This window comes from Caretta caretta, chromosome 10, assembly GCF_965140235.1.
Source record: "Caretta caretta isolate rCarCar2 chromosome 10, rCarCar1.hap1, whole genome shotgun sequence".
Classification (NCBI taxonomy): Eukaryota; Metazoa; Chordata; order Testudines; family Cheloniidae; genus Caretta; species Caretta caretta.
The window spans coordinates 37,791,556-37,903,796 of NC_134215.1; the positions used below are offsets into that span (position 1 = coordinate 37,791,556).

At 49.2% G+C, this 112,241-nt stretch overlaps 4 protein-coding genes and 1 long non-coding RNA gene across 14 annotated transcripts in view; 3 read left to right on the top strand and 2 right to left on the bottom strand.

The window, feature by feature from the left end:
• ATP6V0C (ATPase H+ transporting V0 subunit c) overlaps positions 1–7,117 on the top strand; it is a 21,280-nt gene extending 14,163 nt beyond the window's left edge. The window contains exons 2-3 of the mRNA XM_048868061.2: positions 4,390–4,573; positions 6,282–7,117. Coding sequence (XP_048724018.1) covers positions 4,390–4,573; positions 6,282–6,486 — 389 coding nt within the window. The 3' untranslated portion in view covers positions 6,487–7,117. The remainder of the gene's footprint in view (positions 1–4,389; positions 4,574–6,281) is intronic.
• A 17,262-nt stretch (positions 7,118–24,379) lies between these two features.
• On the bottom strand, positions 24,380–30,484 carry LOC125644311 (uncharacterized). Its single transcript, XR_007358957.2, has 2 exons — positions 30,331–30,484; positions 24,380–29,103 (listed from the first exon to the last, which is right to left on the bottom strand). It is a non-coding gene; the product is annotated as an uncharacterized LOC125644311 (long non-coding RNA).
• Positions 30,476–54,262, top strand: AMDHD2 (amidohydrolase domain containing 2). 4 transcript variants are annotated; one of them, XM_048868043.2, is made up of 13 exons: positions 30,476–30,566; positions 31,344–31,462; positions 33,663–33,767; positions 34,444–34,580; positions 37,985–38,124; positions 38,769–38,823; positions 39,712–39,924; positions 44,053–44,141; positions 44,832–44,976; positions 46,065–46,172; positions 46,911–46,979; positions 51,342–51,443; positions 52,074–54,262. In XM_048868043.2, exons 3-13 carry the CDS (start codon positions 33,685–33,687, stop codon positions 52,160–52,162), a joined length of 1,230 nt encoding a protein of 409 aa, XP_048724000.1. In that variant the 5' UTR covers positions 30,476–30,566; positions 31,344–31,462; positions 33,663–33,684; the 3' UTR covers positions 52,163–54,262. The 4 variants fall into 4 exon arrangements, with proteins under 4 accessions (XP_048724000.1, XP_048724005.1, XP_048724001.1 ...); XM_048868044.2 differs by having other exon boundaries at positions 30,548–30,571; XM_048868045.2 differs by lacking the exon at positions 30,476–30,566 and adding an exon at positions 30,579–31,046.
• An 11,555-nt stretch (positions 54,263–65,817) lies between these two features.
• C10H8orf33 (chromosome 10 C8orf33 homolog) lies at positions 65,818–110,630 on the top strand. 7 transcript variants are annotated; one of them, XM_075132895.1, is made up of 9 exons: positions 66,114–66,291; positions 68,075–68,142; positions 69,694–69,784; positions 71,296–71,433; positions 88,918–89,633; positions 96,177–96,267; positions 96,389–96,535; positions 96,703–96,851; positions 98,015–107,115. In XM_075132895.1, the coding sequence occupies exons 2-9, from the start codon at positions 68,134–68,136 to the stop codon at positions 98,015–98,017; spliced, it is 1,344 nt and encodes a 447-aa protein (XP_074988996.1). In that variant the 5' UTR covers positions 66,114–66,291; positions 68,075–68,133; the 3' UTR covers positions 98,018–107,115. The 7 variants fall into 7 exon arrangements, with proteins under 7 accessions (XP_048723995.2, XP_074988996.1, XP_048723993.2 ...); XM_048868038.2 differs by lacking the exon at positions 66,114–66,291 and adding an exon at positions 65,818–66,095 and having other exon boundaries at positions 96,703–107,115; XM_048868036.2 differs by having other exon boundaries at positions 96,703–107,115.
• On the bottom strand, positions 78,189–80,720 carry LOC142073349 (uncharacterized). The gene is made up of 2 exons (XM_075132894.1): positions 79,324–80,720; positions 78,189–78,763 (listed from the first exon to the last, which is right to left on the bottom strand). Exons 1-2 carry the CDS (start codon positions 80,645–80,647, stop codon positions 78,339–78,341), a joined length of 1,749 nt encoding a protein of 582 aa, XP_074988995.1. The 5' UTR covers positions 80,648–80,720; the 3' UTR covers positions 78,189–78,338.
• Positions 110,631–112,241: the final 1,611 nt, after the last annotated feature.

Here is a 112,241-nt window from a genome sequence, read left to right on the forward strand (position 1 = left end):
CCCCATCAAACATTCTTAAGCAAAGTAAGCTGTCATGGAATAAGAAGTAAGGGCTCATAGCTCAGTAACTGGTTAAGAGACAGGAAACAAAGGGTAGGAATAAATGCTCCATTTTCACAATGGAGAGCAAAAGAGGGTTGTCCAAGGAGCTGTACTGGGACCTGTACTTTTCAAGTATTCATAGATCTGGATAAGATTAAACAGTGATCTTAAGGGGGTAAACAAAGCTTGCAGGTGATACGTCTGCTCAATGTGTTAGCTTTGACAGCTACTACAATCCTAGGAACCACTAGGAAAGGGATAGATAAGACAATCATTATGCTACTATATAAATCCACAGTATACCCACACTGAATAGGGCAACCAGAATGGCATGCTCGAATCTCAAGATATATTAGAATCGCAAAAGGTGCAGAGAAGAGCAACAAATGATTAGGGGTATAGAAGTCTTTTGTACAAGGAGGGATTAAAAAGACTAGAACTGTTCCCCTTAGAAAATTGATTAAGGGGGGAATGATATCTATAATCTCAAATGGTGTGTGGGAAAACAAATCAGGGAAACATTTACCCTTTCACATGATACAAAAATCAGGTCACCCATTGAGGTTAATAAACAGGAGGCTTAAAACAAATGTAAGGAAGTACTTCAACCAATGCAGTCAACTTGTGGAGCTCATTGCCAGGGGATGTTGTGAAGGCAAAAAATGTAACTAGATTTTTTTTATAATCCTAAGTCTATGGAGGATGTGTCAGTGGCTATTAGCCAAGATGCTCAGGGACACAATCCTACGCTCTACATGTCTCAACCTCTGGTGTCCAGAAGCTAAGACTAGGGAATGGATCACTTGATAACTGCCTTGTTCTGTTCACTCTCTGAAGCACCTGGCACTGGCCACTGTCCAGATACTGGGGCTAGCTGAACTATTGATCTGACCCAATATCATTGTTCTTATGTTCTCAGTCTCAGCAGAAAGTTGTACCATCTCCTGAGGCTTGCCAAAATCAGAATCCAGTTTTGAATACACTAAACTAAATACTTGTAGCTTACTACATCCTACCAGTGTAGAATTTTCCTACTACCAACTAAGGGCTGACTAAATCTAAACCCTTTATCTCCACCTAATAACTACAGGAGCAAGAAACTGACTAGTTCATGTCCGTATAACTAAAACATGCTTTCCAAAAGCACAACTTCAAACAATAGCATGCTTAAATAATCACATGAGAGGATTCTTTAGTGCTTCTGTGATTACAAGATTATGGCATGTGAGAAACTGATCTTGTTAGCAGGTTGAAACTACAGAAACCTTTGACTCCCTGTCAGTGCTTCTCTTCCTTCTGTTTTCCTGCAAAATAGCTAGGCCAAAGTATTTTCATTGCGGGCAGAATGTATCCTAAAATCATAACACAGCATGGTTCTAGAAATGCCTTCATTTTTAAGGCTCTCAGATTGTATCCTAAGCCAACTAGAAATCTAGTGGTGTAACTATGGTTTGAAGTCTGAAGCAAAAACCTATTACAACTATGCCTCAGTGGAGGAAGGTCAGAATTTACATGTCTGTGATAAGTGAAATGGTTACAATATTGCTGACTTCTTAACATTTGTATTTTATGCAAGAAGTGGAAGCTGTCTGGGTCTGTCAGGGACCAACAATCATAGATTCAAAGGCCAGTTAGACTTATAGGATAGGGGTGGGCAAATTTCTTGGCTCAAGGGTCAAATTGGGGTGAAACTGTATGGAGGGCCAGGTAGGGAAGGCTGTGCCTCCCCAAACAGCCTGGTCCCCACTCGCTATCCCCTGACTGGGACCCCACCCCTAGCCAATCCCCCTTACCATGCCACTCAGAGCAGCATGTCTGGGAGCCACGCCAGAGCCAGACGTGCTGCCCTGCATGAGCGCACAGCCCTGCTGCCCAGAGTGCTCCCTGCGCAGTGGTGTGGCTGCAGGGGAGGGGCCAGGGGCTAGCCTCCTGAGCCAGGAGCTCAGGGGCTGAGCAGGACAGTCCTGTGGGCCAGATGTGCCCCACAGGCCATAGTTTGCCCACTTCTGCTACAGGATCATAATGGTCCCAAGCTTTATAATGCAGGCCATGGAACTTCCCCAAAATTCCTAGAGCATATATTTTTTTTTTTTTAGGACAGTATATAAATCTTGGACTCAATGCCCAGCAAGACTCAAAGTTCATCTTATAGCCTGCCCAGAACAGCTATCTAGAGGTAGCACTTCTAGGAGTATAGATGCTTGCTAAACAGGAACATCAAATGCAGTGATGGGGAATTTGGAAGCAAAAGCTGAACAAGTTCGTAATATCTAGTTGCTTGGTGTTTTCCTAACCAGCCTTCAGCTTGGTATCCAGCCCTTATGGACTATAGTATCTTCCTGAGTTTGCTGGTAGAAGGCACAAACTTAGACTGTTGGGCCAGTTCCTTTTGGATGTTACATAATTAAACTTGGCATTGTTTAAAGTTATAGGTTATGCCTTACAGACTGTAAAAGTTGGTATGAACCAAATTACTGTAGACTACATGGACTCTTCCAAACTAGTTCTTTAACAAGACCACTCCTTTGTCAACATGTATACCTCAACTTACCATGATAAATTCAGCCCAAGGCTTCGGTTGACCTTTCTGTAACTTGTGAGAAATTATATTATAAAAAATAAAGTAGAACTTGCTTCTAATGACAAAGATGTAACAAGTCATTGGCCTTCTGGAAGTATTGAACCACTCTCTAAAGCATAGCTGTTGCCTAAACCTGCCTCTACACTGAAGCCTGAAGAATTTCACTAAAGTACCAGCTCTCTAAAAGTAGAAAAGTGCTTTGAAGTCCTTTATTCAGAAGCTCTGTAGTACTGAGATCACAATGTCCTGAGAAGCTCCTAGGTTGGTTTGTCAGAGTCAACAAAAGAAGCCATTGAAAGGTGGCTGGCGTGTGGGGAGGCCTAACCCAGAATCATGGACTTACCAAGGCACTAAGTGAATACCAGGATGATGTCCCACATTTGCATCTTATTACCCTGTGAGTTATCTTTTTGAATAACTATTCGCACTTAACAGAACAGCAGTAAAAGAACCAACAGCTGTCAGCACCTGACAAGGAAGAGATGTAAGGCAACCTGAGTCAGGGAATTTAAATAGTGAACAGTTACTAGACAGCAACTGGTTCTTCTGATTTGTAAACAGCATGGGATTCCTACAAGCCTCTGTACAAATAACCTCCTCTTGCAGACATTTGCTCTATAACAGTTCTGTACTTCAAGAGGAAACCATAAAAATCCTTACTTCTAAGCAGAACTGTGCTTCAGTTGGCCCAGCCTGTGTAAACACTTGTAGTGGCGTCTGAACACGTCTATGGGGCAATGCAGATAATACCCTGACCTGCAGTAGGCTTCCCCTTAGAGCCAGATCATCATACTTGGGCAAGTTTTAAAATGGAGTGCAATAGTCTAATGTGAATTAGCTAAGTTAACTTTCCTGCAGCTAGATTCAGTGCGAGTTGGATTCTTCAGTTGTATGCACTGTGGAAACACCTGAAGGTTATTTCTCTGTAAAGGAGAAATATGATCTGGCAGTCCAAAATCCTGAAGAGGAAGGGTGTCTACAAAGTTTTCAAGCTGTAAAGCTACACCAGATACTTATTTTGTATGCCTCTGGCATTAATCTTAAATGCCTTCCTAGACACACTTAAGTAATTATAATAGATGTGTACCACCCTGTAACTGCTTCCTAATGCCCTTCTACTGAAACCTCATCCAAACCTGTTTAACCATCAGGTTTCAATGACCATACTGTGCTATGGTTACAGTGACCATACTGCTGCTTGGTAATTCAACATCGGCTCAATTGTAGTTGCTGGGAGACTTACTTCACTGTCATTGCTTGGGGTGAAAGCTGGTAGCCTGACTAAATGCATTGTGGAGGAGACATTCAGATTCAAACCTGGGCATGGTGATGTCCTAATTCTAGAGGTGCTAGATTAAACCGTAAATCAAAGGGAACAGAACACTGATGATGCCCATGTTTGTGCCAGTGCCCTGTAACTAGACTATCTTAAATGTAGGAAATAGCAGTTTCCAGATAACATAGGACATTCTTGGGACATCAGGCTAACTAGCCTCCTAGCCTAGCTACAGTGTGTGATGGGCGGAACAGGCTCAACTTGGAAGAAGTTTAATCTTAATGTTACCTTGGGCAAGTCATTCCTACTTCAGCATTCCCCCACCAAATGAGAGATGAGGGAAATATTTGCTGAAGCTGGTGCCAGTTTACCTACCTACTAGCAAAGCCCTATGCTAACTTAATAGGGTACAATAGCCTAGAAAACTATGCTCTCATAAGTGTATATGGTATTGTAGGGATACCATTAACATTGTTTTCCTCTTTTCCAGCCTTGGGAGCTGCTTATGGAACAGCAAAGAGTGGCACAGGTATTGCAGCCATGTCTGTCATGAGGCCTGAACTGATCATGAAGTCAATCATCCCTGTTGTCATGGCTGGTATTATAGCTATCTATGGCCTGGTAGTGGCAGTCCTTATTGCCAACTCCCTTGCACCTGGCATCACACTATTCAAGTAAGTTTTTGCTACACCTGTCAATAGCAATGTTTGGGAGCATTAACCTGAAACTCTTGACCCTTGTCAAATGACTAGATATCACTTAAACACTACTGCAGAGAAGCCTCTTATTATGGAGTACTTGGAATCTGTGGTGATAAGGGCACTAAAGTACTTCGCGCATTTTATAGCTATAGAATAGCTTGTAATCCTGTAACAATCTGGTCCAAAGTTCCGATCCACTTTCCACTGTCCTATAGGAACTCAGTACATCATGCAAAATGGAGAGCTTCAGTACATGGTTGTCTAACCTTGCCATTCTGTTTCCCTTCATATATTACTGTAAACTGGCATTTAAAGTTGTCCCACTATGGCCCATAAGCAGTTCAAAAAGGGGTCATCAGCCAGTGAGAAGAACTTTACAAACAGTCCCTGTTTATGGTACAGCTCCTGATTAAACAAAGACTATTTAAAATCCATACCCCTTACAAGGTGTGCTAACTTAATTAGGCTGGTCAAATACACAATTTGTGAACTTTGGTATGCACCAGAGTTACCAGGGAGGTGTTTGTGAATAATTCAACTTACTGCTTATTTCAGAGCATGCCAGCATGTTGATAAATTAATCCTTTAGCTATGCTAATGTCTCAACAGTTGCCTTTTTGCACCTGGAGCAGTCTGAAATCCAATCCCTTCCATGCTTCCTGAGACAAGCTGAAACTACCCTAATAAGGCAGTAACACCTGTAATTCTGTAACTTTCTAAAGTCTGTCCTATTAAGGACCACTAAAATCTGCCTTAATCCTAACTGGGTAACAAAAGCAGAAGGATCTTCAGATACTGAAATTAAGGCAGTCCTTATTGCCAACTCCCTTTCAAGTGGCAACTCTTCTGCCCTAACAGATTTGGAATTTTTTTCCAAAACGAAGAGTGCTTAAACAATCTCTATGCAAGTTAATGAGGGACTGGCACTCCTCAACTGTCCAGTGTGATACTGTTAAACCCCTTGATTCTAGAAATAGGACTACATCACAATGCAGGAGTTACTATGCAATGCTGTCCATCAGCAGTAGAAAGTGAAATTATGCTCTACCTTTATTCTTGGGAGGAAGCTGGCACTCCAGGTGTCCTGACAAATGGAATTAAAACAACTTGGAGCAAAAGTTGTAGCTGTGCAGCACAGTATGGCAAACACTTCTATTGGAATAGAACTTAATACCAGAATGACTCCTTACTGTACACATTAATGATTAACTGCCTAGAAAACCTATGCAAAGCTATAGTTGCCAGAGTCTTGAATGTTTAATGAACCGTTTGATTCTTACATAGCTTCATGTGCTGCCAGTGTTTGGAATTGCTTCCTACTAAATTACTAATGCTCTTTCAGAAGCATGCTTCCAGATAGTATATGGGCTTGATGTCGATGTCCTGTCAGGTGTCTGCATTTGCTGACCCTGAGAACATGAGATTCCCAACTCTGTTCAACATCAGTCTTCTTCCAAGACTACACCACATGTGTAGTGGGAGATAAAGCTAGGTGTACAGTTGGGAAGTTCCCTGCTGAGATTGTGAGGGAATATCTGTCCCTTTAGGAGGATGTGGTTCCCCCTTCAAAAGTGGTGATGGAAGTGCTGTTTCTACAGAAAAATGGCAGTTACCTTTTTGACCCAGCCCTTGAACTTGAGATCTATCATTCACCACTAATTGTCTCATCCTTGATCTGCAGGAGCTTCCTTCAACTGGGTGCTGGCTTGAGTGTGGGCCTCAGTGGTCTGGCTGCTGGCTTTGCCATTGGCATTGTGGGTGATGCAGGCGTACGGGGGACAGCACAGCAGCCCAGGTTATTCGTGGGAATGATCCTGATCTTGATCTTCGCTGAAGTCTTGGGTCTCTATGGCCTCATTGTTGCCCTGATCCTTTCCACAAAGTAAACACCACAGAGTATGATGTAAAGAATTAAACAAACAAAATCACATTTAAAACACAAGCTCCAGAATGAAAATGGTCTCAACAATGTGTACAGTTGTCTTAATTTGGTAGTGGATCTCTTGTAAATGCGCGATGTATGTTAGTGACTTGTCTGTCCTGTGTGTAACTCAATATTAAACTGGATGGGCTGTCCCAAGCCTGCTGCAGGGCTTGGCATGACCCATGTTCAACTTTCCACCCATTTGCCATTAGAGTATGTATAAATAGGAACTAGAAATGTAATTTTTTTCTCTTCACTGGATGTTTATTTATAAAAGACTTGACATGTTCATGCATTATGGAGCAAGAATTTTCAATTTCCCATGCTATATATATTAATCATATATAGGTAGATTATTACACTGTGGGGTTAATTGTAAGTGCAGAGAATTTCTTGGATGTAACTTGATGCTAAAGATTGCTGTCGTGTCCTGGTATTGGAGTGTGAGAATTGTTTGTTTTTACTTATACAGCAAATGTCCAACACTCCCATGTTTCCAGTAGTAAAATTTATGCTCCAGCATCAGTCGTGCACCCAGTGTTGGGTTTTGCAGTTATACAATGTTTCCAAATAAAACTTCCTCCACTACCCTACTGTAGCAGATCTTGTGGTTTATTTTAAATCATATGAAACAGTGGCTAATAAGTGGTATCGCACTCCACCTCCTAGACACCCCCAACCCACACATACATACTCTGTCTGAATCATGGGAGCAGGCAGGATTCCAATACAGTTGAGCATATAGTAATGGAAGAGTTCATACTGCAGTGCATCAAATGTAGCCTGTACATGAAAGAAGCAGTATGTCCCCTTACCAAGGATAATGAGCTCTTACCTAAGCCAGAGACCTACTTTACACTGGCTGGGCACTCTGAAAGCACTGGGCTAGAGCAATGCTTCATGCACTCAGTCCTTCCAGCCTGTTGCATATTAAGTCAGAGTTAACAGGATGTTAAGTGTGCTGAAGACCCAGTTATCACAGTGCTACTGTTAGCTTCATTGGTACTTGGTGCAACTGCAATGGAAAGGGTGCAGGACTAGCAATACTTAACAATTGATGCATCATCCCTCTACTTTCCCAGTGTGCAAGCTACTTAAATGTAGCTTCTTTGCTGTAAACCTGAACATAAAAATGGATAATAAAACACAGTACATGCCAAGAGAACAAAATTGTCTGTGGTTGAGTGCTCTCAAAACACATTTAAAGAGGGAGACAATATCCCTTAAACAGACTATCCATGGTTCACTCCCTGCTATGTAGAAATATCGCCAGGTAGCTTACTGATCAGGCTAATGCTGCATGTACACTTCAGAGTTTTTAATACTGCTTCTGTGGGGGTGGCAGGAATGGCTTGCCCATCTGTGCTGCTGATTGCCTGTTCTGTTCATTCCCTCTGGGGCACCAGGCATTGACCACTGTCTGAAGATTGTGTACTGGGCTACATGGACCTTTTGGTCTGAGCTAGTATGGTTACACTTATATTCTTACGCTGTGGAAGCATTTCTCAAAGAGCATAGACCTGAGACGTCTTCAGACTGAGCCAAAGTCTTCAGCTACTTCCTTATTGTGACTTGCCCTAAGGACAAGCTCTTGTAATTGTTTCTGCTGGTGAAGAATGTAGATCAGTGATGGTCAGACTGAGGCTCATGAGCTCTTATTGTGTCTCTTTGCAGCATATTAGTTAAATCAAGTGTGTTAATATAACCAGTTGTAAGTGATATAATACTTAATCAGTTATTTTGCTGTGAGAATATATATAAAAAGCTAAATATGTCCCTGTCCTGCTTTTTTGAATGAGTCTATAGCACTACAGGTTTCAGAGTAGCAGCCATGTTAGTCTGTATTCGCAAAAAGAAAAGGAGGACTTGTGGCACCTTAGAGACTAACCAGTTTATTTGAGTATAAGCTTTCGTGAGCTACAGCTCACTTCATTGGATGATTCAGTGGAAAATACAGTGGGGAGATCCATATATATATAAAGAACATGAAACAATGTGTGTTACCATACACACTGTAACCAGAGTGATCACTTAAGGTGAGCTATTACCAGCAGGAGAGCGGGGGGGTTGGGGGGCACCTTTTGTAGTGATCAAGGTGGGCCATTTCCAGCAGTTGACAAGAACATCTGAGGAACAGTTGGGGGGGGGGGGGGAGAATAGTTTTACTTTGTGTAATGACCATCCACTCCCAGTCTCTATTCAAGCCTAAGTTAATTGTATCCAGTTTGCAAATTAATTCCAATTCATCACTCTCTCCTTGGAGTCTGTTTTTGAAGTTATTTTTTTTTTATTGAAGAATTGCAACTTTTAGGTCTGTAATCAAGTGACCAAAGAGATTGAAGTGTTCTCCAACTGGTTTTTGAATGTTATAATTCTTGACGTCTGATTTGTGTCCATCTTATTCTTTTACGTAGAGACTGTCCAGTTTGACTCATGTACATTGCAGAGGGGCATTGCTGGCACATTGGTAGATGTGCAGGTGAACAAGCCTCTAATAGTGTGGCTGATGTGATTAGGCCCTATGATGGTGTCCCCTGAATAGATATGTGGGCACTGTTTGGCAATGGGCTTTGTTGCAAGGATAGGTTCCTGGGTTAGTGGTTCTGTTGTGTGGTTGCTGGTGAGTATTTGCTTCAGGTTGGGGGGCTGTCTGTAGGCAAGGACTGGCCTGTCTCCCAAGATCTGTGAGTGATGGGTCGTCCTTCAGGATAGGTTGTAGATCCTTGATGCGTTGGAGAGGTTTTATTTGGGGGGTGATGGCTAGTGGCGTTCTGTTATTTTCTTTGTTGGGCCTGTCCTGTAGTAGATGACTTCCGGGTACTCTTCTGGCTCTGTCAGTCTGTTTCTTCACTTCAGCAGGAGGGTATTGTAGTTGTAAGAATGCTTGATAGAGATCTTGTAGGTGTTTGTCTTTGTCTTTGAGGGGTTGGAGCAAATGCGGTTGTATCATAGAGCTTGGCTGTAGACAATGGATCATGTGGTGTGGTCTGGATGAAAGCTGGAGGCATGTAGGTAGGAATAGCGGTCAGTAGGTTTCTGGTATAGGGTGGTGGTTATGTCCATCGCTTATTAGCACCGTAGTGTCCAGGAAGTGGATCTCCACCATCAACCTCAGCCTGGATCAGTCCACACGAGATCCACTTCCTGGACACTACGATGCTAATAAGTGGTATCGCCTCCATTTTTACCTTAGCTGTGAAGTGGATCTCTGAGCTAGCCTGGCAGAATCTCTGCCACTTGAGGGCTTGTCTGTAGTGGGTGTTGTGCACCCATGGTGGGTGTTGTGCACCAGTACAAACCAGATTAAGTTGTACTGGTTCAAACCCTGATTTTATATGCATGCAGCTACTGTGTCAAACAATTCCCCACATGGACCATCCCTGAGGGTCTGTACATTGAGTCCAATGTACATAATACTTTAAGGATGGCTGCAGCTTCCCAGCTGGCTTACTCAAGAAGCAGCAGCTATCTGAGGTATTTATCTGGACCCATCACTATAGTAGCTGAACACTGCACAGTCAATGTAGTTATCCTCACAACACACCTGTGAGGTGAGGTAAGGCAAGGCAGTGCTGCTATCCACATTGTGGAGAAAGAATTGAGGCACAGAGGCGAAGACATTTGCACAAGGTCACATGGAAATCTGTGGTAGAGCAGGGAATTGAACCCCAGTTTCCCAAGTTAGAGTCCTAACCACTGGCCCTGCCTTCAGCAAAAATGTAGAAACTTTTACTGCATTTAAAATTTGACTCCTTGTACTGAAGGTGACTGGATTACAAGGAGTAATTGCCATCCTAACTAGAGGACTTTTAAAAACCAAGCTCTAATTCATCTAAAGAATAACAGCCTCATCACAAAGGCATGTTTGAGTTTGTTACAAACTGCTCCTGACTTGGAATCAAGTGTGTGTGGATTAAGTTACCAGTTATTTAAATCAGTTCTTTGCTAAAAGCTGACTTGTGTCTGCATTCATTGAACTGACCAGATATCCTATAAGTACAGCTCTAGGGGTGACTCCCTTCCAGTTGCTTTCATTTCAGTGTCTTTGTTGATTTTAAGACATGGAATGGACAAGTTTTCCACTACAGGCACATGCTTTGTAGCTGTGCAGCTTTCTTGGGGTGAAGTGTGTGCTTTGGATACATCTACACTGCACCCAGAAGAGTAATGTGCAGTGTGTGTAGGTATACTTGCACTAGCTGTAAGAGAGCTAGCTTGCTAAAAATGGCAATGAGGACACAGTGTCATGGGCTCAAGCTCTAGTGAGCAATGAGTGTTATGAATTCGGGGGGCTGGATGAAGTCCTTGCTGCCATATCCTCACTGTTACTTTCCGAAAGGTAGCAAGATAGTATCTAGCATAGGTGCATCTACACAAACTGCAAATTACACCTCTGGTTGCAGTGTACATTTAGGCCAGATCTATACTAGGACCACTTTGCCAGTGTAGCAATACTGATATTATACCAGCAAAGCACCCCTAGTGTGGATGCAGCACTGTTGCTAACATAGTTTGTTCCAGCCCCATGCCCCTTGTAAGTTATATGGGCACAAGCAGAGTTTGGCTAATGTAACTGTCTACACTAGGGGCTTTTGCTGACACAGCTGTGTTGGTCAGAGATCAAATTTCACACCCTGACCAATGTAGTTGTGCTGGCAAAACTCTGTAGTGTAGACCTGGATATAGGTTGTAGGGGCAAAGAAAAATGTGGAAAATGCCACAATTCTACTAGGAGCACCAGATTGCATGAAGAAAAATTCTTTCTGACATTTCTGAAGCCTGAACAGACCAAGTGAGAACACAGAGACAGAGTCCTAATCTTCAAACTGCTGCTGGACCAATGATCTTCAGAAAGTTGCACAGGACCTATATTATACATTTCCAGCAGCACAACTGCATCATCTCTTCTCACCCTTCTGCACAGAACATCAGATGAATTTTTTAAAATTTCTCATTTCAAGCTGCTTAAATTTTATCTTCCAAATATTAAAATCCTGCAGCCATCCTAGAGATTTATACAGCTCATAGGGCAGAGTTAGAGGAGGGCCTAAAAGTAGTTAGGGATATGCATGCAAGATCCTTCACATTTATGCTCTTCAGGGAATACACACAGTCAGGATCGTATTTGGACAATTGGAAAGCATATTAGCAAATTGCACATGAAATAGCAATAGTAAATGCTGGAAGTAACTTTAATCTGTAATGGCTGCATATGAAACAAGCCCCCGAGCAAACTGAAGGCACTGGTCTAAAGAAGTCCTAAAACTTAACTGCTTCTGACTCAGTTGTATCTTCTTATAAGAGCTTGTAAAGGTTACAAGGACCAGGTATAATAATTCTATAGTATGACTCCTGTGTAACTAAACATAGCTGTGATCCTCAAATGGGTTAGAAAGCCAGGCATCTCCCATGGTATGTAATTGATATTGAAGTATGTATGCATCAATACGACTAGAGAGCAGAGGATACCAGGTGAGGGTAATTTATTTTGTGTACCTACAAATTGTTAAATAGCAGTAGGAAAAACCGGTTCAGAGGCATGCCTCTGAATTTATATTTTGGCCAGGGCAGTTCCTCTAACTGCCTGGCTGTGGTGATTGTCACTGACCACTCCCAGGCAGGAATAAGCTTGTTCAAGTCCTTCATGTGTTGCATCTGCAGATGGCTCTAGTGATTCAGACCATTGAGAACTATAGGATTGTTCAGTCTCTCACTTTCCTTTACCCCCAACAGGCTCCAGCAATCTACCCCATCAGCATGCTGACCTACCTACCTGCCAGGGATAAGCCTTGTAGACTCAGGGTTTGGATGAGGTGTTTAAGTTTAGTTAGATTCATAGATTCCCAGGCTAGAAGAGACCATTGTGGTCATCTAGGCTGACCTCCTGCCTAACACAGGCCAGAGACTGCCCCAGAATAATTCCTAGAGCAGAGCTTTTAGCAAAGCATCCATCTTGATTGAACAATTGTCTGATAGAGACTCCACCCCGACCCTTGGAAAAGAATACACAGGCTCTGGAGTGCCCAATTTTAAAGGGGGATATAAATAGTTCCTTCTACCACAGCAGGTTACCTGCCTGTGAACCTATACTTCAGCCATTCTCTGAGTACAGCAGCATAAGTCACCCCTGCAGAGATAGGAGAGAGAATAGAACAGATGGATCTGAGGTGATAAACATCCATTAACAGTCAGCCCAGGCTCTGGCTAGGCCAGGTTGAGAGATGGTGGGTGTCAGATACTGCTTACATACACCATGTTCTTGTTTAGCTGACTATCCCTCCTCTCTCGAACTCTTTCCAGGTGTCTGACTTCTCTAGAGATCCAGGAGGAAAGGGCAAATGAAAATGAAATAAATTATTCATGGGTCTCACTGGAGACTAGCTTAATAGAAGTTTGGTCAGTGACTGACCAGGTCCTGTGCTTTTTCCAGGATCCCTTTGTTGGGCTAAAAAGGCTCTTAGAATGAGCTGCAAGGAAATAAAACTCCCATTCAGACAAATGGCCATTAATTTTATCATGGTACAGAGGTGTTCCTGTGGCTGATGCTTTACCACAGATGGGGAATGGGGGCAGTGGGACTTCTGTTTTCCAGTGCTGCTGGGTGTGATGGGTTCCCCCCAGAGTGCTGCCTGGAACTGGGGTACCACTGAGCCTCCCTGACCCACCAGCCTCTCTCACTGAATTGCTGTGACAAGTTGCTAAATTCTCCAATCTTGCTCTTTCAATCAGTATACACACAGGGACACAACTTGCTGTTGTAAAGGCAGTCAGGCTTTCTGACCAGCCCCTACATGGGAAGGCTTATACAGCTAGGGCACTTACCAGCTTCTCAGGCACACACCCCCTCTAGAGGGTAAACCCAACATTATACCATCTTGTGCTTCACAGAGAACTACAGCGTAAGCTCATTAAATTTGCCCTCTCCCTCAGTGTGGAGAGAGATATGCAACAGCTTCTGCCCCAAGTTATAATGTCCACACACTGGTTTTAGAAAAAATGAAAACAAGTTTATTAAATACAAAAGAGATTTTAAGTGATTATAAGGGATAGCAAACAGATCAAAGCAGATTACCTAGCAAATAAACAAAATGAAAGAACTAAATAAATAAACTAAAGAAATTGGATATGAGTAGCAAATTCTTACCCTAAATGATGGTTTAAGCAGTTTTTGGTGATTCTTGGGGCCAGCTGCCCTTGCTTGCAGCTTGAAACCCCAGGTATTTGTTTCACAGGCTAAAATTTTGGGGTTTTTTGGCGCAGAATTTTTAATTCTTTGGTGCAGAATGCCCTCAGGAGTAAAGAGCCTGGTTTGAAAGACTAAGAAATGCATAGGACTAACTGCTATCTAATTTACCTAATATAAATAATTGTGCATTGCAGGGTCCTGTAATCTTCCTTGATACATTTATCCCAAGTTTAGGAAATTTTCAGACAAGAAATCATTAAGATGAAAGTCAGAAAATTTACTTAAGGAAAAAATCATTAGAACATTCTAATTTGTAAAAATCAATGTCTGCACACAATATTTTAAAATTCTGCAAATTTTATTTGTGAAATAAATGTGGAGGCTCCATCATGGCATTGGAGAGCACAGGCCACTGGCTGCACAGAGATGGGAGATCACTGTGCAGCCCCGCTGGGACACAGACTCAGCGGTGAGGCTGCACACAACTGTGACACAATGAAAGAACCAGGCCTGCCCCAGAAACACCCCAGGGCCCTGCCCCTCCTTGCCAGGTGCACTAGGTGTGGGCAGGCAGGCTCAGCAAGGCAAGATCCAAGTGTGGAGGGGCTTAGTGTGGGGGGAGCCAGCTGTGGGTTGAGAGGGTGCTGTGTGGGGCAATCTGGGTGCAGACGGCTCAGTGGAGTATCCAGGTTTGGTGGGGATCTGGGTGCACAGGGCCTTGTTGGGGGGTTCTGGATGCAACGGTAATGGGACTTTGCAGGTGAAGGTGGTCCAGGTCAAGGTAGCTGGGGCTCACTGCGGGAGGTCTGGATGTGGGGGGGGATAGAGCTTGGCAGGGGGGTCTGAGTGTGGGGGTCTCAGTGGGGTGGGGATCCAGGTGCAGCTGGTTGGGGCTCGGTGAGGTGGGAATCCGGGTGGCTCTTTGGGGTGGTCCAGGTGTAGGGGAAGTGAGACTCATCATGGGGGGTTCTGAATGCAGGGGGGTGAGGCTCGATGGGAGGGTCTGGGGATGAGGGTGTCTGGATGCATGGGGGTTGGGTGGATGGGGGAGCAGCTCCCTGTACAGGGATCCCTCCCCCTGCAGCTGAGGAGTGATGGTTGCAGGAAACATGGAGGAAAGGGGGGAGTTTCTAGAGCTTCCTGCAGCTGGGAGAGAAACCTGGGGGTGGGTCCGACCCCGCCACCGATTCTGGATAGGGGAAGAGGAAATCCCGTCCTCCCCAGCCCAGCTGGGACTAGCAGCTGAGCCTGGCGCAGGGTAGAAGCCACCAGCTAGGTCTTCCGCAGTCCCGCTCCCTATCCCACAATGATTTACCTCTCTGCCAGCTGCCCCTGGCATCCGAAACATACTGCTGGGGAGGGTTGCATGACCATTCTTGTGGCTTCCCCATCAGAAAGTCATTTTTCTATAGGGAAGCAAAGAAATCTGCGGAGGACATAAATTCTGCATATGTGCAGTGGCACAGAATTCCCCCAGGAGTAGTGCGTCTTTGGCTAAAGACATTAAGTCCTTAAAATTTTTGAATGAGTCTAGTTTCTAGGTCAAGCTGGTTTTGGTATTGATGTTCCAAATCCAAGATTGTCAGCTCTTTGGAGCAGGGACTGGCTTTTCTGTGTTTTCACAGCACCTATCACAACAGGTTTCTGGTCCATGACTGAGGTTCCTAGGCGGTATGATAATAGAAATAATAAATGACAAATAACATTAATAAAAGCATTAGAAAACCCTGAGAAAGCTTTATAATGCAACACCTTGCATCTAGTATGTACAGCTATTCTTATAGGTCCCAATCCTGGAGTCCAAAATGCCTTCTGCAAAATGCTGAGCATCTGCAACTCTCATTGACTTCGAAGGATCAGGCTCTTGGTTAAGAGTCGGCTAAGTCCAATCTTTTCTAGAGGTAACCAGGTGCACGTAGCTTAGGCTGAAATCCTCCCTCTCATTCTCACTTGCCGAGCAGCTATGCTGACTGGTTCTTTGTCAGCACGTCAGGCTGCCATGTTTATGCCATTCCCTCCATAGGGGCTGCCAATTTGACTGTCAGCCTCTGTTCCTTTTGTGGAGACAAGGGGTGACCCCAAGTGGCTAAAAATTATAATTACTGCCTAAAAAAACCTCTTTTCCCCTTTGGGTCATGCATACTGAGATGAAACCCCATGAAAGCATGAGTCCCAGACTGATGTATTCCCCGGGTCATCCATGAAATCAGTTTCAGACGAGATATTAAGGATTAAGACTATTCTTTTAGATACCTGAGTGAGTGTACATGAGAGATCAGAAGCTGAGATCCCTTTGGCATGTTGGTTTGGAATTGTTGAGCAATCCAGAGCGTACAAATTGCAAACTGTTTAGAATTCAGGTCGCAGCTTTATCAGTACCTTTTGGAGATGAGCCCCCCCATGCTTTTGACCCATTCTCACGCTAGCATCCTTCTCTCTCATTGGCATCCTCTGATAAATTAATCTTGGGTCTTTCAGAAACTTCCAATAATAGTTGGCAGTTCTGATCCTCTCAAATAAAGTCAATGTGGCATTGAAAATAAAAAATTGATACTGATAAAAATTAAGCAGAATCAAATATTCTAGAAACTGGGCAAAGGTAGGTTGAATCCTGTAGTTACAACTTAGTGGTTAGGCAGGATTCAAAGTCTTACATCTAAGCACAGACTGCTTTGCTCTTTCCAGCAGCATGGAGGAAGTTTCAAGCTATTATGCATGCACCCTTCAGCAGGTTCAGTGACTCACCCTCTTCTTAGAACTCATGTCATGCAGGTGTCAAAAAAAGCCTTATTAACATGCCAGATCAAGTCAGAACATCCTTAATCAATGGATATTAAACAGAATCCTAAAATGTAGGGCTGGAAGGGATTACAGCTAGTCTGTCCCCCTGCGCCAAGGCACGATTCAGTATATCTAGACCATTCCTGACAGCAGTTTAAACATCTTTAAACAATGAATATTTACGTTTTAAATAAATTTCTCTTCCATAATCTGGGAAGTTCTCCCCAAATTGGCTTTGGAGGTAGAACAAGCCTATTCACACTTATTTGCGTATACCAAGGTTTCCTTTTGATCTCATAGTAGAGTATGAACCCACACTCACCTTTTTATGCATACGCACAATTTTGCACCTTCAGAAGGCGCTCTCCCTCCTGAGCAAACAGCCTGGCATTGGAATGTATTTGTGGATGGCATTTTCTCTCTTCCAAATGGCTGCGCTGTTTCTTCAGCTTATGACCATGCTGTGAAAATGAACCATTACTGACAACAGCTGGGCTCAGTAATGGGTTAAACCACAGTAAAAGTCCCGAAGGGTCAGTGATGGGTGCCGCTGAACATGGTTTAACTACCTATTAGGGCAGGAACAACCTGTATCACACACACACTCAGAAACTGTGTTCCAAACCTGCTCTGAGCAATTCTTAACTAAGGATTTCCAGCATGCTGCTGAGCATGGCTTTTCCTTGGCTGAACTTGTAGCTGCCCTGCTGCTGTCACCCATTGGCAGCAAGGGGTAGTTTCCATAGTGTAGATGAGGACATTATTGTCAGCTATTATGGTGCTGAGCGCAGTATAAAACTTTACCTAAATTAGATTGCTTGCCAGCCTGAGATGTTACACACACAAAATTCAGTTCCTTATCATTTATCTGTGTGCAATGTGATTCATTAAACAGCAGATTGCATCAGTGCCCCGTCCAAATACAAAACTTGTTAAGGAACTTGTCTTTCTATGCAGTGTTGTTGGAGTGTGAACCGTCAGGCAAATGGACAAGCAAAAATTACATATTAAAAAATTCTTGAGAAGAAAGGAACCATCTCATGCAGGAAGCCATCAATTAAGGGGCAAGAAGAACATAAACGAAACGAACGATTTAGCAGGTGGACTATTTGGGACATTTGCTTAAACTGAAGGGAAATATGGATGATGTTCCCAAGTGTCCCCAGCTTGTAATTTATCTGTTTGAAATATTTGGGGCCTGATCCAACTCCCACTGAAGTCAATGGAAAGACTGAAAACATTATAAAAGTGAGCCCTTTTGCTGTTATCATCATAATCACTGGAGAGAAAAGAGCAGGTAACTAGAAGTTAGAATTGAGAGTCAGAACGCCTGGATTCTATTCTAGACTATCACTGACTCACTGTGTGACCTCAGGTAAAGTCACTATTAAAGGGACATGGTCAGGTTAAAAATAATATTGAAAAATAACTTGCCTTGCTCAAGTTCCAGACACCACATGTGGACATGATTTTCAAAGGTGTAATATTTTTCCAATAAGATCTAAAATTCTTGGAGAAATGAAGTTAGAGGTTCCGGAATCATATATTTACCTCTGCTCCATTGTAGCGGGGTGGCTACCCTACTCCTAAAATAGAAGGGTTTTTTTTGTTTGTTTGTTTGTTTGTTTTTTAGCAGAAAAGAATTTTATTTGTGTAACACTTACAAAGAATCACCAAAGAGGGTAAAGCAAACTATGCAACAAAACAAAAGCAAACAGAAAGTATAACACAGCAGCCTTCAGGAGGGAGAAGTGTTCAGGCTAGCCTGGGCCCTGAGCAGGGGGGCTTCCTCGACACTCGTGGTCTTCCACCGTCCTGAGTTACCTGGTGGCCTAGAGCTGGGGGGCTTCCTCGACACTCGTGGTCTTCCACCCCCTCGAGTTACCTAGTGCCACGCCCAGTGTCACCGATTATTCCTCTCCTGAGAGTGCCCGACAAGATGGGCACGGCTGCAGGGTGGGCGGTTTGAGGGTGGGGGGGATTACACCCACGTGTTATAGGACCCCTCCTAGGCGACAGTGATGATGGTATCCACAGCGGCAACGGCTGGGGCTGGGGTCTCTCACTCTTCCCCTCAATCAAAGGGTCAGACGGAGGGAACCGGATGGGGTCACCGAGCAGAGAACCTCGGACAGCGCCCACCGCTCCTCGAAGGCGTCAAGGGAGTCGATGGACGCTGCCCAGAGGAACTCCGCCTGGATAAGTGAATGTACTGAAGATTGGAAAACGGCCCTACAATCGCAGGACGCTTCATTAGCCAACCTCCCCTCTCTGGTTTTATAAAATAGAAGGGGTTAAAAGCAGCCCTGGAGAGGGCTGTGGCTGGCTGATTGGGGAAGCAGCTGCAGCTGGGCCACACCCCAGTCAGGCCTCAGCTGGCCTGTATAAAAAGGCTGTGAGCCAGAGTCCTAAGGAGTCTCTCTCCAGGCTGGGAGAGAGCAGGGCCTGTCTGACAGGGCACTGAGGGTGGTGCAGTGCTGGGGAAGGAGCAGGCTGAGCAGGGGTGCTCCAGGCTGGCAACTCTCTAGGCTGTAGGGCCTGGTCCAAGGCCCATAGAGGTACTGAGAGGAAGGCAGCAGGTCTGAACCCCCTTGCCTACGATGAGTGGCCTTTACACGGCAGTCTGCCCCAGGGAGTGGGGCTTGGTGATGACTAGCAGTAGCCTGGACTGAGGCAAGGTGGGGATAGTGGGTTGGGGGTTCCCCAGGAAGGGGAGACCCAGAGACAGAGTGTACAGGTACTGACAGGGGGCAGATCCCCTGAGAAAGGGGCACTGGGGTCTGTGAGGGATACGAGGGCCAGAGCTCTGCGGATCGCCAGCCTGCAGAGGGTGCTCCAGGCTGGAAAAGAGCTAGTTCCCAACGACCAGCAGGAGGTGCCGCAGGGGTGAGTCCGCTCCTTTACAAGTGGTGGAGAATGCAGGCACTAGCAGTCTGCCCCGCTACAAGGGGCAGGGCATGGACTGTGGGACAGAACAGAGAAAGGAGAAAATGGTGGAGAAGTTGGACTTTTATTGGGGGGCCCAGCTTGCCAAGCAGCAGAGAGGGTTGCTCTGGCTATTGCAGGGGTGGGCACCCAGGCCCTATAAGAGACCAGGAACCAAGAGCGGGAGGCTAGGGCCTGGGCTCAAGCACTGTTTCACCTGTGGGCAACTGGGACGCTTCAGGAGGGAGTATCCCCACTGGGAGGGGGCAGAGAGCCCCACCCAGACAAGGTGCCCCCTGTGAGGGCAAGAAGGGGGCCTTCAGCTTGTTGGGTCTGTGGGGAGACTTCAAGAGGGAGTGCCCCTGCAGGGCTCCCAAGGCCTGGGCTAGCCCAGAGGGAAGGGCTAGGGCCCAAACAGGCTGTGGTAGGGCCGTGGCCAAGGGAAGACACAAGTGGTGGTTTCACTGCCACAGAGGGCCACTTAAAGGGACGCTGCTCCCTAAGGCAGGAAGGGGGAAGTGTCCGAGACAAGGGCTTGGTCTGAGACCAGCCCCAGGGAAGGGGTGGTGAAGACTGGGGCCACGAGGGAGAAAGAGATTGGGGCAGAGAGGCCCCGCCTAAACCAAGAAACCTACACTGGGGCCAGGAGGGTTACAGTGAGGACCCAAATGGAGAGGGGAACCCCCGTAGAACCAGGGTGGTCTACGGTGGGAACCCAGACCCTAGAAGAGGGAAGCAGGTGGCTCCAGAGTGTGGAGGGCCTGCGAGAGGAGAGGGATGCCCTGCGGGCCCAGCTGCAAGGGAAGCTGGGGTGATAGGGATCCCCTGTCCCCGTGAGAATAGTCTTAAGGGGGGAGGTGTGTGGTGGGGCAGTGCCCCACCCCCATGCTAGATTGGGCTACAACAGACCAGAGCAGCTGCGCAGGGCAGCAGCCAATCAGGGCCAGTATTACAGCCAGCCAATTAGGGCTAGGCTAGGCCCTATATAAAGACTGCCCAGGAAGGGAGCAGGCAGTCTCTCCCAGGCCTTCAGAGGGTGAAGGACAGTCTCCTGCGTGAGGAGACTAGCCCTATTGGGATCTGGGAAGTCGGTGGGCGAGGGGAGCAGAAGGGGACTCCCGCCCAGTACCTGCCGGGGCTGAAGGGGAAACGGCCCAGGGAGAGAGACGGACAAAGGGAGAGAAGGAGGGCAGGCAGGAAGGCTGCTGCCAAAGGGTCCCTGGGCCAGGACCCAGAGTAGAGGGCGGGCCTGGGTCCCCCCCCCTTGCACTTCCACCTGGCTGTTTGGAGTGGTCATCACGGACTGCACCAGACCCCTGCCAAAAAGGTTAGACTTTGGGGTGTGGTTAGCCATTGTGGCTGGGGCAAAGAGAAGGACTGCTCATAACACCAAACCCCTGGAAGGGGGTGAGACCGGAGCAGTGGGCACTGCTGGAGGGCAGTGTCCTGAAGAGGACACCACAGTCTGGGAGCAACGTGGGTCGAGACGCCAATCTAGGGCAAGAGATGGACGGGACACCACTTGCAGAGGGTGCTCTGCATGAACTGAGCTAATTCCCCGAGTGAACAGCAGGAGGCGCTGTGGTGGTGAGTCCCAACTCCGTCACATCCATAAACAAAGAAAGGGCTAACATTTCACTGAATTATTTCTGTTTATTAGTGGGCATAGCGAGCCAGCTCTCTAAGCATTTACATGATCTAAAACACACAGCTTTTTGTTCTGTAGTTGTATAGTGCCTAGCACAACGGAGTATGCCTGGGGCTCTATAGCAGCACTAACACAATACTGATGACAACTGGCCAAATGAAACAAGGTCCTATGCTCAAGCCAATGGCATTTCTCTATTTGTCTGGGTGTAACATGATAACTTTTGAAACCATATCTGATCAATCCAAAATGTTCAGTGGATGTTCTAGGCACCAGTGGGCAGAACTTCTCCTGATTCTGGTAAAAATCAGGAACACCGATGTGATGGGTTGCCCCCCTTCAAGGTACCACCTGATGTACTGAGATACCACTGAGCCTGCCTGTTCTGCCGGCCTGAGTCCCCTTTAACCTGTCTTGCTGAGCCAGGTTCTTAAGCCTCCTCTGCCACACACACAGAAAGGGCGACACCCAGCTGCAGAAAGACAGACACTGAGCCCTGGTCTACACTACGAGGTTAGGCCGGATTTAGCCACGTTAGGTCTATATTATAAGCAATGCGTCTACACAACCAACCCCGTTCCATCGACCTAAAGGGCTCTTAAAATCGACTGCTGTTCTCCTCCCCGGCAAGGGGAGTAGCGCTAAAATTGACCGTGCTGGGTCGAATTTGGGGTAGTGCAGATGCAATTCAACGGTATTGGCCTCCAGGAGCTATCCTAGAGTGCTCCAATATGACTGCTCTGGACAGCACTTTGAACTCCGATGCACTAGCCAGGTACACAGGAAAAGCCTGGAGAAATTCTGAATTTCATTTCCTGTTTGGTCAGCATGGCGAGCTCAGCAGCACAGGTGACCATGCAGTCCCAGAATCGCAAACGAGTTCCAGCATGAAGCAAATGGGAGACACTTGATCTTATTGCTGCATGGGAAGAAGACTCTGTGCAGGCCGAACTCTGATTTTAAAAAAAATGCTATCTATATATGCCAAAATCACACAGGGCATAATGGACAGAGAATACAACAGGGACACACAGCAGTACTGTGTGAAAGTTAAGGAACTCAGGCAAGCCTACCAAAAGACAAAGGAGGCAAACGGTCACTCCAGGTCAGAGCCCCAGACATGCCGCTTCTATGATCAGCTGCATGCCATTCTGGGGAGGACTCTACCACTACCCCGCCACTGTCTGTAGACACCTGCAAGGGGGGAGTCTCACACAACAGGGAGGAGGATTTTGTGGAGAAGGAGAATGCACAGCAGACAAGTGGAGAATCTGTTCTCCCAGGCAGCCAGGACCTTTTCCTCACCCTGGAGCCAATACCCTCCCAAGGCAGGTTCCTGGACCCTGAAGCTGGAGAATTACCTCCTGTGAGTGCACATTTGTAACTACAGTACAGGGTTTAAAAGCAATTGTGTTTAATGTTTGATTTGCCCTGAAGAATTGGGATGCATTCATGGCCAGTACAGCTACTAGAAACGTCTGTTAACGTGTCCAGGGATGGAGCAGGAATCCTCCAGGGACATCTCCATGAAGCTCTCCTGGAGGTTCTCATAGAATATCAGGGTTGGAAGGGACCTCAGGAGGTCATCTAGTCCAACCCCCCCCTGCTCAAAACAGGACCAATCCCCAACTAAATCATCCTAGCCAGGGCTTTGTCAAGCCTGACTGTCGTGAGGGCATTGCGCATGGCAGCAGAGTTACTTGCAAAGTTACCGACAGAGGATGAATCGCAGGCACCCGAGTGTGATATAGACACTGACTCATATCCAGCTTCTCGTCCACTGTAACCCCAGGTCCTTTTCTGCAAAACTGCTGTCTAGCCATTCGGTCCCTAGTCTGTAGTGGTGCATGGGATTCTTCCATCCTAAGTGCAGGACTCTGCACTTGTCCTTGTTGAACCTCATCAGATTTCTTTTGGCCCAATCCTCTAATTTGTCTAGGTCCCTCTGTATCCTATCCCTACCCTTCAGCATGTCTACCTCCTCCCAGTTTAGTGTCATCTGCAAACTTGCTGAGGGTGCAATCCACACCATCCTCAATATTTTCATAAATGATCTGGAACAAAACTGGCCCAAGGACCGACCCTTGGGGCACTCCACTTGATACCAGCTGCCAACTACACATGGAGCCATTGATCACTACCCATTGAGGCCGACAATCTAGCCAACTTTCTATCCACCTTATAGTCCATTCATCCAGCCCATACTTCTTTAACTTGCTGGCAAGAATACTGTGGAAGACCGTGTCAAAAGCTTTGCTAAAGTCAAGGAACAACACGTCCACCGCTTTCCCCTCATCCGCAGAGCCAGTTATCTCGTCAAGAAGGCAATTAGATTAGTCAGACGTGACTTGCCCTTGGTGAATCCATGCTGACTGTTCCTGATCACTTTCCTCTCCTCTAAATGCTTCAGAATTGATTCCTTGAGGACCTGCTCCATGATTTTTCCAGGGACTGAGGTGAGGCTGACTGGTCTGTAGTTCCTAGGATCCTCCTCCTTCCATTTTTTTAAAGATGGGCACTATATTAGCCCTTTTTCCAGTGTCCAAAAGACTCTGAAAGCCTTTGCAGAAGTTTTCTGAGGAGGGCTGCCTTATGTCGTCCCCCATGGTAGGACACTTTACTATGCCAAGCCAGTAGCAAGTAGTGTGGAATCGTTGTAGCACAAAGTATGGCAGCGAATGATCCTGGGTTTTGGTCGCATTCAAGCAACATTCGGTCTTTATCTTTCTGTGTCAGCATCAGGAGAGTGATATCATTCATGGTCACCTGGTTGAAATAAGGGAATTTTTGTAAGGGAACAGTAAAAGGACCCCGTTCACGCTGAACTGTTTGCGCTTGGCTAAAAGGGATCATCCCAGAGAATAGCCACATGGTGGGGTGTGGAGAGGAGTGTGCTGCACATCCAACTGAAAACCGCAGCCCCTCCTTTTAAATGGCAAACTCAACCAGCATTGCTTGCTATGGGAAAGGAGGGCGCTGTGGTTTGAAACTGTCAAGGTTCCTTCCCCACTCTGAACTCTAGGGTAGAGATGTGGGGACCTGCATGAAAGACCCCCCAAGCTTATTCTTACCAGCTTAGGTTAAAACTTCAACGTGCAAACTTTGCCTTGTCCTTGAACCGTATGCTGCCACCACCAAGCGTGTTAAACAAAGAACAGGGAAAGAGCCCACTTGGAGAAGTCTTCCCCCAAAATATCCCCCCAAGCCCTACACCCCCCTTTCCTGGGGAAGGCTTGATAAAAATCCTCACCAATTTGTACAAGTGAACACAGACCCAAACCCTTGGATCTTAAGAACAATGAAAAAACAACTAGGTTCTTAAAAGAGTTTTAATTAAAGAAAAGGTAAAAGAATCACCTCTGTAAAATCAGGATGGTAAATACCTTACAGGGTAATCAGATTCCAAACATAGAGAATCCCTCTAGGCAAAACCTTAAGTTACAAAAAGACACAAACAGGAATATACATTCCATTCAGCACAGCCTATTTTACCAGCCATTAAACAAAAGGAAATCTAATGCATTTCTAGCCAGATTATTTACTAACTTTTTACAGGAGTTCTGAGCTGCATTCCTTTCTGTTCCTGGCAAAAGCATCACACAGACCCTTTGTTCCCCCCACTCAAGCTTTGAAAGGAACATGTCTTCTCATTGGTCATTTTGGTCAGGTGCCAGCGAGGTTCTTACCTCCTTAACCCTTTACAGGTGAAAGGGTTTTTCCTCTAGCGAGAAGGGGTTTTATAGTTCTGTATACAGAAAGGTGGTTACCCTTCCCTTTATATTTAGGACAGAAGCCATTCCCATATGTTATGAAGGCAGAAGAAGCCAACCCCACATAGCCTTTGGCTTACCAGGGCTGCCTGGAAACAGAATTCTGTTGCCCAGCTGTGTATAATGTGTCACCATACGGGCAGGCACTCAATATAAAAGGCACAGTGCGACCTTGTACTTAAAGCACACGTGCTGTCTGCTGTTAATTGCCTGATTTACTGTGAAAGTCTCCCTTTTGTTCTCAGAAATGTATCCTCAAATTTTACTCTCCCTTTTTATCTCCCCTGCAGGTGCAAATGTTTCTATGCTCCCCCATCATCTTCCTCCGTGAGGTTATCACAGATTAGAAGGTGAAAAAAACACTCGCAATGACATGTTTTCTGAGCTTGTGCAGTCCTCCTGCACTGAGGCATTCAGTGTCAGAGGCCAGGAAAGCATTAGGTGAGCACGATGAGAAGAGGCAGGAAGCGATGCTGAGGCTAATGGGAGAGCAAACAGACATGCTCAGGCATCTGATGGAGCTGCAGGAAAGGCAACAAGAGCACAGACTGCCGCTGCATCCACTGTATAACCCCTTGTCCTCCTCCCCAGGTTCCATATCCTCCTCACCCAGATGCCCAAGAACGCAGGGTGGGAGGCTCCGGGCACCCAGCCACTCCACTCCACAGGATGGCCCAAGCAACAGAGGGCTGTCATTCAACTAGCTTTGATTTTGTAGTGTGGCTTCAATAAGCAATGTGGCCTTATCCTTTCCTCCCCTACCCCCACTGGGTTACCTTGTAAGTTATCTCACTTTTTTTTAATTAATAAAGAATCAGAGTTTGAAGGGACCACAGGCGGTCATCAAGTCCAACCCCCTGCTCAAAACAAGACCAATCCCCAATTTTTGCCCTAGATCCCTAAATGGCCCCCTCAAGGATTGAACTCACAACTCTAGGTTTAGCAGGCCAATGCTCAAACCACTGAGCTGTCCCTCCCCCTGGTTTCAAAACAATAGTGACTTTATTTCCTTTGCCAGCTGTGATCAAAGTGGGGAGGGTGGATGGCTTACAGGGAATTAAAAATCAACAAAGGGGGTGGGTTTGCATCAAGGAGAAACACACACAACTGTCACACCTTAGCCTGGCCAGTCATGAAACTGGTTTTCAAAGCCTCTCTGATGTGTAGCACACTTAGCTGTGCTCTTCTAATTGCCCTGGTGTCTGGCTGCTCAAAATTGGCCATCAGGTGATTTGTCTCAACCTCCCACCCCACCATAAATGTCTTCCCCCTTACTCTCACAGATATTATAGAGCACACAGCAAGCAGCAATAACAATGGGAATAATGGCTGCACTGAGGTCTAACCTAGTCAGCAAACTGCGCCAGCGAGCTTTTAAATGTCCAAAGGCACATTCTACCACCATTCTGCACTTGCTCAGCCTGAGGTTGAACAGCTCCTTACTACTGTCCAGGCTGCCAGTGTACAGCTTCATGAGCCATGGGAGCAAGGGGTAGGCTGGGTCCCCAAGGATAACTATTGGCATTTCAACATCCCCAACGTTAATTTTTCTGGTCTGGGAAGCAAGTCCCTTCTTGCAGCTGTTGGAATAGCCCAGAGTTCCTAAAGATGCAAGTATCATGCACCTTTCCTGGCCATCCCCTGTTGATATTGGTGAAACATTCCTTGTGATCCACCAGTGCTTGCAGCACCATTGAGAAATACCCCTTGTGGTTTATGTACTGGTTGGCAAGGTGGTCCAGTGCCAAGATAGGGATATGCATTCCATCTATTACCCCACCACAGTTAGAGAACCCCATTGCAGCAAAGCCATCCACTATGACCTGCACATTTCCCAGAGTCACTACCCTTGATAGCAGCAGCTTAGTGATTGCATTGGCTACTTGGATCACAGCAGCCCCCACAGTAGATTTGCCCACTCCAAATTGATTCCTGACTCACTGGTAGTAGTCAGGCATTCCAAGCTTCCACCAGGCTACCACCACTCACTTCTCAACTGTCAGGGCAGCTCTCATCTTGGTATTCCTGCATGTCAGGGTGTGGGAAAGCAACTCACAAAGTTCCAGGAAAGTGGCCTTACATATGAGAAAGTTTCGCAGCCACTGGGAATCATCCCATACCTGGAACACTATGCATTCCCACCAGTCTGTGCTTGTTTGCCGGGCCCAGAATCAGCATTCCACTGTATCAACCTGCCCCAATGCTGCCATGATGTCCCAATTGCCACATCCCATGCTTTCAGGAATGTCTGTGTCCATGTCCTCCTCACAATCATCCTTGTGCTGGTGTGTCCTAGGCAGGTTCTGCACATATGGCAGGATAATGTGCGAGGTGTTTACAATGCTCACAACAGCAGCAGTGAGCTGAGCGGGCTCCATGCTTGCAGTGCTATGATGTTTGCATGGGCAACCCAGGAAAAAAGGTGTGAAACGATTGTCTGCCATTGCTTTCATGGAAGGAGGGAGGGGAGACTGACGACATATACCCAAAACCACCCGTGACAATGTTTTTGCCCCATCAGGCATTGGGAGCTTAATCCAAAATTCCAATGGGCAGCAGAGACTGCGGGGACTGTGGGATAGCTACCCACAGTGCACCGCTCCATGAGTCAATGCTAGCCACAGTATTGAGGATGCACTCCGCCGACTTAATGTGCTTAGTGGGGACATAATAATCAACTGTATAAAATCGCTTTCTAAAGATCGACTTCTATAAGATTGACCTAATTTCATAGTGTAGACATACCCTGAGATTAGCTCTGAGAAGATTCATCTTAAGGGACTTGCCCCAGCACTCAGGTGCCCACCTCCCTTGGAGTGCAGACCCTAAGGTATATTGTCTTGTGCAATATGTCTTATGTACAGGGCAAGCTCATAAAAGTTCGCCCTCTCCCTTAATGTGAAGAGAGATATGCACAACTTCTTGCCCCCCTCCCCGCCCTGTTAGAAATTGCACAATCTGGGTTTAATAATAAACAAAACAAATGTATTAACTATAAACAGATTTTACGGGATAGCAGATTTTTTACGTGATTATAAGGGATAGCAAACAAAACAAAGCAGATTACTAAGCAAATAAAACAAAACACATAAACTAAGCTTGATTCACTAAAGAAATTAGCTACAAATAGTAATTTCTCATCCTCTGTAGCATGGGGCACGGGTCACTTGCTGGAGGATTCTCTGCTACTTGAAGTCTTTAAATCACAATTTGAAGACTTCATTAGCTCAGACATAGGTGAGAGGTTTTTCGCAGGAGTGGGTGGGTGAAATTCTGTGGCCTGCATTGTGCAGGAGGTCAGACTAGATGATCATAATGGTCCCTTCTGACCTTAGTATCTATGAAACTATGAAACTTATCCTAAATGTTGTTTCAGGCAGATTGCAAAGGTTCTTGGAAGCCAGCTGCACTGGCATGCAGCGTGAAACTTCAGGTATTCTTACTCACAGACTAGACACCCTTCCAGCCTGGGCTCTACTCTTTTCCCCCAAGTTCAGTTCTTATTTTCAGGTGTTTCCCAGCATCTTTTTGGGTGGGGAGGCAGAGGACAACCACGATGATGTCACTCCCCTGCCTTATATAGCTTTTTGTGTATGACAGGAACCCTTTGTCTTCCAGTGAAAAAACACTGGCATTCCAAGGTGGGGTCCAGTACCAGGTGACTCAGTCACATGTCTCTACAGGGTCATAGCAGCCATTACTCACAAGCTGTCTGGAGCGTCCACATGAAGACTAAGCTCTTTCACAGTCCATTGTCTATGCTGATGGCCCATCAGCCCTGTCTGACTTTTTCATTGTTGTACCTGAAGGGCTAGTTATGGGTGTTACCCAGAGTAGCACATTTGAAATACTGATACATGTTAAATATTCCTAGCTTCAGATACAAAAATGATACATGCATACAAATTGGATAAACACATTCAGTAGATCATAACCTTTTAAATGATACCTCACATGACCCCTCTTGCATAAAACATATCTTAGTCATGCCATATTCATATCAGAACAATATTTCTATGAAGAATTTGGGGTGTGGTGTAATGTCATAACTGGAAAAGCTGTTTTCAATTAAAAAGTTGCTCTTGGCTCTGCCTGTGGAGAGCTAGCTAAGAACTGGATGCTCAGCCGTCACGGGAGCCAGAGGGAGAGAGATGTAAAGGAGCCTTCATTCCTTCCTCCATCCAAGCGTGCTGCCTCCCCCCAAGCCTGCTCTGTAGTGGGGGAGGCAAAGAGAAAGAGAGATGGCACCATCTGCCCGTCCCTTCCGATCTGCAGGGGAAGAAAGGTATGAAAGAGACACACACCCCGGCACATGGGGTGGGGGTGGAGAATGGGGGACCCCTGTATGGGGAGAGGAAGGACTGGGGAACATACCGAGCCCCGGCATAGTAAGGAGCGGGGGAGTCAAAGACAATGGTATGGGGGAAGGGGGTCACAGAGAGCCCCTTGCATGGGAGAGGGGGTGGAGGTGGTTCCCTGAAATAGAGGAGGCTGGTGGGGTGGGATGGAGGAATGCAATGTGCTCAGCCTACAGAAGTAATGAAGTGTGCAATACCCTAGTAATCCCCTATCAAAAAAGCTTTTAAAAAGAAATTCCTCCGAACAGCCCATGCAACCTCAGGCGAAATCCCCTCCTGATAGCCACCCCACATAGCCCCGGCTCCCTGGAAATACAAAATTACCAAACAAATTCAATGCTCCCCGTATCCATGGCCTGATCGCCACAGGAGCTGAGCAGCCATAGACGGGTTGTTAGAGGAGAATTTTCACAGAACTGACTGCAGCCACTCCAAATAATGTATTTACATTTGTGAACTGACTGGCGCTGTAGCACCGATCTCTGAGGAGGTACAAAATTAAAGCCTACTGACTTGTTGTGTGACTTTTGGCCAATCATTATATTGATGGAACAAAAATACCTATCTCACCAGGGACTACTTGCAAAGCACTTTGAGATGAGGGCAGGGGACCATTCCAGATCCTGGTAACATGCATTTGTAAAGGCAAAGGTAGCTTGTCCCTATTCTAGTCTACTAAGATGAGAAAAGTGAATAAAGATGTTTTTAAAAGTGGAGCATTGCATTACAACATGCTGGCAGCTTGATTTCAGTTATGTGACTTTGATACCCTGCTTCACATTGCATTATTGTAACTGGCAACACAACCTCCTCTCATGGCAGCAGAGCTCACCCCAGCTCACAAACTCAGAAAAGGGTCAAATGGATCCAAGTTCCCTCCCCCACATCTCCCGTAACCTCAAAACCCTCTGGGTCTAGCCACCCTCAGGATCTCTGGCTCCGCCTGGCAGAATCCTACCGGCAGCCCATCACAAATCACCCCCAGTGATATGCTTACAACTCACCCGCTAAGCTGCCCTCCAAACCTGCCCCTAGCTACCCATCCTGCAAGCTACCCCCCCCCACTGACCCGCCCCCAAACCTGCCTCGCTACCCACCCGCCCCACTCGTCCCCCAAACATCCCCCCCAGCAACTCACCCGCCAAACCTGCTCCCAGGGTCGAGCTCCCTATCTGAGCCCTTTGGCTTTACGACCTCCCTAAGAGGGCGGCAGCAGCTGACTACCCTCCTTTACTTCGCCCTTCCCATGACGGCAGCCGATCACGTGCTCAGGGTAACCCCGCCTTCCCGTCGCTTCCCAATCAGCTGAGTAGACTCATCTGACCGGACGTTGGGGGAGCCGCTGCTGCAGCAGGAGCGGGCAGAGCCGCAGGGGTAAGGTGGGGACCTTGCCCCCGCGCCGGGAGTAGCATGGCTGGGCTGCCCCCGCACCCTCGGCCCGGTCAGAACCCGCAGAACCGGGCCCGGGCTAAGCTGTCTTAAGGACCTCCATTCTCCCCCTCCAGCTTCCTACCCCTTCTGCCCTGCGCTGACGGGCCTTAGGGAGCCGGGAGATAGACTTGAGCTCAGCTGAGCTGCACCAGCCACCCCGTTTTCTGCTAATTCTGCGTCCTCAATACTCTACGAGAGCGTTGGGGTGCCAGCGAGGGAGCATGGCCTGAGCTCCTTCCACAGTACCCTCTCTGTGCCTGCCCCCAACTCTGTCTGCTGCTGCCTTCTCGCTGTGCTGGCTCCTTGCAGGGACACTGTCTCCCTCTCAGTACCTGGATATGAGGGGTGGATTTTTTTTCCCAGTAGGACAGCAATAGTGGGACTTGCACTGGACTGCATAACCCCTCTCATCTGCCTAGTGAGGTATCTCTGAAAAGAAGAGCTGCTGCAATGCCACTGAAACTACCTGGAGGACCCAAAAATATGGAGAGTGGGGAAGGAGAGAATAAAGGGGCAGGGACTATCTTTCATTCTGTGTTGTCAGTGCTAGCCCAAAGTGCCTCTGATGCCTTCGAGGGCCTCTCGACTGTACCATAATACAATATAATTTATTCAATTACTAAAGTAGGAGTCTGGTCTAACTGTCTGTCAAGGAGTAGGATACTCAGAGACTCTCTGCTTTCATTTCCACTGTGTTATACTTAACAGTTTCTTCCACAGGTACCAGCAGACTGTCAATGCAGTCCTCCTCCAAAGTCAGTATGGGATGCTGAGTGAGAGGAGCAGTATCACAAGCTGAAAAGGTTGAAGAGCTCAAATTGATCTTCCCAGGAACTAAGGTTAGTTGAAAAGAAATCAAATGACTTCTATTCATTGTCTCCACTCTCTGTGCTTGACTTTCCTGTGGTACCATGTTGTGTTTCAAAATCATAGCATTTGGGGCAGTTTGGTTACATTGTCAGCTTTTACGTCCTGTTCACAGAATCGTAAATTGGAGCATCTTACTTAATTATTTCTAGCATCCCTTAGGGGTAGTAACATGTTAGTAAAAGGTCTGTTGTGGTCTGGATTGTGTGATGTGTCCTGGATGGAAGCTGGAGGGACGGGAAGGAGGCCCTTGAAGAATTCCACCTGGATTTCAACAATTTCCACCCCACCATCAATCTCAGGCTGGACCAGTCCACTTCCTGGACACTACAGTGCAAATAAGTGATGGTCACATAAACACCAACCTATACCGGAAACCTACTGACAGCTATACTTATCTACATGCCTCCAGCTTCCATCCAGGACACATCACACGATCCATTGTCTACAGCCAAGCCCTAGTTTACAACTGAATTTGCTCCAATCTCTCAGACAGAGACAAACGCCTACAAGATCTTTATCAAGCATTCTTAAAACTACAATACCCACCTGGGGAAGTGAGGAAACAGATTGACAGAGCGAGACGGGTACCCATAAATCACCTACTGCAGGACAGGCTCAACAAAGAAAATAACAGAACACCCCTGGCCATCACATACAGTCCCCAGCTATAACCTCTCCAACACATCATTAATGATCTACAACCTATCCTGGAAAATGATTCTTCGCTCTCCCAGACCTAGGGAGGCAGGCCAGTTCTCACTTACAGACAGCCCCCCAACCTGAAGCAAATACCATCAACTACACACCACACCACAGAAACAGTAACCCAGGAACCAATCCCTATAGCAAACCTCGTTGCCTACTCTGTCCCCATATCTACTCTAGCGACACCATCAGAGGACCCAACCACATCAGCCACACCATCAGAGGCTCATTCACCTGCACGTCTGCTAATATTGTATATGCCATCATGTGCCAGCAATGCCCCTCTGCCATGTTCATTGGCCAAACCGGACAGTCCCTAATAAATCTGTTTGTCTTTAAGATGCCACCGGACTCCTTGTCTCTCTAACTTGGTGTGACTATTGAAGGGTGTTTTAAGACTAGCCTGGATCAATTGTTTGTCAGCAGGACTTCAGGATTTTGGGGTGCTTCTAAACAGAGACTCATGTGAAACAAAATGTGTGTGTTGGTGACCTAAAGATTCCTCCTCTTATTGCCTCCCCGTATCCTCCTGTGCTGCTGGATAAGTGGAGCCGAGCTGCAGCTGTGAAGGTCCTGGTGGAGTTGCAAACACCTGAAACCTTTCAGTGGGGAAATGCTCTAAGTAAATAAGGAGCCCTGGAGCAACCAGACCCCCCACCTATCAGAGCATTTTGTGTGCAGTTTGACAGAGATCAGGTTATTTTCTGTCTTCCTCCAAATACTTCTCTCTCCAGCCTAAGGGCTCTGAGTAGCTGTCCCATCCACTGTTCCATATGGGTGAACCACTGCTTGGAGCCTCGTTCTTCTTAGCATATGTGCAATGTGCCTCAGGTGGCATGTGACCAGGATTCATCACTGAATTTGTTCCACTGGTTGGATCATTAGATTCCCTGACCCGGGCCGGGTACTGATGGGGAACATGACATGAACGCTGATCCATGCCCCTCAGAGCCTCATTGACTTCATAAGAGCTCCTTGCAGGTTTAAGGGTCCGTGGAGCAGCTTGGAGAATCATGGTCCTGGAAGTACAGTAAAACAAAAGAGCACAAAGAAATGATATTCACTAAATTAAGTTGTCTATCTTCTTGCTTTTCCCTCCCCCCTTTTTTTTCTACTTCCATCTCCAACACATTATCTCCATTTTTGCCCCACAATTATTTATTTGTGATATAGTAGCACACTCTGGTCCCAATCAAGGTTAGGATCCCATTGCACTGGGCACTGTCTGAACTCACTGATGATCCCTGTCCCATCTGGCTGACCTCTCTCTACTGTATTCTCATTCTGCTTTTTTCTTTGTAAAGCAGCACCTCCTTTCTCTCATTTTCCACCAACCTGCCCCAGGTCTCCTGAGTCTCAACCCTGTGTGCAAACCACCCTTCCTTTCTCATTCTTCTGTCTGTCCTTCTATGAGGGTTACTGGAAGTATCCCATCCTCTGCATCATTCCCCTTCCCTGTTTCAGGTGTTTTCTCCAAGCCCCGACAATGCCGTCTAATAAGTCTGTCTCGGATGCTCCAATCTTCCAGTTCACTAACTGCCGGATTTTGAGGAGTCACCAGCTGCAAAGGTGAGCAGATAGGGCTGTTTGCCCTGGGATGGCTGCCTGCATACCAAAATATGCTCCTCCGATGCCGTGGAATGCGAGGTATAGAAGATATTGGACCCCAGAGTGCTGCTCTTTGGAAAAACCAGGCCTGGGAGGTTGAACCTATGCAGATCTCTTGCATGGCAGCAAAGAGCACTAACCACAGGGCTGCTGGTTCCTACAATACCCCAACTTCCCTCTGTTTTGTAAAGCTGCAGTTGTTCCCTGTAGCAGAAACCGAGAGGTCTCAACTATGTTTTAGGTTGCCACCTAGGTAACAATCAGAACAGGCATAGACTCTTGCTAGAATCATTTGATCCATGCTAACCTCTTCACATCCTCCCTCTGCAGGGAGAGAGGAAGGATGCCAGCCCTTCCAGTGAAACTGTATAGGCATTGTTCATGTTGGGGTGGCATGTGGGAAACTTCCTAGAGGTGACACATGCAGTTCCCTGGGGTGGGAGTGCCTGGTTTTGATTTGGTTCTTCCACCTGCTGACCATAACAGCACATGGTGGGTTAACCACCAGCCCCTGTGTTGGGGTGGTCTATGCGCTAATAGGTAAAGGGGGACTGAATAGTGTGGAAAGCAGTCCAGGCCTCTCCCCTGCTGCTGGGAGGAATTGTTCATCTTTTATTCTGTGTGGTTCTTCCGTCAGGGAGGATCTGTGGGTGCGAGAAGGGAAGATCCTTAACCCAGAGAAGCTGTTCTTTGATGAGAAGGGATCTGCTGATATTCAGCTGAATTGTAAGGACAGCATCATCGCCCCCGGATTCATTGATGTGCAGATTAATGGTAAGGCATTCCAACTGATCTAGAGCAGATCTGAGTGAGAACCAGGCTCCACGTGTGCCATTTAGAAACAGACCAATGAGTTCCAACACAAACATATCCCCTCCTGCCCTTTGAACTCTGACTCACAGTGTGCCTGTTTCCTGAAAACAGACTTTGTTGGGACGTCAGCAGATAAGGTTTGCATAGCTTCTAGTTTAGCAGTCTCTGGCTGGCTCTCTGTTTTAAGGCCTTGTCTACACTGTGCAGTTTTGTCGGCAAAAAGCAGATTTTGCCAACAAAACAATGGAGGTGTACACACTACAAAGCTACTTTTGATGCAAAACTCTGCTGTTTTGCCAATAAAATAAAACCACCTCAATGAGAGGCATAAAGCTTTTTGCAGCAAAGTTAAAGTGGCAAACACTCAGTGTAGATGCTGCCATTCATTATGTCGACATAATTAGCCTCCTCCAGTACCCCACGATGCCCATTGTGACCGCTCTGCTCACTGTTTTGAACTCGGCTGCCCTACAGGCATGTGCCTCTCCACTTTCAAAGCTCTGAAGCTTTGACATTCCTCAGCCTGGAGAGCTCACAGAGCTGCTGTGGGAGAATACGGAGGGAATCCCAGAACCACAGGCAGGCAGAGCAGGCTGCTGCTATGGGGAGGAAGAGGGAGAGAGACTGCTGTGCAGAGCCGGGGGCTGATGGGGAGCGGGGGTGGTGTCCCCTCTTCCAGGAATGATTGCTCAGCCTGCTGTCTGAACTTAAGAGAGAGCATGCGGACACACTCTTCCCCAACACACATTCTTTCTGTCTCTCCTTCCCTGTCCTCTCACCAAACTCTCCCTGTCTCTCACGCTCTCCTTCCTCCCCCACACACACACTTCAGTTGAAAAGTGACTGACGATCTAGTAGGATGCCCATGGAACATAGGATTGAGAAACCTGCATCATGTGATGCTATACTTGTCCCATGAGGCATTGCAAACCTTTCCCAAAGCACCCCGTGGCCAGTTGCACAGTGGGATAGCTACCATCAGTGCTCTCTGTGTCAATGCAAGAGCTAATGGTGTGGATGTGCTCCTCCAACACAAGGAGCATAGTCTGGGCAGGCAGTAGCAGTCTGTTTAAAGCAGCATAACTTTTGTTGACAGTCCAGGTGTACACTACAGAGTTTTAAGTTAGGAGGTATAAAAGCCGGGTGGGTCGCCATTGGGAGTATTGTGGAGATGGGCTGGGTTTTGAGGAGGGATCTGAAGGACGATGTGTAGTGTGGCATAAAGGATCAGAGAGGAAGGATGGTCCAGTGGTTAGGGCACTAGCCAAGGACCTGGGAGACATGAGTTAAGTCCCTGCTCCACCACAGATTTCTTGCATTATCTTGGGCCTCTCTGTGCCTCAGTACAATGGAATCAGAGTCTTAACCTGCTTCCCAGGTGTGTGTAAGGATAAATGAATAATAGCTCATGAGGTGCTCATATACTGTGGGAATAGAGGTCAGGTAAGTACCTAAGAAAGATTAGGGGGCAGTGTGGGGGAATGAAATAGACGGGTCAGGTCCCTTCTGGTGGGTTTGCCTGCTTGCCATTGGGGATTAGTGACCAGGACAGATAGTGCAATCGGGTACTCCACATCTCCTTTTATATTGGCTTAGAATCATAGAATATCAGGGTTGGAAGGGACCTCAGGAGGTCATCTAGTCCAACCCCATGCTCAAAGCAGGACCAATCCCCAACTAAATCATCCCAGCCAGGGCTTTGTCAAGCCTGATCTTAAAAACCTCAAAGGAAGGAGATTCCACCACCTCCCTAGGTAACGCATTCCAGTGCTTCATCACCCTCCTAGTGAAAATGTTTTTCCTAGTATCCAACCTAAACCTCCCCCTCTGCAACTTGAGACCATTACTCCTCGTTCTGTCATCTGCTACCACTGAGAACAGTCTAGATCCATCCTCTTTGGAACCCCCTATCAGGTAGTTGAAAGCAGCTATTAAATCCCCCCCTCATTCTTCTCTTCTGCAGTCTAAACAATCCCAGTTCCCTCAGCCTCTCCTCATAAGTTGTGTGTTCCAGTCCCCTAATCATTTTTGTTGCCCTCCGCTGGACGCTTTCCAATTTTTTCACATCCTTCTTGCAGTGTGGGGCCCAAACCAGGATACAGTACTCCAGATGAGGCCTCACCAATGTCGAATAGAGGGGAATGATCATGTCCCTCGATCTGCTGGCAATGCCCCTGCTTATACAGCCCAAAATGTAAAATGTTGGCCTTCTTGGCAACAATGGCACACTGTTGACTCATATCCAGCTTCTCATTCACTGTAACCCCTAGCTCCTTTTCTGCAGAACTGCTGCCTAGCCATTTGGTCCCTAGTCTGTAACGGTGCATGGGATTCTTCCATCCTAAGTTCAGGACTCTGCATTTGTCCTTGTTGAACCTCAACAGATTTCTTTTGGCCCAATCCTCTAATTTGTCTAGGTCCGTCTGTATCCTATCCCTACCCTCCAGCGTATCTACCTCTCCTCCTAGTTTAGCGTCATCTGCAATCTTGCTGAGGGTGCAATCCACACTATCCTCCAGATCATTAAGGAAGATATTGAACAAAACCAGACCCAGGACCGACCCTTGGAGCACTGCACTTGATACCGGCTGCCAACTAGACATGGAGCCATTGATCACTACCCATTGAGCCTGACAATTTAGCCAGCTTCCTGTCGACCTTATAGTCCATTCTTCCAGCCCATACTTCTTTAACTTGCTGGCAAGAATACTGTGGGAGACTGTGTCAAAAGCTTTGCTAAAGTCAAGGAAAACGCGACCACTGCTTTCCCCTCATCTGCAGAGCCACTTATCTCATCATAGAAGGCAATCAGTTTGGTCAGGCATGACTTGCCCTTGGTGAATCCATGCTGACTGTTCCTGATCACTTTCCTCTCCTTTAAGTGCTTCAGAATTGATTTCTTGAGGATCTGCTCCAAGATTTTTCCAGGGACTGAGGTGAGACTGACTGGCCTGTAGCTCCCCGGATCCTCCTCCTTCCCTTTTTTAAAGATGGGCACTACATTAGCCTTTTTCCAGTCGTCCGGGACCTCCCATGATCGCCATGAGTTTTCAAAGATAATGGCCAATGGCTCTGCAATCACATCCACCAACTCCTTCAGCACTCTCGGATGCAGCGCATCCAGCCCCATGGACTTGTGCTTGTCCAGCTTTTCTAAATAGTCTGTGGAACCCAAAATCCTCCCGCACCCTGCTGGCTTGTAGCACGCCCTTTATTCTCAAAGCTAATCTTCAATTGCATGTTATATTAGGCACCATTTACAGTCCTGCCTCCAGAGCTGGCCTCCCTGGTTTCTAGAGCCAATTGCCATGTCACCACTTGGCATTCCCGAGTGCACAGCTGTCCTTGTTTCCTTTATGGTGCAGGGGGCTTTGGGGTGGATTTCTCCTTGGCCACGGATGACGTCCAATCAGGGATCTCTCTGGTGAGTCAGAAGATTCTCTCCCATGGCGTGACCTCTTTCTGCCCAACCCTGGTGACCTCCCCGCCATCTGTCTATCACAAGGTAAGGGGAGCCCCACAGGGCACCAAAATACTCAGGGCAATGGGGCTGGCACCACTGGATCAGGTGGCTAAGCCTTGGGGGCTTCACCACAGAAGTGGAATGTGTGGGCTCTGTGATGTCAGCGGCCTGTTGGGAAGGGGAGGGAGTGTGAGGAGCTGGGTTCTAAACCCAGATGGCTTGTCTGCACATTTAAGCAGCTGACGCTGCAATATTCCCAGTGTCCCATGAGACAAGTTATACAGGGCTTGGGACGTGCTTTTTCTCAGAGCACAGTGTATTGCAAGTCATCCACAGTGATCTGTTTTGGGTGCTTTTGAGAACTGGGGCTGGGGTACATGGGCCCACAAGAAGGTGGGTTCTGAAGTAGTGTCCCCCTCCAGCAGAGATTAACCCTTTCTGCTTAAGTCCAGTCCTTCACTCTGCCCCACCGCTACGAGAACTGACCAGGCCATACCCAGCAGAAAAGCACATTTAACCCTGGGGCTAGTTTTTATGATTCCAGCTGGGGTAGTTACCTCTCTTTCACTGCCCTGGGGCTGAGTGGGTGAAATAGTTCCCTTTGGCACTCAGGCATTATGCTAGGGGCCCTAATGCAGGCAGGGTACTGTGTCTGTGAGGCTTCTAACACATCCCCATCCTTCTAGGTTCTTCCTCAGATCAGTGTAAGAAATGGAGGGCCTCATGGGGCTGGTATCCTGGGTAAGTGAACAGCAAGGTCCTGTCCTCTTGGCCTCACTCCTCTATGGAGGGAGGAGAAGCAGCTGCTGTGGAAAGCATTCACTGTGGCTGGGAGTGTTGTGCCACAGGGAAGTGGGGGTGGGGTTGAGATTTTTACCCTGTGAAAGGCCAGGTGCAGCCTAGCCAGGACTCCCGGAGATCTCTGTACACTGGCTGCCATGTTCCTCCCTCAGTTCCACCCCATGGTACTTGCTACTGCACTCCTCTCCGCTGGGCTCTGCATCCAACATGTCGGCCCTGCTGGAATTGGGCAGTGTGTGGCAGTGGGTCACTGTGAGAGGGCAGACTGCCCATGATGGCAGCGATGCCATCTCTCTTGCCATGTTGACGAGAGCAGCCCAAGGGCCTTCATCATTCTGAGGAGTGGGGAGATCTCGGCCTGACAACTGGGGGTGAGGCACCTCGGGGAAGGCTGCACCTCAGGGACCTTGCTTTGCTACTTAAAATTGAGCTGCTGGCATTTGGGGCAAGCTCGTTGAGGAGAGTGGGAAACAGGCAGCAGGAAGGGGCTGTGGGGAGGTGTGGGCTGGGGCAGTAAAGATTATAGGTGCCAGCACTGGTGAGGTCAAGCAAAGCCAGACGAGTGGATGACGAGGGGAAGGAGTCTGGGGTAGGGGATAGAGCAGGATAACAGTTACAGGGAGATGCGAAGGAGCCTTGACTTTCTCTTACACTGCAGCTGCCTGTTTTTTCATTCTCCGAGCCAGCTTGCAGAGGGAGGGGGATTGGTAAATTCTGAGGTGGGGCTGGCCGGGAGAGGGGATTGGCTGGGCTGAGGTGGGGGTGTCCTCACCCCCAGGGAAAGAAAGGGAAACAGTTGTGGATATTTTTTCCCTCCCTGGTGGGCAGGAGCCCATCTGGAGGGGCCTTTCATAAGCAAGGAGAAGAAGGGGGCGCACCCAGAGCACTACCTCAGCACCTTCGATTCGGGAGCTTTCCAGGACCTGCTTGCCACCTACAGGTACCTGGACTGTGTCCGGATCATCACCCTGGCCCCTGAGATGAAGAGGAGCAGTGAGGTGATCCAGGAACTTACCAGACGGGGCATCTGTGTCTCGCTGGGTAAGGGTGTCTGCTGGCTAGGGCCTGGAAGGCTATGTGGGTGGGTCTGGGCAGTCCCTTAGAGGCCCAATCTGTTTGCTCACATTGCTCGCCCTAGGCCTGATCCTCTGCTCTGTCACACTGGTCTCATGCCAGTGCAGGTGCATTGAGGTTAATGGAGTTACCCTAGCAAATCAGGCCCATTGTCTGTAGTGCAAAGTGCAAGCTGTGTGCTCAAGCCAACATGGCTGAGAACCCTAACATCTGCATTTCCTGATGTACTATTTGAATAGTAACTGTAATTGTGCATTAGTGCAAGTTATCTGCATGGGATTTCCCTCCGTCTTTTTTCCAACCTCAAAGGAAAACCTTTCTGCTTCCACTCCTCATGTCCAAAACTGTGCAGAGTCAATGTCCTTCAAAGCTCTGGAGCCCTGCAGTGAAACAGAAGTACAAAAACTCATCTGTGTAACATGGCTCTAAACTGGGTGGACACATCTGACGGTGTGCGTGTCTTAATGTTTCAAAGTGCTTGTAAATAAGGGCCAAATTCCACTTTGATAAGAGTGAGCAACTCTGACTCCAGCAAAATGGAGGAGTGGGGTGGGTGGGTCATCTGTATTTGAGGGAAGAATATGATCCTGACCTTTTCTTGTCTTAAACTTAGCTAAGACCTCAGTGAGGGCCAACCACATGCAAAGGTTCAACTTCTAAAGTTAACCTGTTTGAATTCTCCTTGCACAAAAAGTCTTAAGTGTCCAGTTGTAGCCACCTTAAATACCTGCCCTCTGAAAACTAGGGCCTTTACTGTGTTTCAAGTTACACACCCAAAAATGGAGGCATCACTAATCTCTGGAAAATTTAGCACAGTCCTTTTTTTTTTTTTTTAAAGTGGAAGCCGTGTGTGCGGAGAATCCTTCCCCCCCCACCGCCACCCCCATACACACACACTGATAACTTAGCACTGGCTGGATTTTGCTCATGGTCTCCTCACAAGCTCTCCTTTGGGGCTGAGATCAAGGATAGAAAAGCTTAACCCCACCAACCCCCATTGTTCCTCTTTGGGCTGAAATTGATGAACCATGCAAAAGAAGGGTTTATGCAGCAAAGTCAGGAAAAGTGTGGGATCCTTACTGAATGGGGGAGGCAACCTAGTGACAGATGATGTGCAAAAAGCTGAAGTACTCAATGCTTTTTTTTTTTTTGCCTCGGTCTTCACAGACAAGGTCTGCTTCCAGACTGCTGCACTGGGCAGCACAGTATGGGGAGGAAGTGAGCAGCCCTCAGTGGTGAAAGAACAGATTAAGGACTATTTAGAAAAGCTGAACATGCACAAGTCCATGGGTCCAGATCTAATGCATCCAAGGGTGCTAAGGGAGTTGGGGGATGTGATTGCAGAGCCATTGGCCATTATCTTTGAAAATTTGTGGCGATCGGGGGAGGTTCCGGACAATTGGAAAAAGGCAAATATAGTGCCCATATTTAAAAAACTGAAAAAAGAGAACCCCGGGAACTACAGATGGGTCAGCCTCACTTCAGTCCCTGGCAAAATCACGGAGCAGCTCCTCAAGGAATCCATTTTGAAGCACTTGGAGGAGAGGAAGGTGATCAGGAACAGTCAGCATGGATTCGCCAAGGGCAAGTCATGTCTGACCAACCTGATTGCCTTCTATGATGAGATAACTGGCTCTGCAGATACGGGGAAAGCAGTGGATGTGATGTATCTTGACTTTAGCAAAGCTTTTGATACGGTCTCCCACAGTATTCTTGCCAGCAAGTTAAAGTAGTATGGATTGGATGAATGGACTATAAGGTGGATAGAAAGCTGGCTAGATTGTCTGGGTAGTGATTAACAGCTCAATGTCTAGTTGGCAGCTGGTATCAAGCAGAGTGCCCCAGGGATCAGTCCTGTGGCTGGTTTTGTTCAACATCTTTATCAATTATCTGGATGATGGTGTGAATTGCACCCTCAGCAAGTTTGCAGATGACAATAAGCTGGGGGGACAGGTAGACACGCTGGAGGGTAGGGATAGGGTCCAGAGTGACCTAAACAAATTGGAGGATTGGGCCTTCTGATGAGGTTCAACAAGGACAAGTGCAGAGTCCTGCACTTAGGAAGGAAGAATCCCATACACCGCTGGGGATCTGGGACCTGGGGATCACAGTGGACGAGAAGCTGGATATGAGTCAGCAGTGTGCCCTCATTGCCAAGAAGGCCAACAGCATATTGGGCTGTATTAGCAGGAGCATTGCCAGCAGATTGAGAGAAGTGATTATTCCCCTCTATTTGGCACTGATGAGGCCACACCTGGAGTATTGCGTCCAGTTTTGGTCCCCCCCACTACAGAAAGGATGTGCACAAACTGGAGAGAGTCCAGCGGAGGGCAATGAAAATGATTGGGGGCTGGGGCACGTGACTTATGAGGAGAGACTGACGGAACTGGGGTTATTTAGTCTGCAGAAGAGAAGAGTGAGGGGGGTTTGATAGCAGTGTTCAACTATCTGAAGGGGGGTTCGAAAGAGGATGGAGCTAGGCTGTTCTCAGTGGTGGCAGATGACAGAACAAGAAGCAATGGTCTCAAGTTCCAGTGGGGGAGGTCTAGGTTGAATATTAGGAAACACTATTTCACTAGGAGGGTGGTGAAGCACTGGAATGGGTTACCTAGGGAGGTGGTAGAATCTCCATCCTTAGAGGTTTTTGAGGCCCACCTTGACACAGTCTTGGCTGGGATGATTTAGTTGGGGTTGGTCCTGCTTTGAGCAGGGGATTGGACTAGATGACCTCCTGAAGTCACTTCCATCCCTGATATTCTATGAAATCATAGAATATTGCCCTCCGCTGGACTCTTTCCAGTTTTTCCACATCCTGCTTGTGTGTGGGGCCCAAAACTGGACACAGTACTCCAGATGAGGCCTCACCAATGTCGAATAGAGGGGAACGATCATGTCCCTCAATCTGCTGGCAGTGTCCCTACATATACATCCCAAAATGTCATTGGCCTTCTTGGCAACAAGGGCACACTGTTGACTCATATCCAGCTTCTCATCCACTGTAACCCCTAGGTCCTTTTCTGCCAAACTGCTGGCTAGCCACTCGGTTCCTAGTCTGTAGCGGTGCATGGGATTCTTCCATCCTAAGTGCAGGACTCTGCACTTGTCATTGTTGAATCTCATCAGATTTCTTTCGGCCCGATCCTCTAATTTGTCTAGGGACCTCTGTATCCTATCCCTACCCTCCAGCGTATCTACCTCTCCTCCCAGTTTAGTGTCATCTGCAAACTTGCTGAGGGTGCAATCCACACCATCCTCCAGATCATTTATGAAGATATTGAACAAAACCGGCCCGAGGACTGACCCTTGGGGCACTCCACTTGATACCGGCTGCCAACTACACATGGAGCCATTGATCACTACCCATTGAGCCCGACAATCTAGCCAACTTTCTATCCACCTTATAGTCCATTCATCCAGCCCATACTTCTTTAACTTGCTGGCAAGAATTCTGTGGGAGACCGTGTCAAAAGCTTTGCTAAAGTCAAGGAACAATGTGTCCACCGCTTTCCCCTCATCCACAGAGCCAGTAAATCTGTATATAATCAGCCATAGCATTCGCTGCCCTACAAGCCGTATAAAAGAAAAATCCAGAAGGGCAAATTTCTGCCTCCAGCAGGATTCAAGGCCCCTGGAAAGGACTACGGTTCTCATCTTCATTGGGAAAAACAAGCTCATTCCATCACTGTAACAAAGCCCCGCAGTCTCATCTTATCAGCACCCTCGCAACCTGAAGAAGAGCTCCTTGTAAGTTCGAAAGCTTGTCTCTCTCACCAACAGAAGTTGGTCCAGTAAAAGATATTACCTCACCCATCATGTCTTTCTGCTGAAGTCCTTGGAAGCCAAGCACTCTACGTGCCTGGTACGCTGCAGTAGGGATCCAAATTAATCTCAAGCACTGGAACTTCCATGGTCCAGCTGGGTTCTGAATGAGGCTGTCAGAACTGGAGTGTAGCATGATTGGATAATAGATGGATTTCCAGCAAACTTCTAGTGATTTGTGGACTGAGCACACTTGTCTCTCGGTGTTATTGGAGTAAATGGAGAGAGTAAAGGGGGAAATAGCAAGAGAAGTCACCTGGTGCTCTTTATTCACAGGACATTCTGTAGCTAATCTGTCTCAGGCAGAGGAAGCTGTCCGGCATGGTGCTACTTTTATCACCCATCTGTTCAATGCCATGTTACCTGTAAGTAACCGAGGGGACCCGTGGCTCACTCTGGCTTGTCTTCTCCTCCATGAACATTTATTTTCTACCACGCATCTGGGTGGGTTGTCGGCAGGGGGATGTGACTCTGAGTCTAAACGCACAAGCCCCTATTGCCTGAGCTGAAGACCCAGCTCTGTTAGCTAAGGCTGTAGCAGGCTCATCAAACTTTTTACATGGGCCAGCCACCACTAGTGGGGGATAAAGTGCCACCCTGAGTGGATTATATCACCATGCATGCCTATTCATTGTCACTACGTCCAGCTGCTGCCCTCATAGAATACCAGGGTTGGAAGGAACCTCAGAAGGTCATCTGGTCCAACCCCCTGCTCAAAGCTGGACCAATCCCCAATTTTTACCCCAGATCCCTAAATGGCCCCCTCAAGGATTGAACTCACAACCCTGGGTTTAGCAGGCCAGTGCTCAAACCACTGAACTATCCCGCCACCCCATGGCAGCACCCCCCTAGCTGGGCCACCAGGGTGACCAGACAGCAAGTGTGAAAAATCAGGACAGAAGTTAGGGGGGCAGTAGGTGCCGATATAAGACAAAGCCATAAATTTCAGGACTATCCCTATAAAATTGGGACATTTGGTCACCCTACTTGGCACTGGCAGCCTGTGGGTTTCTTCATGGCAGTCATCACACCTGTTTTCTCATCCCTTTGCACAGTTCCACCATCGCGACCCTGGGATCGTGGGGCTGCTGACGAGTGACCAGATTCCTGCCAGGCGGAGGGTGTTCTATGGCATGATATCAGATGGGATCCACACCAACCCTGCGGCTCTGAGAATTGCTCATCGAGCGCACCCCAAAGGTGAATCACTGGGGATCCCCTTGGTCTGGACAGCACAAGACCTCTGAACCCAAGTGCTGTGCCCATGTGGATTGCTTTTCTCCCAGCTGACATGCAGCATCCTCTTCAAATGGTACCAGATGGGATTACTTCCACTTAAGAATGGTGTGTGTCAGGGACCTGGCTGGCTCTGGATAGTGGGAGCTTTCACCTCTAGGTTACTGGTTTCATACCAGTATGGGCTGTGCATGGTGCTGGTGGTTCCTCCTCGTTCCTGCTAAAAGAAGCTGAAAAACTATGATTAGTTGCTATTGTTTCCATGTGAGCAGTTGCTGTAGCTGCCCAAAGGCTGTTCTGTGGTCAGGAGTGTTGGGAGGAGCAGGCTCCCGGAGTCTCTCTGAGGTATGGCCCATGCTGTTGGGGCTCCCTCCAACTCTCAAAGAATAGGTGTCTGCATAGCACACCATCATAGAGAGTGGGGTTAACTGCCCCCTTGTTGACCATCTCAGGAGAGATGCCCAGAGAACGTCCCAAGTTCTTGCCCTGGGAATGCGGCCTCCCAGCTTGGGGGAGGCCGATTGGTAGCCCAATGGGAGGTGAAGAGTGACCCATGCTCTACCTGTTCTGTGGATAACCAGGGGACTTCAGGCACCAGGGCACCCCTGCACCCTTCTCCAGTGCTGCAGGAAGGGAATCCTGTGTGTTGATGGCCCCTTACGAGTAGAGTCCAGTGTCACTCCCCACCCCCTACTGCACTTACACGTTCTTTGTAGCTCCGAATTACCCAGCTCACAGCCAGGTCCTTCAGCCCAAACCTCTGTGTGACCTGCCCAAAACTTTATGCTTGTCTTGTGAAACAGTCTGTCGTCTCCCTGCTTCTCAATCTTCTTTCCCTCCCCACTTTCCTAAGCTACAGTCAGCCCTGCACCCAGAAGCTACAGTGCTCTCGGGAGAGTCCTCCTTGTTGGGTCACAGACATTCTGACTGGTGCCATTACCACTCCCAGCAGAATGAAATGCCTGGGACTTGTGCCAAAGAACTGGAGAGAAACCTCCTGCAAAGCTTGGCTGCAGGCTAGAGGTAATGTAGCCCCTTCTTGTCTCCCTTAGGCCTGGTGCTGGTGACAGACGCCATTGCTGGAATGGGGCTGGCCCCGGGAAGGCACACCCTGGGCCAGCAGGTGGTTGAGGTGGACGGGCTGAACACATACATTGCAGGTGAGTACTCCATACGCAGCCCTGTCACCTTCAGCCCCCACCTAGGGCCACGTGTGTTTAAGGCAGATCCCTGGGCCTTCCAGGTGGCTCCACTGGCTGCAGAGCAGGTGTGAGCCCTGCATGTGCTGAGCTAGCAAAGGCTGACAGTGCTATGAGGGAGCTCGCTGTTGCCTGGCCCAGAAGGGAGTGCCCTTTGGCTGTGTCTCACTCGCTGTTGGCTGATTGAAATCCTGACCCCCTAGTGGTGAGGTACCTTGCGAAGGGAAAGGCTGGGGAGGAAATATGAGCAAATGGTGCCACATCTCACGTGGCAGAGGGCACTGGTATGAGGCACATGCTCTGCCATTATGGGAGGTCTCCTTGCACTATGTGGGACAATAGCAGCTACTTCATCCCCATTAAAGCCAAACCCTCCCCTAGGGTTGTGGTGCCCATGAAAGTGAGGTGCCAGGAGCACAGGGCAGAGTCAGGCATGGGGTGAGCAGGAGCTGGCCATGCACCTCTAACAACCTGTGATTTCCAGTCCAGAACCTCCTTCCCACCATACTCCTCAGTCCTGCCCTGTCGCACCCCCTGCAACCCCAGCCTATTGCCAAAATCTGCTATGGCTTCTCTGGAGCTGAGGCTGAGAGCCCTCAGATTCATTCCACTTGTGGAATAGGATTGTAACCCCACGAGGACCGCTGCTGTTAGATGGCAGGTGGATCTGCTCAGTTTCCTGTCTTTTCTCCTGCTCAGGGACAAAGACGCTGAGTGGCAGTGTAGCAACCATGGACTCCTGTGTTCGGCACTTCCTGGAAGCCACAGGTGAGCCCAACTCACTTACTGCTCTGCTTGCAGGCTCTGGGATGGAGTACAGGACCCCCTGCTGTTATCACCTCTCCTAGGGCCAAAGGTCTCTACACATATCCAGAGAGCATAGGAGGGAGATCCTCTCCCCAGACAAGGCTGGCTGTGGCATTCTTTCCAAGCCCTCAAGTCAGCAGAGCCACACTGGGTGCCAGCCAGGGAGAGATTAGGCTTTACTCTTACTGCAATGAGGACGAGCGAGCTCCTCTGTAGTCACAGGTACAAAGGAACCAAAGGTGAATAATCTTGTCCACAACTTCTGATTCCTCCCTTCCTCCCTCCAGCCACACTGCAACTGCTTATCCCTCTCCTGCAACCCCTCTGGGCCTTTCCCTGCAAGCACCATCCAAAAGTAACTATTAAAAAGTTGTGTCTGAGTTGCTCTTCCTCATACACGTTTGTGTCCTCAGTGGTTCAGCAAAGTGTCCATCTCTCTGTATGATTGTTCACTCCTCCACCCTCCTTTTCAGGGAGCAAAGGGGGTTACCAGGCTGAGTTGTGGCCTGTTGTATTAACTTCAAGGGTCAGAAGAGATAAAGCGTTCCACTGTCCAACATAAAATGAGTGATGCAAAGAGGCCCAGGGTCTGTCAACCAGGGTCTTGGTGTATTAGATTTCTTGGCAAACATACAAAAGCACTCATTCTAGAGCTGAAAGTTTATTTATCAGGAACAAGAAAGAAAAACAAGCATTTATACTAAAAATGAGTGATTACAAAAAACAAGCTTAATCAAACCCTTTAAAGTCGCTCTCCTTTTGGAGAAAAATTAGTCTCATTTTCAGAACAACCTTTCTTTAAGTAAAAGGAAAGGGTTAAATTTACATTCAGTCCTGATCTGGAAAGTGTATTCATTTCTCCTGTGTCTGACAGACAGACCCACATGAGGCGGAGGTCAGATAGGACAGAAAAGGGGGGGAACATAAGGCTGTGGCAGGTTTGGTCACAGAGACTCCTTTGGGACTGTCACCTGATATGCTGAGACTACCTCTGAGACCATGTTCTCTGCCAGTGTGAGCCTCCGGAACCCGGCCTTGTTGAGCCAGACACACCAGTCTGCTCCAACAGAGACCCAGGGTCTGAACCTCACGCCCCAAATCTGCAGACTTAACTGAAAATGGCTTAAAAAGTGTTCCTGACTCTAGTACCCAGACACCCAGCTCCCAATGGATCCAAACCCCAAATAAATCTGTTATACTCTGTATAAAGCTTATACAGGGTAAACTCCTAAATTGTCCGCCCTCTATAACACAGAGAGAGAGATGCACAGCTGTTTACTCCCCCAGGTATTAATTACTTACTCTGGGTTAATAAAAGTGATTTTATTAAGTATAAGTGGTGCCACTAAACTGGGAGGAGAGGTAGATACGCTGGAGGGTAGGGATAGGATACAGAGGGACCTAGACGAATTAGAGGATTGGGCCAAAAGAAATCTGATGAGGTTCAACAAGGACAAGTGCAGAGTCCTGCACTTAAGATGGAAGAATCCAATGCACTGCTACAGACTAGGGACCGAAGGGCTAGGCAGCAGTTCTGCAGAAAAGGACCAGGGGGTTATAGTGGATGAGAAGCTGGATATGAGTCAACAGTGTGCCCTTGTTGCCAATAAGGCCAATGTCATTTTGGAATGAGTAGGGGCATTGCTAGCAGATCGAGGGATGTGATCATTCCCCTCTATTTGACACTGGTGAGGCCTCATCTGGAGTACTGTGTCCAATTTTGGGCCCCACACTACAAGAAGGATGTGGAAAAATTGGAAAGAGTCCAGTGGAGGGCAACAAAAATGATTAGGGGACTGGAACACATGACCTATGAGGAGAGGCTGAAGGAACTGGGGATGTTTAGTCTACAGAAGAGAAGAATGAGGGGGGATTTGATAGCTGCTTTCAACTACCTGGAAGGGGGTTCCAAAGAGGCTGGATCTAGACTGTTCTCAGTGGTAGCAGATGACAGAACGAGGAGTAATGGTCTCAAGTTGCAGTGGGGGAGATTTAGGTTGGATATTAGGAAAAACTTTTTCACTAGGAGGGTGATGAAACACTGGAATGCGCTACCTAGGGAGGTGGTGGAATCTCCTTCCTTAGAAATTTTTAAGGTCAGGCTTGACAAAGCCCTGCCTGGGATGATTTAATTGGAGATCAGTCTTGCTTTGAGCAGGGGGTTGGACTAGATGACCTCCTGAGGTCCCTTCAAACCCTGATATTCTGTGATAAGTCATAGACAGAACAAAGTAAGTTACAAGCAAAATAAAACAAAACACGCAAGTCTAAGCCTAATTCATCAAGAAACTGATTAGATAAAATCTCACCCTCAGAGATGTTCCAATAAGCTTCTTTCACAGACTTGACTCCTTCTTAGTCTGGGCCTAATCCTTTTCCCTGTACAGTCCTTGTTCCAGCTCAGGTGGTAGCTGGGGGATTTCTCATGACTGCAGCCCCCTTTGTTCTGTTTCACCCCCTTTTATAGCTTTGGCCCAAGGCGGGAATCCTTTGTCTCTCTGGGTTCCTACCCCTCCTTCTAAATGGAAGAGCACCAGGTTTAAGATGGTTTCAGAGGAACAGCCGTGTTAGTGTGTATTCGCAAAAAGAAAAGGAGTACTTGTGGCACCTTAGAGACTAACCAATTTATTTGAGCATGAGCTTTCGTGAGCTACAGCTCACTTCATCAGATGTATACCGTGGAAACTGCAGCAGACTTTATATACACACAGAGAATATGAAACAATACCTCCTCCCACCCCACTGTCCTGCTGGTAATAGCTTATCTAAAGTGATCAACAGGTGGGCCATCAGTATCAGGTGACATGGTAAGACCTCATTCTTCATTACCTATAGGCTGCCCCCCCCCCCATGTCCACAAGTAGGCTTGCAGGTAAATAAACCATCTACAGCCCATTGTCCTAGGCAATGGGTGCCATCAAGATTCTAAACCACCATTAATGTCCCACACTTTGCATAATTACAATAGGACCTCAGAGTTAACATCGTTTCTAGTTTTAGATACAAAAATGATACATAAATACAAATAGGATGAACAGACTCAGTAGATAAGCTTTGTAATATCTTACAAGAGACCTTTTACATAAAGCATATTCCAGTTGCATTATATTCACACTCATAAGCATATTTCCGTAAAATCAGATGGTGTGCAACATCAAAGACTTTTGTTGACATCTTTGGAATACTGGCTGGTTGGTCAGTCTTAAATGGATGCTTTGGCTGGCAGGTCGACCACGGCCCCAGTTGCTTGGATCCTGGTTCACTTTCCCATCAGGGATGTCCTCTGGTTGGGTCTTTTCTCCTTAGATGGGGCAAGGCTCTGGTCAGCTCATCTCACTGTGCTGATGCAGTGCAGCTGATTTCAGGATGATAGAAAGCCAAGAGAATAAGAAATAGGACAGGAAGGGGGACAGTGGGGCGGAACAACATGAAAGGAAGGGAGACAAAACAGGATCTTGTGCATCTGTGCGATGCTGGCAATCAGGTATCCCCACTGGTGGGCTAAGGACTGGGTGTCATAATGCTGTGATGATTTTCAGAACTCAGGTGAAAATAAAATTCCTTAACTGAGAGCAAGGCCAGCTGGCATTCTGCCTGGAAGAAAGTCTTTCAGTCTGATCTGCTCCTTCCATCTTGGGGTGAGGGAAGATGAGATGAGACAAGGGTGGGGGGGGAACGGGAAAAGAGATTTTTTTTTCAAAGTCTTTTGTTTGAGGAAGTCCCAAAAGGGGAAATGTTGGTGGCATAGTTCATCCCCCACATTATTTTCTCTACCCACTAGACCCAATATCCCTCACACCAATTTTGGTCCATTAACTTCTGGTTCCACATTTTCTGTTTTTACCAAGGATGATTTCAACACAGTCCTTGACTCATACCATCAGGTCTCTGTTTAGACTAACCTAGCTTCTTTGTCTGGTACTCTTGCACTTGTTTATAATTCATTTATTGGCAACTCAACCTACTGTTCATGGTTAATTTCCAAGTAGGCAAAAATTGTTGGTTAGCATTTTGTCTTATGAGCTTTCACATGCTTTGTACATTTGAGCTTACAACGGGGGTAAATGTTATGGGCCTAGTAGTCACAGCAGACCCAGCATGTGTTGGATTTCAGTGTGTGGCTGGGTAGCAGCCAGCAGCCCCCCGCTGTTCCGTTTCCCACAGAGATGGCTGTCAGTATCTTGGCAGGACCCTGATTCAGCTGTCACCTTGCTCCAGCAGCCCTACCTTGTCTGAAGGGCTGCCCGCTGTGGTAAGCAGTGGGGGGATCCTGAAAGAGGATGCTTGTTAACTGCCATAACAAGGCACTGTTCTTCCCCGAAGGATGCACTGTGGAGACAGCCCTGGAGGCAGCCTCCCTCCACCCTGCCCAGCTCCTGGGAATTGAGCACCGAAAGGGGACGCTGAACTATGACAACGATGCAGGTATCAGCATGATGGCAGGTTGATGTGCCACTTCATCATTCTCCACCGTGTCTTCTGGTGGCTGAGGCCAGGGCTGGAGTAGCTGTGAGCTCCCCAGCCCACCATCACCATTTCCCAGGGGGGTGGCTCCTAGAAGGAGCTGAGGCTGAGACACCTATGAGCTCCCTCACCATTGGGACTGCTACACCATTCCCTACAGTGCTTCTTACTGATACAGGTTGGGGCTGGGATCGGCTGTCTGAGGCTCAGTAACATGATGCCCTCTCAAGCTTGGCCTTGGCACTTGGATTGGGAAATGGCTCCTTTGATTCCTATTGTCTCTGTTTGAATCCATTCCTCTCATTCTGTCTCATCCCTGTGGTATCTGTAAACCAGGGGAGGTCGCTCTCCCTGTACAGACCCAAGATGCAACTGCCACCCCCAGAATGGTGGAGATGCCAGCCTGGGTAGGGGCAGTTCTACCACTGTTGGGGTACGTGCCTTACTGTAAATCCTCTGCAGTCTGTGGATATTGGAATGTCTCCTCCATGAGCAGGAAATGTAACCCTTACAGTCCTTTTCCATGGCAACCCCAACAGATTAAGCACCACTCCTGCTGCCTCTGATTCCCGCTTCTTCTGTCTGCTGCAGATTTCCTGCTGCTGGACAACAGCCTACACGTGCGAGCCACATACATCGCAGGTGAACGGGTCTGGAGTCAAGACATCTTCACTATATGAAACCAGAGACTCACCTGGGACTGGCAGCACTCCTGCAACCCTGGTGCCAACTACCAGCTCCCCCAAGTGCCATGTTCAGTGGTCACTGGCAGCCGCATTGTCCTCTCCCTCTCAAAGAATGCTTTAAGACCTTGGTGTTTCTTCCTCCTGGGTCACCCTTGAAAGTACCAAAGAGCTGCATGTCCCAGAGCAGCCCTTGCTTTCAGTTGACAGCCCTGCCTGCAATGAGTTCATCAGCTCTCTGCTAGACAAGAGTGGGTGGAGCTCTGCTGCTGGGATCACTCTATGATGGAGCTACCTGAAGGACAAGGTGCCTGTCTGTCTCCTTGTTCTCTCCAGAGCACTGCATTTGAGCCCTGCTGTAGAGGAAAGGGTAGCTGCTCCATGCGCGTTCTGTGTCTATATGTGACCACATAGGTCTGTGTGCATATCACTGCAGACACACAACACTAACTTCCTCCCAGGGTAGGCCTCTCGCTGTGCCCTTTGTCTCTCACCATTGGGCCTCTTAGTACCAGCATGTCGACTTCCTAATGTTAATCTGCCCATTTTCTAAAGAAATCCCAGTGGCCTTGAAGCAGCTCTGGTGACAGCCTGCAATCTGTTTGGGAGCCTGTGGAGGGGGCAACTTCTTCACCTGGCACTGTCAGCCAAGGGCTGTGATTTCATGTGGCACCCTTGATTTCCTGTACCCCGAAGCACAGTACTCACTGCCTTGCTCAGGCTGTGGGCAGCCCTAGTGCCTTGTGTTGCTCCCTGGGGTGAGACCCACACCGCCAACTTTCCTCCTGGGCTGAATCCTCAGGGGTGTGTACAAACCCAAGAAAAGCAGGAGCTGCTGGCTCCTCATGCTATCTTGCTGCTTTGGCGGCGAGTTTGTCTGCTAGGTGCATGGACTTCATTCTGCAACAGAAAGCAATGTTGGTCTTGAACTATATACACATGCAAAGTGGGTCTTACAGGCTCTAGTATATATTCCCATCTGTATTAAACTCATATGGCTGGAGAGCTTCCTGAGGACTCCACACAGCTTGCTGGACTGTTAGTTTCTTTGGGCATGGCTGCACTGGAAACTTCAAAGCGCTTCCACGGGAACGCTCCCACGGCAGCGCTTTGAAGTGCGAGTATGGTCATGCACGAGCGCTGGGAGAGAGCTTGCCCATCACTCCTGGTAATCCACCTCCACGAGGGGATTAGCTCAGAATGCTGGGAGCACGTCTACACTAGCGCTTTAAAGCGCTCAGACTTGCTGTGCTCAGGGGGGTGATTTTTCACGCCCCTGAGCCAGCAAGTTAGAGTGCTATAAAATGTAAGTAGACAAGCCCTACGTGTCAGTGATGAGGCGAGATGCTTTTGCTGTAGGGAATGTATCCAAAATGGCAGTGATGTAACTGGACACCATTCCGTCTTGAGGTGCGGGGTTCTCTCAGGGTTTATATCCTCACTAGAAGCTCTGCATGGGATTAGATGGTTGCTTATCTGCTCATTCTCATAATTACCTTCACTTGATGTGTCAGTTAGCTTTCTGCCTCTCTATAGGAGGCTGAGAGAGTTTCCATTCTAAACCTGATCTTGATTATGAACTTACCACCAAGAAAAATGTATCTGAAACACCCCCTCATAGGTAGAGGAGACGGTGTCTGTCGGATTGACCTAAATCATCTCAATGATGGGACTTAAAAACCTGTGGGGCATCTTAGCAAGTTTCAAGTTCATAAAGAAACCTTAAATCTGGTGGGTTTTAGTTAGATTTGTTCTTCCTTGCCATACCTTTTTATAAGTTCACTGGAAAAAACATCTGAATGAGGCCTCTTTGTAGATGTAACCCCTGCTGGCATCACTGGTCTCCTCAGAGAATTTCTAACATCTGCTGCCTAGATCAGCGGATACTCTGCCCTCCCAGGCTGCAACATTTGAAGGAGATGTCAAGTGTGCGAGCATGTGCAGCACTCTGGGGTTCCACCCCTCACCACTGGCACTTCTGACTGCTATGGGGCCTCTGTATAAAATTGGAGGAAATGTCAGGACAAAGAAGTTTGATAGACCCTAATTTTGAGAATGTTTTTAATTGAATAAACGTTATAGATTTAAGTGCTCAAACTGCAGTATAAATATAGTCTGACTTTAAGAATGAGGTGGATCAGTTATCCAATGCAGAGAATTAACGATACTATATGCATGTATGATTGAAACTCCCCCATACCCACCCTTTTATGTACATACATAGTGTGTTGTAGACGGAAATGGAATGTTAACAGGCCAGTGTTCAGACTGTCAGTTGCTGTGTGGTGGTCACTGTGACAGTTCCTCTCCCCACCCCACCCCCCGGTGCAACCTGGAACTGGGGTACTACTGAGCACTTTATTTTACCAATCTGGGTTCCCTCTCAGAATGCCATTGTAATAAGCTGCAAAGCCCTTCAAGTTTGCCCTCACACAAACATCCACAGGTGGGGGCCACACCCAGCTGTGTTCATGAATGTTCTGGCCAGCCACTACATGAACTAACAATAGTAGTTTTGGCTCCAGCCAAAATACCCCCAGGCCAGGACCCTGGCATCCTGCGCTGGTCCAAAAAAGCCTGACTAGTAAAGATTACAATTATCCAGTCTGCCCTTCCCTCAGTGGAAAGGAATATGTACAAACCTTTGTTAACTGAGCTGAGATTTTCCCCCAAACACTTCACTCACACCACACTGTTTTTAGGTAAAATATAAAATAGATTTATTATAAGTGATAGCAAACAGATCAAAGAAGGTTGTATTTTGTTTAAGTAATCATATACACTACACAGGTTTCAGAGTAACAGCTGTGTTAGTCTGTATTCGCAAAAAGAAAAGGAGGACTTGTGGCACCTTAGAGACTAACCAATTTATTTGAGCATGAGCTTTCGTGAGCTACAGCTCGCTTCATCGGATGCATACTGTGGAAACTGCAGAAGACATTATATACACAGAGACCATGAAACAATACCTCCTCCCACCCCACTCTCCTGCTGGTAATAGCTTATCTAAAGTGATCATCAAGTTGGGCCATTTCCAGCACAAATCCAGGTTCTCACCCCCGCCTCCCCACACACACAAACTCACTCTCCTGCTGGCAATAGCTCATCCAAACTGACCACTACACAGGATTTGAATCAAACAATATCTCACCCTGTTAGATAGAATCATAGAAGATTAGGGTTGGAAGAGACCTCAGGAGGTCATCTAGTCCAACCCTCTGCTCAAAGCAGGACCAACACCAACTAAAATCATCCCAGCCAGGGCTTTGTCAAAACCTCTAAGAATGGAGGTTCCACCTTACAGTACAAGCAGTTTATAGACGTTTTATGTGCAGGCAGGAATCCTCTCTTCCAGCCTGGGACCAGCACTTCCCCCTAGTTCAATCTTTGTTTCAAAGGTGTTTCTTCAAGTTTAGACTTGAATTAGACGAAGGTTCCTAACCATCAGAGGAGTGAAGTTTTGGAATAGCTTTCCAAGGGAAGCAGTGGGGGCAAAAGACCTATCTGGCTTTAAGATTAGACTCGATAGTTTATGGAAGAGATGATATGATGGAACAACATGATTTTGGCAAATATGCCCAATGGCCTGTGATGAGATGTTAGATGGGGTGGGATCTGACTTACTACAGAGAATTCTTTTCTGGGTATCTGGCTGGTGAATCTTGCCCATATGCTCAGGATTTAGCTGATCACCATATTTGGTGTCAGGAAGGAATTTTCCTCCAGGGCAGATTGGAAGAGGCCCTGGAGCTTTTTCACCTTCCTCTGTAGCATGGGGCATGGGTCACTTGCTGGAGGATTCTCTGCTCCTTGAAGTCTTTAAACCACAATTTGAGGACTTCAATAGCTCAGACATAGGTGAGAAGTTTTTCGCAGGAGTGGATGGGTGAGATTGTGTGGCCTGCGTTGTGCAGGAGGTCAGACTAGATGATCATAATGGTCCCTTCTGACCTTAATATCTATGTATCTTGGGTGGAGGGTGAGGCTTCTTGGTGATGTCACTTCCCCCTTTTATAGTTTCTTCCATAGGGCAGGAACCCCTTTGTTCTAAGACAAGTTCCAAGCCCAGTTTGTGGAAAAATACAAGTACCAAAATGGAGTTCAGTATCACATGATCTCATCACATGCCCTTGCATGCTTCACTGAGTCATAGCAGGGGCCATTACCCATACTTCCTGAGGAAGGTCCATCAGGTGTAGATAGGCTTCTTCTATGGTCCATTGTGAGTTAAGTGTTTTCTGATGGGCCATTCAACTTGAATAGTTCCTTCACAATGTGCTGGCCAGACGAGAAGTAAAGCTTTGTGGGTGCTATGCAGAGCAAGCACACTTGAAATACAGATGCACAGTCAATATTCATAACTTCAGATACAAATTTAATACATGCATACAAATAGGATAATCGTTCAGCAAATCATAACTTACCTTACATGACACTTTGTACAAGGTGCATCATAATTATGTCAATCATAACACTATGGTGAACATGAGGTGCAGAGTGTCACAGTCAATTGTTAGTGTGTATTGATATGGGATGGTTGAATTGAAAATGAATATGTTCAGGGGAGTTGGTGTGCTCCAGTGACTGAATGTTTGGAGAGCACTTTTGGTGAGGGGAGTGACTGTTTTAAACTTAGTTCCTTTGATTTTTAGGGGTTGTGTTTTCGGCCAGGAAATCCACAGGAGAAACCTGAATTCTCAGTTAACAGAGGGTTGTGGTTTTGTGTGGGTTTTTTATTTGGGCGTGGGAATGCGTACAAATAAATAGTAAAGGGATCAGCTAGTCTCTGCTTTTGGAGGTAAGCCTAAGGCTATTGTGACAAAGCTCTGTCCTTGTCTCCGTGGGTCCCACACTTCCTGGCAGATTTCACTAGCCTCAGAGGCTCACTGTGACCCTCCACGTAGCCCTTCTCTCTCTAGATGCAAGGGTCACAGCCTACTGAGCCATATTCATCATAAGCCAACAAGGGAGGTGAGGAGAAGCTACCCTCCCTTACATAGTCTCTTATCTCCCACTCTCAGTGGTTAATTGGGGGGGGGGGCAGGCACAAAAGGGGAGCCCAGGACCCTCTCTACTCAGCTCCAGCCCAGGGACCCTAATAGTATCAGCTATGGTAGCTGACTTTTTAGAAACAGGACACATACAATTCCCTGGGCCACTTCCCTACAGCAGCCCCCACTTTACCCTTACCTCAGGGTCTCCTTCCTTGTGCCTGATATGGTTTGTGCTGCTCAGTCTCTCTAACATAGCTTCCTCCTATAGTTCCTGACACACATACACCCACCTAACTAACTGGGAGGCTTTTAACTAGTTTCAGCCAGCCCGATTGGCTTCAGTTGTCCCAATCAACAGCTGTTCTCCCTACCTTCTGGAAAGTTCCTAATTGGACCCAGGTATCTTAATTGACCTGGAGCAGCTGTCATTTGCTTATCCTAGTAACAGGGATTTGTTTAGCCTGGAGCTACTATCTCTGTCTCCCACTCCTTTCCTATAGCCCTCTGGCTTGGAGGGAGGTGGGAGACTACTGCTCCTAGGCCCTGGGCTCTCGCTACTCCTGCTGCAGCTACTCCCCTGGCTGGGCCAGACAACCCCCCCTTCTCTACTACCTGGCTGCTGGACCACCCTACCCCCCCAGTTGTTACTGCTCCTGTTGCAGCCCCTTGGGGGGGGAGGGCTGCTGGCCCGCTCCCCAGAGGAGGGGAGTGAGGGACCACACCCCCAGCTGTTGCTGCTGTAGACACCACCACCGCCAGAGAGGGGTCCTTCCTGCTTGACCACCAGACTGCCTGCTGGAGCTGCTGTTGCTGCCTAGGAGCTGTTGGAGTCTTGAGGATAAGGAAAAAGGGGACCATCTGCTGCTGGGGAAGCATGCAGCGCCTCTGCAGACCCCTGTGGAGGGGGCCTTCTACAGGCTGAGTAACTTTCAAACTGTGCTCTTGTGGGGGTCTTGACTTTGTTTGTGAGGACACGGGGGGTGTGGTGTGGCGCCTCCCCTTGGTCCATCCATGTGTCCCCACCACTGGCATCGCTGCCCCCTCCACTATCCCCACTGGCGGCTTACTCTCTGCCTCCGCTCCTGCCTCTGGGACTCAGCTGCTTGCTTGGCTTGCCCCACCCTGTTTTCACCATTTGGGCCTGAAGCAGTGGCCAGCAACATTGACTTTTTCTGCAAACGCACATGGGCGCATGTGCCCCCCTCCCCTTGGACCGACACCCCCCCTTCCCTGCAGCAGTCTCCCCCTCTCCCCTTGCACCCCTTTGCTTCCCCCTCAGCAGCTTCAGTTTGTTTGCCTGCCCTGCCCTTTTCCCTCTGCAGTTTTGTTTGCCCCGCCCCAGCCTCTGAAGCTAGCCCCTGATTTCCTTGTCCTATCTCTAGCCTGGTTGTGTCCCCCCGCTCCCCGGCTCCTCCCTGTGGTTCTCCTGCCCTGATTAGCTCCTTGCTTCATGCACCCAAGCCCCCTCCCATGTGCTTATGCCCCTCCCCTGTTTTGCTTGAACCTATATCACTGCACTCCCCAATGCTAGGGGAGTTCTAAGTTCTTGATAGCCCCCCCCATCCAGCCCTCCCCTTTGACACCCTCCTCCCTGCCTGCAGCCTAGCAGGGAGGAGTGGTCGCCCTGTTTCCTCACTTTCCTACAGCCTCTCCGGTGTCTGTCCTCCATCCATGGTCATTATGGCAGGGGACAAAGTAAGTGGGAACCCTCAGGCAGCCCCCACTGCCCCTCCTCCACCTGCCCACCCCCCGTTGTCCCCTGTGGCTCCCACCTCGACTGCCATTGCCAAACCACCTGCTACCACCCCCTCTGGGGCACTGGCAGCGGCGGGCACCAGGGTAGACTCCACTGCTGCCACGTCCCTCGCCCCCTCAGACTCTGTGGTGGGGGGGTCCCCCCAGCTAGTGGGAAAGGCCAGGGGAAAAAGGGTAAGGGCCCCACCAAAGAGACAAGGCCCTCCATGGTGGGGGCTGCCCCCTCTGCCGCAGCCCCGCCACCGGCTGCGGCATCCCTCCCCGTTGCTCTCTCCACCAGCACTGCAGGTGCCCCTCTCCCAGCCCCCAGGGTGTACACCCAGGTGGCGGCGACACCCCCGCCCCCCCACGCCTGCTGCTATGTCACCTCTCCTGGCCACCGCCTCCACTTCCATCTCTGGTGGCCGGGGCCCCTTCCCCACCTTGACCAGAAAGCACGGCGTCTGTTGCCTCCTGGTGCCCGCCTCGTCCCATGTGGAGACCTACGTGCGGGCGCTGATGAGGGTGGTGGGACCCACGGCCATCGTGGCGGCCTCCAAAATGTACGGTAAGGTAGTCTTCTTCCTGGCATCAAAGGCCGCTGTCCAGGAAGCGGTAGAAAAGGGCCTGGCGGTGGAGGGTGTGTTCATCCCCCTGCAAGACCTGGGCATCCTACTGGTCCTGACCTCCGTCCCTCTCTTTCTTCCCAATGCTGCCCTGCTACCCACCCTCTCTACCCTTGGGAAACCCATCTCCGTGGTCAGCCCTCTCCCGCTGGGTTACAAAGACCCCGCCCTCCGTCACATCCTCTCATTCTGCCGGCACGTACAGCTTCAACTGCCGCTAGCAGTGCGTGACAGAGAGGCACTCAAAGGGTCCTTCCTGGTCCCCTATCAGGGGGCCCGCCAGTGGGTGCATTATTCTACAGGGGAGGCCCAGTGCTACCTCTGCCAGGCGATGGGACATGTCTGGAGGGACTTCCTCTTGGCCTAGCACGAAGGAGTGTCCGGGACCCCCAGCAGGGTGCCGCCCAAGTCATCGCTGGCTGCCTGGTGCCTAGAGCTGCCCCTCCTTCTTCCCAGCCCACTACCACTCCCACTTGGGCCTTAGGGGCACTTCCCCCAGCACGCCCAGATGAGCAGGAGAGCACCGCCTCTGCTGCATGCAGTCTGGCAGGGCCTATGGAGGAGGGTGCAGCGGGATTACCGCCACGCATGGGAGAGGACCCGCCCCGGGGGAATCTTCCCTCCCCGCCAGCAGATGATACCATGAAGGGCTGGGATCTAGTAAGGGGTAAGCGGGGCAAGCGGAAGGCTCAAGCTCCGCTCTTCCCATATGAAGCATAGGATGCAGAGGCCCCCCCCCGAAAGACCGGCCTGGTGTAGTTATGTGGCGCTAATGTGACGCCTGCAAGGAAGGTGGATAAGGGAGCACGGGACTTTCCAATCCCCCAAGTTACATTGCATAGGCTCCTCAGTGCTGGGACACTGTGCTGCTATGTGTCCCCACTTGCCACATGCATAACATCTATAATTACTTTTAATCACTCCCCTACCATGGGGATTAGGGTTTTAGTCCCAGGGTTCCCCACACTTAGGCCAATCCCTTCCTTCTGGGGTCCCCACTGGTTTTTGCCCCCCACCCTTCTTCCACCTCAGACTCCCCAGGGGTTTGGCTGCCCAACCTTCTTTGCGTAGGCGGGTCAATTCCCTGGGTGTCATGCATCTTTCTACCAGCGTGATCATCTCACCATAGGTGGATGGATCATTCTGGCCTACCCATTTGCGGAGACCTGGTGGCATCCTCGCATGTAATGGTCCATGACGAGGGTCTCCAAAATCTCCTCCAGGTTGCACGCCTCAGGCTGTAACTACTTCCAAGCGAAGTGTCTGAGGTCGAATAGCTGGGACCTCAGGGGTTTGTTCTCCTGGTATTTCCACTCATTGAACCTCTGGGCCTGCACTGCTGCTGTCACCCCAATCATGCTAGGATCTCTGCCTTCAGCGGGGTATAGTTAGTGGCGCCTGTGCCAGGCAAGTCAAAGTAGGCCTTCCGGGCCTCTGCGCGCACAAAAAAGGGGCGAGAATGCTGGCCCACTGCTCCTGGTGTCACGTTTCATGCTGAGCAATCCTTTTGAATGAGAGGAGATATGCCTCTACATCATCTTCCGACATCATCTTTGGCAGACAACCAGTAGGCCCCTGGCCCTGGGTGGTAAGGATCTTCAGCTGGTCCATTACCTCTTGCAAGAGGGCACGATCTTGAGTCACCTGGATCCATTAATAATTGATTGGTTTCCTGCTGTAGCCACATAGACTCCTGTTGTGCCATTACCTGAACCCAGGTGGCCTCCTGCTGGGCTGCCATGGCTTATATCAGAGCTCTTACCACCTCCTCTATTGTGGTACAAAGCAAACAAACAAAACAAAAATCCAAAACCCCAGTTCACTTTTTTTTAACCTCTTTCTTCCGCCACACTATGAATGATGATCCCATGCCTTACACCAGTTGTGACAAAGCTCTGTCCTTGTCTCCATGGGTCCCACATTTCCTGGTGGAATTCAGTAGCCTCAGAGGCTCACTGTGACCCTCCATGTAGCCCTTCTCTCTCTAGATGCAAGGGTCACAGCCTACTGAGCCATATTCATCCTAAGCCAGCAAGGGAGGTGAGAAACTGCTCTCACAGTCTCTGTTGTCTCCCAGTCTCAGTCATTAACTGGGGGGCAAAGGGGAGAGCCCAGGCCCCCACCCTACTCCAGACTAGGAACCCTAATAGTATCAGCTATGGTAGCTGACTTTTTAGAAACGGGACGTGTACAATTCCCTGGGCCATTTCCCCACAGCAGCCCCCACTTCTCAAGATCCACTTCACCCTTACCTCAGGGCCTCCTTCCTTGTGCCTGATATGGTTTGTGCTGCTCAGTCTCTCCAACAGAATGGCTTCCTCCTGCAGCTCCTGACACACACACACCCACCTGACTAACTGGGAGGCTTTTAACTAGTTTCAGCCAGCCCCTGATTGGCTTCAGGTGTCCTAATCAACCTAGTTGTCCTTCCTGCCTTCTGGAAAGATGTTAAGTGGCCCCAGGTATCTTCATTGACCTGGAGTAGCTACCATTTGCTTATCCTGGTAACAGGGATTTGTTTAGCCTATGGCTAATATGTCTCCCATTACTTTACTATAGCCATCTGGCTTTGCCCCATCACACTATGAATACGTGACATTCCCCTCTGGTGTTATCCAGACTGATGATCTGCTAGGTCACTCCAATCCTTGACTCTGGGAGCCAGCCTTACCCTGCTCTGTTGTGAGAACCCCCACTCCTGGGCTGTTCTCACACAGCCTCTGGTATGTAAGCAGCTCCTTGGATTGTGCAACCGAATGACACTAGCCGATATCTCTGGTCCCAGACATAACCCTAGAAACCTCAGTCTTGCAGTGTCCAGTTATGCCTGCTGGACACTGCAAGCTTATATGAGTTCATCAATTTAACAAAGAAATTGATATGTACCAGCCTTGTTATCCTAAAGGGAGTCTCTGACAGGCTTTAAACCAAACGCACTACTTCAGGTAGAATAAACAGATTTATTAACTACAAAGATAGATATTAAGTGATTATATGTCAAAGCATAACAAGTCGGATTTGGTCAAATGAAATAAAAGCAAAACACGTTCTAAGCTGAGTTTAACACTTCCAAAGCCCTTACAACCTTAGATGTTTCTCACCACAGGCTAGCTGATTGCCCTTCACCCAGGCTTTCCCCTTTGATCAGTGCTTCAGTCGCTTGGTGGTAATGAAGACGTCTATGCAGTGTGCAGCAGCAGTCAAAAAAGCAAACGGGATGTTAGGAGTCATTAAAAAAGGGACAGAGAATAAGATGGAGAATATCTTAGTGCCCTTATATAAATCCCTGGTACGCCCACATCTTGAATACTGTGTACAGATGTGGTCCCCTCATCTCAAAAAAGATATACTGGCATTAGAAAAGGTTCAGAAAAGGGCAACTAAAATGATTAGGGGTTTGGAACAGGTTCCATATGAGGAGAGATTAAACAGGCTAGGACTTTTCAGCTTGGAAAAGAGGAGACTAAGGGGGGATGTGATAGAGGTATATAAAATCACGAGTGGTGTGGAGAAAGTGAATAAGGAAAAGTTATTTACTTGTTCCCATAATATGAGAACTAGGGGCTACCAAATGAAATTAATGGGCAGCAGCTTTAAAACAAATAAAAGGAAGTTCTTCCTCACTCAGCGCACAGTCAACCTGTGGAACTCCTTGCCTGAGGAGGTTGTGAAGGCTAGGACTATAACAGGGTTTAAAAGAGAACTGGATAAATTCATGGAGGTTAAGTCCATTAACGATATACATGAAATTACAACTTATAACATTACTATAACAACAATGCTCAGTGCATCATGAGCCTTCCAAAGACACCCGACATGACAAACTTTGCATTAGATACCACACAACCATATTATAAGGATGAACATGAGGGTGCTGGATGTTCCCCAAGGTACAGAACGTCACAGTATACTGTATACTACCGTGGTAAGTTGACCTAAGTTATGCTACTCCAGTTATGTAAGTTGATGTAGCTTAGGTCGACTTACTGCAGCATCTACACTTCACTGTGTTGATGGGAGACGCTCTCCCACTAACTTCCCTTATGCTTCTCGGGGATCTGGAATACCAGAGTCCACCGGAGAGCACGCTCTCCCATCAATTTAGCAGGTCTTCACTAGACCCACTAAATAGACACCTCTTGCATTGATTGAGATTACTGGTTCTGTGGATGAAGGGAAAGCAGTGGATGTATTGTTTCTTGACTTTAGCAAAGCTTTTGACATGGTCTCCCACAGTATTCTTGTCAGCAAGTTAAAGAAGTACAGGCTGGATGAATGCACTATAAGGTGGGTAGAAAGTTGGCTAGATTGTCGGGCTCAACGGGTAGTGATCAATGGCTCCATGTCTAGTTGGCAGCCAGTGTCAAGTGGAGTGCCCCAGGGGTCGGTCCTGGGGCCGGTTTTGTTCAATATCTTCATAAATGATCTGGAGGATGGTGTGGATTGCACTCTCAGCAAATTTGCGGATGATACTAAACTGGGAGGAGTGGTAGATATGCTGGAGGGCAGGGATAGGATACAGAGGGACCTAGACAAATTGGAGGACTGGGCCAAAAGAAATCTGATGAGGTTCAATAAGGATAAGTGCAGGGTCCTGCACTTAGGACGGAAGAACCCAATGCACAGCTACAGACTAGGGACCGAATGGCTAGGCAGCAGTTCTGCGGAAAAGGACCTAGGGGTGACAGTGGACGAGAAACTGGATATGAGTCAGCAGTGTGCCCTTGTTGCCAAGAAGGCCAATGGCATTTTGGGATGTATAAGTAGGGGCATAGCGAGCAGATCGAGGGACGTGATCGTCCCCCTCTATTCGACATTGGTGAGGCCTCATCTGGAGTACTGTGTCCAGTTTTGGGCCCCACACTACAAGAAGGATGTGGATAAATTGGAAAGAGTCCAGCGAAGGGCAACAAAAATGATTGGGGGTCTGGAACACATGAGTTATGAGGAGAGGGTGAGGGAACTGGGATTGTTTAGTCGGGATTTGATAGCTGCTTTCAACTACCTGAGAGGTGGTTCCAGAGAGGATGGTTCTAGACTATTCTCAGTGGTAGAAGAGGACAGGACAAGGAGTAATGGTCTCAAGTTGCAGTGGGGGAGGTTTAGGTTGGATATTAGGAAAAACTTTTTCACTAGGAGGGTGGTGAAACACTGGAATGCGTTGCCTAGGGAGGTGGTGGAATCTCCTTCCTTAGAAGTTTTTAAGGTCAGGCTTGACAAAGCCCTGGCTGGGATGATTTAATTGGGGATTGGTCTTGCTTTTGAGCAGGGGGTTGGACTAGATGACCTCCTGAGGTCCCTTCCAACCCTGATATTCTATGATTGCAGAAGCCCCCTGATCTACTGGTAAGTGTTGAAGTGGCCTCAGTCTTGCAAACACTCCTAAATGTGCTTAACTTTAACAGCGGAGTAGCTGCAGTGCCCTCCTGGGGATACTCTTTATTGAAGCAGCTGCAAAATGCAGGCTTAGGGGCTTAATGTTTGCCTGCCCAGCTTCAAATTAGATATTATTGCTTCACTTTCTCATCCCCCCACCATCCCCAATAAAATGTTCTTATTACAGATTTCCCTTTAATAATTGTGCTCACCTGTTCCAGTGCTAATAAAATCAGCTCACCCTTCTGCCCCAGAAGGCTTTTTGCAGAAGGAAGGGAGCAACTACTGCCAGCTGAGGGGAAAATGAGGCTGTGCACTTGGGCTGTGGTATCCAGCAGAGTGCATCTGTGTGCAATAAACTGCTTCTGTGTTTTTTCACTGATCTCTATTACTGGTCTAGTAATAAGGGGAGAGACAGAATCCCTCTTAGGAGTAGTATGTTCCGAGGCAGTCTGCTGCTATACTGTGGATTGGTGCTGTTTGGTCTTTCCCTTGGTTCTTCAGGCATGAAGCACTAGACACAGCTCAGGGTTGGGACTGCTGTATTCTCGGCAGGGGCATCAGTCCTAGAGAACTTCCATTTTTCCCCACCTCCTGCCCCCACTACAGGAGCAGAGTGGGGACAAGGTTCCCTGCCACCAGGACCATGCTGCTGCTATCCTCCAAGGCAAGCAGCCTTGCCCCAGATCTCTCTCTCACTCCTCAGTGCTTGGGGTACAGAAACTACTGCTCTACTTTAACACATACACCCAGTACACCAAGAGCAGAGCTAGAAGCAGAGATGCTCACACCTTCCCCCTACATCTAAAATGAGTTCTCCTGGGAACAAGGGAGATGCCTCTTTCCTGTGGGGAGCTGCTCAGATACCACAGCCCCTTGAGCCCAGTAACACCCAGGAGGGAGCTGTGGCCTGTTGTGCCCTTACCCAGCTGTAGGGACCGAGTGGAGACACATGCAATGAGGGGTGACAAAGGAGCGCACCTTGGTCAATAGGACCCAGCTGCTGAAGCACGTGCAGGTGGGTGGCGGGCAAGCCCCGGCCTGGGGCCCCAGCCCACACCCTGCACAAAACGCTCCTCTTGCTTGACGCCGCCATTTACCCGGGCACGCGCAACGGACGCCCTGCCTGGCTGGCCTCCAGCTCAGGCGCTGGCTCGGCCCCATCCACACACCCCGTGTCTCACCTGCAACTCACGCCAGGTAAGTAACCCCCTAGGAGCCCAATCTTCCCCAGCGCACCCCAGCCCGCACCTCCAGGCCGCGCCCGGCCCAGCCCCAGCTCGGGAATCCCCGCACAGTGCAGCGCGCCGGGCCAGAGCGCAGGGCGGAACTTGCGGGAAAGGAGCGCGGTGGCGGAAGGAGTTTGGGGCCGGACCGCCCCGCCCGAGAGCGACAGGTGAGGAGCAGAGCCGGCCTCGGGGTGTCTGTGTGCAGGGCTGGGGGCAGGGACGCCCGTCTCTGTCTGCAGAGCTGAGGGGGCTGTCCCGGTGCCGAGCTCCGTCCCCCGCTCCCCGGGTGTGTGTGTGTGTGTGTCTGTCTGTCTGTAGAGCTGAGGGGGCTGTCCCGGTGCCGAGCTCCGTCCCCCCCCCACCCCCACCGCCGTGTGTGTGTCTGTGTCTGTGTCTGTCTGTCTGTCTAGAGCTGAGGGGGCTGTCCCGGTGCCGAGCTCCCCCCCCCCCCGGGTGTGTGCTTCTGTCTGTAGAGCTGAGGGGGCTGTCCCGGTGCCGAGCTCCGTCCCCCCCCCGGGTGTGTATGTGTCTGTCCGTCTGTAGAGCTGAGGGGGCTGTCCCGGTACCAAGCGCCCTCCCCCGGGGGTGTGTGTGTGTGTGTCTGTCTGTAGAGCTGAGGGGGGCTGTCTCGGTGCCGAGTTCCCCTCCCACCCCCCCTGGGGTGTGTGTGTGTCTGTCTGTCTGTCTGTCTGTCTGCAGAGCTGAGGGGGCTGTCGGTGCTGAGACACCCCCCTCCCCGGGGGGGCGTACCTATCTACAGAACTCGGGGGGCTGTCCCGGTGCTGAGCCCTACCCTGGAGTGTCTGTCTACAGAGCTGAGGGAGCTTTCCCAGTGCCGAGCCGCCCCTTCCCCCCCACGGGGTGTATGTGGAGTTGGGGAGAGGGGCTGTCCTGGTGCTCATGGGGTTGAGGCTGGCAGGGAGTAGGTTATAGCTTTGACAGCCATCACCAACCTGACAGTGTTACTGGTTCATCTCTTGCATCATTAAACAGACCAAGGGGTCTCTGTACCCAGTTGTGCCAACTGGGCTGTGGGCTGTTGACCCTTTACTGTGTAGCACTTTGCACACTTGAGCAATACTCAATTGTAGCCCATTGCAGTGGGGGGGGTTGTGTGCTTTCAGTAAGGATTCCTTGGCTGTGGAACTCTAGTCTCTTCCCCCTGCTCCACAGAGCCCTGATTTTTTTTATCAGAACAAAATGTATCTACAACCTGGATTTACCCTGAGTAGGTTGAATGGGGCATGAATATTTGGGGAGGAGAAGTAGGGTACTGAATTTGTGGAGGGCTGGGTGGTTGTTTTGTGGATATGGTTCCAGTGGGATCTGTTAATAAAGAAACATACAAGCTCTCAGAGTTTGGTAGGAGACATTATTGCACTAGACATAATTCAATCATGATGATGGGTTGGGTCAACAGCCACTGGCAGCATCTTTTATTCTGTTGGGCTTTGACCCTCAGTTGTGAGCATAGGGTTGCCAGGTGACCAGTTTTCGACCGGAACGTCCAGTCTAAAAGGGACACTGGCAGCTCCAGCTGCTAAAAGTCTGGTTGGCCATATTAGGTGTGCAGCCGATCATTAAAAGACAAAAACAGTCACTTTGCATTCTGTGCAAACCAGTCAACTGACACTGCCGCCTCCCCTAATGACATCAGTGATTGGTTGCTGAAGAAGCTGGAGTCTGTCAGAGATGGAGTGCCAATTGAAAGTAGCCACCTTAGTTTTGATCCCATTCTTTCCTCCCGCCCTTAGAAATTCCCCACAATAGGGAGCTTTCTGAAACAAGCAACTAGGTAGAATGGTTTTACTCCTTTCCCACTCCTGAAATGTTACTTTTGAAGTATGCCAAGGGCTGCTTCCATCACTGCTTTCTGCTGCCTCTGGATTTCTTCATTCCTCCTTATGATATAAAGGAAGCAAAAGCTCACTTACTGTCTTGTGCTTCTAGGTAACAGGAGCGATGTAGGAGGATTCCAGAGCTGAACATCAGCAAGGCCAACTTTCCTAATGGAAGAGGTAAAAATTCAGTGTGCTCTTCTCTGTCTTCTGCACTCAAGTTAATTGATACAATTAAAACTGCCATCTGCCCTGATCTTTCAAGGCATCTTCCTGCTGCCCTGTGGAGAGGTTGCCATGCGTTGTTTCCCTTCCTTAAAGCTCCCCCCAATTCTCCACATATCAACAGGCTGACCATATGTCCATCTGTTAATACTTGTAATGGCTCTTTTTAAGCTTTCATATTTTTGTAATGATAAATGCAATGGAACATACTGTTCAGAGTACAGCACTTTGCTAACAGTATTACATTCAGGTAGAAAAGTTTGTATTGATCCCCAACTTCATGCGATTGCAAAATGAAACCCTAATTTAAAACATTTCAGAAAATTAAAAAGGGACCAATATAATTTCTAACTTGTCTTTAAACTTGTCATCTTTAAACATACACAAACTATTTTAATTTTAATTTTACCTATGGTATATTCTTGAGGAATATGAGAAGTTTTGGCAGACAATCAGTCCTAAGGTCTACCACTTTTATAGTAATAATGAAAAAGAATCCAGGCCAAAGTTTTTAAAACTGACTAGTGAATTTGGGAGTCCAACTTGAGACACCTTAAAGAAGCCTGATTTTCTGAAAATGATGAGCACCTGCCCTCTTGAATTCAGGCCCCGTTGAAGTATTAGTATTATTAGTCAGTTTTGAAAATCTTGGCCTTAATCTTTTGGGTTTAGTGAGTCCTCTGTTTGTTCAATGTAATTTAATTATGTATGTTCAAATGTATTTAAATTATCTGTTTGATTTTGTTTGACATACTTTGCTCTTTACATTGTAACATAGATACAAGTTATTTAATGCAACCAAGAGAGATTGGGTGGGGATGGGGTATAAGTTATACAAGGGAAATAGGTTTCAGAGTAGCAGCCATGTTAGTCTGTATCCGCAAAAAGAAAAGGAGGACTTGTGGCACCTTAGAGCCTAACAAATTTATTTCAGCATAAGCTTTCGTGAGCTACAGTTCACTTCATCGCAGTTAGTTTGTTAGTCTCTAAGGTGCCACAAGTCCTTCTTTTTACAAGGGAGATAATTTCTTGACCAAGAGATCTGTTAGACTGGAGACTGTTTTGCAAAGAGGATTGGTGGGAACCCATCACTTAGGACCTTTACATTAAACAGGGCATCAAACTAGAAAAATCCTATAGGGAAAATCCTGATGGCATAGAAATGGACAGGATGACAGACAGTGAATACATCTTTTCTGTCACTAATTTCTATGATACAGGGGCCTCATTCAATAGGCTTTTAACAATTTAACCATAAAACCACCACCACCGTCACTCTGAGCCTGGATTAATACTGGGCCCATTGTACTTTTATTCTTCATTGCTTTGCAGCCTATGCAACATTCATAGAATTTAAGGACAGAAGGGACCATTGTGATCATCTTATCGTAGCTCAGGACAGGGAATTTTTTTGGTGTCAGATGCAAGGGTGTGGGGTTGGTTTATGTACACGTCCGTACATTAAAAATAAACATTGTCCCATCTGTGCGCTTCCCAATATCCCAGGCTCCCCAAGGGACATTCCAAGATGAGCTGGAGTGGTGTATTTTGCAGCTGGAAACAGGCCTCCTTCATCTCAACCCAACCCCAAAACAAGGTATGCTGCCTCCCCCAAGATTTCTGGCTAAAATCAAAATCTATGCTGGTTCAGTTCACCCAGAAGCCTTTCTAATTTCTCTGGCTGTTGAATTATAATTGGAATTCATTCTAAACGTGAAATGTAATTAAACATTTTGGCTTTATTTTACATCTGTTCTACTTTGAACTCCATCTGCCTATCCGCCCTTACTCTTGTAACCTGGACTGTCTCCTTCCTTAAGCATTGTTTCTTCTCTCCTCATTTTCCTTTTAGCCCCTTTGCCTCATTCCTCCCTTCCCCTTAGTTGTACCCTTCCACTTACATATTCTTCAGCTACTTCAGGCTTCCTACACTGCTTTGCAGCTCAGACAGTGGTTTTATCCCCCTCGGTGCGTTGATCTATCACATTCTGTATCTGTTACTTATCTGTGGTATAATCCCACAATCTCAAGTGACTGCTGCTGCATAGTATCAATAGAGATACCCCTTAAATGCTTGTAGCTTTATTTTTTTTAAGCATTGTCCCTGGAAAAAGATGAAATCACTTAAAAGAGAAACATTGAAATACTGGCTTCAGGTGTGTTCTGGAACGTTTCAAGATTTCATACCTGTTGATCCACCAAGCCCAGTATCATGCCTCTCTCAGTGACCACTGCTTAGTGGTTCAAAGGAAAGTGAAACTTCCTTTGTAAGGCATTTGGCTGTCTTTGCTGTGGTGCACATAAGGATACAAAATTCTTTCCTGAACGCTGCAGCCATTGGTTTATGCAGAAGCATGAGATTTGATCATTTATATATTAAAGCATTGCTTCATATGCTATTGGTCATACAAGTCTAGTATCCTGTAATCCAGCGGTTCTCAAACTGTGGTTTGGGACCCCAAAGTGGGTCACAACCCCATTTGAACGGGGTTGCCAGGGCTGGCTTAGACTTGCTGGGGCCCAGAGCTTCAGCCCTGGGCAGCAGGACTCAGGTTGCAGGCACCCAGCCTGGGGCTGAAGCCCTTGAGCTTCAGCTTTGGCCCCCCACCCGGGGCAGTGGGGCTTGGGCAGGCTCAGGCTTTGGTTCCCCTCCTGAGATTGTGAAGTAATTTTTGTTGTCAGAAGAGGGGTGCCATGCAGTGAAGTTTGAGAACGCCTGCTGTAGTCGATGCCCACATACTATGGGGACAGGTACAATAGAAAGGTATATGCAATAAGCACATAAGAGTGCTCGCTGGAAAAGTATTACATGGTATTGCATCCATTTGTAAAAATCCTGAAAATAGCTATCTCTGAACCACTGATAAGGGACTAATTCTGTATGTGGTATAAATACCCAGTGTCCTAACCAGTAGCCATTCCAGTCCTCATGCAGTCAAAGAATAGCGATTAGGACACGTCTGTAAGTACTGCCGCTTTGAGACTTTTCTTCTATCTGAGTACCTGGCCGAGGGAAAAATCGCCATCATTTCCCTCCCTGACTATGATTCGTAGGACTCACTGTGATCCCGTTTCTTGTCTTTGTGTCGGTTGGTTTCTTGAGTGCAGCAGAGGAGACACGGCACGTCCTCAAAATCCTGCGCTCCCGCAAGGCTGCCTTTGTGAAGAAGCGGCAGGTGATGAACCACGTGTTTGGGGATTACCGACTGAAGATGGCTGAGGAGCAGAAGAGGACGGAGAAAGCAGGTGAGGCTGGGGCCATCCTTAAAGTCTACAGAACCATTTGGTTCCCTCTGATGTGGTGTCCAGGTGTTAGCAAATGGCCTTTCTTGAGGCTTCTCGTCCAGTCATTCCCATGAGGAATAAACCTCCTTTCCCCCGTCCTGTTCTTTGAGGAGCCAGCCAGATGCCATTAAAGTGGAAGGGCCTTTAAACACATGTAATCCCAGGACTGAAGGGGGTTTTGAGGATGAAGTAAAGGCTGTATCTGTTTGAACTTCATGGCATCACCATGGTGTGGGGTCCAGTGTTAAGGAGAAGTTCATAGTTTTGGAAGCCCTATTAGTGACAGCTAGAGTAAGGCCTAACATGGCACTGAGCAGGATGAAAATAGCAGAAGATGTGACTCCTCCAAGAATCCATTGTGGATCTGTGTGTGAGACTGGTGAGGGTGGTGGTGCACAAGGCCTGAATAAATAGGACCGAGTCCCCCATTCCCGCTGCATGTCAGGTAGTCCCATATGGAAATGGAGAAACAGCTAGTTCTGCTGCACTGGGTATTGTGATACAGCATGGCCAGAGGGAGCAGGAGAGTGTGGTTTTCTTTGTTTTTTTTTTTTTTTGAAGCAGAAAAGAATTTTATTTGTGTAACACTTACAAGGAATCACCAAAAAGGATAAGGCAAAACTATGCAACAAAACAAAAGCAAGCACAAGGTATAACACAGCAACCTTCAGGAGGGAGAAGTGTTCAGGCTAGCCTGGGCCTAGAGCGGGGGGGCTTCCTCGACACTCATGGTCTTCCACCCCCTCGAGTTACCTAATGCCACGCCCAGTGTCACCAATTATTCCTCTCCTGAGAGTGCTCGACAAGATGGGCACGGTTGCGGGGTGGGCGGTTTGGGGGTGAGGGGGACGTACACTACGTGTGATAGGACCCCTCGTAGGTGACAGTGATGATGTTATCCACAGCGGCAACGGCTGGGGCTGGGGTCTCTCGCTCTTCTCCTCGATCAAAGGGTCAGACGGAGGGAACTGGACGGGGTCACCGAGCAGAGAACCTTGGACAGCGCCCACCGCTCCTTGAAGGTGTCAAAGGAGTCGGTGGACGCCGCCCAGAGGAACTCCGCCCGGATACGTGAATGTACCGAGGATCGGAAAACGGCCCTACAATTGCAGGACGCTTCATTAGCCAACCTCCCCTCTCTGGTTTTATAAATGGCTGTTTTAGCTAGGGCTAGGAGGAGGTTAACCAGGAGATCTCGCGATTTTGTGGGGCCATGGATGGGGAGTGTGTAGATAAAAAGATGAGGGGAAAAGTGTAGCCAAAAGCGTAATAAAATATTCGTGAGGAGCCGGAAAAGGGGCTGCAGCCTGGCACACTCTAAATATACGTGCACCAGGATTTCCCTCACGTTGCTAAAAGGGCAAGTATCCGGGATGGGGGTGAACCGTGTCAAAAATACGCCCGTGCTCACAGCTCCGTGAAGGAGCCGCCAACTAATGTCCCTGACGGGCCTCGGGACCAAGGTGGAATACAGGCTGGCCCACAGGGGTTGCTCACCCTCCAAAGGTGGCAGGAGGTCCCGCCACTTTGTATCGGGGCGGGACACCAGGGTGTGGGCATGAAGGGTGTGAAGCATGAGTGTGTATAGATATTTCCGTCACGCGATTTGGAAGCTGACCGGCTGCAGTTCATGCAGCCGGCTTGCAGTGAAAGGGTGAGGGGGTTTGTTGGGATCTACGGGGTAGGGGCCCAATTGAAAGGTCCGGTGGGCCTGGGGTAGAGGGTGGGCGGGGTGCGCCCTCGTGCAGGGCTCAGTTGAGATAAGCCCGAGCAGCGGGCGCAAAGGCGGCCTTCACCTCCTGAAGTACACGCTGGGGGGTACGAGGTCTGGAGAGCCCCATATGCTGAGCGAGCGTCATGGGATCCAGCCAGTCTCCCCGGTCGTAGTCCAGGAGGTCTCCGACTCTCGTGACTTCCGCCAGGACCAAACTCTGGCGCACCGAGCGGGACTCCGCCGCCTGCACACGGAGCTGGGGGTTGTGTAGCAGGGGCTCCGTGAGGAGATCTGCTCCCACGGTGGCTGCCACGGACCTGGCCGTTGAAAACAGTTTCCAGGTCCGGAGGAGGTCCTGGTAGAAAACGGGCAGCCCAGAGAGGTCTCGCGGAAAACCTCTCTGACAAAGATAAAAGAGCTGCCGGTCGTATCGGAGCTCTTGGAAACAATGCAGGAAGGCGTGCGCCAATATGCTCCACGTCGAACTACCTGCACTATAAAGGAGCCTCTGCAGGACCTGGAGGCAGAAGACATGGACCTGAGTGTGCAGACACTTCAGGCCCTGCCCTCCTTTCTTCAGGGGTAGATGGACGTGCACAAGTCCATGGGGCCGGATGAGTTGCATCCGAGAGTGCTAAAGGAACTGGCGGCTGTGATTGCAGAGCCATTGGCCATTATCTTTGAAAACTCGTGGCGAACGGGGGAAGTCCCGGATGACTGGAAAAAGGCTAATGTAGTGCCAATCTTTAAAAAAGGGAAGAAGGAGGATCCTGGGAACTACAGGCCAGTAAGCCTCACTTCAGTCCCCAGAAAAATCACGGAGCAGGTCCTCAAAGAATCAATCCTGAAGCACTTACATGAGAGGAAAGTGATCAGGAACAGTCAGCATGGATTCACCAAGGGAAGGTCATGCCTGACTAATCTAATCGCCTTCTATGATGAGATTACTGGTTCTGTGGATGAAGGGAAAGCAGTGGATGTGTTGTATCTTGACTTTAGCAAAGCTTTTGACACGGTCTCCCACAGTATCCTTGTCAGCAAGTTAAGGAAGTATGGGCTGGATGAATGCAGCATAAGGTGGGTAGAAAGTTGGCTAGATTGTCGGGCTCAACGGGTAGTGATCAATGGCTCCATGTCTAGTTGGCAGCCGGTGTCAAGTGGAGTGCCCCAGGGGTCGGTCCTGGGGCCGGTTTTGTTCAATATCTTCATAAATGATCTGGAGGATGGTGTGGATTGCACTCTCAGCAAATTTGCGGATGATACTAAACTGGGAGGAGTGGTAGATATGCTGGAAGGCAGGGAGATACAGAGGGACCTAGACAAATTGGACGATTGGGCCGAAAGAAATCTGATGAGGTTCAGTAAGGATAAGTGCAGGGTCCTGCACTTAGGACGGAAGAACCCAATGCACAGCTACAGACTAGGGACCGAATGGCTAGGCAGCAGTTCTGCGGAAAAGGACCTAGGGGTGACAGTGGACGAGAAGCTGGATATGAGCCAGCAGTGTGCCCTTGTTGCCAAGAAGGCCAATGGCATTTTGGGATGTATAAGTAGGGGCATAGCGAGCAGATCGAGGGATGTGATCGTCCCCCTCTATTCGACATTGTTGAGGCCTCATCTGGAGTACTGTGTCCAGTTTTGGGCCCCACACTACAAGAAGGATGTGGATAAATTGGAGAGAGTCCAGCGAAGGGCAACAAAAATGATTAGGGGTCTGGAACACATGAGTTATGAGGAGAGGGTGAGGGAACTGGGATTGTTTAGTCTGCAGAAGAGAAGAATGAGGGGGGGATTTGATAGCTGCTTTCAACTACCTGAGAGGTAGTTCCAGAGAGGATGGTTCTAGACTATTCTCAGTGGTGGAAGAGGACAAGACAAGGAGTAATGGTCTCAAGTTGCAGTGGGGGAGGTTCAGGTTGGATATTAGGAAAAACTTTTTCACTAGGAGGGTGGTGAAACACTGGAATGCGTTGCCTAGGGAGGTGGTGGAATCTCCTTCCTTAGAAGTTTTTAAGGTCAGGCTTGACAAAGCCCTGGCTGGGATGATTTAATTGGGTATGGGTCCTGCTTTTGAGCAGGGGGTTGGACTAGATGACCTCCTGAGGTCCCTTCCAACCCTGATATTCTATGAAGAGCCCCAACAGGGGCCCAGTGCATTCCTGACCAAAAGAACTCTAGAATCGATGTCTGGAGGTCGGTCAGGAAACCCGGGGCCGGGACCAGGATGTTGAGCCTGTACCAGAGCGTGGACAGGACTAGTTGGTTAAGCACCAGCGCTCTGCCTCGGAGGGAGAGACATCGGAGTAGCCCCGTCCATTTCCGGAGCCGCTCTATCACCCCGCCTTCTAAATTTTGCCAGTTCTCCAGTGGAGAATGGTGCATGGCAGAAAGGTAAACACCTAGGTAGAGCAGTGGGCCCACGCTCCACCGGATGGTCTGAAGCGCGGGTGGGAGGGAGCTCACCTGCCGCTAGTCCCCCACCGCCAAGCCAGAGCTCTTGACCCAGTTGGCTCGGGCAGAGGAGGCTGCCGAATAGATGGCCTGGCAAGCCTCCACCTGCGCCAAGTCCCCCGGGTCCTGGACCAGGAGGAGCACGTCATCGGCGTACGCCGACAGGACCAGCCGCAGCTCCGTCTCCCACAGCACCAACCCCGTCAACCTCCTGCGGAGGAGACAGAGGAAGGGCTCGATCGCCAGAGCATATAGCCGGCCCAAGAGGGGGCACCCCTGCCGTACTCCTCGGCCGAAGCTGACCGGTTCAGTCAGGGTCCAGTTGAGCGTAACCAGACACTCCGCGGAAGCGTACAGCACCTGGAGAAAACTCACAAACTGAGGTCCGAATCCAAACGCCTGCAGAGTGCCCAGGAGGTACCCATGGTCCACTCTATCGAACGCCCTCTGCTGATCAAGAGACAGGAGGGCAAACGACAGACCATCTCTACGCCGAGTTCCAAAAGATCTCGGACTAGAAATAGGTTGTCAAAAATGCTGCGACCCGGGACAGCATAGGTCTGATCTGGGTGGATCACGTCCGCCATCACAGACCCTAGCCGCAGCGAGATTGCTTTCGCTACGATTTTGTAATCCATGGTAAGGAGCGAGATGGGACGCCAATTTCGTAAATTGCAGAGGTCCCCCTTCTTCGGCAACAAGGCGAGCACAGCTCACCTGCACGAAAGAGGGAGGACCCCGCCCTTGAAAGACTCAGCCCAGGCAGTGGCTAGGTCTGGGCCAAGAATGTCCCAGAACGCGCGGTAGGACTCCACGGTCAGCCCGTCCATGCCCGGAGATTTATTGGTGGGCATGCGACGGAGGGCTTCCGAGAACTCAGCCAGGGTGAGAGGCAGCTCTAGTCAGTCTCGGTCGCCCACGCTGACCGTGGGGAGTTCTTCCCAGAGCACCCTGCGAGCGCCAGGATTGGTCGGATCCGGGGAGAAAAGGCTTATGTAGAAGTCACGGGCCCTCCCACACATCTCCACCAGATCCGTGAGGGGGGCGCAGTCTTCTGCTAGAAGGCAGGTGACGTGTTTCTTGGCCCCCCTCGTTTTCTCCAGGGCATAGAAGAAACGGGAGCCGCGATCCATCTCCCGAAGGAGGCAGATGCGGGATCGAACAAAGGCACCTCGGGCCCGATGGTCCTTGAGGGCCCGGAGCTCCTCCCGCTTCTCCCGGCACGCTCCGCAGAGGAACGGGTCCTCGTGGCTGGCGGCCAGATGCCTCTCCATCTCTAAGACCTCCCGTTCCAACTGCTCTATCGCTGCATTTCTCCGTCGGCTGGTGCCCCGGGTGTAGTCACGGCAGAAGAGCTTGGCGCGCACCTTCCCTAGATCCCACCATCGCCGCGCCGAGGGAGAGGCACGCCGCTGCTCTCACCAGGCCAGCCAAAACTCCCAGAAGGACGTCACGAAGCCCTCATCCTCCAACAGGCTGTTGTTAAAGTGCCAATAGGCCGGCCCCGGCCTCTCTGCACGGAGGGAGGCCGTTATGGTGGCTAGATGATGGTCAGAAAATGGGGCTGGCCAAATGTCAGAGGAGTGGGCCTGTGAAAGATGGAAACGGGATAAATAAATACTGTCCAACCGAGAGTGGTGTGACCAATGGGCCTCCACCTGGACAAAGGTGAACGTGGAAGTGTCATCTGGGTGGTGGTCACGCCAGACGTCTACTAGGGAATCAACTATTTCTCGGAGAATGTTTGCAGCGGCTGGGCTCAGCTCGGCCCCTGAGCGGTCCTGTTCCTCGAGGGTGGTGTTAAAGTCCCCTCCCAGGACTAAGCACTTGTGAGAATCTAGGGTGCTGAGGAAGTCGGACACCCGCTGATAGAATTGCGGCCGCTTCGGGCTCATTGCCGGGGCATAGATGTTGACGAGGTTGACCACGAGCCCCTCCATACGGACTCGGAGATGCAGCAGGTGGCCTGACACGGCCTCAGTGACCCCTAGCGCCTCGGGCCGTAGGTTGGGGGAGAACAGGGTCGCCACTCCAGCTTGTCGAATCGTGAAGTGGCTGAAGTAGACCCCGTCCCCCCACTCCAGCCGCCAGCTGTCCTCGGCGGTCGGATCCGTATGGGTCTCCTGCAGGAAAACCACAGAGTACCCCCCTTCCTGAAGGTAAGAGAGCACCTGGGACCTGCGGAGAGCCATCCTACAGCCCCTGGTGCTCAAAGTTGCAATAATGAGGGGCGTCATGCAGAGGGCTGGGGGTTTCTTGTTGGCGGGGGTGTTTGCAGCCCCCAGCGGGTCGCGCAGCAATCCGTGACCCATCCCGTAAGTGAGTAAATCATAGAATCATAGAATATCAGGGTTGGAAGGGACCCCAGAAGGTCATCTAGTCCAACCCCCTGCTCAAAGCAGGACCAATTCCCAGTTAAATCATCCCAGCCAGGGCTTTGTCAAGCCTGACCTTAAAAACCTCTAAGGAAGGAGATTCTACCACCTCCCTAGGTAACGCATTCCAGTGTTTCACCACCCTCTTAGTGAAAAAGTTTTTCCTAATATCCAATCTAAACCTCCCCCACTGCAACTTGAGACCATTACTCCTCGTTCTGTCATCTGCTACCATTGAGAACAGTCTAGAGCCATCCTCTTTGGAACCCCCTTTCAGGTAGTTGAAAGCAGCTATCACATCCCCCCTCATTCTTCTCTTCTGCAGGCTAAACAGTCCCAGCTCCCTCAGCCTCTCCGTAGGCCGCAGCACCGTGCCTTCCTTTCCCTTTACCCTCCTTTAAGAGGGCCCTTGTGGCCTGGATGATGTGATCAAAGTCCCCCCATAGCTGGAGAGCTAGCTGTACCCTGTTGCGGGAGCCACTGATGTCTTCTAAAAACTGTCGCAACGCTTTTCGCAGCTCATGGGGGGGTGGGGTTGCGATTTCCGGGTTATTCCCTGGTGGGGCTTTTGGTGCAGGCTTGTGGTCCGCTGAGGCGGGCAGGCAGGGTGCAGACCACCGACGGGGCGTCTGACAGGCTAAAGTTATTAGGTCTGTCTCAAGGCTTGGGGTAGAAGAGGATGGCGGAGGGAAAATTGCAGCTCCTAATGGGTCGCGGCAGGAAAATGCAAAGACTGCTCCTTGGGGGGGATCTGCAAAAAACGGGAAAGAAATAACCCCGGGGCGGCAATAGCATTGCAGGAGGAGGTGGATTGGGCAGGGACACGGGTGGGGGCGGGGGCAGAGGCGAGGCTCTGGGCTTCGGGAGGCAAGTAGCTGAGAGGTGGTGCCTCCCGAACAGATTCGAGGGTTAAGGAGATGGGGAGGGGGCTCCCAGTGATGCTAGGCGCAGGCCCTGTGGTGGATTTAGCAGCCATGGCTTCAGGTGGTGGACCACCTTCTGCAGGGTGCTCGCCGGGGAAGGCGGTTAGGGGGAGGGAGCATGGGGAAAGGGGGACTGGGGTAAGGTTGCCCAGATCGAGGCCAGCCGGTAGTAGGTCATTCTCTCCCTGGGTGACCGGGGTCAAACCTAGGGCCTCGATCTCCTCATACAGGGAGGAAAGGTTGTCTTCTGCCACCCCGGGGGACTCGCCTCTGGCAGCCGCTACAATGGTCGCTTTGGGGTTCGCGGGGGGTTCGGGTGATATTCGGGCAGAAGGGGCTTCCTCAGGGGTCTCGGAGGGGAGAGTCTCCCGTGAAGGGGAGATTTTACCTTCCAGTGCTATTTTGTCTTCCACTCCTGACACCGGCGGATGGATGTCTCTCATGGGCATAGCGGAAGGCTCAGTGTCAGTGCCTCCCTTCCTGGTGTTCCGGGGGACCTCCGCATCGGATGGGTGCAGCGGAGCTCGGGCCTTTCGCTTGCCTCGCTTTCCCTGGACTAGGGTCCAGCCCTCCATAGCATCGTCCGGGGGCTGGTTAGCAGGGGTCATGTCGGGGGGCAGAGGCGGTGGTTCAGGGGCTTGGGGGGGTAACGGTGAGGCAACATGGGGGAGGGGGGGCGGTTCTCCTGGGGGCGGGCCCTCTCCTATGCCCGGTAATATCTTTGCTGCACCCTCCTCCGTAGGCTCTGCTGGATTGTTAACAGCAAGGGCGGGGCTCCCTTGCTCGTCTGGGCATTGTAGGGGAGGTGTCTCTTGGGCCCGGGCAGGAGCAGCAGTGAATCGAGCAGGAGGAGAGGTGGTTTCAGATCTCGGGCGGCCAGGGGTATCCGCAACGACGGAGCCGATGTCCTGCTGTTTCTCGGGGGTCTCGGGTGCCCCTCCCCGCCGGGCCAAGGGGCAGTCTCTTTGGACATGCCCCACTGAGCGGCAGAGGTAGCACCGGGCCTCTCCTGTGGAATAGTAGACCCAATAGCGGGCTCTCTGATAGGGGACTAGGAAGGACCCCTCGAGCACCTCTCCGTCACGCGCCGCTGGCGGTGGTAAAAGCTGCACTTGCCGGCAGAACGAAAGGATGTGACGGGGGGCAGGGTCCTTGCAGCCCAACGGGAGAGGGCTGATGACGGAAATGGGTTTCCCCAGGGTGGAGAGAGCGGGTAACAGGGCAGCATTGGGTAGAAAAGGAGGGATGGAGGTCAGGACTAGGCGGACGCCCAGGTCTTCTAGCGGCTCCAGGGGGACAAACACCCCCCCCACCGCCAGGCCCTTCTCCACCACCTCCTGGGCGACAGCCTCCGATGCTAAGAAAAAGACGACCTTCCCATACATTTTGGAGGCTGCCACAATAGCCGTGGGTCCTAGCACCGTCGCCAACGCCTGCACGTATGTCTCCACGTGGGGCGAGGCGGGCACTAGGAGGCAACGGACGCCATGCTTCCTGGTCGTGGTGGGAAAGGGGCCCTGGCCGCTATTAATGGTAGCGGAGGCGGGGGGTGGGTGAGATGACGAGGCGGCAGGTGGGGGTGGGGCCGCCACTGCCCGGGCATATGCCCTGGGGGCCGGGGGAGGGACGCTCGCAGAGCTGGTGGAGGGAACAGCGGGGAGGGATGCCGTGGTCGATGATGAGGCCGCAGCGATGGGGGCAGCCTCTGCCATGGAGGGCTTGGTGGTTGTGGCGGGGCCCTTCCCCTTCTTCGCACCCTGGCCTTTCCGGCTAACCGGGGGGGCTTTCCTCGAATTTGGGGGGGGCGGTGGGCGTAACAGCAGTAATAGTCGCCCTGGTGCCTCCGGCTGCCAATGCCCCAGCAGGGGCGGTGGCAGGTGTTTTGGCAGCAGTGGTGGGGAGGGGGGCTTGGGGGTTGGGCAGGGGGGTAGGTGGGGGAGGGGCAACAGAGGTTGTTAGAGGGGTCTCACCCCTCTCATTCCCTGCCATTGTGAGCAGGGAGAGATGGGGAGACACCAGAAGGAGGAGGGGGGAGGGGGAAGCAGATTAACCACTTCTCCCAGTTGGGCTGCAGGCAGGGAGTGGCCAAATGGGTCTGACTGGACAGGGGAAGGAAAGAGGAGTTGGGGGCAGGTAATAGGGGCAAACTGTGGGGTGGGCAGTCTGGGGGTGTGGGGGGGGAACGCAGACCCACGCGCGTTTATCCAAAGAGTCTCGTTTGGTCGGCTGTTGTGTCTGGTCCGGATGATGGAATTCAAAGCAAGCAGTTGAGGCTAGAGGCAGATGGCAGGTTGCCAGCAGGGACGGACGGCGGGAGGGGCCGTGACGGTTGTAGTAGTGTTGGGGGGGGGGGCGGCACCGATGGATCGGGGAGCAGCTCCGTGCCACACCCCCTGTGCCCCAACAAACGCAGTTAAGACACAGTCAAACTCCCCCCACACGAGAGTACAGTTCAAAAGTTACTCAGTCTTACAGCCCCCTCCACAATGATTTGTAGCTTCCCTGGGCGATGTCTCTGTCAGCTGTCTTCTCTCCCGGTCTTTGTGGAGCATTCCAAAAATGCCAAGCAAAGATAAGAAGACGAGTAATCGCGGGTCCACAAATGAACAGCAAAACGGTTGGGTCTGGGGACATCCACTCCCCTCCTCCGGGGAGCTGGTCGGCAGTCCTCCCCCCCTCCTCCTCCGGGGGTTGCAGCTGGAGCAATAGCAGCGTCCGAGGGCAGGCGTGGGGGGGCTGGCAGGCAAGCTAGCAGCCGACCAGCACTCGAATGGCAACAACAACAACAAAAAAAAAACGAAGAAAAACCGTCTGGCCCGGTCGCGGGGGGGGAACTAAAGCAGGGGCAAAAAGCAAGGAAAGCCCAGGCCAGAGGGCAGCAGGACATGGCTAGAAGGGAGCCTTCTTCCCTGGAGAGGGAAGAAAGTTTGCTATAAATTAATTAAAGCACCTGAAGCCAGTCACATGATAATATCTCCCTGCTTCAATCAGACAAGAGGAGGAGTTGAAGCAGAGTGGACTGGCATTGGAGCAGAGAGCAGTTTGGAGGGAAGCAGAGGAGAGTTTAGAGAAGTGCTGCAGTGGGCTAAGACGACCAAGACCCTAGGTAAAGGGACACCTGATTTGTGCAGAGGGAGGGCAGGAAGCCCCACAAGCTGAAGGGCAGGAGAGGGAAGTAGACCAGGGGAAGGAACTGCTAGTTCTAGTGGTTTACCGCTATCCCTAGGGCACCTGGGCTGGAACCCGGAGTAGGGGGCGGGCCCGGGTCCCTCCCTCTCCACTCCCCTCTTCTAGGACACTAGTGGGGCAATTAATACCCCGGTTCAGGGGTAAGAAACGGTGCGCCGATGCCTCCCTCACCCCCCAGAAGAGAAAGCGCAAGACCCCTCATAGTAGTGCCGGTAATTTGCTGCACGTGGTGTGAGAAGTGGGATCTACGCGCTGGGGACTTAAACCAGGGTTAGCCATCCCTAAGGTCAAGGCCCTAATACAAGCCACCACAGCCCAGCAGGAGGCTACCCGGGTCCAAGCAACTGCCCAACAGGAGGCGACTCAGATGCAGCAGGAGACTAATCATCTGTTGATGAGTCAGGCTGCCCAGGACCGAGCCCTGCTGCAAGAGCTGGTGAACCAGATGAAGGCCCTTATGGAGCTGAACCACAACTGCGACGGGACCCAGATCGTACGGGCCCACCACTGCCTACAGAAAATGACACACGAGGATGATGTGGAGGCATACTTCCTGGCTTTTGAAAGAGCAGCCCAGTGCCCCAACAGGGAAGAGTCTATGCAATGTAATGTTGAGGATCATGGGGAGCAATGTGGCCTAATCGACCTGGTAGGGGTCGCAATGACCTTGCATGGGTATACAAGATCAATAAAAATGAATGGTATTGAGACCACAGCATTAATAGATTCCGGGAGTGTTGTCATGCTGGTCTCAGGGAAGTTGGTGGGGCAAGACCAACTAACCCAGGCCAAAAACACAGGGGTAACGTTCGTTCGTGGCACCGTAAATTTCTACCCCACAATCCCGGTACGGATTGTGATGCAGGGGAATACTACCAGAGTGACTGCAGGGGTGGTCCCCAGGCTCCCCTACCCTGTCTTAATTGGTAGGGACTTCCCCGGCTTTGAGAGCTTACTCCCCCCAGTAGAGCCAGGGGAGGGTAGCAACCTCTGGGTTGAGACGGAGGCACCTACAGATAGCCTCACCCCAATGTTTGTCGAATTTGTCCCAGAGTTATTCTCATCCCCCGGAAAACCCCAAAAGTCTAGGCAGGAAAGGAGGGCAGATAAAAGATTGGGGTCCAGGATTCTAGCAGAGAACCAGAAAACCTCCCTTGTTGGTAGACGAACCTGTTCAGAAGGCCAGGAGATAATTCAGGCCAGTGAGGACTCGGAGGCAGTTCCTAGCCCAAGTAGAGGCAACCCAGGGGGCAGAGTAGAAACAGGCCCCCTGGAATTAGGTCAGATTGGTACCGCACATGAGAATTTTGGGCAGGACCAAACCAATGACCCGCTATATGCAAATGTGAGGGAGGAGATAGTTTAAGTAAATGACGTACCTGTGGAAGGAAAGGCCCAAATTTTATGTGCTCAAATGCGATCTGTTGTACGGGATAGCACAAATACGAGGGGAAGAAGTAGAACAACTTAGTCGCACGGAAACCCACAAGGGTAGTACTAGAGTTAGATCACAGTCATCTATTTGGGGGACATCTAGGAGTAGACAAGACACTGGATAGAGTCCTAAGAAGGTTTTATTGGCCAGGATTACATGCAGAGGTCCAGCGCTATTGTACCTCCTGTCCTGAATGCCAGTTGCATAGCCCCCAACCTCACTTGCGGGCCCCATTAGTACCTTTGCCTATTATTGAAGTCCCTTTCGAGAGGATAGCCATAGACATAGTGGGCCCACTGGAAAGATCGGCATGGGGCCACCGAAACGTACTAGTCATCCTTAACTACAACACACGGTATCCAGAAGCCATTCCTTTAAGAAACCCCACATCCAAGGCAATAGAAAAATAACTACTCCAGCTTTTTGACAGAGTGGGCATCCCTAAGGAGATCCTGACAGACCAAGGACATACTACAACTGTCGGGCGAAAGTACGGAGATTTCAGTTGGGGGAATGGGTGATGGTGCTAGTGCCGACAGCAGAAAGCAGACTCCTCGCCAGCTGGCATGGACCATATGAGATAGTGGAAGCCATTGGGGAGGTGGACTATAAGGTCAGACAACCAGACAACCGAAGGCCAGAGCAAATGTACCACATCAACTTACTGAAGCCCTGGCGTGACCGAGAGATGTGCCTGGTCATTCGGGGAGCTCCATTCCAGACAGACGACCCACAGGGGCAGGTGAAGATATCTCCTGAGTTGACCCCAGAACAACAAACAGAGGTCATTGATATGATGCAACGGAACCGGGATGTGTTCTATACACAGCCAGCCCGTACGACACTGGTCCAACATCATATTGTCCCCAGGCCCGGAGTGAGGGTGATGATAAGACTGTACTGGATACTGGAACCTAAAAGGGAAGAAATTAGGACAGAAGTGAAGAAGATGCTGGAACTCAGGGTTATTGAAGAATCCCACAGTGAGTTGTCCAGCCCTATCATCCTAGTTCCCAAGCCTGACGGCACCCTAAGGTTTTGCAATGACTTCCGGAAGTTGAATGAAGTATCCCAATTTGATGCCTATCCGATACCACGCATTGACGAGCTAGTTGATCTAACTAGGCAAGGCCCAGTACCTAACCACTCTGGACCTGACCAAAAGATATTGGCAAATTCCCCTGGCCAAGAATGCCAGGGAAAAGACTGCCTTCTCTACACCCGATGGCCTGTTCCAATACACTGTCCTCCCTTTTGGACTCCATGGGGCCCCTGCAACATTCCAACGACTTATGGACAAATTGCTGCGACCCCATGCCAAGTATGCCTATCTAGATGACTTAGTCATCCATAGCTCTGACTGGAAAATGCACCTAGGAAAAGTAGAAGCGGTGCTAGACGCCCTGCGGAAGGCCGGCCTCACTGCCAACCCTCTCAAGCGCGTGATAGGACTAGCTGAGGCCAGATACCTTGGGTATGTAGTAGGGAGAAGTTTGGTGAAACCCCAATGGAATAAAGTAGAGGCAATACAAGGTTGGCCTCGACCAGTCTGCAAAAAGCAGGTCAGAGCATTTCTAGGGGTGGTAGGATACTATCAGAAATTCATCCCTCATTTTGCCACAAGAGCATTGACGGATTTCATAAAGGCTCGGGGCCCCGAGATAGTAAAGTGGACTGATGCAGCAGAAGGAGCATTTGCAGATTTAAGGACAGCCCTTTGCTGCCATCCAGTACTCATAGCTCCAGACTTCGAGAAGGAATTCATCCTACAAACAGATGCCTCGGAGGTAGGGCTAGGAGTCGTCCTTTCGCAGATGGTAGGAGAAGAGGAACACCCGATCTTGTACCTCAGCCGGAAACTCCTCCCCAGGGAACAAAAGTACACCGTCGTTGAAAAGGAATGTCTGGCGGTAAAATGGGCTATGGAGACTCTCCGCTACTACCTACTGGGGCGGCGGTTTACCCTCGTAACAGACCATGCCCCACTCCAGTGGATGCACAGAAACAAGGAGAAGAACGCAAGAGTGACTAGGTTGTTGTCACCCTGATTCTCATGGGTGACTTTAATTTTCCTGATATCTGCTGGGAGAGCAATACAGCGGTGCATAGACAATCCAGGAAGTTTTTGGAAAGCGTAGGGGACAATTTCCTGGCGCAAGTGCTAGAGGAGCCAACTAGGGGGGGCGCTTTTCTTGACCTGCTGCTCACAAACCGGGTAGAATTAGTGGGGGAAGCAAAAGTGGATGGGAATCTGGGAGGCAGTGACCATGAGTTGGTTGAGTTCAGGATCCTGACACAGGGAAGAAAGGTAAGCAGCACGATACGGACCCTGGACTTCAGGAAAGCAGACTTCGACTCCCTCAGGGAACGGATGGCCAGGATCCCCTGGGGGACTAACTTGAAGGGGAAAGGAGTCCAGGAGAGCTGGCTGTATTTCAAGGAATCCCTGTTGAGGTTACAGGGACAAACCATCCCGATGAGTCGAAAGAATAGTAAATATGGCAGGCGACCAGCTTGGCTTAATGGTGAAATCTTAGCGGATCTTAAACATAAAAAAGAAGCTTACAAGAAGTGGAAGATTGGACATATGACCAGGGAAGAGTATAAAAATATTGCTCGGGCATGTAGGAATGTTATCAGGAGGGCCAAATCTCACCTGGAGCTGCAGCTAGCCAGAGATGTCAAGAGTAACAAGAAGGGTTTCTTCAGGTATGTTGGCAACAAGAAGAAAGCCAAGGAATGTGTGGGCCCCTTACTGAATGAGGGAGGCAAACTAATGACAGAGGATGTGGAAAAAGCTAATGTACTCAATGCTTTTTTTGCCTCTGTTTTCACTAACAAGGTTAGCTCCCAGACTGCTACGCTGGGCATCACAAAATGGGGAAGAGATGGACAGCCCTCTGTGGAGATAGAGGTGGTTAGGGACTATTTAGAAAAGCTGGATGTGCACAAGTCCATGGGGCCGGACGAGTTGCATCCGAGAGTGCTGAAGGAACTGGCGGCTGTGATTGCAGAGCCATTGGCCATTATCTTTGAAAACTTGTGGCGAACCGGGGAAGTCCCGGATGACTGGAAAAAGGCTAATGTAGTGCCAATCTTTAAAAAAGGGAAGAAGGAGGATCCTGGGAACTACAGGCCAGTCAGCCTCACTTCAGTCCCTGGAAAAATCATGGAGCAGGTCCTCAAAGAATCAATCCTGAAGCACTTGCATGAGAGGAAAGTGATCAGGAACAGCCAGCATGGATTCACCAAGGGAAGGTCATGCCTGACTAATCTAATCGCCTTCTATGATGAGATTACTGGTTCTGTGGATGAAGGGAAAGCAGTGGATGTATTGTTTCTTGACTTTAAGCAAAGTTTTTGACACGGTCTCCCACAGTATTCTTGTCAGCAAGTTAAGGAAGTATGGGCTGGATGAATGCACTACAAGGTGGGTAGAAAACTGGCTAGATTGTCGGGCTCAACGGGTAGTGATCAATGGCTCCATGTCTAGTTGGCAGCCGGTATCAAGTGGAGTGCCCCAAGGGTCGGTCCTGGGGCCGGTTTTGTTCAATATCTTCATAAATGATCTGGAGGATGGTGTGGATTGCACTCTCAGCAAATTTGCGGATGATACTAAACTGGGAGGAGTGGTAGATATGCTGGAGGGGAGGGATAGGATACAGAGGGACCTAGACAAATTGGAGGATTGGGCCAAAAGAAATCTGATGAGGTTCAATAAGGATAAGTGCAGAGTCCTGCACTTAGGACGGAAGAACCCAATGCACAGCTACAGACTAGGGACCGAATGGCTAGGCAGCAGTTCTGCGGAAAAGGACCTAGGGGTGACAGTGGACGAGAAGCTGGATATGAGCCAGCAGTGTGCCCTTGTTGCCAAGAAGGCCAATGGCATTTTGGGATGTATAAGTAGGGGCATAGCGAGCAGATCGAGGGACGTGATCGTTCCCCTCTATTCGACATTGGTGAGGCCTCATCTGGAGTACTGTGTCCAGTTTTGGGCCCCACACTTCAAGAAGGATGTGGATAAATTGGAGAGAGTCCAGCGAAGGGCAACAAAAATGATTAGGGGTCTGGAACACATGAGTTATGAGGAGAGGCTGAGGGAGCTGGGATTGTTTAGCCTGCAGAAGAGAAGAATGAGGGGGGATTTGATAGCTGCTTTCAACTACCTGAAAGGGGGTTCCAAAGAGGATGGCTCTAGACTGTTCTCAATGGTATCAGATGACAGAACGAGGAGTAATGGTCTCAAGCTGCAGTGGGGGAGGTTTAGATTGGATATTAGGAAAAACTTTTTCACTAAGAGGGTGGTGAAACACTGGAATGCGTTACCTAGGGAGGTGGTAGAATCTCCTTCCTTAGAGGTTTTTAAGGTCAGGCTTGACAAAGCCCTGGCTGGGATGATTTAACTGGGAATTGGTCCTGCTTTGAGCAGGGGGTTGGACTAGATGACCTTCTGGGGTCCCTTCCAATCCTTATATTCTATGATTCTATGTTCCTATCCCTGCAGCCCTTCCATTTCCGGGTACAGTGTAGGGCTGGAAGCCAATACGGCAATACTGATGGCCTATCATGACAGCACTGCCTCTCGTCTGAAGTAGCCCAACCCCATGGTTGAGCAAAGGGGGGGGGGGGGGGGGGATACGTGATACAGCATGGCCAGAGGGCAACAGGAGAGTGTTAGAAGGGAGCCTTATTCCCTGTAAAGGGAAGAAAGTTTGCTATAAATTAATTAAAGCACCTGAAGCCAGTCACATGATAAAAACTCCGTGCTTCAATCAGACAAGAGGAGGAGTTGAAGCAGAGTGGATTGGTGTTGGAGCAGAGAGCAGTTTGGAGGGAAGCAGAGGAGAGTTTGGAGAAGTGCTACGGTGGGCTAAGAAGACCAAGACGCTAGGTAAAGGGACAACTGATTTGTGCAGAGGGAGGGCAGGAAGCCCCGCAAGCTGAAGGGCAGGAGAGGGAAGTAGACCAGGGGAAGGAACTGCTAGTTCTAGTGGTTTACTGCTATCCCTAGGGCCCCTGGGCTGGAACCCGGAGTAGGGGATGGGCCCGGGTCCCTCCCTTTCCACTCCCCTCCTCTAGGACACTAGTGGGGCAGTTAATACCCCAGTTCAGGGGCAAGAAACGGTGCCCTGAACCCCCCCCCCCCAAGAAGAGAGAGCGCGAGACCCATCATAGTAGTGCTGGCAATTTGCTACAGTATTTTGCCCACAATCCCTTGCTGGTACCAAAATACAATAGCATTCTGCATTCACATGGGTTGGGTGTCCCTTATAGAAGTGAATTGTTCTAATGTGGCACCAACATGGTAAGAAATCAGAGAAGTAAAAGAAACACAAATCTTCCTCTTCTCTCTAGCCATGAAACCTGGGAAAGTGCAAATACAGCAAGGGAAGGCGCCTGCTTCAGGGAGCATGGTGTATAGGAAGCGATCTGGACAGACCTCTGAGACAGCAACAAACTGGTTCACACCATCTGATAATAGCTTCCAATTCAGCTTTGCACTTCCTGAGATGGATCCACAAGCAACCAATGGAACTTTGGAAGAGGCCCAGGGGGTAGGTGGCTCTGAACAGAGGCCCATCAGTGTAAGTTCACTCAAATCTTCTAGTTCTGGGGAAGTGTTGAACTTTTCCACCACTGGACAAGAGCCCAAGTTTGCTTTCAATTTTGTCATCCCAGATAAAGATGGCCCCATGATGCCGTCTGTTGTTACAGGCCAAAGAGCGGAGAGTGTAGCAGAAAATGTGACATCACATGGCTTAGCATCTGCAGGACCAATGAAGCATTCAACCCTGTTGGAGGCTAATATGCCTGAGGTTGTGGGCTGTGTGGGTGGAGGATTAGGGAGAGAGGCTCTCTTTTTTGAGACCCCAAAACCAGAGATTGCTTCTGTAGATGAGGTGAAGGCAGGGAAGACAGCAGCAGCTGGAGCGCCCAAGAAGAAGAAGAAGAAAAAGAAACCATCAAATAGTAAGAAGGAGATGGCAGAAGCTGAGGTCAGCAAGAAGGTGAAGGTGGGAGCCAGTGGGTGTGAAGACACAGATTTGTCCGTCCAGGACAAGACCATGCAGGTATGTGAATTATTTTCTGGCTAATAAACATAACCTCACTGTTAAGGCTCCATAGTTTCGTTGGAAGGGAAAGTTAATGTATGTGTGGGGTTTCTAAATCTGTGTGGTGGCACAGGCTGGAAACGAATAGCCATTTATTGCTGCTTATCCCATTAGGGTTTCACTGTGACCAGAAACCTAACAAGTGGGGGTGGACTAGGTGGCTCAAGTTGATGTTACTTTTCCCTTCCCTAGAACCATGTCTGAGAGTCTGCAAGTGCTTTGCAGACATGTAATGATTTAGACCTTGTAGCATCCCTGGCTGGTAGGTGGTATCCTCATTGTGCAAATGGTGAAATTGAGATACAGAGAGGTTAGCTGACTTGGCCAAGATCAAGATTGTCACAGAGCCAGGAACAGAGCCCAGAAGACCTCCTGCGTCCCAGTCCTTGTCTCTAGATTTATAATGACACGGAAAGAGGTTGAAGGCACCAACTGCTCTGAGTCCTGTTTTTAAGAGATCATTAAAGTACACCTTACCATCTGCTAATGCTGCACTGAAGTCTGTAGTTTCTGTTATGTTTTTCTTTAAAATGTCAGTGAATTTAGGCCTCATGAATGGTCCCAGATCAGCAAGGCTGGAATGTGAAGGCTGCAACACAGGAAACAGCTGTGAGAGGTTCCTCCATCACCCAACTGCTGTGCCTCAACCCTGACCTTGAGAGCCCCCCTCCAAGAGTGTGTGTGTGAGGTGGGAGGGTTCAATCTCTGGCCATTCTGTTACTGGCCTCTCTATTGAGACAGACAACTGCAGTGGTTTATGCGATATGGACAGCTGTCCATTAGGAACTGGACTGAGACGCACAGACACACCTCAGAAGATGAATCTCAGCAACTACTGCCCTAGACCAGACCAGCCTGGGGTGAAAAGCCCCACAGCCCTTTACCTGACTCCTGAGGTATCCATCCCTCAGGTGGGCACTGTATATAAGGCACCAGTGGGTAGCTTTCCTAGGTAACCATGAATTAAATCCAGTCTGTTGGGTATGCTGGATAACACTTAGGCTATGTCTACAGTACGAAATTAGGTCGAATTTATAGAAGTCAGTTTTGTAGAAAGCGTTTTTATACAGTCGAGCGTATGTCTCTCCACACAAATGCTCTTAGTGCATTTAGTCGGCGGAGTGTGTCCACAGTACCTAGGCAACCGTCGACTTCCGGAGCATTGTACTGTGGGTAGCTATCCCACAGTTCCCACAGTCTCTGCCGCCCATTTGAATTCTGGGTAGAAATCCCAATGCCTGATGGGGCAAAAACATTGTCACAGGTGGTTCTGGGTACATATTGTCAGGGCCCCCCTTTCCTCCCTCCCTCCGTGAAAGCAAGGGCAGACAATCATTTTGCGCCTTTTTTCCTGGGTTACCATGTAGATGCCATACCACGGCAAGCATGGAACCCATTCAGCTCACCGTCACTGTATGTCTCCTGGGTGCTGGCAGACACGGTACTGCATTGCTACACAGCAGCAGCTCATTGCCTTTTGGCAGCAGGCAGTGCAGTATGACTGGTAGCCATCGTCGCTGTACTCCAGGGTGCTCTTTTAGCTGACCTCGGTGCGGTTGGTCGGGGCACCTGGGCAAACATGGGAGTGACTCAGCCAGGTCATTTCCCTTTTAAGTTTCGTCTCATGGAGATTCAGTCCTGCCAGCAGTCCTACTGCACCGTCTTCTAATGAGCAGCCAGGAGACGACGATGGCCAGCAGTCATACTGCACCGTCTTCTGCCGAGCACCGAGGAGATGATGATGGCCAGCAGTCGTACTGAACCGTTTGCTGCCAGCAAGATCTATAAAGATAGATGAAATGGATCAAAACAAGAAATAGACCAGATTTGTTTTCTCCTCCCTTCCTCCCTCTCTCCGTGAAATCAACAGTCTGCTAAACCCAGGGTTTTGAGTTCTAGCCTTGAGGGGGCCATTCTGTTTCTCCTTGATGCAAAGCCATCCCCTTTGTTGATTTTAATTCCCTGTAAGCCAACCCTGTAAGCCATGTTGTCAGTCGCCCCTCCCTCTGTCAGAGCAACGGCAGACAATCATTTTGCGCCTTTTTTCAGCGCATACGCCATAGCACTGGGAACATGGAGCCCGCTCAGATCACTGCAGCAATTATGAGCACTATAAACACCGCATGCATTATCCAGCAGGATATGCAGAACCATAACATGCAAGAAAAGCGAAACCAGGCAAGGAGGAGGCGACTGCAGCGCGGTGATGAGAGTGATGAGGACATGGACATAGACTTTTCACAAAGTACGGGCCCCTGCAATGTGCACATCATGGTGACAATTGGGCAGGTTCATGGCATGGAACGCCAATTCTGGGCCCGGGAAACAAGCACAGATAGGTAGGACCGCATAGTGTTGCAGGTCTGGGACTATTCCCAGTGGCTGTGAAACTTTTGCGTGCATAAGGCCACTTTCATGGAACTTTGTGACTTGCTTACCCCTGCCCTGAAGCGCAAGAATACCAAGATGAGAGCAGCCCTCACAGTTCACAAGCGAGTCGCGATAGCCCTGTGGAAGCTTGCAACGCCAGACAGCTACCGGTCAGTCGGGAATCAATTTGGAGTGGGCAAATCTACTGTGGGGGCTGCTGTGATGCAAGTATCCCACACAATCAAAGATCTGCTGATATCAAGGGTAGTGACCCTGGGAAATGTGCAGGTCATAGTGGATGGCTTTGCTGCAATGGGATTCCCTAACTGTGGTGGGGCCATAGACGGAACCCATATCCCTATCTTGGCACCGGAGCAGCAAGTACATAAACCGAAAGGGGTACTTTTCAATGGTGCTGCAAGCACTGGTGGATCACAAGGGACGTTTCAACAACATCAGTGTGGGATGGCCGGGAAAGGTACATGACGCTCGCATCTTCAGGAACTCTGGTCTGTTTGAACAGCTGCAGCAAGAGACTTACTTTCCAGACCAGAAAATAACCGTTGGGGATGTTGAAATGCCTATAGTTATCCTTGGGGACCCAGCCTACCCCTTAATGCCATGGCTCATGAAGCCGTACACAGGCACCCTGGACAGTAGTCAGGATCTGTTCAACTATAGGCTGAGCAAGTGCAGAATGGTGGTAGAATGTGCATTTGGACATTTAAAAGCGCGCTGGCACAGTTTACTGACTCGGTTAGACTTCAGCGAAACCAATATTCCCATTGTTATTACTGCTTGCTGTGTGCTCCACAATATCTATGAGAATAAGGGGGAGACGTTTATGGCGGGGTGGGAGGTTGAGGCAAATCGCCTGGCCGCTGGTTACGTGTAGCCAGACACCAGGGCGGTTAGAAGAGTACAGGAGGGCGCAGTGCACATCAGAGAAGCTTTGAAAACCAGTTTCAGGAATGGCCAGGCTACGGTGTGAAAGTTCTGTTTTGTTTCTCCTTGATGGAAACCCCCCTTCCCCCCCCCCCCCCCCCGGATTCACTCTACTTTCCCGTAAGCTAAGCACCCTCCCCTCCCCCCTTCGATCACCGCTTGCAGATGCAATAAAGTCATTGTTGCTTCATATTCATGCATTCTTTATTTATTCATCACACAAATAGGGAGATAACTGCCAAGGTAGCCCGGGGAGGTGGTGGAGGAGGGAAGCACCGGGTGGGGTGGTGGAGGAGTGAAGGACAAGGCCACATAGCACTTTAAAGCTTTTATTGAATGCCAGCCTTCTGTTGCTTGGGCAATCCTCTGGGGTGGAGTGGCTGGAGCCCCCCCTCCGCATTCTTAGGCCTCTGTGTGCAGAGGCTGTGGAACTTGGGGAGGAGGGCGGTTGGTTACACAGGGGCTGTAGCGGTGGTCTGTGCTCCTGCTGCCTTTCCTGCAGCTCAACCATACACTGGAGCATGAGTTTGATCCTCCAGCAGCCTGAGCATTGACTCCTGCCTTCTTTCAGCAAGCTGACGCCACCTACCATGTTCAGCCCACCACTTCTCCTCACGGTCATATTGTGTTTTCCAGCACTCTGAGATTGTCTGCCTCCACATATTTTGCTGTGCTCTGTCAGTGTGGGAGGACAGCATGAGGTCAGAGAACATTTAATCACGAGTGTTTTTTTTTTTTTTGCCTTCTAATCTTCACTAGCCTCTGGGAAGGAGAAACATATGCAACTGGTGGAGGGGAAAAAAATGGGGAGAGTGGTAGTTAAAAAAACACATTTTATAGAACACTCTTTCACGGTAAACCTTGCTGTTAACGTTACATAGCACATGTGCTTTCATTACAAGGTCGCATTTTGCCTCTTATTGAGGGTATGCTGGTTTGGTGTGAGAGATCACTCACACAGGGCTGGGCAGCAGAATTCGGCTTGCAGGCAACCATGGTAAGCCACAGTCTTTTGGCTTCTTTAAGCTTCATAACGTGGGAATGGTTTCAAACACCAGCACCCTCATTTCCCATACGAAGTAGCCGTTGGGTTGCCCATTAAAAATGGGTTGGCAATTTAAAAGGAGGGCTGTGGTTTTCAGGTTCACGTGCAGCAGAAACCCAACTAACCCCCCCCCCCCAGCCCCCTCCCCCACACACACCCAATTCTGTGGGATGATGGCTTCACCCCCTCCCCCCACCGCATGGCTAACAGCGGGGAAGATTTCTGTGCAGCCACAGGCAAACAGCCCAGCAGGAATGGGCACCTCTGAATGTCCCCTTACTAAAACCACGCTGTTTCAACCAGGTGACCATGAATGATATCACTCTCCTGAGGGTAACACAGAGAGATAAAGAATGGATGTTGTTTGAAGGCCAGCAAACACCAGGGCCATATGCTGCCATGCTTTGTTCTGCAATGATTCCCGACTACATGCTACTGGCCTGGCGTGGTAAAGTGTCCTACCATGGAGGACAGGATAAGGCTGCCCTCCCCAGAAACCTTTTGCAAAGGCTTTGGGAGTACATCCAGGAAAGCTTTATGGAGATGACCCTGGAGGATTTCCGCTCCATCCCCAGACACGTTAAACAGATTTTTCCAGTAGCTGTACTGGCCGCGAATGCCAAGGCAAATTAATCATTAAACACGCTTGCTTTTAAACCATGTATAATATTTACAAAGGTGTACTCACTAGAAGTCCCTTCTCCATCTTCAGGGTCTGGGAGCCCACCTTGGGTGGGTTCGGGGGGGTACTGGGTCCAGGGTGATAAACAGATCCTGGCTGTTGGGGAAACCAGTTTCTCCGCTTCCTTGCTGTGAGCTATCTACAACCTCCTCCTCATCATCATCATCTTCTTCTTCTTCACCCCCAAAACCTGCTTCCAGGTTGCCTCCCACTCCTTGGATGGAGTCAAAGCACAGGGTTGGGGTAGTGGTGGCTGCACCCCCTAGAATGGCATGCAGCTCATCATAGAAGCGGCATGTCTGGGGCTCTGAACTGGAGCAGCCGTTTGCCTCTGGTTTTTTTGGTAGGCTTGCCTGAGCTCCTTAATTTTCACGTGGCACTGCTGCAGGTCCCTGTTATAGCCTCTGTCCTTCATGCCATTGGAGATTTTTTCAAATATTTTGGCATTTCTTCTTTTCGAGCGGAGTTCTGCCAGCACGGATTCGTCTCCCTGTACAGCAATCAGATCCCGTACCTCCCTTTCGGTCCATGCTGGAGCTCTTCGGCGATTCTGGGACTGCATGGTCTCCTGTGATGATGAGCTCTGCATGGTGACCTGTGCAGGTGAGCTCGCCTCGCTGGCCAAACAGGAAATGAAATTCAAAAGTTCGCGGGCCTTTTCCTGTATACCTGGCCAGTGCATCTGAGTTGAGAGCGCTGTCCAGAGCGGTCACAACTGAGCACTCTGGGATAGCTCCCAGAGGCCAATACCGTCGAATTGCATCCACAGTACCCCAAATTTGACCCAGCAAGGCAGATTTCAGCGCTAATTCCCCCGTTAGGGGTGGATTAAAGAAATAGATTTTAAGAGCCCTTTAAGTCGGAAAAAAGGGCTTTGTCGTGTGGGACGGGTGCAGGGTTAAATCGAGATAATGCTGCTAAATTCGACCTAAACTTGTAGTGTAGACCAGGCCTTAGTGTTTGGACAGCTCCTTCTGTTTTCACAGACATTAACTAGCTAACACTTGCACATCCCTGGGAGGGCAGGGCAATAGGAGACAGGACACTAGATTCTCTTCTGGGTTTTGTAACTCACTCACTGTGCAACCTTGGGAAGGTCACTTCACCTCTCTCTTCCTTAGTTTTCCCCACTGGAAAATGACTTATTTTATGTTTGTATAACTGCTGTCAGACCAAAGGCTCCCATAGTGCTGGACAAACATAGGCAAGCAAACCTTCCACATACAGGTGTTGGGAGGCTTCAGTACTGTTTGTGCAAAGGCTTGAGATCATCAGGTGGAAGGTGCTGGACATAAAGTGGCTTCAGGAATATGAAGTGAAACCAGCTCTGAGGGTGTGAAAACATGAACATTCAACTCCTAAATCTGTAGATCCTTGATTTTCCTTGCTGACTAACAGATGCAGTTTTAGTTTTGGGGCAATTTCATTTCCTCCCCTCTCTGTGTTCTGTTTTATATAGCAGTCAGTTAAACAGCTGTGGAAGGAAGTGGATTGGTGTGTGGAACAGCTGGAACTTGGCCTGAAGACACAAAAATCCACTCCAAAACAGGGTGAGTAAGCCAGAGAGTGTCTTGTTGGAAGGGAAGGGAGGCAGAAGCAGTGATGCAGGGAAAGAGCAAAGGGAGAGAGTTATATTCTGTGTGCGCATGTCTCTCCTTTCCAATGATTCAGCTGAAGAAGCTCTCCATGCCATCAAGACACTCCGCAGTGACAAGGCTGTGCTGGCAAAGAAGTGTCAGGTCATGCGAGCCATGTTTGGAGATTACAAGAAGAAGATGGAGGAGGAGAGACAGAAACAACTGAAGCTCATGCAGGCAGGTATGAGAGGCAGACCTACATAAGGGTCCAGGATGGGAAACCATGCCTGAAAAAAGGGAGCAGGAATACTAATCCCTCCATTGTCCATGTAGCCCTAGAGAATGGAATTCTGGTGCATGAGAAGCCTTAACGGTTTTTCTTTCTGTCTTTCTCTTCCACTCTGTAAGCTGCGAAGTCTGCTCAGGTCGTGGAGGTGAGGGAGAATGCCCGCAGAAAGAGCAGCCAGGTCTTCAGGAAGCGTTCAGAGGCGTCCAGGAAAAGCCCAAGTTCTGCAGGATCCCCTTTTCATCCTCCCAGCCATTCTGAGTCACCACAGGTGTCTGGCACAAACTTGTTCATGTTCCCAACTTCCCAAGAGGAATTCCGCTTTAACTTTTTTTAGGAAAGTCCGTTGAACATTTATTGTTTTTGTTTCATGGCTGAAAATGTTGCCAAAACCTGTATAATCTTAGGGGGTGGAAGGATGCTGAGCAGGGAAAAAGGATCATGTTGTGGGAAACATGCATAGGTTCATAGTGAAAAGAGACTAAGTGCCTTAGATCAAGTGTATGTAACAGCTCTACCTATAATGCATACAACTCCACAGACTCAGTCTGTGGGCTGGCTCCTTTCCTCATACACACCTTTAGGAGGTGCCTTTGCAAATGATCAGTATGGAATGAGTTGGACTTTGCATTTCTTTTATCTTCATGGCAATTCCATGGGATAATCTTTTTGTAAAGGGGAGATTCCCCCCCCCACCTTTTTTTTAAATAGCACAAACCAGTTATGATGGTTTCACAGGTCCTGGTCAGTATTGGTATCCCCATCCTCTGCAGTGTGCAAAGATTCAGCATCACTCAGAGACAGAGAGAGAGTGTGTGAATCACAGGCTACTGGCCATTCAGAGTGTAGTCTGAGAGGAGAATTCTATGATGACGGTCTACAGATTAACTTAAACCAACAAAGTGGTATAGGGACAGCACCAACTACCACCAGACAAGAAAGGATTTTAGTTTGAGCCGCAGTCCCTTGCTCTCTGGGCCAGTTGGTGGGAGCTCTGTGAAGGAAGCACAGTCAATCTTGGAAAAAGAAGCTTTGCTCTTGAGCAGCCAACTAATGAACAGTAATGACTGACCATACCTAGCTTTCTTTCACCAGAAGGGTGAGTCAGCTCCATGCCAAGCCTTGGGTGGAGGTGAAATAAAGTGGGAGAGCCCAGCAGAGGACTTACTGAAATAAAAATATTTATATGATCAATATCCAATCAGTGAATATTTTTATTTTTTGGACAATTAAATGAGTCTGTTTCCAAAGTCTTGATGATACTTCAGTTAATGTGCCTATGTGTATGCTATGCTGTGTGCATGCAGAGCATCCTCCCTAGTGAGGGAGTTTGAAAATCTGAAGGAACAGGCCATGTTTTAAATGGAGACCTGACATCACTTGTCCCTGAAGAGCTCCGCTTGAATCTTCTTTTCCTCCCTTTTTGTGGCCCAGTAAATCGTCAGAACAACCGGCTGTACAAGCAGATTCTTGAATGTACTGAGAGCAAGAATATTTGCTGGAGAGGACTTCAAAAAACTGTTGCTGATAAAAACTTATTTCATCCTTGACTCAGGTATAATAAATTGCCTCCTGGGGTGTGCATATATTTTTAAAATTTTTTTAAATATATATATATTTATGGCTGCACCCCTGAGGAACATCTAGAGCTTGGAAACAAATTTGATAAGGAGAAGATATATGGTCAGAAAAGGGATAAGTAAAGATGAAGAGAAGGGTGATAGCTTAGCACTTTGAAGGCAATTCTTCTGTTGTATGCGAAGTGCAGCTCTCATGCTGGCTGTATGGAACAGAGTAACAAAGTAGGATTGAAACTCCTTGTGGGTATAAAAAGTTTTTGTATTAAACATGAAAAAGCTATGTCACTCCCAAAGTTCTAGCATTTTGATGCAGTTTACAAAGACACTGCAATAATTTTTTTCCATTGCTGTAGAATTATGACAGTCTTTTATCCTCACTAGTTTTGTGGTCTCCATTAGGCAAATTTTGTCTTTTTTGTCTTGCTTCCAAAGAAGCTGGAATTAATATAGCAGTTTACCATAAAATCCTGTTATCTCCAAAGGTGGCAGGGGACATGAAAACTTCTTCCAAAACTTGGGAGAGCTATTCTGTGGGCTTTTACAGGTCTGTGCTTTGGACCTGTATAAAGCTGGTCTATAAAGCCATATTCCCATATTCATTTCCTTGTGCTGCAGCATGGGAGGATCTAGAATGCAGCTGTTCAGTAAAGGGGTACATTACAGTCCCAGGCAACGATACCTTACCTTTGTAAGTTGGAAAGTTGACTGATCACAAGAATGGGAATAGGCTGTGTTCAGTTGATGGCTCTTCCACAGACGCACTGTGTCCCTGAGCAAGTCATTCCAACTGTAAAATGGGGATACTGCTTGCCTATTTCAAAGACTTGTTGAAAGTTAGTTAATAAATAATCGCTGTATAAGAAGCGAGCTTACAGCAGTTTTTAACTCCACCGTTGTTGCTTTCTCATGCTTGAAACATCTCTGGACCATTATCAGTTGTTAATGTATCTCTTGACTGTTTTTGGTTGAAACCGCACAAACCAGATGCTGTGGGTTCCACAAAAATGTTGTTTCATAGCAAAGACACAGTGGCTTTTAATTTAAAATTTTGTTATCTATTTGGAATTTGGGGGACTTTCCTTGTCACCGTTTGTAAAAATATGGGGCCTAGATTATGTGACTATCCCTGTAAATTATGAGCATCTCTTGGATACCTTCCACCCTTTGCATTTATATATGATTCTTTGTAGCCTTGCATTGCTGGGCCTTTTGTGGCCACATCTGTAGGCTTGCTTGTGCAGTTGGCTTGGCGTGGTAGGGATCATGGACATCTCACAAAGGAGTTGCTTTTGTACTTGGCTGAGTGTTAATGAAAGTCTTGTAGCACAGGCTGACTAGATAGTCTGGTTTTATAGTGCTGGCCGAGTTACACTGAAAGTAGGCGTTTGTTCTGGTTTTCTTATAACGATCTAACCAGCCTTCTGCTGTAACACCCCAACCATTTCCTTACTGGGGAACTTTCAGCTCGTACTGCCTGTGTTGCTTCCTGGTGTGTAGGCTGCCTCTACAAGTGAATTGTGCAAAATTGAGGTGCTCCAACTCCTAAAGCATTGTTCCAGTGAAATTTAGTCTGCGGATGGGCAGTCACATACTGCAGCATAGCACTGAAGTGTCTGGGCCCTAAGAATTATCATTCAGGTGAGGAAGAGAGTGGGTTGTGGAAGCAAGAAGGCTGGAAGGTCGGGGGAGTGGGGGGGTCGGTTGCTTGTCAACCCCTTTTCCTGTGGGAATCAAGTATGGCAATCAGAGTGCGGTGGGTCCCTCCTTATGATACGGCAGTCAGATGGAGGAAAGTTGCATTTTGAAGTCTTTGTGCACCTCTGATTTGGTGTTAGCAATTTCTAAAAGAAAATTCTATGGATTATTTTATGATAATTTAATTTTTACTTTTCAAAACTCTTACCAGGCAATAATGATCCAACTGCTCACCAAGCTGGATTGTTTGAAAGAAATGTCATTAATTAATGGAATGGATTCATTTATACTGCTAATTGCTGTTGGACTGCCTAGAGAGTGGATTAACCCGAGCTGTATATTTTTACTTGAGGCAATTGTTTTGAATGAGTGCTGCTAACTCCTCTTATAATGATGCATCTTATAGTTGTGGGAAAGTGAGGGTGTTGAAGAGGGTGGAGAATTAAAATCCAGTAGTACCCACTGATGAATATGCACTGTGACCCACTGGAGAGTGAGGGTTTCCTGTTAGAGCCCAAAGTGGCATTGTGCAAATGTAAGGCCCTGATTCACCAAAGTACTTTCAGCATGTGAGTGGTCCCTATTCACATAGCTGTCAAGCACATGCTAAAGTGATTTGCCGAATTGGGGACTTTATTTCCTTTGAATAGATCAAAGGGACAGATGATAGACTAGAAAAAGTTGAGGCTGATCTTCATTATAGGCAGAGCTGATAGCACTGCCTGCAGTTAAGATTGTCTGCCACTTTCCATTATAAGATGTGTTTTTGGTTGCTCATAACAAAGCCTACAATTTTGAGCCAGAGATCACAGAAGTCAGGGAATCTGACTTCCAAAGACTTCCGTAACTTCAGCCCCAGGGGCTGGGAGCTGCAGGGTCCTGTCGCCTCCTCAGCGGCAGGGAGCTCCCGGCCACTGTGGGCAGGAGGGGTACCCTGAAGTTCCCAGCTGCTACAGGTGACATGGGGACCCTGCAGCTCCTCGGCCACCGTGGCAGCAGGGGGATTCCTGCAGCTCCCCGCCAGCTGCAGCAGGACAGGGGGATCGGCAGGGCAGGTGGACCCCAAGAGCTCCCTGGCCACCCCAGTGGGGCAGAGGGACCCCCAGAGCTCCCTGGCCCCCATCATGGGGGGGGGAGGCAGGGGGATCCCTGCAGCTCCCCGCCACTGTGGAGACAGGGAAACCCTGGAGCTCTGAGCCCCCACAGGTGGTGGGGGCCCCGCAGCTGCCTAGCCCCTTCCCATTTTATCATGGATATTTTTAGTAAAAGTCAGGGACAGGTCACGGGCTTCTGTGAATTTTTCTTTATTGCCCGTGACCTGTCCTTGACTTTTACTAAAAATACCCCGACAAAAACTTAGCCTTACTCATAACGTTGCCAAATTTCCAGCTATTTGAGCAGAAATTTTCCATGCCAGCTGTTTGCCTCAGGCTGCAATTTTTTTTTATTTTAATTTAATTTTTTTTAAATTTTAGTTAAAAGTGAGTGGCCATTTCTAAGAATGAGGTTGGGGAAAATACGCCATTTGCTTGTGCTGGAAAAAAGAAAATCTTACATCCATTTCATTGAGACGCTCTAGTGTTCCCATGTTGTGGAGCGGGGACTTGAAATTTCATTGGGAATGGGGCAGGAGCTTGGCCCTTGTATCAGGAACGTGTGTTTTGACATCCCTGTGAATATCTGACTAAATTTGGCCAAGTTATAAACCTTTGATAAATCTCCGTTTGCTCAGACTCAGTGGACACTTGTTAGAGTTTAATAGCTAAATCTGAGGTTTTTCTTTGAGTGCTTGCTCATGTCGATTCCAATATAGGGGTGCATGTGTTGCGTGCACCATCCCCAGAAATTTTTCCTGCTGGTGGTTTCTGTCGGGTCAATTCTGGTACATAGGCACCTGCCAACCTGCTGCCTCCTCAGTTCCTTCTTTCTGACTGTGACAGTTGCTGGAACGCTCTTGTTCTCTTGCGCTGCAAGCAAATACTCATCGCCAGTGCCGAACAAAAGGACAAAGAAGTTGGACCGGGGACGATCCTCTTTGGGAAAAGTGACAGACAAAGTGAGAACTGTGCCAGGCTACTCTCTCACACTGGCGACGACCAGCCTGCACCATTGATTCTGACCCCGGGAAGGGACCCATCGAGTCCAGTGCGCATGGATTCCCCACCTAGGGTGAGCCAGAAAGATGACTTAGCCCTGGCCATGCCAACTACGCCAGAGGCATATGAGCCAGCAAAAGGCTTTCAGTCCCTTCCAGCACCTTCTCTGAGACGAGGCCAATCGGAGGTAGGCCTGGTACCGCAGGAATTGTCCCATGGATGCAAGTACCCATCTTGGGCAAGCCTTCAATGATGGTGAAACACTGCCTCGTATCTCACTCATCCTCTAGAGACTCCACTCCTGGCCGATCACAGTCCTGGCACTGCTCGCAATCACAGCACCGATTGGAATCCCGACAACAGTCATGACCCTGGCACCATCCCACATTGAAGCACCAGTCACATTCCTGGACCAAATCTTCATCAAGGCACCACTCCTCAGTCGTGATACCACCACACGGCACGGGTGGGTAAGGCACCTCCGTGGTCACCCAGAAGTGGGTCCTCAAGCTCAAAGTCGATGGCAAGGTCATATACCTTGCAACGGAGCAGACATCTAGCAAGACCTTGGGCATCCTGTGCCGGTGACCCAGGGGTTGACCCAGCCAACATGGCCACCTGTGCAGTGGCAGAGGCCACTACAGTGGCCAATGTGGACTCCATGGGCAGCACGATCCTACCGAGCCTTCCACATTGATCGGTCCCACTCGGCACCCTGGAAGGCAAGGGCACCTCAACCTTCCCCTTCGAAGAGGGGTTCAGTTCCGGGCGCAGAAGTGGATGAGACCCAGGATACCCCCGTGGGGGAGTGACCAGCAATGAAAGACATGAAGGCCCAGATGACAGTACAAGCCTCCTCCTCATCTTCCCCTGATGAGGCAGTCAATAGCACCCACACAAGATGATTACAAGGCCCATCAGGAGCTCTTGTGTCGGGTGGCCCAAATCCTGAATGTGCCAGGGCTGACTCCTCTATCTCTTCTGCTTGTAGACATACTGGCACACTCGGGTCCAGCCAGAGTGGCCCTACCTTTAAACGAGGTCATTCTCTAGCCCATCAAGGCTTTGCAGGTGGAACGGAAGAAAGGGAAAGCTCAGTGGTTTGGGCATTGGCCTGCGAAACCCAGGGTTGTGAGTTTAATCCTTGAGGGGGCCATTTAGGGATCTGGGGCAAAAATTGGGGCTTGGCCCTGCTTTTTAGGGGGGAGGGATAGCTCAGTGGTTTGAGCATTGGCCTGCTAAACCCAGGGTTGTGAGTTCAAACCTTGAGGGGGTCATTTAGGGATCTGGGGCAAAAATTGGGGATTGGTCCTGCTTTGAGCAGGGGGTTGGACTAGATGACCTCCTGAGGTCCCTTCCAACCCTGATATTCTATGAGTACCTTTATACCCATCCCCCATTGTGTTCCCTAGTTGTGGCTGCTGCCAATGAGTGGGGGAGAGAGGGACAACAAGGACCCTCACCTAAGGCAAAGGAGGCCAGGAAACTGGACCTGTTGGGGAGAAAAACCTGCTCTATGCAGAGCCTCCAACTGAGGAGGCCCTCCTAAGTTGCTTACCATTTTAATTCATGGTCTGCCATGTTAAAGTTCAGGGAACTCTCATAAACAGAGTCCAGATCAGAGTTTGCAGCTTTGGTGGAGGACGGTAAGGCTGTATCCAAGGCATCCCTCCAGGCGGCTTTTGGGCCATGGCCACAGCCGTCATGATGAGGTGGAGCTCTTGGCTCCAGTCCTCTGGACTCCCTCATGAGGTCCAGGAAACAATTTAGGACTTGCTGTTTGAGGGAGCTTCTCTCTTTTCAGACTAGACAGACGCCCGCCTAAATAGTCTGAAGGATTCCAGGGCCACTCTGAAGTCGTTAGGACTTCACATGCTGGCCCGGTTCGTAAACATTATGAGCCGATTCCACCAGCCTCAACAGCAGAGGCAGGACTTCAGTCAGCAGAGAAACAAGGGCTTTAGGAGGAGACATACACCTTACCCCCCTTCAACATCCATGTCTGCACCTGCAAAACAACCTGCAGGGTCTAAGCAGTCCTTATGAGGGCGCGCCTGAGGACAATGCAGAGACGTGGTGGAAGGGCACGTGAACCTCATACAATCCACTTTCAGGAACGTGGGGCTGCTGATAAACAAGCACAAGTCGACTTTCTCTCCTATACAAAGGAGTTCATAGAAGCAGTTCTCGACTCGAACCAGGCCAGAGCCTCCTTGCCAAAGAACCACTTCCAAGCCTTCAAAGAGATCATAAACGGCCCGAGGTCCTTTTCCCATCACCATGGCACGAAGATGCTTGAGGTTCCTGGGATATATGACCTCCTATACCTACGCGGTGCAACATGCACAGCTCAGACTGTGGCCTCTTCAAGCATGGCTGGCATTGATATGTATACCAGGCTGTCACCTGTTGGACAAGGTGGTCACTCTTCCCCGAGCAGTAACGCTCACTCTTCAGTGGTGGCTGGACCAGGACACAGTGAGTGCCAGAGTCCCCTTCACAATGCCCACCCCTTCAATGATTCTGGTAACTGATGCCTTGGACATGGGATGGGGAGCTCACTCCTCAGGACGCCAGAGGAATTAGCCTTACAAATCAATGTCTGGGAGCTAAAAGTGGTGAGCCTAGCCTGTCAGGTGTTCTGTCACAACCTACATGGCAAATGCATGTCAGTCCTCAGATAACCGACCATGATGTTTTATATAAACAAACAAAGGGGGGCTCGCTCCTCTCCCCTGTGCCAGGAAGGCTGGTTCTATGGGGATACTGCATTGCTCACCCCATTCACCTGGAAGCCTCCTATCTACCAGGTGCTCAGAACGGGGTGGCGGACCACCTGAGCAGATTCTTCACCAATCATCGCAAGTGGTCAATCCAACCAGACATCTTGAATGCAGTTTTCCAGAAATGGGGGTCTCCCTAGGTGGAGCTGTTTGCGACCAGGTTCAATAGGAAATGTCCCCAGTTTTGCCTGTACCTAGGAAGCAGCCTGAGCTCACTCTCAGGTGCCTTTCTCCTTCCCTGGGGAGGGAGGTTTCTCTACACCTTCCCCCCCCACCCCCCCACTCATCCACAGGGTCTTGCTTAAGGTAAGGAGGGACGAGGTGCACATAATCCTTATAACACCAGCATGGCTGTGCCTGCATTGTTTCACAACCTTGCTGGCCCACTCGATAGACGCGCCAGTCAGCCTTCTGGTGCTGCCAGACTTGAACTCCCAGGAGCACAGACATATGCTCCACCCCAACCTCAAGTCCCTACACTTGACAGCCCAGAAGCACCATGGCTGAATGAGGCAGAACAGAGTTTCTCAGCATTGGTGCGTGCTTTTCTTATGGATAGCAGAAAGCCGTCAATTAGAATGGCCTATTTGGCTAAGTGGAAGCGGTTTACGCTGTGATCACTGTGGAGAAAGATCCTACCTTTGGAGGCCCCACTGCCCGTTGTCCTGGATTACTTGCTCTACTTGAAAAAGGAAGGTCTTGCGGTATCATCCATCAGGATTCACTTTGCTGCAATCTCAGCATTCCACCCAGTGGCGAATGGCCGGTCGGTATTTTCAAACCCGATCTGCGCCCAATTCTTGAAGGGATTAGAGTGTTTGTATCTACAAGTGCACCAACGTTTGCCTCCTTGGGACCTCAGCCGGGTAGTGTCAAGACTGATGGGACCACCGTTCAAGCCAGTGGCAACATGCCCCTTGCTCTACTTATCCAGGAAGACTGTCTTTCTAGTAGCCATTACTTAGGCCAGAAGAGTCTCAGAAATCCAGGCCCTCCCCTCTGAACCACTGTATATATTTAAGGTCTGACTTTGACCACATCCGTCCTTTCTCCTGAAAGTGGTCTCACATTTTCACAGTAGCCAGGACATTTTTCTTCCAGTCTTCTATCCCAAGCCTCATGCTAATAGGCAAGAGCAGGGGCTGCTACACTCTCTGGACGTTAGAGGTGCATTGGCCTTTTACATAGAAAGGACCAAGCCGTTCTGAAAGACAACTCCAGCTTTTCATCGCTATCGCAGACAGGATGAAGGGGAACCCTGTCTCAGTACAGAGAATCTCCTCTTGGATCACATCTGCATCCGCATGTGCTATGACCTAGCTAAAGTGTCACCTCCACACTTGACAGCCTTTAATAAAATTTACTTTTTTTAAGGCCAGGATTGGATTTTTGGTGTCCTCCACACTACATAAGATCTCAAGCCTCTTCAGCAGCATTCGTGGCTCAAATCCCAATCCTGGTTATCTGCCGGGTTGCAACCTGGTCTTCCATACACCGATTCACCTCACGCTATGCCATGACTCAACAGTCCAGAAATTATGCAGCTTTTGGCACAGCAGTCCTCTGGTCTGTGTCGCAGCGAAACTCTGATCTTATCACCTAACTGATTGCTTGGGAATCAACTACATTGGAATAGACATGAGTAAGCACTCAAAGAAAAAAAGACGGTTACTAACCTTTCCTAACTGTTGTTCTTCGAGATGTGTTGCTCATGTCCATTCCACAACCAACCCATCTGCACCTTTGTTGGAGTTGCTGGCAAGAAGAAACTGAGGAGGCGGCGAGTCGGCAGGTGCCTATATACTACGCCATGAAGGTGCCACTCCAGGAGGCACCAGAGTCGATCCAACAGATACCAATAGGGGAAAAACTTCCGGCAATGGTGCATGCGGCATTGGAATGGACATGACCAACACATCTCAAAGAACAACAGTTTTATGGAAAGGTTAGAAACCATCAATAACAGACCTAAAAGTGTCAATTCTTCAACAACAAAAACTTCAAAAACAGACTCCAACGTGAAACCGCAGAACTGGAATTAATTTGTAGATTGGACACCATCACATTAGGCCTGAATAAAGACTGGGAGTGGTTGGGTCATTACAAAACCTAAACCTAATTTCCCCCTACTGTTACTCAACCTTCTTGTCAACTGTTTTGTAGTGGTAATGAGAGTGGCCCATTTCAAAGTTATTTTTCCTCTCTTGGTATCCTACTGTTAATTGAATTGTCTCGTTAGACTGACCTCACACTTGGTAAGGCAACTCCCATCTTTTCATGTATTTATATCTGCTTCTGTCTTTTCCACTCCATGTATCTGATGAAGTGGGTTCTAGCCCATGAAAGCTTATGCCCAAATAAATTTGTTAGTGTCTAAGGTGCCATGACTCCTCATCTTTTTCTGTTTGCACTAAGTATGCTCCATCCCCACAGAGCGATTGAGCATGTTCCATCCTAGGGCTGCAGGAGCTGAGCAGCACTTTCCTTTCAATTGCTCCTCCTGGTTGCCAAGAGGCTACTGAGGTACTGGGGGCCAGAACTGAGCAGGGAGATTGTCTGTCTCTCCTGGGCTGTCAGGGTCCACCCTTGCAGGCGCCCTGGCAGCAAGGAGGAGGAGGATACTTTATTGGAATACAGAGGGGTGAGGAATGGCATCTGGGAATGAGGAGGTTGTGGGTAGAGGGGGGAAAGGAGCTGGAGGTGGGTAGAGACTGGCCAGGGACACATAAACTGAAGGGTCTATAACCATTAGAGTACACTCTCCTCCAGAACTTGTAGCTGAATCCAGAAGTCCTCAGTCTCTACATTCCTCTGTTGTCAGCAAATAACTGTGAAATCCATTGGCAAAGTGTTTGTCTAGTGCAGGGGTCTCAAACTCAAATGACCACGAGGGCCACATGAGGACTAGTACATTGGCCCGAGGGCCACACCACTGACCACACACCCCCCCGCTGCCTTGGCCCTGCCCCCACTCCACCCCTTCCGTGAGGCCCCACCCCTGCCCCACCTCTTGCCACCCCTTCTCTGCCCCCATTCCAACCCCTTCCCTGAAATCCCCACCCTAACTCCGCCCCCTCCCTGCCCCCAGTGGGCGCAGGAGGGGTGCGGGATGCGGCAGGGGGCTCAGGACAGGGGGGCGGGGTGCAGGAGGGGTGTGGCAGGGGGCTTAGGGCAGGGGGTTCGGCTGCAGGAGGGGTTCAGGGGGCGGGTCTGGCCCGGCACGCACTGGGCGCAGGGCAGGCTCCCTGCCCTGCCCCGCCCTCCCCTGCCCCCATGCCGCTCCGGGAAGCGGCCGGAACCTGGGGGGGCACAGGGGTCTGTGTGTTGCCCTGGCCGCGCCTCCAGGTACCTCCCCTGAAGCTCCTATTGGCCGCGGTTTCCCGTTCCCGGCCAATGGGAGCTTTGGAGGAGGTACCTGGAGGAGCGGCCAGGGCAACACACAGACTCCTGTACCCCCCCAGGTCCCGGCCGCTTCCTGGACCAGCGCAGGGACAGGGCAGGCAGGCAGGCAGGGAGCCTGCCCTGCCTCCAGTGCACGCCGGGCTGGAGCCACTCTATGTAAATGCTGGAGAGGCGGGGGTGCAGTGGAGAGCTGGCGGGCCGCAGAAAATAACCCCGCAGACTGCATGTGGCCCACAGGCCACGTGTTTGAAACCCCGGTCTAGTGACTGGTCTACATAGGGTAACAGCCTACTACAGCTACCATTCACTGCATTAATTCAGGTGGTAGAGATCTGTGCTGAAGATATAAAGGGTGAACCCGGGGGGTTGGGTTTGGAGGGGGAATCGATATAGTTTCATGTGATGGCATTTGTTTTTTCAGGGTTTTTTTTACACTAGTAAATTACATCCAAAACAATTATGTTAAAAGAATATTAAGGTTGGAGTCAAAAGGTTGGAAATGGCAGAACTGAGGTTGCTGGTGCCCTGGGGTGAGCCTCTGTCATCGTGCAGAGTCAGTAATGGATGGGAGAAGGCCAAAATTCTCTTCCGGCTCAGGGTTATTTCACAAAGAAGCAGGGAGTGGGTTGGAAACAAAGAAATTGGAGTTGTTTTTGCTGGTCATTGAGCTGAGGAGTGTTAGATGGCGGAGGCAGCCAACACCTGGGCACAGTCTCTGTCCCTTTTTGGCTTGGCACCCTCATCTGTAATAATATCCCACAGCAAGGGCTCTGAAACACAATCCCATTCCAGTCAGGCCCTGGAAAGAGCAGCACCACCAGTCAAGCTTTCCCTACTCACTGATTGGCCCAGTACTGACAGCTCCTTTTATCAGTTTCCATTTTGGCTGTGATACCCAATGCTAAGAGCCGATTGGCCAACCGCCGCCTCCTCCTTCCCCCTGGGATTGGTTGAAGGAGTGAACTGATTGGTCCCTGGGCTGCCCATGTTGTGCATGAAGTAATCAGGTGTGACAGCAGAGCATTCGAGTGCCTAGACATAGAAGAACAGCCAACGGGAGATCTTGGGCTCCCTGCAAAGGTGCAGCTGGAGTTATCTGTGGAGTCCCAGCAACCACTTCCATCATCTGCTTTGACTGCCTCTCCCCAAGGCCAGCAGAGAGAGAAGCCACCTGAAGTCACTCCCACTGAACCTTTTATCTAAAGTAACAGTTTGTTTATCATTCACCTTGGTCATTTAATCTTTTTTTTAATAGTGTTAAAGAGGGTGGGGAAAAGTGCATTTAACAATCATTGGGGGAGAAAATATTTTCTATCTTCAACTAAAAATGAATCCTGAATTACAATTTTTTTTAAATCAAACAAAAGAAAACCTTGATATTTAATTAAAACAGCAGCCAAGGAAATAATCAATACTCGATTTAAACATAATAAAAGAAAAGACTTAATATTCAGGCTCCAAGGAGGAATTGGACTTGGAGCTACCTAATTTCACATAGAAACTAGCTGTGAAGTTCCTGACCTAGGATTCTTTGGGACTCTCTTCCCCTGAAGATATTCCCCCGCGCCCCCCCCCAAGAGACTGCAACTAAAAGTTTCAAGCCAGTAAAAAAAGAAATATTGGTGATTTGGGACTGTAAAGAGCTGGCAGGCATAAGCTTGTAACTTTCCACTGAAGCTGTTTTATTCAAAAGGTAGAAGAAATCATTTTATTTTCCTCTCTTGAAGAAAATATCTGTTTTATTGGCTGTTTACTGCTTATGCTATTTTCTTACTTTGGTATTTTCATCTGAAGAATGCTTTTTAAGCTAAGTTTGCTTAATTTTTTTTTTGAACATTTTTCTAGGTAAATTAGAGGGTGGTTTAATTACTGATCCTCCTCATAGTAATAGACCTTTTCCCCCTTGACAGTGAAAACAGTGAGGCTTGTGAATTGAACCCTTGTGTTGGTTGGCCGATCTCTCTCTCTCTCTCTCTCAGGTCTGTCTAAGGCACCTATCTTCCTAGTGTCTAAGTGTCGAGATGGAAGAAGTGTGGGTTGTCTACTTGTGCCTGTTCTTGCTTGTCTTGGTGCTTATTTTAAGGAAGCGTGACCCAGATTTGGAGGCCGCAAAGAAAGTTACAGAAACACGAAGCACCCCAGTGCCAACCACCTATTATTCCAGTGGTGCTGGCAAACATCTGGAATACACCGAAGAAGAGATGGAGAAATCCCTGGAGAGGCTAACCAGCATCTTGTTTGAGGTGGACGCTAGAAAAAGGGAAACCCACCATGAGCAGAAAACAGCAAAGGCAGAAGCCTATCACCATCACAAAGCACCTGATGCAGAGTCTGAAACTAAAGAGCTAATGGGAAAGGGGCCAGGACATTCCCAGCATCTATCTAGCCAGCAGAGGGTTCAGGTAATGGAGCAAGGCCACCCAAGAATTTCAGAGTCAGCACTACATTGAGCTCTTGGTTGATATATTGAGTCTTGTTGAAATATATATGGTGGGTGGGGATGTGTATGTATGTATGACACACACACACACACACACACACACACACACACACACACACACACACACACACACACACACACACACACACACACACACACACACACACACACACACACACACACACACACACACACGCTTATGCTGTATTTCAACATGATCCAACAGTTCATCCCTAAGCTCCATGTAGTGTGTATGGGCTATAGATATTTCCCACTTGTGTGTATATGAACCTGGTAAATCCACCTTATTTTTGACTGTACTAAGCGTATAAGTAACTAGGATTTTTTTTATTTTAAGAAATAATGGGCCAGATCCTCAGCTAGTACAAATCTGCAAAACTCCTTAGACTTTAATGCATCTGTGTCCATTTAAACCAGCTGAGGATCTGGTCCAATATGTACAGATGCTCTTCTGACACCCACCCTTGCCTGTTGCAAGCATAATACTGAATGATGGACAGTGTTTATATATATATTTGCCCTTATGTGGGGTGATAATTCATATTATTTTGGTGTTGTTCCTAACTCCTAAGAATATGAAAAATGCTGTTGTAGACTTGTAAAATTCAACTTGCCTTGGGCAAGTAATTTTTTTAAGGGTGTAACCCCTTGGGGTTTAGAGAGCATGGATGGCCCTTTTAAATCTTTTCCCTAGTGGGGCGGGGGAGCAGTGAGAGAAAGGAGGGAAACTTGAGGGTGTGGCTGTGGAGCCCAGGGAGAGAAGGGCTGCAGCAGGGAGGCCCTGGACAAAGTGAAGGAGAGAGAACCTGCCTGAAGCCTGGGAAGGACAGGGCAGCCGATCGGGGACACCCCAGGACAGGAGCCAGGAGGAGCACTGTGCCAGGGAGGAATTGCCCGAGAAGGACAGGCCAGAGCTGGACCCATTATCACTGCTACCCAGAGCTGCATGGGGCTGTGAGTACTGGGGCTTGTGACTCTACATTGGGAATAAGGAGGGAGGCTGCTAGTTAGTTAAGTGAGGAGATTGTCGCCCTGTATGGCTTTGCAGAGAGCAGCAGAAGAGGGCACCGGAGGGGTTTGTTGGGGAAAGTTGACTGGCGCCAAAGACGACCAGGAGCACCCAAGACTCAGCACTGGACTGGAACTTTGCTCAGGACTCCTGAACTCTGTGTTCAGACACATTGCTCAGCGTCTGCCCTTTCAGACTGTGCTACCACTGGGTTGTGGGGCCTTGGTTTGGATGCAACCCTGTTCTACTTCTCCCCCTACATTTTCCTCTTGTTGTTTTTTTCCTCTCGTCCCTCTGTAAATAAATATCTCCCTTTGTTATATCCATTGTACTTTTCCTATGGGTGTGTGTGTTCACTCTGGGGGGGTTGGAACAGGTGTCCCTGGGGTGGAAGGAATTTTTCCTGCTGCATTCCTGCGCGCTCTGTCTCTTGGCCAGAGCTGCCTGCAGAGCAGAGTCCATTTTGGCCATGAGGGCACTAAAGTTACAAGGGTTGGAGACAAGTTAAATACCTTTATTTTTTTTAATCATTGCTCTCATCACAATAAATCAGATTTTTGTGCTTGGGCTGACAGTTTTGTGGCAGTTTTGCAAAACTCTATTAACTCTCTGCTAGCAGCTGTCTTCCATTGCCA

Excerpts from the sequence above, each read along its gene's own strand:
- C10H8orf33 (XM_048868038.2), top strand. Across the intron at positions 96,268-96,388 it reads AAAATCCACTCCAAAACAGG|CTGAAGAAGCTCTCCATGCC; the intron begins GTGAGTAAGCCA and ends CCAATGATTCAG. Across the intron at positions 96,536-96,702 it reads ACTGAAGCTCATGCAGGCAG|CTGCGAAGTCTGCTCAGGTC; the intron begins GTATGAGAGGCA and ends CCACTCTGTAAG.
- LOC142073349 (XM_075132894.1), bottom strand. The coding sequence starts at position 80,647 with ATGGCAGAGGCTGCCCCCATCGCTGCGGCCTCATCATCGACCACGGCA. Across the intron at positions 78,764-79,323 it reads AGACAAAATAGCACTGGAAG|ATCCCCCCCAAGGAGCAGTC; the intron begins GTAAAATCTCCC and ends CGTTTTTTGCAG.
- AMDHD2 (XM_048868043.2), top strand. The coding sequence starts at position 33,685 with ATGCCGTCTAATAAGTCTGTCTCGGATGCTCCAATCTTCCAGTTCACT. Across the intron at positions 34,581-37,984 it reads CATTGATGTGCAGATTAATG|GGGGCTTTGGGGTGGATTTC; the intron begins GTAAGGCATTCC and ends TTTATGGTGCAG. Across the intron at positions 51,444-52,073 it reads GAACTATGACAACGATGCAG|ATTTCCTGCTGCTGGACAAC; the intron begins GTATCAGCATGA and ends TGTCTGCTGCAG.